General features: G+C 37.1%; 1 protein-coding gene and 1 non-coding gene across 4 annotated transcripts; both read left to right on the plus strand.

Annotated features, from left to right (window-relative positions):
- The first annotated feature begins 4,065 nt into the window (after positions 1 to 4,065).
- On the plus strand, positions 4,066 to 75,517 carry CENPC (centromere protein C). 3 transcript variants are annotated; one of them, XM_001099283.5, is made up of 19 exons: positions 4,066 to 4,291; positions 5,382 to 5,428; positions 8,517 to 8,587; positions 9,632 to 9,726; positions 16,456 to 16,555; positions 28,265 to 28,550; positions 29,403 to 29,615; positions 33,064 to 33,677; positions 35,433 to 35,600; positions 40,074 to 40,365; positions 42,242 to 42,388; positions 43,890 to 43,975; positions 54,014 to 54,067; positions 55,267 to 55,371; positions 56,253 to 56,381; positions 56,981 to 57,076; positions 58,396 to 58,550; positions 73,147 to 73,237; positions 75,321 to 75,517. In XM_001099283.5, exons 1-19 carry the CDS (start codon positions 4,274 to 4,276, stop codon positions 75,389 to 75,391), a joined length of 2,838 nt encoding a protein of 945 aa, XP_001099283.4. In that variant the 5' UTR covers positions 4,066 to 4,273; the 3' UTR covers positions 75,392 to 75,517. The 3 variants fall into 3 exon arrangements, 2 of the variants coding, with proteins under 2 accessions (XP_001099283.4, XP_014994105.3); XM_015138619.3 differs by lacking the exon at positions 4,066 to 4,291 and adding an exon at positions 4,774 to 4,883; XR_013417519.1 differs by lacking the exons at positions 58,396 to 58,550; positions 73,147 to 73,237; positions 75,321 to 75,517 and having other exon boundaries at positions 56,253 to 56,499.
- Positions 75,518 to 131,740: 56,223 nt separating this feature from the next.
- Positions 131,741 to 131,904, plus strand: LOC114678568 (U1 spliceosomal RNA). Its single transcript, XR_003730003.2, has one exon. It is a non-coding gene; the product is annotated as a U1 spliceosomal RNA (small nuclear RNA).
- Positions 131,905 to 144,179: the final 12,275 nt, after the last annotated feature.

Raw genomic sequence — 144,179 nt, forward strand, 5'->3', positions numbered from 1 at the left:
TCTCAAGAGTAAAATTATAATGCAGAACCATTTTATTAATCTTTTGAAAATCTTAATATGTTTTCAATGACAAAATTTCCTTTGTGTGAGTAGAAAATAAGTTGACTAGAAGTAAACTATCCTAGGACGCAGAATGGAGATCTACAGAATAGTGTTATTTGTTGTGATCTTGAATTGAGAAACAATGTGTACATAATAGAATATAACTATAACTAATAAGCAATGGTTGACACAAAGATAATTTAGGAAATGTAAAGATCAGTTAATTTATACAGCACTTTACAATTAAGGACTCATTGCAGACCTTAACAACTTATAGCATTGTAAAACTGTTTTTGTAAACATTGCTGCCACCTACCTGTACATTGCAAGCACACTTTATTAACTTTTCCATTATGATCTACATAGCATAGATAGCATTTCTATTGGAGGATAATTTTTTATCAGAAAAGGATACTTAAATGAATCTCCTTAACAGAGGGACCAACATTTGGCAGTAAGGAGTAAAAGAAAAAAAAATTACATTATAAAAAAAACCAAAATCATAAAAATAAGTCTCTTTTATCTTAGCAAATATTGTTATAATTGCAACTATGCTATACTTTTTAGAAAAAATTCATTTTTCATGTATAATTTTTCTGACAAAATTGTATGATAATCATTTGCTAATATTTTCACTTTTGACTTTTGCAGAATAAATAATAAATGTTTTTGCAAAAGTTTTTAGAACTTAAGCAATTTCATTAAGGTCAAGTTTCCTCATCATTTTTCTATGAAATATTTCAAATATACAGAGAAACTGAAAGAGTAATGTTAATAAACATACCAATGAACTAAGTTCAATAATTAACATTTTTCCATATTTATTTAACTAAATCTCTTTATGATTAACAATTTCAAAGTGCTTACAAATATCACAAGACATTTTACCCCTAAATACTTTGATATGCATATCCTAAGAGTAATGACAAATTACATAAATATAATCACATTATAATACCTAAGAAAACTTTACAATTCTCTAATATCATCTGAAAATTAAATTTTTCATTTTCACTTATTGCTTAATGCTCTTTACAGTTACTTTGTTTTGAACTAGACTCTAATCAAAGTTTACACATTGCATTTGGTTTTCATACAGTGCCTTTGAGTCTCTCTCATTTTCTCTTTCTCTCTTGCGTTATCTCTCTCACAGATTTACTGAGGTATAATTTATTGCAAAAGTCACTATTTTGGCCAGGTGTGGTGGCTCATTCCTGTAATCCCAGCAATTGGGAGGCAGAAGCCAGAGGATCACTTGAGCCCAAGAGTTCAAGACCAGCTTGAGCAACATAGGAAGATCCCATCTCTACAAAAAATTAAAAAAAAAAAAATTAGCAGGGTGTGGTGGTGCATGCCTGTGGTCCCAGGTATTCAGGAGGCTGAGGCAGGAGAATCATTTTAGCCCAGGAGGTCGAGGCTGCAGTGGGCCTTGATTGTGCCACTGTACTCCAGCCTGGGCGACTGAGCAAGATCTTTCTTGTTAAAAAAAAAAAAAGTCACCTTTTTTCAGGGGCACAGTTCTAACTAGGAATTTTGACAAATAGATATAGCCATGTAACTACCATCATAATCAAGACATAGAATATTTTCAGCACTACAAAAAGTTCCCTCGTATTCCTTTATAGCCTTTTTCCCCCACCCTCCTCAACCCCTGGTAACCATTGATTTGACTTCTTTTCATACAGTCATTGATATCCAGCTTCTTTCACTTAGTACAATGCTTTCAAGATTCATCCATATTGTACATCAGTAGTTTGCTTTTATTGCTGAAGAGTATTGCACTTCATTGAGGTACATTTGTGGGATGGGAATGAATACAGACTAATTTTTAAGTGGTTAGTTCAGTTGTGAATATTTTTGTGCTAACACTTAACGGAAGACACGTTGATAGTAAATACTCATACCATAATTGTTTGATGGAAATCAAAGATCTAAAACAAAATATTCTTTGAAATAATTTTAATATTTACAAATTTTAAATTATCTACCTAAAACCATAAATAATGAAAAGTTTTTTTGCTTCTCTTTCAAGACAAATTTCTGGATACTTTATGTTCCCATATACACATCTAATTATGTATATGTTAATACTTCCATATACTGATATGTAAGTACACACACACACACACACCCCCTTAACTAGGTAAGTAGTTGTGAAAGAAACTTCAAGATTGCATTAGCAGCTCATAAGAAGTAATCTTGATGTATTTTGGGGGGAGATTTATAAAGACAAACCTGGGTTTTTAAATAAATATTACTCCCCCCATTAATTAGCAATCCTATTTTAGGATACTAAAACCATGGTGGGGCTACTAAGCACTACAACAATATGGAAGTAAAACGTTTGTCTGGAAACTGTGGCGTCTCCATAACTGTTTTTATAGGAGTGCTGCTCCATTTTCTTTAGAACAGTTCATCCTCAGCACCCTGTGTGGCCTGCATTCTACAGCAGCACAAGCCATTGCATTTCAAATTTCTCAAAACCCTCTGTGGGACTTAGTTTCCAGTGGAAGCAGGAGGATATAATTTTACATATGGGACTTTACATCTATAAGTGTGCTTGCTAAAATTTCTTACCCAGAGGCAAAGAGTGTAGTGATTAAGAGCTCAGTTGTGGAGTCAGAATTCTTGGGATAATATCCCATCCTACCATTTAGTGGTGATGTGATCTTGGGCAAGACACTTACCTCTCTGTGTTTCAGTGCCCTTGTTTATAAAACAGGAATATTAATTGTTCTCTTCAATGCATGCGAAGCATTTACAGAACTGGGCATAGAGTATGCACTCAATAAATGTTAGTGTTTATTACTATCTATTCCAAATGTGATAGTACCAAATTATATATCATGTGGACTGATTGGCAAAACTGCCAAACATAGTAAAAGTGTCTCCATAATGATTCCAATAGCTTTATTATTGAATTCTTACTCTGTTCCAAACATTGTGTGTAGATCTTAACAGGAATTATTCAATTACAACATCTCAACCACTTAATATTATTCTCATTTTGCAGACAAGAGAATTAAGGAACAGATAACTTAGTTGCCCATAATGGCAGAATTAATGGAATGGAGTGCAATCTAGGCCTAATTTCTGTCAGAGTTCATAGTTCCTCTTTCTTTCCTATCAAAAAAAATAAATAAAATAAAAAATTGGCTTTCATAGGTGACAGCATTTATTAAAGCACTACATGTTTTAAAAATCTATTAGCTCAACTCCTGATTAATGTATTTATTCAATGAGTAAACTACTTTCTGATTAGAATTTTCTTGTAATTTTAAATTAAATAATAAAATAAGACACAGCTTCATAGAATCATACACTGGTCAGGTGAGAAGTCTTCAGAGCGTCTAAGTTAGACTTCCATTCTATCACTATGGAAACACCCAGAATGGTGCCGAAATTTTTCTCCCCATAACACAGCTAGTCATTGGCTGGCAGGTTTCAGGATTCTGTATAGAATTCTTTTCAGTGCATCATACTTAAATGATAGCTATTTACGTGGGTCATTTGTTGGCAATGCATCATAAAAACATCACCCACATACTTGAAAAAGAATACAAGCCATCATCACCATTATTACACATAATTATTCAATTATTTTCAGAGATGATGGTTAGATGGGTTGGGCGTGGCTGACGAATTTGCATTAGAAAAATCTCTTCAAAAAGATTCTGTTAAAAAAAAAGTCTTCAATTTCTACCTCTCATCCTTCCAAGTATTACTTATTATTCTTTAATAGAACTGTTGAGAAGTTTTACATTGGGCACAAGGAGCGGTTCCCAGGACCGCGCCTTCCAAATAAAGGCCCACTCTCGCGCCTGTCCCCGACGCGGCGCTGTGGAAGGGAGGTGGGAAGAGCAGAGCAGCTAGAGATAGGGCGGGCGGAGCTGCGGGCGGGAGGGCCATTGGCTTAGAGCAAGAAGGGGCGAGCTCACTAACCGCTTGCTTCCTATTGGACGGCGCAGCCCGTTTTGCGCATGTGCGGCTGGGTTCAAACCCATGCAGGCGCCGAGCGTTCTTGTTTTTTGAGGGCGGAGCTGATGGCGGGGAAGTGTTGTTAGCGCGCGCCTTCCGGATCCCAGCGCTCCCGGCCGTCCTCTTCGACTTAGGGGTGTTGCTTGGCCGCCGCCTGGTAGTCTGGCGGTTCATTTCTTGCTCGGCCTCCTGGAGTTGTGCTCCGTGTGGGCTTCCACCTCAGACCCCTGCGCTGGCTCAGCGGGGCCGGAACATGGCTGCGTCGGGTCTGGTAAGTGCGGGCCCTCGCGCTCCAGGCAAGCGGTTGAGCGGCTGGCTGGGGACACGGGCGCCCGAGGAGGGGGAGAAGGAAAGGCTAGGCTGGGGCTGTGGTCCATGAGGGATTTCAGTGGGAAAGCCGGAGGAATTTTTGAAATCAAGTGTGATCGTGTATCGATAATCGGAGTTAATTTACTGTACTTTTATTATTTCTTAAGTTTTCGTGTCTTCGTCTGTGCCTGCGTCTTACTCTTGAGAGGTGCTTGTGATTTCTGTTGGGGTGTTTTTTCGAGACGGAGTCTTGCTCTATCCCCCAGGCTGGAGTGCAGTGGCGCGATCTTGGCGTCTGCTTTTTAGTCTAGCTCCAGTTCCTAGTCCTCCAAATACTTTTCTCCCCATGGTAGAAGTATTGAAACGCCTTAAAAATGTGCCTTTGCGTCACACTTGCTAGTTGGGAGAAACAGATTATGTAACAAGTATGTCCCGAAATAGTTTGACGTTTTCAGTTCTTCTGTCAAAATGGTGGCCTTATATGCAGTTCTTGAGGCTGATTTATGGAGCATCAGTTATCGACAGTGTTCTTAAAGACAGCTATTAGTTAAAAGGTACAAGCTGTAAATGACTAATGGGGGCGGCAACTCATATTTTGTTTACATATTTCTGGACTTCTTTGGTGTTCACTATTCTATATTTCATACTTTGGTTATGGTTGCTATATCAAACCCGTATCATTTCTTTTCTAATTTATCTCCTCTTCTTCAGCTTCGATGATCTCCCATTGTGTGACGTTATACATATAAACATAAAGAGTTGTATGAAAGAATAATATAATCTAGACTTTTTACTATGAGCACATATATTGTTTACATTATATATAATCAGAAAAAAGCAATAAAGCCATTCTCACTGTGGGGAGAGAAGCGGAATAAAGCTTACCAGATGCCGGCCGTTCAATTTTTAAATGCCTATCATAACCTTAGAATTGTTTTGAGCCCTTAGGAGATATTTGGTGTATAGCATGCCCATGCTGGATGAAGTTACTTTGAAAATAAATTTTATTCTGCTATATCTTAAACCAAATGGATGATTTACTTTTCTTTCAGGATCATCTCAAAAATGGCTACAGAAGAAGATTTTGTCGACCTTCCAGGTGATTTATATACTTAAGCTTTTAAGATTATTTTTATTCTCATCGTTAATAGATTTTTAAATGAAGAAAGGAAAAACTATCACCTGTGACTAAAATAATGATTTCTATGCCCACTGATTAAGGGTAGTCATCTTATACTAACGGAATGTTAATGCAAGCAGTGCAATGACTTTGTGGCTGTGAAAAAAGAAATTCACCTGATAAAATAGTGGAAACAGGAAGAGGGAATCTCAGTTCTGACTAAGTGACTGCCATGGGAAAAGCATTTTGTAGAATGAATCAAATGGTAAAATTAGAAGGATGTAGCTTATTCAGTGGGGCAAAAACAAAAATAATACATGCTATCATGCATTTATTTGTTGGATGCTTATTTGGGTTGTTTTGGTCCTTCTTTTAGTTGTAAAACCTGTAAAAAGTAAATTTTCTAGTTAAATATTTACTAGTAATAGGATGAAAAGCATGTTCTTAAAAGTGAAGATGTTATTTGAATAACATCTTGTTTATTGAGCTGTGATTTTAGTAGGTCCGATAGGGCACAGAAGTATGTTATTTTGCTTCCAAGAAGCTTTCATTTCTATTGGGAAGATGTATATGTACATTTGTGAAATACTTTAATGGACAAAAATTAGTACTTATAATACTGAAGTAATGACTTGTGTGTCAGAGAGAGTACGCCTATATATAATTAGGCATTAACTTGCAGTATAGACAGCCATGTGAGAAATTAGGGAATTCTGTGTTGTTGATATTAAGAAAAGCTTTAAAGTTGTAGTGTAACTTTGGTGGACCTTGAATAGGTTAGGTATTTAAAGACTAAGATAAAGTTCATTCCAGACATAGAAAGTAACTTAGCAAAGGAACCAAAGTAGGAACACATACATTTGTCGGTAGCAGAAACCTGATTTAAGAAGGTTGAATATGTTGGGTAGAAGTGGAAAACAAGACCATATGAGTTGGATTGAGCCATAAAATGGATATGTTAGGCTTAGGTATCTATTATAGGTTTGAATAAGCTGTCCTAAATCTTCTGTGGAATAAGGGCTATCTGATGTAAACACACACACACATTTAAAAAAGCAAAGATGTTTGATGTTTACAGAGTAGCTTAAGGAAGGGGTTATAGTAATCTAGACTTGATGGAGGTGCTTTTATGCTAAGGTAATAATGACAAGGGGGAAGAAAAGATGAATTTGATAAATTTTGAAAAAGCTGTTGCCTAGACTAATGTGACCTGTGTTCTAATAGTGACTCTGCATTATCACCTTGGAAAATCTGATGTTTCTGGATCTCCTCCTTGAAATAGGTAATAGTAGGAGTGTATTTATAGCTGTAGGTGGTATTTTGGGGTGGTGTCAAGGCCAGAATTTGTAACAGTCAGCTATATATATATTCTGGTAGAAAACCGGCCACTAATACTAATTAGGTTTACAAACTGAGGTAGGCCATTTGACCATTTTGGATTGCAGTTAGCCTGTCTGCAAAATGAGGGCATAGGATTCAGCCTAGTGGTTTTTAACTAGATTTGCACCTCAGAATTATCTCCGTCACCCTAGGAAATCTGATTAAATTGGTCTCTAGGAAGTGACCAATTATGTGTATTTCTGCAAAGTTCCAAAAGTAACTTATGCATCTATTTGGATAATTATTGGACTGGATGATATCTGAGATCTTTCAGTTATGAAACTTTATGACGGATGACCTGATAATGCACTGTGGCTCACAATCTTTACTGCATATATAGTACTTTTCGAGCTCTCAAGAATAATAGGAATGTTGTAGATCAGGGATCAGTAAATTCTGGCTGATAGGCCAGCCAAATGTTTTGTCACAGGTTTTGTTTCAATTTTTTTATTGGAACACAGCCATGCCTCTTTACATACTGTCTGTGATTGCTTTCGGGCTAGAATGGGAGAGTCGACTGGTTGTGACAGAAACTATTGTTTACAAGCCTAAAATATTTACCATCTGGCCCTTTAAGCAAAAGTTTGCCCACCCTGTTAGAGATGCATGTCAGTTTTTTACTGATTGAAATCCAGATGTTCTTCAACAGGTAAATGGTTAAACACTGTGGTACACATATAGCATGGAACACTACTTGACTCTAAATAGCAATGAAATATTGATACATTCAACTTGGATTGATTTCCATAGAATTGTGTTGAGTGAAAAAAGCCAAGGCCAAAGGATACGTACTGTATGATTCTAGTTACATATAATTTTTTCCAAATGACAGAATTTTAGAAATGGAGGACAGATTAGTAGTTGCCAGAGGTGGGAATGAGAGGAGGCAGGAAGGAGATGAGAGGAAGGTGGTTATGGTTACAAAAGGACAATAGAGGATCTTTGTGATGATGGAACTATTCAGTATCTTGACTCTGGTTGTTTTATCTGAACTTACAGATGTGATACATTGTGTAGAAATAAATACAAACATGAGTATATTCAGAAATGAGTACATGTAGAACTGAAGAAATCAGAATAGCATTGGTAGATTTTATCAGTATCAGTATCCTGATTGTGATGATATGCTATAGTTTTGCAAAATATTAGCACTGAGGAGAACTAGGTAAAGTGAACAAGGGATCTCTATTATGTTGTATAGCTGTGTGTGAATCTACAAGCTCAATATAATTTTTAATTAAAATTTATACTGATTCATAAACTTAAGATTAATCAATGATACTGAATCAAAAATGCATTTGAGAATTTATAGGGAGGAATCTGTTATTTGGAGATGTGACTGTAAAGTCTGTTAAAGAAGCATTTCAGTACTGATTGGATTCATTCAAAAAAATTTGTGTTTTTGAGATACAGCAGTAATCTAAAACAGCTTTAGACATGGCTGTTCAACTAAGAAATATTAATTATTAATGTAGATTATGATATACTAATTCTTATTAGGACGGAAAGAGTTCAGTTCAGGGAATGTATAGACCCTCAAGTACTTGTTTTGTCTTCAGATAGTAAAGATATTTTACATATTAAGTAAATTAATATTTTACAATGAGATGTGGAATTTTCAAATAGATGGTAATATAAAGAAATATCTTCTGAAAATGATAGGCTGTATTTTTCCTTTCTTTATTAGGGCACGTGACATTAACACACAGCAAGGCCAGAATGTTCTGGAAATCTTACAAGACTGTTTTGAAGAACAAAGTAAGTCTTCATTTCAAGATGGAGTTTGAGGGTTAGATGGATGAAAATATGAATTTGTCATGGTAATTAATGCCAAATGCAGCAAATAAAAAATAAAAAATTTAAACCCTATAGGGTTTAAGTATATGTAAAATGTTTTCCCTGGTATTTTGAGTTCATATGCAATCCTTTGTGTACCTTCTGGTATACTTAGGATAATACTGACAAAAATAATAATTTGACAATAATTTGTCATCCCCTTTAGTTCACATTAGATTACTGTAATCTAGAAGTCCATACATAATTATACATAAGAAAAAATATTTTATTGTTTATTTATTTATTGAGACATAGTCTCACTCTGTCACCCAAGCTGTAGTACAGTGGCGCTATCTCAACTCACTGCAACCTTTGTCTCCCAGGTTCAAGTGATTCTTGTTCCTCAGCCGTCCGAGTAGCTGGGATTACAGGTGTGTGCCACCACGCCTGGCTAAGTTTTGTATTTTTTAGTAGAGACCACATTTTACCATGTTGGCCAGGCTGGTCTTGGACCTCTGCCCTTCAGTGATCTGCCCTCTTCAGCCTCCCAAAGTGTTGGGATTACAGGCATGATCCACTGCATCCAGCCAGAAAAAATAGATAATGAAAACAGATGTGTAGAATTGTTGGGATCATTGGAGAATTTGAGATAATCTTTGATGATTTACATATCTGTTTAAGGAAGTCATAAATTACTGCAAAAACTTTTCCAGTTGCTGATTAACATCAGCAGGTATTGGAATAAGAGAATAAGCCACCCAAAGAAATAGGGGCACTTGACAGAAAAGAATGCTTTCTGTACAAGCTCTGAAAGAAGAACCGGCATATATTGATACTTCAGGTGTTTTGTTTGCTTTTCTCATTTCCTGATGCTTCTCAGGAACATTTGAATCTTGAACTGAGGTCTCTACTTGATTGAAGCTAATTGTGGTCAGTGAGTCACATGTCATATACAGCTACTTTTAATTGTAACTAATAGATATTACACTATATCTTGTTTTTGAAAATTTCATACTTTTGTTTTAGGTCTTGCCAATGATTTTAGTACAAATTCTACAAAATCAGTGCTTTATTCCACACACAAAATAAAAGACACTTGTATTCAGTCACAAAGCAAAGAGGTAAGTGATGAAGAAGAGCTGGTATAGGTTTAATATTTTAATGAATGAAGGTATATACACAATATACTTAAGTATATTTTAGTTGTTTGTAAGTCTTATTCTTGAAAGGGAATTCTATATTCCCGTTGACTTTCTGTAAAATTAGGAGGTATTTTGTGAAAAGTTTTATTTGATATTTTCTGTGTTGGAATTGGGGTTATGGGAATTAGAATTATCAAATTATAACAAACATTTTTCACTTCCCTAAAATAATAGTCAAATTAGATTTTTAGGAAAATGGGCAGCAATCAAAGTTGCTAATCAGGTTGACAGGGTTGGTTATATTCTAATAAATGAAGGCACTTCATTGCTATATGGGGAAATCAGTTTTCTATTGATTATATTATGTGTTTTAATTGCTTGCTGTTTGATCAGAAATAAAGTATTGGTTGACTTAACTATACTAAATAGCAGACTTTCAAATAAAGTATTTGAAGCTAATCTAAGGCAAATTATTCAAAAGCACAGTACTAATTAGAAAAATCATATACAAACTGTAAAAGACAATCAACATATTAAACATATGTAGCCTTTTGGTTCCAAGGAATGAAGACAAAACCATTTCTTTCAGAATTGAGAGACCTTCTGAAACATAAATTACAATGGTTTTTGAAAGTTAAAGCAACTTGAGGTTTTCTGGGATAAACTTGACTTGGTCATAAAGTATTAACTTTTTTTGATTATGTTTGCCTAATACTGAAGATGTTTGCATCTATGTTTATGAATAATACTGTCTTTTTTTTTTTTTTTTAATGTTCTTACAGGGCTTTGGTATCAAGGTTATGCTAGAGGTTCCTCTTCTAGGTAGAATGCAATAAGTCACAGAAGGCTAATACTCCTGCTAAGGCAGCTATTTAAAAAAAATGGAAACAAATTTTAGAGATATGAGAAGCCATATCTTAGCAAAATATAGTCTGTAGCTAATTTTCTCTCCTTCTGAGGCAAAATTCTTCTTTACTGTGTCCCGTTATTTATGGAGGTTTTCCACTCTGGCTGGTAGGTACAGGCATTATTCTAGGTCCTTTGTAACTGGGAGGATATTCCCCCTGAAGGCTTCAGGTGGTTCTTTCTCTGGTTTTCCTACGACACTTTCTCTGATCAATGTTTGATTGAATGCTTGAGAGAGATCTGCACATTCTGCAGTTTTCTCTATGTAACTGTCTTCTGTCCAGTACTTTACCCTGCAAATTCTAACCACTTTCGTCTTCCTGAATCCTCAGCTTTGGCTCCTCAACTGAGGATTTCTCCTGTGTCACATCCTGGAAATGGGTGATGAGAGGGTTCACCTCATTTGTTTACCATCTCAGTAATCATTCTTTTTGGTTTTTCAGTTTCATATTTCTTGAGAATCTTGTATACTTTTTCTTTTTTTAAAATTGATTCAGGCAGAAGGGTAAATCTGGTCCCTTTTAAGACATTTTGAAAATTTATACATTTAAGTCATGTAAGACAGAGAGCAAGACTCTGTGCTCTAAAGCCAAGGTCCACTACAGTGACTTCTAAATGACTTAGAATGTGTCTTATATGTCTTATGTCTCTCTTTGTCTTGTCTTTTTACAGTCTTGTTAATGTCTGTGGAATCTACAGTTATATCCCCTTTTTTATTCCTGACTTTGGTTATTTATGCCTTATCTTTTTTTTTTTTTTTTTTGATTAGATGTAGGGATTTTGGTATGTTGCCCAAGCTGGATTAGAACTCCTGGGCTTAAGTGATCCTCCCTAACCTACGGAGTAGCTGGGACTACTGCTCATGAGGCACATGCCACTGTACCTGCTATGCCTTGTCTTTTTCATTGATTAGTTTTGTCAGGGTTTATCAATTTTGGTCTTTCAGAAAACCAAGTTTGGCTTTGTTGGTCCTCTCATTTGATTGTTTTTAGTTTCATTATTTTTTTCTTAATTTTATTTTTCATATATTCTTTATTTTTATTTTTATATTATTAATTTTTTTCTAATCCTTGAGATGGATGCTTCCAAACAACAGAGACTTTGTAGGTGTTCGGGTTTTTTTTCAGGTAGATCCTTTCCATGCAGCAAGCTTGGCCCAGGCCTTCCACGTAAGAAATGGAATTTGTTTACTTGATTTGAAAATAAAATCAGACTTAAGACTTACCTATCTTACAGGCTTTTCTGTTTGAGAACTTGAGATTCCTAGGTCTAGTTATTACTTCATATTTGTTTGTCTTTAAGTAAAATAAGATACGACTCCTTAGGTTTTATCTGAAACACAGCCGAACTTCATAAAAGAAATTAGTTTTTCTCTTCTGTTTTCTGGGATAACTTGATTAAGCAAAAATGATTTGTTTCTTCAAATTTAGATCATTTGTAAAACATGGTTGGGGCTGTTTTGGTGGGGTGTTTGTGATTACCACTTTATTTAATGATCTGTTACATTTTTTGTATTTCTTTTGCCAGTTTTGACATTTTATAATTTTCTTGAAATATTTCCTCTGTCCTCAGTTTGTGTATAGTTAACTTTATGATCTTTCTCATAGTTAGTACTCTCTTTTTATTGCTGATTTTCACCTTTTTAAATAATCTGTTGTTAGAGGTATTTTTCTGTTATTAGCATTTTCGAAGAATCAGCAGTCTATTCTGGTTCACTATTTTATTCTGTTCCCTATCTTTTTACATAATTTTCTTCTTAATTTGTTGGAAGAATGATTTTAAAACTCAAAGGCATTATGTACATGGTAGTTAAAATAGTTCCATAAATTCCACAAAAAAACAGTAGAGCCCTCTTTTCCTCCTCCAAGTCCAACTTCTTAGTCTTAGCTATTTCTTCCAGGTATTTTGACTCCATATTTCTAAATAATGTTTATATTGCTGTTTCTTGATTTTTTTTTCAGTCTTTGCTATTATTTATTGGCTTTCTACTATGGAAATTTAGACTATTTGTCATATAGTTTCTACTTCCCACCACAACACATAAACTTCCATTCTTTAGTACGACATAATTTTTAGTAGGATTAGTATTTAGTGTTTGCGGTATTATTACGACTGTTTCAGTAGTCACAGCTATGTAGAGTACTAATGGTTAAATTTTCTTTATGTACAGCTCTTAGTTTTCTCTTGATTTAATTTTGGTTTTTCCATTTTTGACTTTCTGTGCACCTATGACTAATTCGTCACCAGTTTTCTATGACAAAAGTCTAAGTATAAATGTCTTAGTATATGTAGACACATTAATTTATCATTTTCAGCTTTTCTATCTCTGCTCTTTTCTTTTTTTTTTTTTTTTTCTGCAATCTACCCTTAGACCTGTTAGATAGGTTTTGTCATGTACTCTTCTTGTATCACAGGGAGTCCCTTTGCTTTTCTCCTGAATTGCAACTCTTATTTCTTGGATCTTAAATCTTCCTTTTTTCTTGGCCTCTCCTTTTTTGGTGGGACTTACCCTTTAGCAGCTTTCTGAGAATTTAAGACCTTAATTGTTTAAAAATACCATGGTTTTACCTTCATGATGTGTAATTTGGGTGAGTACAGAATTCTAGATTAGAAATTATTTTCCTTTAATTAAAAAATAGTATATTTTTTTCATGTCAAGCCTCCCTTTTAGTCAGGTATATTTTCCCTTAGACTTTTAAAAATGTTGCTTTCTTTTATTTTAGCTTCTCTGTTGAGAATACTGTTTTGATTTCATGATCCTTTGTGACTATTTTTTTCCTCTTTGCAGGCTTTTAGGATCATGTCCTCTGTCTTTAGTGATCTAAATTTTTATTATATTCCTTGACTTTAGGTTCTTCTAACCATTTTCATACATATTTCTTCAGTTTCTGTTTTCTGCAAGTACCTTTTTTACTGACTTTGCTCTTTACCTGGCCTTTTTTCATATGTCCGGTGATCCTTAGCTATCTCTTCTTGTTTGAAAGTGGGAAACTAAAATGCATTGCAAGCTCTATATGCCTAGTAAAATTTGTAAACTGGTGGATGTCACCGTGGTGTAGTTTGGTCCATTTCATTGTTGATGTCCAGGTGTTAATATCTGTAGTTTTCTTTTCTCTTGGCCTGGTAAGTATTTCTGACAAAGAAATCTCTCCCACTTGGCTGTTGGAGTCTAACTGTGATTGTTTTCCATTTCAGTCAGATGTGGCAGAGGGGAAAGTACAGTTTGAATGCTCCTACTTAATATCTCTGGTTTTCATGTATTGCCCTTAACTTCAGCTGTATCTTATGCCACTAATGTCACAGTCTCTCTGATTTAGAAACTCAAGAGAGTAAATATCTAATCTTCTGATAGGTTTGGGAGGGGCTTCTCGGTTTTACTACCTTCTTTTTTTGAGACGGAGTCTCGCTGTGTCTCCTGGGCTGGAGTGCAGTGGCACGATTTCAGTTCACTGCAACCTCCGCCTCCGGGTTCAAGCAATTCTCCTGTCTCAGCCTCTCGAGTAGCTGGGACTACAGGTGTCTGCCACCATGCCTGGCTAATTTTTGTATTTTTAGTAGAGACAGGGTTTCACCATATTGGTCAGGCTGGTCTCGAACTCCTGACCTCAGGTGATCCACCCGCCTCGTCCTCCCAAAGTATGGGGATTACAGGTGTGAGCCACTGCGCCCAGCCAGTTTTACTACTTTCTATACACACTTTTTTTTTTCTCTGACAAAAGACACATTCAACTATACGCACTTTTAACACCCTCTGTTTACGTGCCCCTTCTGTTTTTTCAGACAGGGTCTTGCACTGTTGCTGGAGTGCAGTTGCGTGCACATAGCCCACTGTAACCTCAAACCTCTGGGCTCAAGTGATCCTCCTGCCTCAGCCTCCTGAGTACGTAGGACCACAAGCATGCACCACCACTCTTGGCTAATTTTTTATTTTTACATAGAGATGTGGTCTTGCTTAGTTTCCCACGCTGATCTTGAATTCTTGACCTCTAGTGATCCTCCTGCCTTGGCCTCCCAAAGTGCTAGGATTACAGGTGTGAGCCACTGCATCTGACCTGCCCCCTTTTTTTAGTGGTGTCTTGCAATTTTACTAATCTTTATAGGTTTATCCATAAACAGTAATCTGTCTGCTTCTGGGTTTTCTCCATTGCTAGCATGTTTCCATTCTCTCTGGGTTGCTTAATTACCAGTAATTTGCTTTTCAACCTAAAAATGTTTGCTGACATGTCTCATCTACTCCTTTGTCTTTCTCTTCATCCTTCTGAGTTTGTTTTTAAAAATCTTTAATGAGATATTAAGAGGGAGCAGAGATGAAATGAAAGCCTGCCTCTGTCTTTTTATGGAATTGAATTCCATACTGTGGTCACTCAGCAACAGTGTAGTGGATCTGTGTATTAGTCCATTTTCACACTTCCGATGAAGAGATTCCTAAGACTGGGAAGAAAAGGAGATTTAATTTGCCTTACACATGGCTCGGAGGCCTCATAATCATGGCAGAGGGCAAAAGGTACTTCTTACGTGGTGGTGGCAAGAGAAAAATGAGGAAGAAGCAAAAGTGGAAACCCCTGATAAATCCATGAGATCTCGTGAGACTTATTCACTATCATGAGAATAGTACGGGAAAGACTGGCCCTGATGATTCAGTTATCTCCCACTGGGCCCCTTCCACAACACAGGGAAATTCTGGGAGATACAATTCAAGTTGAGATTTGGGTGGGGACACAGCCAAACCATATCAGCCTGTCATTTATTCATTTCTGTACTGTGCCAATACTGTGTCCACACTTCTGCTACCACTTGTGACAGAGGTCCCACTACCATCCACATTTGGGTGCTTCACTAAAAGGACTCGGCAGACTTGACATATAGTTGAACTCATGACCGATACTTATTATAGTCATTCAGCCAGGATACACAGCTGCGTCAGTAAGGGAAAAATACATTAGCAGAGTCTGGAGGAATCCATGTATAGGCTTCCTGTGCTCCCCAGCGGGCCATATAGAGTGTACTCATTCCTTCCAGCAGTGAAATGCAGTAACGTGTATATATTCTTTCTCCTCAGAGAAGCCTTTTGAAACTCAGCCTGTTTTCGCTGGGGATTGATCTAAGCACCCTATGCCTACCAAAATTTTACACACTCCCAGAAGGAAAGAAAGCAGCTGTTCACCACAAATCACAGTGTTTATGCAAACAGTCTAGGCAGGCTGGCATAGCAGGTGCAACCTTCTCTGCTGGTAATGGAGGGAACATTCTAAAAGTCAAGTTTCCGGATGCCAACCAAGGGGTAGCCCTGTAAGCTGGCCCTTTAAATATATCAGGACTGCTACGTTAACTCTTTCCTGCAGAATGAATCTCTAAATACTGTAGTGTTTTATGTGGCTGTTTTGAACTTTACATAGATAGGATTGTTATGTACTTCTGCAGCTTGCTTTTTTTTCTGGTTAAAATAATAATTTATATTATTGTAGTTTATTTGGTCCACTGTTACATATGTAATATGATATATCTATACTATATTTATTCAATAAGTTTATTCAGTCTTCTATACACATAGTTGTTTGCTGTTTAGAGCCATACTGTTTCTGTGATAGGTTGTATGAAATTTCAGCTTTACTGAATAATGCCAAATTGTTTTCCAAAGTAGCTATTACTTTAGAAATAAAATAAAAAGTAGCATAAAACTCTTAACAGCTGGTTTGTTGTTTTAGAATACTTGTTTTTCCCCCCATTTAAAAAACAAATATATTTCATCAGAATTGGTAAGTTAATAAAATAGTTCTAATGTTGTATTTCTTCTGTGCTCAGTGCCAGAAATCACATCCAAAGTCAGTTCCAGTTTCTTCAAGGAAGAAAGAAGCCTCTCTGCAGTTTGTTGTAGAACCAAGTGAAGCCACCAACAGATCAGGTTGGTGGCATTCCATGGGCATTATTTGCTTGGATATATTTAAAAAGTGAGAAATGCTAATGGTGCATGTGTTCCTTTGAGTATGAAGGTCAGGGTCAGCCTAGACAGAATTGTGAATTGTGAAATGGATGAATTCGTTTTTGATTTCCTTACAAACTCCATGGTCAGTGCTCTTTTTCTCTCTTCTCCATTTCCTTTAGTCAGTGATATGTGCTACTACTTTTTAAAGTTTTATTTATATTCATTTTTCAGATTAAAAGAGTGTTATATTACTCCATTGAGTTAATAAAGGTTTAAAATAAGAATTTAGTCATTACTCCTATCATTCTGCTGAGGTAGCCTTTGAATCATTCTATACCTTAATTGGTGCCCATAAATGAAAAAAAAAAAGCATATGTGTTTGTATGTGTCTGTGCCTGTACCTGCTTTCAGAAAAGGCTATTATAATTTCCTTTTACACTAATAGTGTAAAGTACCTTTTACCTGATAGTCTATTTACTGTTCCATGTTTTTGCCCATTCATTGATATTAAGCAATCTCATTTTGACTTTAGTGTCCGTTTCCATGATTGCCAGAGTTTGAGCACCTTATGTTTATTGGCCGTTGGATTTTAATTATTAAATGTGTGACTTTTATAGCTTTAAGTTTGTTGTAGTTAAAAGTTCTGTCTTATCCCAACTTAGATTTTTCATCTGAAAACCTTTTTTTTTTTTTTAAAAAAAAAAAAAAAAAATTAAGTCTTTAACCATTTGGAATGTGTTTCGGTATATAACATGACAATCTTCTAAGTTTGTTTTCTTCTGGGTGGTCAGTTGTGTCAGATCTATTTATTAAATTAAAAAAAAAATCTGTTCTCTTCTAAATGTACTACTTTTATTCTATATTAAATCTCACGTAACATTCAACGTACTTTTGAATTTTGATGTATTTTTTTCCTCTGCCAACACATACTCTTGTTACTAATAGTAGCTTTATAGTATGTCCTGATATAAAGAGAAATACCTTCACTATTCCACTGCCATTCTGCAGCCTTTTTTCTTTCTATGAGCTTTTAGTTTTATCCAATTCCTAATAAACTTTTGGAATTCTAACTAGAATTGCATTTAATATATGTAGTAATTTTGTGAGAATTCATATTTTTTATGTTATTTAGGTTTTTTACAAAATAAATTTTGTTTCTTTCTTATAAAAAATGTTAATTTGGGGCCAGGAGTGGTTGCTCATGCCTGTAATCCCAGCACTTTGGGAGACTGAGACAGGAGGATCAATTGAGGTCAAAAGTTTGAGACCACCGTGGCCAATGTGGTAAAACTCCATCTCTGCTAAAATTACCAAAATTTGCCAGGCGTGGTGGCAGGTGCCTGTTATCTCAGCTACTCGGTAGACTGAGTCAGGAGAATCACTTGAGCCTAGGAGGTGGAGGTTGCAGTGAGTCCAAGATTGCGCCACTGCACTCCAGCCTGGCGACAGAGTGAGACCCTGTCTCCAAAAATAATAATAATAATAATAATAATCTGAAGGACACTGTCAAGAGTGTGAAAGGGCAACCAGACTAGGAGAAGATATTTGCAGATAATTTACCTGATAAGGATGATAGAGATTTATAATCAGAAAATATAAAGAACTTCTACAGCTCAACAACAGAAAAACCAAACAACCCAAATAAAAGATGAGCAAAGGACTTGAATAGACATTTCTCCAGAGAAGTTATGCAATTGGCCAATGAATATATGAAAGGATCCTTGAAATCTTTAGTCATTAGAGAATGCAAATCAAGACCCTAGGAAGATACCACTTTACACTCACTAGGTTAGCTATTATTTAAAACAAAAAAAGGAAAATAAGTGTTGAAGATACGGATAAATCAAAACCCTCATGCATCACTGGTGGGAATGTAAAATGGTGCAGCCACCGTGGAAAACAGTTTGATAGTTTCTCAAAAGTTAAACATAGAGCCACCATATGACCCTGTACTTCCCTCCTAGATATATACCCCAAAGAATTGAAAGCAGGGACGGAAACAGACATTTGTATACTAATATTCCTAGCAGCATTATTCACAATACTCAAAAGGTGTAAGCAAGCCAAGTGTCCGTCAACAGATGAATGGATAAACAGCATGTGATGTATACATAGAATAGAATATTAGTCATTAAAAACAAAGTTCTGCTATGTAACATAGCATAGAAAAATCTTGAACACATTAAAACATGCAAACTGAAATAAACTAGACAAAAAAGGGCAAAAATTTTGTAGTTCCACTTACATGAGGTATTTATAATAGGTAAATTTAGAGATAGGAAGCAGAATAGAGGTTGCAGGGATTAGGGTAGTGGGTAATGGTATTTTGATGTTTGATGTGTACAGAATTTGAGATGATGAAAAAGTTCTAGAAATGGTCTTGGTTGCACAGTCTTATGAATGTACTTAATGCCATTAAATTGTATACTCATAAATGGTTGATATGGTAAATTTCATGTTTTATCATAAAAAATGTTTTAATAAAGTCTGTCTTCTGGCTTCCCATTCTCCCCTCCCTCATAGTATTGGGTCATTGACTTTCTTGTTAAGGTTAATCCTAACTATACTATAATTTTTGTACTATTCTGAACATTTTGTTAAATTATGAGGCTAATTTTTATATCAAGAAAATTTTAATTCAGCACTTACCAAGGTTTTTTAAAAAATTAATTCTAGACATTTAAAAATTTGAATCTTCTAGTTTTCTTTAAGCTATATAACCATGTCATCAGCTAAAGAGAGGTTTTATTTATTATATTTAATCTGATTATTTCAGTCTGCTTGCCTTTGATAGAATCTCTGAGTCAATGTTGTTTAATAATGATGATATTAGATACCCATGTCTATTCTATGATTTTAACTGAAATTAGTATGGTGCCACTTAAAATAATAATTGTGGGTAGTTTGGGGTAAATTTAGTTTATGTCTTTAATTTCTTTTTCTTACCGTTATTAGCTAACACTTCAGTGTTGTATTAAGTATCAGTGATGGGTCCAAGCACCGTGGCGTAGACCTATAGTTCCAGCACTTTGGGAGTCTGAAGTGGGAGAATCGCTTGAGGCCAGATGTTTGATACCAGCTTAGGCAACGTAGTGAGAACTTGTCTCTACAAAAAAACACAAAAATATAGCCTGTGCAGTGGCAGGTACCTGTAACCCTGCCTACTTGGGAGACTGAGGTGGGAGAATCACTTGAGCCCAAAAGGTTGAGACTGCAGTGAGCTGTGCTAGTGCCACCACACTCCAGCCTGGGTTCAGAGTCAGACCCTGTCTCAAAAAACAACAACAAAAAACAAACAAACACAAAAAAACGACGGGGTGAAAATTCTAGCCTTGTTCCTGCTCTTAGAAAGCATTTGATCTTTCACATTAAGTATATGATGTTAGCTGTAAGTTTTTAGTAGATGTTTTTCATAGGGTTGGGAAATTTTTTCCTGCCAATATGCTGAGAATTTTAATCATGGGTAATGTAGATTTTGTCAAATGCATCTTTTGCATAAATCCATATGATCATATGATTTTTCTTCTTTAATCTGTTAATATGGTGGCTTATACAGATTGATTTTTTGAATGTTTAACCAGCCTTGCATAAAATTTCCATGTGGTCATGATGTATTATTGATTTGAGCTCTTTTTCCCTTTTCAAATGTATTCATTTGGCATAAATTTCCCCCTCAGCACTGTTGTAGCTGCATTCCACATGTTTTGTGTCTTGTATTTTCTGTTCATTTCACTTATTTTGGTGTATTTTTAAATATCTTTTCAGACTTTCGCCTATTGGTTATTTAGAAGTGTGTTAATTTTTCAGTGTTTGCTAATTTCTTATCTTTTACATATTAATTTCTGATCTTGATTCCTTTATGAAAAGTATGCACTGTGTAATTTCAGTTCTTTTACATTTATGAAGATTTGTTTTGTGACCCAAGATATTGCCTGTCTTTATGAATGATTCATGGGCATTTAAAGAAAATGTTTTCTGTTGTTAAATGTAGTTATCTATAAATGTCAGTTATTGTGCATTATTACTATTTTTTATACATTGTTGAATGTGACTTGCTAAAATTTCAAGGATTTTTGTATTTAAGTAAGGAGAGATTGGTTTATATTTTTTTAATGCTGTGTTTGTATGGTTTTGGTATCAAGGTAATATTTGCCTTATTAAATGAGTTGGAAATTATTCCCTTTTCTAATTTCTGGAAGGGACTGTGTAAAATTGGTGTTAATTCTTTAACTATTTGGTGTAACAGTCTCCGGTGAAATTCTCTGGTCCAGGAGATTTTTTTTTTCAAGAACTTTAAATAACAAAATTCATTCTTGAATAGTTATAAGACTATTTAGATTATCATTTTTGTTGTGACCGAATTTTGGTAGTTTGTGTTTTCTGAGGTATCGGTCCATTTTTTCTAATCATCTGTCAAGTTTGTAAGCATGAAGTTGTTCATAGCATTATCCTTTTTTTTTTTTTTTTTGAGTTTTTTTTTATACGTATTTTTTTAATTTAAGTTCTGGGATACATGTGCTAAACATGCAGGTTTGTTACATAGGTATACATGTGCCATGGTGGTTTGCTGCACCTATCAACCCGTCATCTAGGTTTTAAGCCTAGGTATTTGTCCTAATGCTTCCCTTCCCTTTTCCCCCTCCCCTGACAGGCCCCGGTGTGTGATGTTCCCCTCCCTGTGTCCGTATGTTCTCATTGTTCTACTCCTGCTTATGAGTGAGAACATGCGGTGTTTGGTTTTCTGTTTCTGTGTTAGTTTGCTGAGGATGATGGTTTCCAGCTTCATCCATATCCTTGCAAAGGACATGAACATTCTTTTTTATGGCTGCTTAGTATTCCATGGTGTGTATGTGTCACATTTCCTTTATCCAGTCTATCATTGATGGGCATTTGGGTTGGTTCCAAGTCTTTGCTATTGTAAATAGTGCTGCAGTAAACATACATGTGCATGTCTCTTTATAGTAGAATGATTTATAATCCTTTGGGTATATACCCAGTGATGGGATTGCTGGGTCAAATGGTATTTCTGGTTCTAGATCCTTGAGGAATTGCCACACTGTCTTCCACAATGGTTGAACTAATTTACACTCCCACCAACAGTGTAAAAGTGTTCCTATTTCTCCACATCCTTGCCAGCATCTGTTTCTTCTCTTTTTAATGATCACTATTCAAACTGGTGTGAGATGGTATCACATTGTGGTTTTGATTTGCATTTCTCTAATGACCAGTGATGATGATCTTTTTTTTATTATGTTTGTTGACCACGTAAACATCTTCTTCTGAGAAGTGTCTGTTCATATCCTTTGCCCAGTTTTTGACAGGATTGTTTGTTTTTGTTTTTCTCGTAAATTTGTTTAAGTTTATTGTAGATTCTGGATATTAGACCTTTGTCAGATGGAGAGGTTGCAAAAATATTCTCCCATTCTGTAGGATGCCTGTTCAGTCTTGCTGAGCAGAAGCTCTTTAGTGTGATTAGATCCCGTTTGTCAATTTTGGCTTTTGTTGCAATTGCTTTTGGTGTTTTAGTAATGAAGTCTTTGCCCGTGCCTATGTCCTGAATGGTATTGCCTACGTTTTCTTCTAGGGTTTTTATGATGTTAGGCCTTATATGTAAGTCTTTAATCCATCTTGAGTTAATTTTTGTATAAGGTGTAAGAAAGGGGTCCAGTTTCAGTTTTCTGAATATGGCTAGCCAGTTTTCCCAGCACCATTTGTTAAATAGGGAATTCTTTCCCCATTGCTTGTTTTTGTCCGATTTGTCGAAGATCAAATGGTTGTAGATATGTGATGTCATTATTATTATTATTATTTTTTGAGACGGAGTCTCGCTCTGTCGCCCAGTCTGGAGTGCAGTGTTGCGATCTTGGCTTACTGCAAGCTCCGCCTCCCGGGTTCACGCCATTCTCCTGCCTCGGCCTCCCCAGTTGCTGGGACTACAGGCGCCCGCCAACGAGTTCAGCTAATTTTTTGTATTTTTTAGTAGAGATGGGGTTTCCCCATGGTCTGGATCTCCTGACCTCGTGATCTGCCCGTCTTGTCCTCCCAAAGTGCTGGGGTTATAGGTGTGGGCCACCGCGTCCGGCCGTGTGGTGTTATTTCTGAGGCCTCTCTTTTGTTCCATTGGTCTGTATATCTGTTTTAGTACCAGTACCAAGCTATTTTGGTTACTGTAGCCTTGTAGTATAGTTTGAAGCCAGGTAGCGTAATGCCTTCCACTTTGTTCTTTTTGCTTATGATTGTCTTGGCTATATGGGCTCTTTGGTTCTATATGAAATTTAAAGTAGTGTTTTCTAGTTCTGTGAAGAAAGTCAGTAGTAGCATGATGGCAGTAATATTGAATTTATAAATTACTTTGAGCAGTATGGCCATTTTCACTATATTGATTCTTTGTATCCATGAGCATGGAATTTTTTTCTCTTTGTGTCCTCTCATTTCCTTGAGCAGTGGTTTGTAGTTCTCCTTGAAGAGGTCCCTCACGTCCCTTGTAAATTGTATTCCTGGGTATTTTATTTTCTCCGTAGCAATTGTGAATGGGAGTTCACTCATGATTTGGCTCTCCGCTTGTCTATTATTGGTGTATAGGAATGCTTGTGTTTTTTTTGTTTGTTTGTTTGCTTGTTTGTTTAATTATACTTTAAGTTCTAGGGTACATGTGCACAACGTGCAGGTGTGTTACATATTATACTTGTGCCGTGTTGGTGTGCTGCTGCTTGTGATTTTTGCGCATTGATTTTGTATCCTGAGACCCTCCCAACTGCTGAAGTTTCTTACCAGCTTAAGGAATTTTGGGACTGAAACAATGGGGTTTTCTAAGTATACAGTCACGTCATCTGCAAACAGAGACAGTTTGACTTCCTCTCTTCCTGTTTGAATAACCTTTCTTTCTTTCTCTTGCCTGATTGTCCTGACCAGAACTTCCAGTACTGTGTTGAATAGGAGTGGTGAGAGAGGGCATCCTTGTCTGTGCCAGTTTTCAAAGTGAAGCATTACCCTATTTTTGATGGCTGCAAAATCTATTGTGATATCATCGCCTATTTTATTCCACATATTGGTGGTTGGTGTCTTCTTATGGTTGTCACTTTTGTTATCATTTTGTACGTTTTTTTCCCCCAATAATTTTCTGTATTTTTCTATTTTCAGTTTTATTGATTTCTGCTCTTTATTTTTTCCTGTCCTTCTGCTTGATTGGGTTTATTTTGCTCTTTTCTTGATGGAGAAATTTTATTTTCTGCTTTATAATTCATTACTGTTTATTTTGTTATTCAAATTGTTCCAGATTTGGCTAATAGAAGCTCTTACTTTGGTTCCAGTGTCCCTTTGACGTAGCCCATTTTTGTTGTTGTTTCTGAGCACTTTCATACCTTTTGGAGCCACAAGATGCTCTCCTGCCCCATCCCAGAATCAACCGTTTCTTCATGAAATCATGATTTCTTTTACTGGGTAATGGTATTAGAAACCAAGATCTGAGTGCTAGGTGTGCTGTCACTCCTGTAGAGTTGTTGCTTCTAGACCCTCTCAACTGATAAAGCTGGGTAAATGTATGTGTGTGTATGCTAACTTGTGTATCAGCACATATCTATAAATATCTTTAAATGTAACTATCTGTATCTATGTTGAACTAATCATAAGTTCATATTGATGTCTCTGACTCTAATCCATTACCATGTGGATTATTCTAGCCTCCTCCTCTTGCTTATCTGTAAACTCCCATTACATGAATGAGAAACTGGGCATTCACCGTTCAACATCCATTTACTTATCTTTTACATTTCTGTATACATGTAAAAGAGTGTCAGAATTGTTGACTCATATCCTGTGGAAACCAGTTTTATCAACTAGAAAATAGTGCTTATGTACAGTTTCTTTTGCCTTCAGTCTTACAGACTCCATTCATTTTTGTTTGTTTGTTTGTTTTGAGAGAGAGTCTCCCTCTGCCACCCTGGTTGAAATGCAGTGGCATGATCTCAGCTCACTGCAACTTCTGACTCCAGGGTTCAAGCGATTCTTCTGCCTCAATCTCCTGAGTAGCTGGGATTACTGGCAGCAGCCGCCACGCTCATCTAATTTTTTGTATTTTTAGTAGAGATGGGGTTTCATCATGTTAGCCATGCTGGTCCTAAAGTCCTGACCTCAAGTTATCCGCCTGCCTCAGCATTCCAAAGGGCTGGGGTTATAAGTGTGAGCCACCATGCCTAGCAGATTCATTCCTTTTTTTTTGAGATGGAATTTTGCCATTATCACCCAGGCTGGAGTGCAATGGCACAATCTTGGTTGCACTGAAACCTCCGCCTCCTGAGTTTAAGTGATTCTCCTGTCTCAGCCTCCCAAGTAGCTGGGATTACAGGCACGCACCACTGTGCCCAGATACTTTTTGTATATTTAGTAGAGATGGGGTTTCACAATGTTGGCCAGGCTCTTCTTGAACCTGACCCCAAGTGATCCACCCACCTCGGCCTCCCAAAGTGCTGGGATTACAGGCATGAGCCACCACACTTAGCCTTCGATTCACTTCTGATCTTTCTTAGGTCATCACCTTTTCCCCCCATCCACTTCAGTGAAGTTGGTTCTACATATCATACATCAAATGTGGCATATATAATACGTGTGATTTCCATGATTAGGTCATAAAAGGTTATGTGGCTCTGCCTGGCATGCTGGATCTGTCTCTCTTCCTCTCTTTCTCATTCTCTCCAGTTGCCCTTGGAACCCAGACAATATGCTATGAAGAAGCCCAAACTAGCCATTATGGAGAGAAAGACTCCCACCCTGCAGCCCAGACCAGGTGTCAAATATGTGTAAACAAGCTGTCAGATGATTCCAGGGCTCAGACTTCATGGAAGAAGCCATCCCTTCTGTGCTCTGCTGAATTCCTGACTTACTGAATCCATGAACATAACAAATGGTTGTTTTATGCAACCAAGTTAAGAAGTTGTATTATGCAGAAATAGTAACTGAAACAATGAATTCCCAACTTAAATACTACTGTTACTTATTTCTGTTATCGTGTATTTTAATATTTTTTAACTTTACAAGACTTTTTGTTTTAAATAGTTTGTTTATATATACACATCACTTCCTTTGCTCTTTTTTAAAGAAATGTATTTTCAAATATTATATAATATAAACATAAAATTTTCCACTTTATTTCTGAGTATACAGTTCAGTAGCATTAAGTACTTTCACATTGTTGTGAGGCTATCACCTCCATGAATCCATAGAACTTCTTTCATTTTTCAAAACTGAAACACTGTACCCATTAAACAGTATCTCTTTTTCCATCAGCCCTGGCAACCACCATTCTACTTTATCTGTCTATGAATTTCAGACAGAAAATTTGTCTGTGATTGGCTTATTGCACTTAGCATATGTCTTCAAGGTTCATCCATTTTGTAGCATGTGTCAGAATTTCATTCTAAGACTGGGTAATATTTCATTGTATGTGTATACCGCTTTTTATCTATTAATCTGTTGATGGGCACTTGGGTTGTTTTCAGTTTTTGGCTATTGTGAGTAATGCTGCTATGAATATTGGTGTGAAAGTGTCTGTTTGAGTTCCTGCTTTCAATTTTAAGTTTAAGGATTCAGTGTACACTTCTCATAGTGACTGTCATTCTACATGCACACCAGCAGTGCATGCACAAAGGTTCCATTTTTTCTAATTCAACAGTCGTTATCTTTTGTTTTTATAAATAATAGCCATCCTAATGGGTGTGATGTAGTATCTCATTGTGGTTTTGATTTGTTTTACATCACTGTTATTAGGAAAATTAAAAATAACATTTAAAAACCACTACTTACTGATAATGGCTAATATCCAAAAAACTGTCTTTTTTTTTTTTAAATGCTACTTCTTTGAGAGTTTCTTTTTCATTTGTTACAAGAGGATTTGTAATTATTAAAGCATTTTATGATGTTTGCTTTAAAATTTCTTGTTAAATAATTTTAAAATCTGATTCATCTCATTTATTTATGTCTATTGATCATTATTTCTTTTTTTTTTTTTTGGTTTGTTTTGGTTTTGGTATGATGAGTTGTTTTGATTGTATTCCTGAGATTTGGTTACTTATGTTAGGGGATTCTTAGACTACTTAAATCTTTTGTTACAGCACATAGTTGCCCTGTTTTGGTTTAATGTGTAGGTTCTTGCGTTATTTATTTGTATATTTATTTATTTATTGAGACAGAGTCTTGCTCTGTCACTCAGGCTGGAGTGCAGTGGTATGATCTTAGCTCACTGCAACCACCGCCTCCTGGGTTCAAGTGATTCTCATGCCTTAGCCTCCCGAGTAGCTGGGATTACAGGCATGTGCCACTACGCCTGGCTGATTTTTCTATTTTTAGTAGAAATGGTGTTTCGCCATGTTGGCCAGGCTGGTCTTGAACCCCTGGCCTCAAGTGATCCACTTGCTTTGGCCTCCCAAAGTGCTGGGATTACAGGCATGGACCACTGCGCCCAGCCCCTCTTTCTTAGTTTGATGAGTTTTATTTTCAGTGATAGTTAAGTGTTCAGAGTAATAGCAGTGGTGTTTTGTTCTATTTCATTTTCTGATGCTGTTAGGATTCTAGCTCAGTTCCTGTTGGTGCTGTCTGGGGTGGTTGGAAGATACCTTTTGATGTCCTTGTTCACCTGTGTGGGGTTCTGGTTAGAAGCTGCTGGGCCTGGTTTCCTTATATCATTGGGTGGAGGACAGGGGGATGCTGCCCTCTCTTACGCTGTTCTTGCCTCAGATTAGACTGTCTGCTGGTGCCCTGGTTGTAAAGTAGGGACTAGGATGGCCTGGGTGTCAATACTATCAGTGGATCAAAATGTTGTCTTGGACTGTGAAGATCAGAAGTTTCACTACTCTACAGCATCATGTGGGTCATACCGCCTGCCATCTATGATTATGGAAGCAGGACTGGCTTGGTATGAGCTCCTTTGCTGCTACAGTCCCATAGCACAGCCCAGGGCTTTGTTGCTCTGCCAATGCAGGTAGTAAGGAGTGCTCCATGGCCCACAATGCTGAATGGGGCTTGAGTTTCCTCATTACGTCTTCATTGGGTTTACCTTGTTCAGAGAATGCAATTCCACCCAGCCTCCACCCTGTCTTTCACCTATTGGTGGTTCCAGGTTATAGGCTTCTCCAGTAACCAGTCCAGGGGTATATGGGAGATAGACAGAAAACCCAAGGCTTATCTTTTCCTGGTCTTGAGTTTCCTAGCTAGTCTACCTTTTTTTCTTCCAGCTTTCAGAGTCCTGTTGTTGATTGATGGATAATTTCCAGGGAATTTAGTTGTATTTACAGGGAGAAGCAGGGAAATGCCATCTCATTCTGAAGGGTGAGGTTTAAGAGAATATGTATATATTCTCTTATATTTTCTCATTATACATAAATATTCATATACATATATACTGTTTATGCATATATACACACATGGTTATGTCATATCTCTATATATCTGTTATATCTATATTCCATGTGTGTATGTGTAAATATGTGATCATCTTACTGCCCTAGGTCACCGTTAGCCCAAAGATAGAAAAATCTTAAGTACTTTTTTAAATCATAGACCTTTGATTCTAATCTTAATGACTTTGAGTTTTCTGAAAACTATTTCTGATTAAATTATTGCAGAATTTTAAAAAGCCTGCTTGATTCTCTTATTATTCTTTTAATTGACAAGTATCTTTATGTAATTTTCTTCTAGTTCAGGCCCATGAAGTTCGTCAGAAAATTCTGGCAACTGATGTTAGTTCCAAAAATACATCTGGCTCGAAAAAGATGTCAAGTAGAAACATAAATGATTATCACAGTGATGCTGGTGAAGAATTTTACTTATCTGTTGGCTCACCTTCTGTTCTTTTGGATGCAAAAACATCTGTATCGCAAAATGTTATTCCATCTAGTGCCCAAAAGAGAGAGACTTACACTTTTGAAAATTCAGTAAATACGCTGCCTTCAAGTACAGAGGTTTCACTTAAAACCAAAAAAAGGTAACATTTTATTTAAATAATGTTAATTGCACTTTTAAAATTTTACTTTTTGTATTAAAAAATGATAATTCAATCTTGTTATATTATTTTACAGTAAGGAAGGAGGAATATTAACACGTTATGAGAAAGTATACATTTAGCATATATTCAGTTTATAATAATTAAGGAAGGCCTTAAAGTGTACTTCAGAGAAGTTTGGAGGTTAACTTTTCTATAGTCTGGAAAAATGTGTTTTTTCTCTGATAGTATTTGATAGCTTCCTAAGAGAAACAATTTGTATTTTCTCAATATTTTTTGTAATTGCAAGTGTAAATATGTATCAGGTCACTTCTAGGGTAGCAGTGCATAAGTATTATTGAGGATGCTATGCTTTGTGGACAGCTGGTTTCTCTTTCTTGGCCTTACCTTTGGCCTTTAGGAATCAAAGTAGATTATTCAAGGTCTTTTGCATTTGGAGATCTCTGTAATGAGTGTAATTTCTATGTAGAGTATTGTGTGATTACTGGAGCCAAGGAGTTAAGTATATTCTAAGACTTTGATATTCAAAGTTTGGTCTGTCACAGTGCTCTAAGATCGCCCTGAGAACCATTGCCTAGCTATACATTTCATTGATGTATACTTTAACCATTATTTTCTCTTTCCTGTTTTTCTGTTGATAAATACAAAAGTTAATCTTCCTGAGCAGTTTATCTTGTGTATTTGGAATGCACAAATCAGCATTTATGTGTTAAATAAATGCCTAGTACAGAATTTTAAATTGGTCTGTATTGTCTCTGTAAAGGAGTTCAGGAAGACTCGTAACTCAAGAAACGTTATGGGAGCATTCAACTTACCCTCCTTTTAACCTTTTAGGTTAAACTTTGAAGATAAAGTTATGTTAAAAAAAATAGAAATAGATAATAAAGTATCAGATGAAGAGTATAAAACATCAGAAGGACAAGAAAGAAAACCATCAGGATCATCTCAGAATATAACACGAGATTCAGAATATGAAATTCAACGAAAAGCTAAAAAAAGTTTTTCAACATTGTTTTTAGAAACAGTAAAACGAAAAAGTAAATCCAGGTGAGTTATTAGGAAACTTGCCTTTGAGGCATTTTTTTTTAATTCTATGAACCATATATGAGGATTCCTAATGCTATTTAACTTAGAAATAAGTAATTTAATTAACAAATATTTTAGTTGAAATTTTTGTCTGACTTGTAAGGAGAGATTGTTTTTTACCAGTCAGTGAGTCACTCCCAAAGCCATTTTTTAATAGATACTAAATTAGACTTGAAAGAAAACAGGTTCATTCAGTTTTCATTGCCTTCTAGTTTGTCTGTGTAATATCAAAGAATGAAGTCAATGCAGTATTTATGTATGTATGTATGTATTTGTTTTGAGACAAGGTCTTTCTCTGTCATCCAGGCTGAAGTGCATTGACACAATCTCGGCTCATTGCAACTTCCGCCTCCCGGGTTCAAGTGATTCTCTTGCTCAGCCTCCCGAGTAGCTGGGATCACAGGCACCTGCCACCACACCTGTCTAATTTTTGTATTTTTAGTAGAGATGGAATATCCCCCGTGTTGATAAGGCTGGTCTCAAACTCCTGACCTCAGGTGATCCACCCACCTCGGCCTCCCAAAGTGCTGGGATTACAGGCGTGAGCCACCACACCTGACTAGCAATGCTGTATTTAGACATTGTTATGTTAGGCTGCCCTTATGTCACTATCATAGGTATCAGAGTGCTAGTGAACATACTAGGAAGTTTTTATTGCTGTATGCGGTGGCTCACGCCTGTGATCCTAACACTTTGATAGGCCGAGGCGGGCACATCACTTGAGATCAGGGGTTCAGGACCAGCCTGACCAACATGGTGAAACCCTATCTCTACTAAAAATACAAAAATTAGTCGGGCTTGGTGGCACATGCCTATAATCCCAGCTGTTCGGGAGGCTGAAGTAAGAGAGTCACTTGAACCTGCGAGGTGGAGGTTGCAGTGAGTTGAGACTGCGCCACTGCACTCTAGCCTGGGTGACAGAGTGAGACTCTGTCTCAAAAATAAAAAGGAAGTTTTTATAAAAACATGTTAAAATGAATGAATGAAATTCCCTTTTTGTTCAGTCTCTGCTTCCGCTTCCTGTAGTTGATTAATAATTTTTATGTATATATTTTAAACCTCATATGGATATTGTCACCACCGTCTGAAACAAATGTGTTATACTTGTGGGCTAATTATATTACGTCTGAGAGATTATTTTTAATGTTCTTTTTGATGTTCTAGTGAGTAAAGTTAATTTTATGTTTAATTGTTGTCAAATATAACTATTCATTATTCCCAGTGCTTTCTAGCCTCATTACTTCCACTTATGCTCTTCCTTTTGATTGTCTTTCTTGCATTTCCTTGTGACCAAATCTTATAAATCGTTCAACAGCCAGCCTAAATGCTACAAAGCCTTTCATGGTTTTTCTAGCAAATTAGAAGCCATCTTTCCCTATTCTAAACTTTCATAGTGTCAAGGTTGTTTCCTAAGGATATCATCTCTGTTAAACATACATTCATTATAGTATTTGTATTGACTTTGTTCTTTATTAGTTTTTATAGAGTTTTCTAATTATATAAATTTGTGAAATGCTACCGTTAGAGAGTATATTTCTTAGAGTATTTACTATTTTACATTATAAGATTTGTCAGGAGTTTACGATTAGAGGAATAAAGGCGTTTTCATTTCTGATTCCTTTTGTGTGTTCTAATTAAAAGAGAAAAACATAATCTAATTTTTGCATTCTGTCTTTGTTTCTGTTATGGCTAAACACAGCTAACTGAGCCTTATCCAAGTGAAAAAGTGGAAACGAGTGCGTATGCCAGCTTTGGAGTTTGGATGTTTACCTTGTTTTTTATTTTGTGTATCTCACTGCAATATGTGGTGTGCTCAAAGCTATTAAAACAATCAGGGAAATGTAAAATTAGTCTATCAGATTACCATCCTTGGAATAATTCCTTCCTTCTCTGGGAAATTTTTCCGACTAATTGGAGGAGGTACTCTGTAATTTCAATGCACTAGTCTTAATTTATTCAACACCTCATTAAATGCATGACTCTCTTTGTATGTACTTAACATGTACATGCTTTTATGAAAATTTAAGAATTAATGTTGATGTTCGATTATAAGCCGTAAGATAGTAGCTGAAATTGTCTGTCTTACTCTTTATCCTTTTACAACATTTGGCGTGGGAAACAACGATAATATTCATCATATAGGCTTTCTGCCTTTTAGTAAAATACGTAGTTTGGGCTAGGACTATGGAGAAAGGTCTAGAGTTGGGAAACATTGACTACATTATTTATGACATTCTATAGCATTGTATGCTTTGTGATAAGACTTGCCTTTTATTTTTTCCTGTTTCTGTGGCACTAGATTTCTTTTGTGCTTATGCTACCTCTCTAGATGCACTCCATTTATTTCTATACCATGATTATAATATGGAAATACATATGAAATATCCAAACGAAATGCATTTTTACACATATGCTGTCATATAACAAGTCACTACACACTTAGCGGCTTAAAACAACATTTATTATTTTATAGTTCTGTGGGTCTACAATTTATAGTCCTATAGTAATATTAGTAATTTTTACATTCATTCAACCATCTGTGTATTTGGTGTTGCCATATGTGAAGAACTGTGGAATGTAAAAAAAGATAGGAAGAAATTTTCCCCAATCTCTCTCCCTTTTTTTTTGTCTGAGATGGAGTTTTGCTCAGTCACCCAGGCTGGAGTGCAGTGGCACGATCTTGGCTCACTGCAACATCTGCCTCCTGGGTTCAAGCGATTCTTCCGCCTCAGCCTCCCAAGTAGCTGGGATTACAGGGACCCGCCATCATGCCTGGCTAATTTTTGTGTTTTTAGTAGAGATGGGGTTTCACCATGTTGGCCACGCTGGTGTTGAACTCCTGACCTCAGGTGATCCACCCGCCTTGGCCTCCCAAAGTGCTGGTATTACAGACGTGAGCCACCATACCTGGCCTCCCCAATCTCTTATAATTTAGTAGTAGTCCAAGTCAAATATTAGACTTGGAGTGTTGTCAGAAATAATCTTGTTGGCTCATTTGAATGTGAAGAAATTCAGACCCCAAAAGATATATATACAAATATGTAATTTAATATAAGATTATATATAATAGTGGCATTCATTTTGGACTGTGAGTCAATGTATCTGGGTTATAATTATATCTCTTTGGGCTTCAGTTTTAGTATATATAATGGGTGGGTGGGTGGGATCAAATTAGTTGATGTCTAGATTTCTAGTTCTACATTTTTATGATGTCATTACTATTATAAATAAGGGTGAACAGGCATAGAAATGTAAAAGGAGGGAAAGATTTGTACGATTAAGTGTAAATTGAGGAGATGCATAAACTGTTTAAAAGATATTTAGATTTTATTTCTTAGATGATTTTCTTTACTAAACAAATCTAAAAGCTTTATTTTTTTGAACTGTTAAAAGTATCACCCTGTTTCAGTCCCGTTGTTAGGCATGCAGCAACTGCTCCACCTCATTCGTGTCCTCCCGATGATAAGAAGGTGATAGAGGATGAATTTATAATTGATGAGTCAGATCAAAGTTTTGCCAGTAGATCTTGGATTACAATACCAAGAAAGGCAGGGCCTCTGAAACAACGCCCAATATCTCCGGCTGAGAGCACTGCACTGCTTCAAAATAGAAAGTCAAGAGAAAAGCATCATAATATATTACCTAAGACTTTGGCAAATGGCAAACATTCTCATGAACCTCACCCAGTAGAACCATCTCAGTCCTCTGATAAAACAGTACTGGATACAAGTTATGCTTTGACAGGTGAAACGGAAAATGATTGTAAATCTGCAAAATATGAAATGTGTTCCAAGGATGTAGAAAAATCATCTGGAAGCAAAAGGACTATAAAACAAAAACAGAGAAGAAAATTTAAGGCTAAACCAGCTGAAGAACAGCTTGATGTGGGACAGTCTAAAGATGAAAACATACGTATGTCACATACTACCCAAGACAAATTTCAAAGAAATTCAGACAGAAATATAGAAGAGCGTGAAGAGATAGGAAATGATTGTGTTTCCAAAAAACAGATGTCACCTGTGGGTAAGTGTTTATATTAAATATAACTGTGATCATTATTCTACGCATTTTATGTTTTTTAATATCCCAACTTAACTTTGGCAAGTAGGCAAAGTAAACCTAAATGAACAAAGAGCCCGAAAAGCCTATAAGTTTTTTTCTAGAATCTTTTTATTTTATATATAATTTAATTCTAACTTACATAGTTTTTGTTTACCTTGTGAGATGGCAGTATACATAGAGGGCAAAGTGAAAAGGAAAGGCTAGTAAACAAGTTAGTATCAGAACATGAATAAGACAAATGATAAATTCTTTAGAAAATAAAAATGTTAAAAAAAATCCTAGGGTACCGTGGGACTATTTTTTATAGAGATAAAAATCCATTCTCTTCCATCATTCACTCATTTATCTAACAGTTGTTGAATGCCATACACTGCATTAGGCACTGTAATCACAAAAATTACTAACCCATTATTTCTACTGTTAACAAGATCATTCTGGTGGGTTCCGTAGAACAATAGATAATATACATACATGCATAGGATTAAAAGGGAGGGTACAAAATTTTGATTTATCCATAATTTCTTAGGAAAAGACATATGAAGGAAGTACACTTGAAGGATGCTCTCTATAATTGTCAATATTAAATATTTACTGAGTATCTGCTATATTCTACACACTAATTTTTACATATATTCTGTATCTAGATTGGTTAGTGAATATAATGCTGTCATTAATTACCATGCCAGGCCGGGCACGGTGGCTCAAGCTTGTAATCCCAGCACTTTGGGAGGCCGAGACGGGTGGATCACGAGGTCAGGAGATCGAGACCATCCTGGCTAACCCGGTGAAACCCCGTCTCTACTAAAAAAAACCAAAAAACTAGCCGGGCGAGGTAGCGGATGTCTGTAGTCCCAGCTACTCGGGAGGCTGAGGCAGGAGAATGGCATGAACCCGGGAGGCGGAGCTTGCAGTGAGCTGAGATCCGGCCACTGCATTTCAGCCTGGGCGACAGAGCGAGACTCCGTCTCAAAAAAAAAAAAATTACCATGCCAGTTGTATTAATTTTCTATTGCTGTCATATGACAAGTTACTATACACTTATTGGCTTAAAACAACAAACATTGATTATCTTACAGTTCTGTGGGTCAGATGTCCCACTGGGATAAAATCAAGGTATTGGTGGGGTTTTCTTTCTTTCTAGTGATTTTGGGAGAAAATCTGTTTCTTTGCCTTTTCTAGCCTCTGGAAACTACCTATATTCCTTGACTCATGGTCCTCCTCCACCATCTACAAAACTAGCAATACCAGCCTTCTCATGTTTTGAATTTATCTTGCCTCTTCTTCCATCATTTCATCTCTCTGACCACAGCTTTTAAAGGACACATACTTAGATTGTGTCAGCCTGGATGATGCAAAATAATGCCTCTATTTCAGAGTTTATAATTTAATCACACTTTAAATCTCCTCTTCTTAGGTTGAAAAAAGTCATTTCTAAACAGGAAAGCAGTAATTGCCTAATTTTACTTGGGAAGTTGTAGGAAGGAACTGTATTTTTTTTTTCAGTTTTTAATAGGAAGTTAGTGCTTACTTCAGCAGCACGTATAATTGACAGAAAGAGAACATGTGACTTTTAAAAATAGACATGAAAAGAAGGCCACAGGATAAATTTAAGAAGTTCCTATAATTGAGGGTTTTTTTTTTTTTTAATAACCTTGTGGTTTTCTGAAAACTTTTTTAGTAGATTGTGAATTGGTTTTATGGTTTTCTTTATTTTAGGAAGCAAGAAAAGTAGCGCTAGAAAAGATAAGGGAGAAGCTAAAAAGAAGCACTTTTCCAATGAGTCCAAGAACAAACTTGTGCCTGAAGAAGTGATTTCAACTGTCACGAGAAGTCGAAGAATTTCCAGACGTCCATCTGATTGGTGGGTGGTAAAATCAGAGGAGAGTAAGTATTTTTATTATGTTTGTTCATAGATAAAATCATTCTGTAAGGGACATTATGTTTGATTTTATATTTCTATAGAGAGAATATCATGAGGACCAAGTTAAATTGGGTCATCAAAAGGAATATTAAATCAGTTGTAAAGATATTCCTTAAAGCTTTAATACATACAGTATTTTAGGTAGAGGGATAATAGCTATGGGAAAACAAAACCCCAAACCAAAAATCCCTGCTCTCATGGAGCTTATGTTCTAGTTGGGAAAGGCAATATAAATAATCCAGCTATTTTAATGTCTTGGCTGTGAGGGATACAAAGATTGATCATATGAGGTTCTGCCACCAAGGAGTTTATAATCTACAAGATTATAGTTCATTACACATAAAAAAGTAAATTACTTGTGTTGGTGGTTCCCAAGACAACCCTCAGATTTGGTAATTTGCTAGGATAATTGGGCATATATTTGTATTCGTGGCTGTGATTCATTACAGTGAAAGGATACCGTGCAAATTCAGTGGAAAAAAAGTACATGGGCCAAGTCTGGAGGAAATCAGCAGAAGCTTGAAGAGTCCTTTCCCAGTGGATTCCCACAGGAGTTGCTTAATTCCTCTAGCAATGAGTTGTGACAAATAGGCAAAATGTCTATCAGGGAAGCTCACTAGAGACTTAGTGCCCAAGATCTTTATGGGGGGTGGTCATATAGGTACTCTCTACCTAGCAAGTACTACAATTCCAGACTCCCTGAAGGAAGGCAGTATTTGCCTAAACCATATTTTTTGTATAAGCGGTTTAAGCCCACAACACCACATTTGCCAAATAGGAAATGACAGGAACACTCCTGAAATTTAAGTTTACAGGGCTCACTTTGAAAGCAGGCCCTTTTAAAGGTAGTATACTCAGAGCTGCTTTGCTAACTTTTTTCTTTACAATATGAAACATTTATTGTTTTGGAAGAATTGTCACTTTTTTAAAGGAAATGATCCTGAAAAGATTTGTGGATCATAAGGTGGCATTCTCATACACAAATACTATTGACTGTTGGGCATTTAGATTAATAAGTGAAAGATTAGTACAACTATGGCATTGTATCTGTGAGGCCTTATTGCTATGAATTATTATTTTTTAATTTTTTTTATTATACTTTAAGTTCTAGGGTACATGTGCATAATGTGCAGGTTTGTTACATATGTATACATGTGCCATGTTGGTGCGCTGCACCCATTAACTCGTCATTTACATTAGGTATATCTCCTAATGCTATCCATCCACTCCCTGCTATGAATTATTAAATCATTGAGTTTCTTGATTGATAGCAGCAAGTATTTATTTTGTTACAGCCTTTGGATTTTGGAGTCAGATCTGAGTTCAAAGTATCACTCTTCCACTTTGAGTAGATTACTTTGTTTAGTTTCTCATTCTGTAACATGATTACCTCATTGAGTTTTTATAAGGTTTAAATGCTATTAGCATAGTAGGTTTGGCATAGGTTAGTACTGAAGTGTTAAATAATACTGTTACTGCTTTGAGGAGCTCACTTTTCTGCCCCAGGATGCCTGAAATGCTAAAGAAATTACCAGTGCATCACAACTGTGTCAGATGAGCACATAAATAGATGGGTAAATAAGTTCTTACAGAACTTGGATAAATGTGCTAGATCTCTGAAACTATCAAAAAACACTTATTTAACAGTCCTGAAATAGATGTTGGATTTTTGATCAAACTGGGAGTTGAAAAAGTGGAGGAATCCTTATATATCATATAGTCTAAACTGTCATCTGATGGGAGAAGAAATTGAAGTCTGAAGTTAAGAAGAACAACTTGACTTGCCCCCAGCCTGCGTGTAGTACATGTGACACTGTTGCCCTTTCATATATACGAAGAAATGTATGTATATGGAGTACTTGCCATGGGACAGGAATGAGGTAAAGTAGGACCAGGACTAGGGTAAGACAATGAGACACTAGGGTGAAAAATTTAAGGCACTCAGTCACAGGATTGTATTAGTTCGGGTTCTGTACTTGCACAGACCTAAAAATGAGCACCTTCTTGAATTTTCCAGCTGAGGCTACTCTTGTTTCACCATAGTCCTGCCTCTGTCATTAGGCATTGGGAATATACATAGATAAAATACCAGTCAATTACTTGGGGTCAAGGAATTAGTCTGCTGGAGGAGCGGGGTAGAGGTAAGTAAACAGTCGTATGTTGATAGCAAGCTACCTAAGACTTGGAAATTAGGGAAAGCTTCCTGAAGGATGAATTAGGAGTTAGCTAAGTGATTGAGTGGAGTAAGGAGGAAGTTATGGAATATTTTAAGTAGAAGTAGCTTGTGCAGAGATCTGGAGCAGAGAGCTTGATCTTTTCTTTTTTAAATTTAGCGTGCTTTAGAATTGTCTGGGGGCTTATTAAGATACGGGTTACTGGGCCCTGCTCTGAAAAATCTTTGATTCCCTGGGTCTGAGGTGAGTCATGATAATTTGCATTTCAAATTCCCAGATAATGCTGATCTTGCTGGTCTAGAGACTGCCTTTTGACAACCAGTGCTTTAGAGAAACTATAGGTAGTTCAGTACTGATGGCTTTTTTTGGTTTGTTTGTTTGGAGGGGGGTTTTGGGAGATGCAGTTTATGAAATAAGCAAATCTAGATGTAGATATGAATTGATGTTGAAAGTATTTGGACTTTATCCTGAAGCTATACATAATAACTAAAATAATTAAGCAGGGTTGTAATGATCCAGTTTTTGTTTTCCAAAGGTGATTCTTGCAGCAGTGTAAAGAATGGATTGAAAAATAACAAGACTAGAATGGGGGAGATTAGTAAAGAGACTGATATAATCCAGATATGAAATGATGAGGGCTTCTGCTGATGACAGGAGGGAGAGCTTGAAAGATTTGAAAGGCATTAATAAAGTAGAATTGATAGGATTTAGGGCATGATTGTGGATAGGAGTAGTAGTCTTGCATAATTCAAGTTTCTGATTTAGATATCTGGATAGAATAGGTAGTTGTATTTTTCATTAAGATAGGAAATAAAGCAAGAGAGGCAGTTTTAGAGGAGAGCGGTAGGTGGATATTATAGGTATCAGCATATAGATAGTAATTAAAGCTCTGGGTAGATAAGTCCTTCAAGTCCTTCCAGTCATAATACAGCCTAAATAGGTGAGTCTCAAAAATAAGCTAATGTTCATCTTTCATCTGATTCAATGTCCTGAAACCCTTTGGTTTAAATTTGTTAATTCTTCTCATGGCTTTTCTCCTAGAAAACCAACTAATACCACAGCTATTTATTACTGTCAGCTCTAACTTATGTCCACAATCTCACATCCCTTTTGACCACACTTATAGAAATATTACAACAAGTAAACCAAATTTATTCTTCATTATTAATTTTTAAATGTTTTCAGCACAAATCTGGTAACTTGGAGGGCTACAAGTTGATGATTCTCATATGTTTGGGGGTTTAGTCTCAACAGTTTCTTAATGGTTTCTATGTTGTTTTTCTTGATCCAACTAAATATTATTCCCAGATGGAATCAGTTTTTGACCCTCTTGTTCTACTCTCCTAGTCTTGACCCTTCTAAAAGTTTCTTGCTGTGGTTCCTTTCTTTTGTCTGCCACTAATGACTATGCCTGGTTACATAACTCCTGTAACAGGTGTTGACCAATTTGAACACATTTGAGTATGGTATAGAGCTATTCTTATGGTTCATAAAAAGCTTAGTGAGAGCATACCATCTAATGAATAGGGAAATTATGTCTCCCTTAAGGTTTTTCTCAGGACAGGCCTTATACAAGAATTTCAAGGATTGTGAGTGACATAGTTTAACATTGGACTGGGCCTTTCAAATTATCCAGCATGAATTTGAAAACACCTCTGCCACTCTGCTCAGTAGCAGAGTTTTCTGTTTACTTAGTATTTTCCCTATGCTAATTACGGAAATTTTCAACAGTTTTTTTAGGCCAACTTATTTAATACTAGACTAGACAACTTTTTTTTTTTTTTTTCTTGCAAGGAAGACTGAAGGTAGGAGTAACTAGGAAGCTTAAATAAACATAATTAAATATAAAATGCTTATAATGATAGAATTGACCTCAGCCAATTAAAATTATTAATAGAAAAAACATGTCAATGTCAAGCCTACTACCTCTGTTCCCACTTGGGTAATGAAGAAGGTATATGGAGTGAAAAGCTGAAGCTGTCACCTTGGGGAATATCCAATATTAAGGATGGCCAAAAGGGCGGTGGGCAGAGCCAGAGAGTGTTTCTTGAAGCCTGTGACAGATTTGAAGGACCTGTTTCATGTATCTGTAAACTGAAGAGCTACATTGTTTAAAGAATTTAATTTGGAAATTAGCCTATGAGATGTGTGTGTGTGTGTATGTGTATATGTTTATATGCAAATATAAATACTGTTGGTATTTCAGTGAGCCAAATCATCTGGACAAACATACTAACTTTAGGTTATCATTGAATCCTTCAGGTCCTGTTTATAGCAATTCTTCAATAAGAAATGAATTACCAGTGCATCGCAACAGTAGACAAAAATCTGCTAAGAAAACAAATCAGTCATCTAAGAATATTGGAGAAAAAACGATTCCACTTAAAAGGCAGAAGATAGCAACTAAAGGCAACCAAAGAGTACAGAAGTTTTTAAATGCTAAAGGTTCTGGAGGTACCGTTGGTCATGATGAAATTTCCAGTTGTTTGCTGAGTGAGCCATTGGAAAGTGATGAGGAAGACTTGGCTAAAAAGAAAAATCTTGATTGTTCTAGGTAATATCTGTTATGTGTATAATATAGTTACTTTTGTTGTTCAGCATTTAATAATTTGTGCTATTTAATCATTTATAGACAGGCAGTAATTAGCATGAAGAGCTCTACACTCTGACATACCCAGTATTAAATCCAGTCTCTACCATTAGCTGGGTGACACACAGGCAAAGTAGTACTCTGCACTTGTTTCCTGATATTAAAATAGGGAGTAGTACATAGCACCTGGGATTATGACTGTTAAATTTAATAAGATATTGTCGTCGAAGAGTTAAACTTTTTTTTTTTTTTAAAAGAGACAGAGTCTTCCTCTGTTGCCTAGGCTGGAGTACAGTGGCATGATCACAGCCCACTGTAACCTCAAACTCCTGGGTCAGGTAATCCTTTAGCCTTAGCTTCCTTTGTAGCTAGGACTACAGGTGTAGACCACCACACCTGGCTAATTTTTTAATTTGTTATAGAAATGAGGTCTTGCTTTGTTGCCTAGGTTTGTCTCGAACTCCTGGTGTGAAGTGAATCTCCTGCCTTGGGCTCCCAAAGTAGAGATTCACAAAACAAACAAACAAAAAACACATAACATAAAATTTACTATCTTTATCTTTTTTAAGTGTATAGTTCAAATTGTTTCCTTTTAAGTGAGATTAATGTGATTTCAATAGTTAGGAATATAGCTTAATACTTTTCTTCTTAGGATGATAATAGTTAACATTTTTTTGAGTTCATACTATGTGCCAAATATTTGCTAGATGCTTTTAATGAATTCTTATTAGTTCCAAAAACCTACTGAGGTAATACATACTTTGTGTTAGAAGCAGTAAGGCGCTGAGGATATACTGAAATAAATGGCAGTGTGTCCTAAAATATATTAGTGTATGTCATTATAGTGCATAAAGAAATCCCATACACCTTCTGTTTCACTTTTTCGGGCCATTCTCTGCTTTTGTCTCTCTTTTTTTTATTATGTTGCTGGAATTTGCTAGTATTTTGTTGAGTGATTCCAATCTGTAGCTTGCTTTCCTTCTGTTGTCTTTGTTTAGTTTTAGTATCATGGTAATACTGGCTTTATACAATGAATTGGGAAGTATTATCTCTCTATTTTTTGAAACAGTTTGTAAATAATTTGTCTTAATTCTTCTTTGGATGTTTGGTAAAATTCAGCAGTGAAGCCACCTGTGCCTGAGCTTTTCTATATGGGTAGTTTGTTTTTGATTACTGATTCATGGTATTTTGAGACTATTTCCTCTTGAATCAATTTTGATAATTTGTGTGTTTCTAGGAGTTTGTCCATTTCATCTAGATTATCTAATTTGTTGGCATACAGTTGTTCATAGTATTCTCTTGTAATCACTTTTATTTCTTTTGACTCGAATGGTAGGACCCAGGAGGATACTAGAACCTGAAGAAATATACAGTCACTAGGAATAGTGTATCTTGTTTGCATATATTTGGAATAAACTAACTACCAAAGAGATGAGCTGAGTCCCTGTGAGGACCCTATTGCCCCTCAGTAGGCTGACTAGGGATATCAAAGAAGACAGTTTTAGTTGTTTATGGATTCTCCAGTAAAACATCATAGATTAACTGTAATATATATCATAAGCCACTTATACATAGGATCTCCTCATGTGCCTTTCACCACCTTCCTGGGCAGGTGTCTTCTCCATTCCTCTCATCAGAATTTTTCAAATTAGGACTCTTGGTAGGTCCTAGAAACCAATTTCCTTCCTTAGCTAGTTGCAGATGTCAGAGCCTGAACAGGGTGATCTGATATTCATTATAGCCAATATTGTATTGTCTTTGTACCCACCCGTATATTGTTTCTGGAAGAAAATTTTATTTTGAAGAAGTATAAACACTCATACATTTATCGTTTTTATAGATCTACAAGAAGCTCAAAAAAGGAAGATAATGTTATGACTGCACAGCATGTTCCCCTAAAGCCTCAGACCAGTGGATATACATATAACACACCAACAGAATCAAGCTTGGATTCTGGAGAGCGTAAGACTTTAGTTTTAGAGGAAAGGTATGCATGTATTGTAAGGATAATAGTTACATATATTAGTTACCCATTGCTGTATAACAGATTACCCAAAAACTTTATTTTAATTTTGTTAAAGGCTTAAAAACACTTACTGTTTCATAGTTTCTATGGGTCAGCTATCTGGGAGGCTTAACTAGCTAGTTCTGGCTCGGATATTCTCAGGAGGTAGCAGTCAAGATATCTTTCTGGTTTTAGTGCTTTAAAGTCTTGTCTGGAACTGGAGAATCCACCTATAAAATGTCTCACATCGCTGTTGGCTGGAGGCCCCAGTTCCGTTCTGGCTGTTTTCAGTAGATCTTAGTTTCTTACCGTGTGGCCCTCTCAGCTCCTGAGTATGGCAACTGGCTTCCCACAAAGCACATGCTCCAAGAGAAGATGTGACTATGATGGATATCACAGTGTCTTTTAATGACTTGTACACTGTCACTTCTACTTTATTCTGTTCATTAGAAACAACTGATTAAGGCCACACTACATTCAGGGAGAGGTGGAATTAGGCTCCACCTCTTGAAAGGTGGTGTATTAAAGAATTTGGACATACAATGTTAAAATGACACATTTAGTGATCAAATTGAATTACCTACTCTTAATTATATCTGATGTCATATAACCTTTTAAAAAATTAATAAAAGGTAAATTTTAGCAAATTCTCAGACTTTTAAGGGATGGCTAAGATTTCTTTACTATTTGTGAGGTTATGACTATGCTTATCCTGGGTTCATAATAGGTAGAAAGAGACCTAGGACTGGGAGAGGCTGAATCGTCTGTGACAATTTCTGGACCATATTTTAAATTCCATTGGTTTTTGGCTGTAGTTATTTTTTGTTTGTTTTTTTGTTTAATTAAGATATGATTTTTTTTAATAATTTGATTTTCACCACAGTATGTTATCATTTGAATTTACTAAGTCCATAACTCTGATCTATAAGTCATAAATTTAGTACTTATGATGCTCAGCCATCAGTTATGGGATGAAATTGTAGTCTTTGTTTAATGCTGCAAGTACAGTCAGCCTTCCATAACTATGGGTTCTGCATCCACTGATTCAACCCTTATGGATTGAAAATATTCAGAAAATAAAATATAAAACAATAAAAAGTGACAATATGACATTAAAAATAATGCAAATAAAAATACAGTATAACAACTATTTACATAGCATTTACATTGTATTAGGTATTATAAGTAACCTAGATATGATTTGAAATATACAGTAGGATATGTGAAAGTAATATGCAAATACTGCACCATTGTATATAAGGGACTTGAGCATCCTTAGATTTTGGTTTCCACGGTGGACGCTGGAACCAGTCCCCCACAAATACTGAGGGATGACTATATATTCTTGGTGACTTATAACATCACTATTGGTTTTATAAGAAAGACTTATGGCAGTTTTAGGAGAAAAATGATCGTTAAGGCAAATACATTAGATATATGCATTATAAAAGCATTAATTTTGTGGTTTACTTTTTTTCTTAAGTGGACCTTCCAGGCTCAATAATAATTATTTAACGTCTGGAAAGAATAATAACGATGTGGATGAGGAGGAAGTTCATGGAAGTTCAGGTAAACTATTGTTTTTTGGGTTTTTTTTTCTGTCTTGATTTTTATGGCATTATGAATATGGAATAAGGAGTGCTATGTTTTGTTTCCATTGTCACTGTTGGCGAATGTATATTGAGTACCTACCTTTTAAGACCCTTAGTTAGAGATTAATAAGACGCTGTACCTAAGTGAGAGACAAAGAAAATGAGTGACAGTTTTTTAAGTAGAACATAATGAAATATTGGCACTTAAGGTGTCTACTCCAGTATTTAAAATTGTTAAACTGATAAGCGTATACATGAAGCAGATTAGTCATCTGTTGATGATTACTGAAGCTGGGTGATGGATATATTGGGTCCATTATACTATTTTCTCTATTTTTAATGCTTGAAAGTTTTCTTTGTTTTTGTTTTTGTTTTTGTTTTGTTTTGTTTGAGAGAGAGTATTGCTCTGTCGCCCAGGCTGGAGTGCAGTGGTGCAATCTCAGCTCACTACATCCTCTACCTCCTGGGTTCAAGCAATTCTCCTGCCTTAGCCTCCCGAGTAGCTGGGATTACAGGCACATGCCACCGTGCCTGGCTAATTTTTTTGTATTTTTGGTAGAGATGGGGTTTCACCATCTTGGCCAGGCTAGTCTTGAACTCCTGACCTTGTGATTTACCTGCCTCAGCCTCCCAAAGTTCTGGGATTACAGGCGTGAGCCACCATGCCCAGCCTTCAGTACTTGAAAAATTTCATGCTGAAGTTTAAAAATGCCTCTTAATAGAGAATTTTATAATTTTTTCATGCTCCTAAAAATGCATGCTTGATTGTAATCTGTTATACTTTTTTTCTAATAATCACTATTCTTTTAACTTTTTAATTTTTCTCCCATCATTAGATTTATCGTATTTTCTCTTTTAACTTGAATGCTTTCTGTGTTTTTCTGCTTTTTCTTTGATAAAGAAGCAGCATTGAATTTCCCTCAGTATAGTTTTGGCTTAATTTTATAGGTTTTGCTGTGTAATGTTATTGTAGTGTACTCTGAATTGTAGCGATTTTTCTTTGACCCAGGAATTATTTAAGAATATGTTAGTTAAGAGCTTGGTCTCCAAGGTCATGGATCTGGGATTGGTTGTAGCTCTACTACTTACTTGCTACGTTATCTTTTTCTTTTTTTTTCCCCATTCACCACTGATCAGGAAGCATCACTATATTATCTTGAGTAAGAAATTTCAGTGTTCTTAAACTTCAGTTTCCTTATCTGTAAAATGATATCAGCTCCAATACCATAAGCTGATACAAAGATGAATACGTGTTCTTTGCTTAGTTTAATATCAGGTGTATGTTAAATAGCCAATTTTTGCTGTTATTCTAAGAAGTTGTGTTTTATTTTGTTCTTTTATTATTTTCTAGTTTCATTTTATTGTTCTGGAAAACTTGGCCCATATTATTTATTGTTTGAATTCATTAAGTGTTTTTCTGTGTGTTCTAGTGGATGCTTAGTTTTTATAATTTTTCCATTGGTGCTTGAAAAAAGAATAATTTGTATACAGATGGAGATTCAAAGATATATGTCCAGTTATTTCATTGGTAGCGTAAGTGGATATATTTTTTTGAATATACTTTAAATATTTATGGAATTCTTAAATATGAAAAATTATGGAATATTTACTATATATTATTTTAAGGGTAGGGATATGTCAGTGAACAAAACTGACAAAATTTTCTGCCCTCCTGCAGCTTAATTTCTGGAAGAGCAGGGTGGCAGACAATATAAAAAGATAAAGTTTATGATTTGTTGGGTGTTGAGAGTAGAGAAATAGAGCAGGGTTTTTAGGGTGGGAAATTAAGTTTACATTTTTAGGTAGGTGGGCAGAAAAGTCTTCACTAAGGAAGTGATCATTTGAGCAAAGATGTAAAGAGATGAGACAGCAAACCATGCAGCTGTCTGGGTAAATAGTGTACCAGGTAGGGGAAAGATGAAAGGCAAACGTTCCAATGTGGTAAAGAGTCCATCTTGATTGAGGAACACCAAGAAGGCCAGGGGGTTAGAGCAGAGGAAGAGTGCGAACGAATAGTAGGAAAAATGATGTCACAGAGGCAACAGAGTGAAAGATCACATAGGATGTTAAACGCAAAATTTTACTAAGAGAGATGGGAAGCCATTAGAGGGTTTTGAGCAGAAGAGAGACATGACTTGACCTGTATTAACAGAATCACTGCAGGTACTGTGTTAGGAGTTGACCATTGGAGTTGAAGGGACAGGAAGGTTTGAAGCAAGGAGACTAGCTAGAGAGATGTTGAAATAATCTTAGTGAGAGATGTTGGCTTAGACCAGTGTGGTAGCAGTAGAAGGTGGAAGAGGATTTTTAGGTATTTTTGAAGGTAAAGTCAACAGGATTTTCTGATGGACGAGATGTGGTGTATAAGAGAAAGAGAGGTGTTAGAGAGAACTTGAAGGTTTTTGGCCTGAGCACCTGGAAGAATGGCAATACTACTACCTGATCTGGGGACTATTGGGGAAGAAGCAGATTTGGGGGAAAAGAACATGTGTTAGATTTGGACATACTAAGCTTGATATTATTCTGAACCTTTGTATTCTTTTGATTTGAGATCTATTAAGGACTACTAGAATTGAAGTAAAGTGTTCCCACTACAACTGACTTTCTCCTTGTATTTTCTGTAGTCTTTGTTATGTACATTTCAGTGCTGTTTCTGATCACATAAGCCTTCATATGGAGTGTACCTGCTTTGGTCAAATTTATCTGCTTCGTTGTGTTAAATGCTTTTTACTTTGTAGTTTGTTTTGTCTAATATTACTATTGTGACTTCCGCTTTCTTTTGGTTGGTTGTTATTTCTTTGTTTCTTATCTTTTTATTTAACTTATTAGAGAATTTAAAAAGTGGCTAAGAAACAACACATGATTGAATTGTTGTTTTTGACTTGCTGTGTCAGTACTTTTTCCTTTAATAAAATATTTAATATGTATACACTTATTGTCAACAGATATATTTGTTACTTCTTTGTAAAGTTGGTAGACATTCTCACATATTCTAGCAAGGACTCAGGATTTTTTTTCTTTTTAAACATGATGAACCACCAGCTAAATAGAGAACATAATCTTGAGTCATGATCTTTTTTTCTTTAAACTATTGCTATTTGCTTCATGAGAGTTAATGCTTATGAATAGAAATTTGAAGGCAGCCTTATTTCTTCTTTGTAGATAATCTGTTTTCTTCCATCTCCATACTTACTAGGATCCTTTAATCTTTGAAATTTAGGAGTTGTCCCTTGCGTTAGTCACTTAAAAAATAATTTATTTGAAATGATTTCAGTCTTATACAGAAATCCCATATCCCCTTCATCGAGATTTCACAATTGTCCTCATTTTACAACATTTTCCCATCTGTCTCCCTGCCTCCTCTAATAAATACACATGTTTATTATCATTCATCTTTTTTTCTGAACTATTTGAGAGGGAATTGTAGACATGATATATTATTTCCCTTAAATACCCCATAATGTATTTCAGCAAGAGAAGGATATAACTACCCTCGAACCATCCAAATAAGGAAATCAGCGTTAATACAACACAGATTCATTCACAGACTCCATTCAGATTTCACTAGCAGTTCCTTTTCCCTTGCAGCTCCGGATCCAGTCCTGGATCTCAGTGTTTCTTCTTCCTCCTGGTTCAAGATCCAGTCCTGGATCATCGACTGCATTTAGCTGTCATGTCCCTTAGTTTCCTTCAACATGGAACAGTTTCTTAGTTTTTTTCCTAACTTAACTCATGATCAAATGTGTGCCATTTGTATTGACAGTAATACTACAGAAATGATGCTATAGGGTTAGGAGTTAGGGGTTGTAATTTGTGCATCACACAGGAGGCACACAACGTTCACCCATCTAACTGCATTATGCTTTTGTTTTTTGTTTGTTTGAGACGGAGTCTTGCTCTGTCACCCAGGCTGGAGTGAAGTTGTGTGATTTCAGTTCACTGTAACCTCCACCTCCCAGGTTCAAGCAATTCTCATGCCTCAGCCTCCTGAGTAGCTGGGATTACAGCCACATGCCACCATGCCTGGCTAGTTTTTGTATTTTTAGTAGAGACAGGCTTTCACCTTGTTGGCCAGGCTGGTCTCGAACTCCGGACCTCAGGTGATCTGCCCAACTCAGTCTCCCAAAGTGCTGGGTTTACAGGTGTGAGCCACCATGCCCTGCCGACATGATGTTAATCCTGATCACCTGTTCATGTTATTGTCTGCCAGGTTTCTCTACTGTAAAGACACTGCTTTTCTCTTACAATTGATAAATATTATTGTGGAGTGATATTCCAGTACTATTTTAATAGCCTGTTTTTTGTTGAACCTCCATTCACCAACCTTAACATACATTCAAGACTCCCACTTGAATTATCAGCCATTAATGGTGGTACCACATTATTTTCTATTTTCTGTTTCTTTAATTCCTTTCCCATTAATTAGTTGCCAGTTTTTCTCCCCCATGCCAATTATTTTATTCATGATTCATTTTATTTGTATCAGTATGGACTACTGGGTTTATATTTTATCCCATGGGGTTGTAAAATCTTGATCATTTATTATGGTACTCAAATTGTGATAGATTTGGTCATTGGATTTTCTTTCAGCTGGTCTCTGTGTGCTTTTGTCATAATTCTCTGAATACTGTTTTTGTTTTTTGGCATAAGATGTTCCAGTCTTTTTCCTGCCCCAGCTCTGGGATCAGTTACTGCTCCAGGAAACTTAGTTCTTTTTAGTGGAGGATGGCATTTAGAAACCAAGATTTGGACACTCGATGTGATCCTTGTTTGGGATACCATTGCTTCTGGTCTTTCTCAGTGTACAGAGATAGGAAATATACATACACACGTACACATAGGTACACACCATATATAATACAGGCATCTGTATCTATTTCTATATTTATATTTATACAGGCATACCTTGTTTTATTGTGTTTTGTGTCATTGCATTTTGGAGATACTACATTTTTCACAAATTGAAAGTTGTGGCAACCCTTTGTTGAGTAAGCCTTATTGGCACCATTTTTTTTTTTTTTTCAATAGCGTCTGCTCACCTTGTGTCTGTGTGTCACATTTTGGTAATTTTCACAGTATATCAAACTTTTTCATTACTATGTCTTTTATGGTGATTTGTGAACAGGTGATCTTTGACATTACTATTGTAATTGTTTTGGGGCACTGCAAACCACACCTACATAAGAAAGTGAAAATTCATGTGTTCTTACTGCTCTGCTGACTGGCCAGTTCCCTATCTTTCTCCCTGTCTTCAGGCTTCCCTATTTCCTGAGACACAATATTGAAATTAGGCCATTAATAACCCTACAATGGCTTCTAAGTGTTCAAGTAAAAGAAAGAGTCACACGTTTTTCACTTTAAATCAAAAGCTAGAAATGATTAAGCTTAGTGAGGAAGGCATGTCAGAAACCGAGCTAGTCCAGAAGCTAGGCCTCTGGCACCAAACAGCCAATTTGTGAATGCAAAGGAAAAGTTCTTGAAGGAAAAGAAAAGTGCTACTACAATGAACACATGAATGATAAGAAAGAGAAACTGCCTTACTGCTGATACAGAGAAAGTTTCAGTGGTCGGGACAGAGAATTAAACAAGCCACAGCATTCCTTTAAGCCAAAGCCTAATCCAGAGCAAGGCTCTAACTCTCTTTAATTCTGTGGAGGCTGAGAGAGTTAAGGAAGCAGCAGAAGAAAAGTTTGAAGCTAGCAGAGGCTGGTTCATGAGGTTTAAGGAAAGAAGCTGTTTCCATAACATAAAAGAGCAAGGTGAAGCAACAAGGTCTGATGTAGAAGTTGTAGCAAGTTATCTAGAAAATGTAGCTGAGATAATTGAAGGTGTCTTTACTAAACAACAGATTTTCCCTGTAGACAAAACAGCCTTCTATTGAAAGAAGATGTCATCTAGGATGTTCATAGCTAATGAGAAGTCAGTGCATGACTTCAGAGCTTCCAAGGTCAGACTTCCAAGGTGACTCTCTTGGTAAGGGCTAATACAGCTGGTGACTTTAAGTTGAAACTAGTGCTCATTTACCATTTCAGAAATCCTAGAATCCTTAGGAATTATGCTAAATCTACTTTGCTCTATTAGTAGAACAACAAAGCCTGAGTGACAGCACATCCATGGCAATGCACCAGGCCACCCAGCAGCTCTAATGGACTAGGATGAGGAGATTAATGTTGCTTTCATGCCTACTAAGAGAGCATTCGTTCTGCAGCCCCTGCATGGATCAAGGAATAATTTGGACTTTTAAGTCTTATTTAAGAAATAGATTTTGTAAGGCAGTAGCTGTCATGAGTAGTGATTCCTCTGTTGGATCTGGACAAAATAAATAAACCTTCTGGTAAGGATTCACCATTCTAGATGCCCTTAAAAATATTTGTGTTTCGTGGGAGGAGGTCAAAATATCAATATTAACAGGAGCTTGGAAGAAGTTGATTCTAACCCTTATGGGTGAATTTGAAGGATTCAAGACTTCAGTGGAGGAAGTAACTAGATGTGGTAGAAATAGCAAGGGAACTAGAATTAGAAGTGGAGTCTGGAGATGAAACTGAATTGCTGCAATTTCATGACAAAATTTGAACAGATGAGGAGTTGCTTCTTATGGAAGAACAAAGAAACTGATTTCTTGAGGTGGAATCTACTCCTGGTGAATATGCTGTGAACCCTTGAAATGACAAAAAGGATTTAGGATATACCATGAACTTAGTTGATAAAGCAGCAGCAGAGTTTGAGAGGATTGATTGCAGTTTTGAAAGAAGTTCTGCTGTGGGTAAAATGCTATAAAACAGCGTTTTATATTCTCCAGAGAAACTTCATTATTGACTTATTTTAAGAAACTGCCACAAGCATCCCAGCCTGATCAGTCAGCAGTCATCAACAATGAGGCAAAATACCCTACCAACAAAAAGATTAAAACTCACTGAAAGCTCAGATGATAAGCATTTTTATTTTTATTTTTTATTTTTATTTTTTGAGAATGAGACAGAGGCTTGCTCTAATTCCCAGGCTGGGGTGCAGTGGCATGATCTCAACTCACTGAAACCTTTTTCCTCCTGGGTTCAAGCGATTCTTGTGCCATAGCCACAAAGAGTAGCTGGGATTGCAAGGTGTGCACCACCACACCCAGCTAATTTTTTTTATTTTTAGTAGAGACGGGTTTTCGCCATGTTGGCCAGGCTTGTCTCAAACTCCTGGCCTCAAGTGATCCACCCTCCTGGGCCTCCCAAAGTCTTGGGATTACAGGCATGAGCTACTATGCCTTGCTGATCTTTAATATTTTTAGCAATAAAATATTTTTAAATTAAGGTGTGTGTACACTGATTTTTTTGGATATAATGCTCTTGCACATTTAATAGACTATAGTATAGTATAGACATAACTTTTGGCTGGGCATGGTGGCTCACGCCTGTAATCCCAAGACTTTGAGAGGTGAGGCAGGCAGATCACTTGAGCCAGGTTGGCGACCAGCCTGGCCAACATGCCAAAAACCTGTTTCTAAAAAAATACAAAAATTAGCTGAGCATGGTGGTGTGCATTTGTGGTTCTGGCTACTTGGTGGGCTGAGGCGGGAGAATCATTTGCTCCCAGAAGGTTGAGGCTGCAGTGAGTCTCCATCTCACCACTGCACTGCTGCCTGGGTGACAGAGTGAGACTTTGTCTCAAAAAAACAAAATAAAACAGCCAAAGAAATAGCTCTTATATTCACCAGGAAACTAAAAAGCTGTTTGACTTGCTTTATTGCAGCATCTGTTTTATTGCAGTAGTCTGGAACTGAACTGGCAATATCTCTGAGGTATGCCTGTATTTGTATGTATGTATGTATGTATGTATGTATGTATTTATTTATTTTAAGATGGAGTCTCCCTCTGTCGCCCAGACTGGAGTGCAGTGGTGCGATCTCGGCTCACTGCTACCTCCGCCTCTTGGGTTCAAGCTGTTCTCCTGCCTCAGCCTCCTGAGTAGCTGAGGTTACAGGCGTGTACCACCACGCCCGGCTAATTTTTGTATTTTTAGTAGAGATGGGGTTTCACCATTTTGGTAAGGCTGGTCTCGAACTGACCTCCTGATCCACCCACCTCGGCCTCCCAAAGTGCTGGGATTACAGGCGTGAGCCACTACGCCTGGCCGCCTGTATTTATTATAAGTTCACATTTCTACCCGCTCTTCCAGTCCAACATAGACTTCCCCTTTTCCATTTTTATAAACCTCTTCTCAAATAGTGACAAACCTGACTCCCATTATCCTCAGTATATTTACTTGTTTCTGTGATTCCTTATATGACTCTGACGCTGCCTCCGAGGCCCAGTGTCACAGGAGAATTTCCAACAGAGATGAGACCTCTGCTTGTTCTAGTGGAGACTGCGTGGGAAATTGGATTTTTGGGGGTGGGGGTACACAGATTTATTGAGCTAGACTTCACGTACCATATAATTAATCTACTTATAGTATACAAATCAATGATATGTAGTCATTGACACAATCGATGTTAGAACGTTTTCATAACCCCCAAAAAGAAACTCGTTTACCCTTTAGTAGCCAACTTTCATTTCCTTTCCCTGGGCCTACCCAATTACTAATCTACTTTTGATGTCTAGAGATTTGCCTATTTCTGACAGGGAAATTAGATGTTAATGATCACTCAAGTTTCTTCCAAACCAACAATTTTATAAAATAACTTTTTTTTTTTTTTTTTTTTTTTGCTTTCATGGACTCATTTGAGAATATGATAAAAGCTCAGACCCACTTTTCAGGGAAAAAAGGTATATATTTCATACAAAATTGTGTTTGCAGTTTTAGGTGGTTCACAGACATTGTGTCCCAGTTGTATATTGCTGTGTAACTAACCACCCCAAAACTTAAAGGCTTAATACAATGATTGATTTATCTTTCATGGTTCTGTGAATTGACTTGGCTTAGTTGGGTAATTGTCACTTGAGTACACTTATCAATTTATAGTTAAATGCAAGCTGCTGGGACTGGAGTCATCTGAAAGTTGAACTGCGTTGGACATTCAAGGCAACTTCCTCACTTATATATTTGAACCCAGCTAGAAGAGCTGGGACATTGAGGTTGGCTAAACATCTCTTTTCCTCCATGTGGCTTTTCCATGTGGCCACATTGGGTTTCCTTACAGCATGGTAGTCTTGTGTTAATCTTCATATTGTTGCTGTCTTCCCCTAGACTGAGATCCCAAGACTTCTAGATGGAACCTATAGATTATATTAGGACTTAGCCTTTTAAGCCCCAGAACATCATTTCTGTTGCATACTATTAGTTAAGCAAGTCACTAACTCCAGCAGAGATTGAAAGAGAAGGGAACAATATTCTACTTCTTGATACAGAACATTTGTGCATAGAAAGGGAAAGAAGGGATGACACCATCTTTAGGTGCTAGTTACCAAAGTTGAGAACCCCTAAGCTCATTGGCACACTGCTAAATTCAGTACACTTACACTATTTTAGAACTTTAAGGAGAAGTTACAGGTAGTTCATAAATAACATATTAATTATGCATTATCAGGCCCTATATTTTATCCACCAGTGGCTTATTTCCATGAGCAATAGAAAATCTGTGTGGTTTTTTTTGTTTGTTTTTTAAACTGTTACACTCTTTAGAATAAAAACCAAGGTTGTCCAAGGGAGCGAATATAGTCATGAGTTTTTAAGTTTCTGTTTCTGGTTGATCCAGTAAAACCCCTTCCTCATCCCTCTTTTCCACTTGTCTCCAGAGACAGAAACTAAAAAGCATGGTTTCAGGCTGCTAAAGGCCTAAAACAAAACAAAACAGAACAACAACAACAAAATAAGGCGGATTGGACAAGCTTGCGATGATATTCATTCTAGCAAAATCTAGAGAAATAGTTCTTTTCCTTAGTTTTTATAGTTGAGCAGAAGCAGTAATAAAATATATTATCAGGTCAAACTTTATTTAAAATCCTCATACTGAAATTGACCAGAAACACATTTTAATTTAACATAGAATTAGCAGTCATTTCTTGTGATACTATCTTGCATTTTGTAGATAACTCAAAACGATCTAAAGTGATACCAAAGAACAGAATCCATCACAAACTAGGTAAGAATATTTTTCTTTTTTAATATTTTCATTGAGAAAAATACTTTCGTTGAGTTTCTGTTTCTAAATATAAGTTACTTTTCTTAAGCAGGAAAAATACGATTACTTGGATTAATTGGCAGATAAATTAAAATTATGCACTTAGTTTTTATGAATTTCGTAGTAAGTCACCACAAGCCACTGAATTAGTCTATTGTCTATTTATAAATCCTATTGCTCTCTCACTTTTTGCCCCATAGTAGGGGGCATGATCCTCCCTTATCTATGAAGCTAGGGTGGATAATTTTATCAAAGAAACTATAACTACCAAAAAAAAAAAAAGAAACTATAACTACCAGGTAGATGGCTTCCTTGACAGCATCTCCTTCCACTTTAATCCACTTAACTCCTGAACAAAGCAGTAGCTAAGGTAGTAAGTAGACAAAGCTGAGAACTGTGGAACCCATGGAGAGGCCCATGTAAAGATTAACAATCCATGGTTCCCAAAGAGATATTTACCAGTCAAGATACATGATAGTTCCCACCTTTCTGTGATGTTGAGTGGCTTTCCATGTTTCTCCCTTTATTTGAGGCTGTGAGTGCTCTTGCATTCATACTGAGAGATTACCAGAAGAAGTGAAGCTTTCTCTCATTGCCTTACTCAAGAACTTAGATCTTGTCAGTATTTTGTGGGCCTATGTGATGAGAGACTGCTATACCTCTCAATACTTAATGCTTGTCTTGAAGTGAAATGATGAATCAGGAGTAGGGGGGAAATAAAAATGTTCCTGAGCAGGGCTTCAGTATATACAGAGGGGAACATTGAGCATTATGCCTAAGAGCAGTAGGCAACTTCTCATTAGCTTCAGGATAGCTTTAGCAAACAAAAGTAGATAAGAACATGGGAATTTGAAGATATAGCCAACAAACTCAATTTAGTATACAGAACTTTGCATTGTTCAGATAAGATGAGTGGACATTTAACATTGTCAGCACTGAGTATTATTAAATTTTTAACTATTTGCCAATTTGATAGCCTGTGTTTCCATTGGCATTTCTTTAATTATTAGCATAAATATATGTTTTTTCTAGTCTTTTGTCTAGAAAAACATTCATATTTTTAAAAATAAAGCATTCATGTTCTGAAAGATAGTCTTTCCACTGCTAAGTGCCATCAACTAAAAAACATGTATACACTTTTGTCTGACATCTTTTTATAGTATTGCCCTCCAACACACCAAATGTTCGCAGGACCAAGAGAACACGTTTGAAACCTTTGGAGTACTGGCGAGGAGAGCGAATAGATTATCAAGGAAGGCCATCAGGTAAAACTTATTTATGTTATAATGTCTGTCAATAAGAAATTTGTTTACTATGTGCCAAATGCTACACTACATGTTTATATACGTTACCTTACTTAATCATCACCCCCCAAATTTTGATAATAGGATTTAAATTCATTTTTGTCTGATTAATGTAGAGATGCTGATACTCTCTCTTTGGTAGCTGAATGTTATTCCTGTATTATCTGACAAGATTTCCAGTTGCATAATATAAAACATTAGATTAGAACATGAAAAAATTGTAACTGGTAAAGGTAAAGTAGTTTTCATTATTTTTCCTATTAACCATTTTCCATTTTCTCATAGTTTTCTACAGAGTAGTGTAGGGTGGGCAAGAGAGTATAGTGTTCATCTTAGAGTTATTTTCTTTCTTATTTTTGTAGAGATGAGGCCTTGCTATGTTGTCCAGGCTGGTCTCAATCTCATGGGCTCAAGCAATCCTCCCGCTTTGGCATCTCAAAGTGCTGAGATTGCAGGTATGAGCCATTGTGCCTGGCCATATTTGTTTCTTTGGCGGATATATCTAAGTCAAAGGACTAAACTCAGGTGGATTTCTATAAATAGTTCATTGCTAGCCCTCCTGCTTTTTTTTTTTTAAAGCCTCTGCTGATGACTGTTGATTTCAGGCGAGCAATAGGACCATCTAATCATGTTCCATCATCTAATCCTGTTTTATCAGCCTCTGATTTAAGGTGGTAGAGATATAATGAAATTGGTTGGTATTTGTGTTATTTTAACTATTAGCTGCAGACATCTATATTCTTTGGTACTTTGAAAGGAAATATGCCGTATTAAATTTAAGGAGTTTTGTTGCAAGATTTTCTCTTTCCCATGTACATTTTACTTTTTTTGTTAAATTTTAGGAGGATTCGTGATTGGTGGGATACTGTCTCCAGACACAATGTCGTCTAAAAGGAAGGCAAAAGAAAATATTGGAAAAGTCGACAAAAAGTCTAATAAGAAAAGGATCTGTCTTGATAATGATGAAAGAAGTATGAACTTATTTCTGAAAGTAACTTTTAGATTTTATTTTAAATAGGAGTACTTTGAGAAGAAGCTGTTTGCAAAATATGAAATTTACTTCCAAAAACTTCAGAAATAATACCATAGGTAAAATTCATTTTTTAATGTCTACTTTCTTCCAAATGGAAAGTAAGCTAATTTTATTCTTACAAATTATTAATAGCATATTGTAAATTTCTTCATGAGTAAATTGCCCAGTCAAATGAAACCTACCATTCCTATGCCCAAACTATGGTTAAAAAAAGACATTTCTAAAGTATATTATATACCTCTATCTCACTTAGAGATTATGCAGAACATCACTTAATTCATTGACGATGCAAGAGTTTACATGTTAAGGCTTACAGAAAATAGGAAGTTTAGGGTATTTGCTTTTATATTAAATCATTATGGGTTTTTAAGTTTGAATTTTTGTTTATCAGAGTGATTTATAAATAGGAAGATACTTTTATGCTTTTAACATTTTTCTTTTATAACTTCTCTATAGCTATATTTTGTACTGAACTTTTTTAGGATTGAGAATAATTTTAAGTAAGTAGTTCATATTTCAATGGTATTTCTTTTGCAGAGACTAGCTTAATGGTAAATCTAGGTATACCTCTTGGAGATCCTTTGCAGCCAACGAGGGTAAAGGACCCAGAAACAAGAGAGATTATTCTCATGGGTAAGATCAGGGATGATATTGAAAATACTTAATTAAACAACTGGTAAGAAAACATTGCTTGCTTGATGGTTGGCCTCTCTACTTTCCCTTTCTCTCCCCAATTCTATCAGTGCTAAAGTCCAGAAGAGAGTCTAATTCCAATAAGCAGCCTATATGAAGACAACTGTAGGGGAATATTGATGTCAGACAACTCCAGGGTACACGTAACACCCTGGACTTGTTCTCTGGGGCACAAGTGCTACAATCAGGAATGTTGTCCACCCCCAACAGCGTCTAGGCCTTCTTTGACCAGGAGGACACATGGGAACAGAGGCTGTTTATGGGGAATTATAGGTAGATAGTTGGCAGACTCAAGGATACTCTTACCATGAGGCCAGGCAGGGATCATGGGTAGGGCACAGACAAACTTTTGGGCCTACAGGTGGCAGTAATGTTACCTGGAATATGAATCCTTTGTGAGGATGACTAACAAGGGCATCAATCAGTTGTACAAATGCCAGGTTTAACCTTAAAGCTGGTGCTGCAAAGTCATGGAAGCCTCCTGCTGTATTGAATAGGTATTAAATATTTAGTCTCTAGCAGGTCATGTAAGATGCCCAAGGGATGGGTTATAGTGGGATAGGAGTTTATGTATTACTCAACTGTTTAACAACCAGACTCTATATATATATATATAGAATAGTTTATTAATTATAGATCTGGAAAGGTTTGTTAAGTGATGGAAATTTTTGTAAGTGAGGTAGTAATTTATGAGCGACCATTAGAGCTCTGCTTTCTCACAAAGTTTACCTAATAAAAATTATTAGTCAAGCAGGAAAAAAAATCTATTGGCATGGTGATGATACATTGTGGTTTATGTCAAACTTTAAAAATAAAGAATTCTTTTTTGTATCTCAGCTAATTTTATTTTCTGTCTCAGTTCCTATAATGCTGCCATTCGTATTCTTCAGCTGGTACTAACAATGCTTACTTTTTGCCAGAAAATATTTTAAATAATTTACACACATTAACTCATTGATATTCACAGCAGCTCATTAACATCGAATAGATGAACTTATTATTATTTCATTTTACCAAAAAGGAAATTGAGGCACAGTGAGAGAGAGCTTAAGTTAACTTGCCTAACGTCATGCAGCTTTTAAGACAGAGACAGGATTTGACCTCTGGCATTCTATCTCTAGAGTTAATGATCTGAAACGGCTCTGTCTCTCTAAGGCAGACTTATATCCAGAAATAACTCTTTATTACATGTATGTTTATATGTTATTAACCAATATCATTGCTGTTGTTTTATATTTGTATTACTGTTTTGCTCCTAGATCTTGTAAGGCCACAAGATACATATCAATTTTTTGTTAAACATGGTGAGTTGAAGGTATATAAGACATTGGACACACCCTTTTTTTCTACTGGGAAATTGATATTAGGACCACAAGAGGAAAAGGGAAAGCAGCATGTTGGCCAAGATATATTGGTGAGTACTTTTTTTTATATATTTATGTTTCACTATTGGTAGAACTCTGATTTATTGGATTTGATGAGACATTAAAATGCTGTTTCCTCAGAAATGAAATTCTATTACTACACCACACAGAGAAAGATTTTTATTTGTTAAATCTGTTTAGAGTCAACTAACCAACAGTTATTTCACAGTATCTGTTCCCTGCATAGCACTGTATTCTTTTGAGATTCAGAAATGTAAGCAATGTTCTTTACTTAAAAACATCTTAAATATAGGTTTGCAAACAAATCATTAGAATTTTAGTGCTGGGGGGGATTATAGAGATTAAATCTAATTCCACATTTCTATGATAATGCAATGGAGAAATAGGTTTAAAGACTTCTTAAAAAATCACTTATATCCCAATTACCCTGATTTGATCGTTACACATTGCATACAGATATTAAAATGTGACATGTACCACAAAATTATGTAAAATTATTATATATCAATAAAACAGTAACCTGAGAAAAAAGTAAGTAAAAATGAGTGAGATTATAAAAAAACTACTTAACTATTTAGCAATAGACTCAGGACTAAGAGCTAGTTGCTTCAATAAGTACTAAATAATATACTATTATATGTAACAATATTACTGGCTGAAGTTGTAATGAGATTCAAGGTCACTCAGGCTCTGTCTTCTTCTTTCTCTTTATCTCCTTCCACTCCCATCCCCATTTAGAGACATACACCTCTGCAGCATTGGTCTGTTTTATATGTGTGTGTGTGTGTGTGTGTGTGTATAGCAGGAATATTTTATATATATATAAAATATTTGTATTCTGAGTTCAAAAATTGTAGAATATAAAATTTGAAAAGCACCAAATTTTAAGAATATTTAACATTATACCAGCAGTTAAAAAAATATAACTAAGGAACATTTTTCAGTATCTGACATTTCAGGAGTCTGAAATTGTGCTACTAAAGTATCACATTCAGAATGATTCTCTTTACTGACAGACGTAAAGTAAATTCAGAAAGGAGGGAAAAATTGTGAACACCCTTGAGTTTATATTAACAAAGAAGGGCAAATTTAGGCAAGGCAAGGAAAAGATACATATGAAAGTCAAAGATTGTTACTACATCAGTATAGCTAGAATCATGATTTAAAATAATTTAACAATATTCATTAATTCAAACTGAAAATGTTATAGGCCTCCAGTTATTATTATGAGTGAAAATAACACATTTTAAAAGCATAGAATGGTCCCTGTATAATAACAAAATAACTAATAATGAAGATAAATATGAAATATCATCACTGAACTAATAGCAGTTACCTATTAAACTGTAATGCCTTTATTATACAAAAGGAAATTTGAGTAGTAGATGTTTAAAAGTGTGTAATCTGGCTAATATTCAAAGGAATACACATTTAAATCCAAATGACACTTTATAGTTACTGAGTTAATGGAAATTGTTAGAAAAATATTCATACCCTGTGACCTGTGAATCTCATTTCTAGAAATTTTTCCTAGGGAAGTAATTTGAAAGTTCAGAGTGAGGGGTGCTGAACATACGTAGTTATTTATGGAATCATTGATGGTAATTGCAGAATTAGAAACCACTACAGTGTGCTACAGGAAGAAAATGGTTGCATTTTAATTTTGACTTAGTAATGATAAAGCATTCTATGATATAATAAACAGTTATACAGAACTTAGGTGTTGCAGGCACTGCACTAAGCACATGAAAATTAGTTTGACATTTTATTTTGAAGAATAGCTGTATATGAAGACCCTTGGGATAAACATTTAAGCAAATATACAAGATAAAAGTTCTTTGTATATACTATCTATTTGTCTAACTAGAATTTAAAAAATGTAAATAAAATCTTGAAGAGAATACATGTTTTACTGTGTGATTATGTAGTTATTTTAGTTGATTTTATTTCTTCTATATATTACCTTTAACTTTTTACAATGAAAATTAAAGTTGAAGTTTTTTTAAATAAAACTAATATTTTTACGTTTTAAAACATGAAGCACACTTACAAATATATGCTTTTGAAAAAAATAATGAAGAGAACAAGATGGAGAACCAGCACAGGCCATTAACTCTCTTTCAAACACTACTAGAGAATATTTAAAAGAGTAGTAGGTTTATTAAAATCAAACTACAGAAGAATTTACAAATTAATTATGAGAGCTGGTTGTAGAATTTCCCAGGAGACAAGAAGGAAATTAAAAAGTAGAAAATATTAAAGTTAAATAATGTAGAGAAGAGAGAAAAACATGCCTAAATTCAAATAATAAGAATTTCAGGCGAGAGAAAAAAACCCAATGAAAATATTCTTAAAATTAGACAATGAATGTTCTAGAGCTAAAAAAACAAAAAAGTGACAGCAACCTACTTAAAAGAACCAGTTCCTTGGAGGAATGCCTGATTCTAGGCCTGAAACTGAGCTTGGAGTTGATAGCAAACTACTAATCAGAAACCATTACGATTGGGTCATGTTTCAGCTTCCAACTTGAAGATGCTACCACTGGCTGACTAAGGATATGAAACTTGAGTGTTAACAAGAATAGCTTCAGTAGATTGATATGTATCAATTATATCAATCCATGAATCTGTAAGACTACTACTACTGCAACAGCAACAAAAATTTGTTACTGTTGGAGGATTCTAGGAAGCCAACTCACTTTAACAACTGATTCTGCCTTTTCTATATAAACTCTGCTATTAGATAATCAAATAATAGATGAGATGTTTGTTCTTACTAGAATAATATTCCAGCTAATGAGTGAAGAAGGAATGTTTGAGTTAAAATATTATGATTTTGCAATCCCTGATAAGCTATTGGGATCTAGGCATCAAGGCCCAGCTAAGTGGCTGACAGATATCTAAAAAGAGTACAACCAGGCATTATGTGCCTCCTGATAGAAAAATACAACACTATCCAAGAAGTAATCTTGCCAACCCCATGCCTTAAAAAAGAAAAAAAAAAAAAACCCAAAAGCAAATACAAAACCTGAATCTGGTCAAGTCTCTAGATTTAACTTCCAGGTTACAAGAAATAAAGGGTGGTGAAACCTTTCAAATGATACCTGGGGATATAGTCAACAAAATCCACCTGTATGAAGATTTTTATGACAAACTGCTTAATGTTTTCAATAAATTAAATGTAAGAAATAAAAAAAAAGAACAAGGTAGAACCTAGGGAATCAGGGTTTCTCAACCATGGCACTAGTAACATTTTTGATTAGATACTACTTTGTTGTAGTGGGGGCTCTCCTGTTTGTTGTAGGATATTTAGAAGCTTACCTGGCCTCTACTTATTAGATTCCAGTAGCACCGCTCTAGTTGTGACAGAATCAAATACATCTTCAGAAATTGTCCATTGTCCCTTAGAGGCAAAATCACCTTGATTGAGAACCACTAATATTGATTGAGAAATTTAAGAAACAGATCAACCAATCACTGTGTGTGGTGCTAACCTGGATCCTGATTCAAAGAAACCCTTGAAGATATATTTTCACTGATGATTGGAAATTTGACTATTAACTAGGTCTTTGGTATTAAATATTCATTTTTTAGGTGTGATAACAGTATTGTGGTTATGTTTTTTAGAAGGGCTTGATCTTTCAGTACATGCTGAAATATTTGCAGATGAATTATGATACTTGGCATTTATTTCAAAATAAGATGGAGTGAGGATAGTAGACTCTGGCTTGGGCAGGTGGTTGGTATTAAGTATTCATGAGAGTTCATCATTCTATTTTTGTATGTTTCAAAAGCTTTCTTAATTAAATGTGTACAGAAATGAGGAGAGGTGTGCTTAGAGAACCAAATTGAATAGATGAGAAAAAACACTAGAAATATATACTTGACTTTTTAGTATTACTTTTGTCTTTTTGATTGAGGGAAATTATTTTTGGATGTAATAAGAACTTTTTTTTATGTATTACTAAGTTATAAAAATACCTTTGGAACATTTCAGGGGGCTTTTTTCCCCATTCAGGGAGGTAGTATATCACAGTGGTTAGGGAATGAATTCTGTAATCTAAATGCCTGAGTTCAAACCCCAGCTCTGCCATTTACATTGTGACCTTGGAAAATTACTTAACCTCTCTGTGCCTCAGTTTCTTCATCTATGAAAAGCTACCAAAGTAGTAACTGTCTCATTAGTGGGCATATACATTAAATAAATAAGAATAAAGTGCTCATAATACTACTTGGTACAGAGTAAGTTCTATATAAGTGCTAGCTGTTATTGTTATTCTGGTATATTATGATCATTGTACAAAGTAGTAATAAAAAAATAAGGAGGCGAATAATTATCTGAGGCAAAACATTCTTGATGGATGTCTTAGTCAGATTGGGCTGCTATAATCAGAATATCATAGACTTTGATCTGTGTCTCTTTTAAGAGCACTGGTCCCATTCCTGAAGGCTCTGCACTCAGGACGTAATTACGTCCCAAATTCACCACCTCCTGATCCCATCACATTGGGGGTTAAGATTCCAGAATATGAATTTTCAGGGGACACACTAATTTCTAACAATGGCTGAATCTCAAAGTTTGAAGGCCTTTTACTGTTTATTTTAGTTGCTCAAAAAACTAGGTCACTGCCAGGATGCTACCTCTGTATAAAGTATGAAATTTGCCACGTTTGAATATGGAAGCCAGCATGATTGAGAGATTTATTCTCTTTTACTTTCTTAATCTTGATGCTTGTTTAACATATGATTTTGAGGGGAATAGGGATTTAGCTTTTTGTTTTCTTTGATTCTTCAGATTGAGTAGTTTGTTGTCCTAAACATGTGACCTTTAAAGAGGCATACATATAGCCTAGGTATTTTTTTAGTGTAGGTGATAATCTTTTTGAGACGGAGTCTTGCTCTATCACCCAGGCTGGAGTGCAGTGGCGCAATCTCAACTCACTGCAAGCTCCGCCTCCCGGGTTCGTGCCATTCTCCTGCCTCAGTCTCCCGAGTAGCTGGGACTACAGGCGCCCGCAACCACACCCGGCTAATTTTTTGTATTTTTTGTAGAGATGAGGTTTCACCGTGTTAGCCAGAGTGGTCTTGATCTCCTGACATCGTGATCCACCCACCTCAGCCTCCCGAAGTGCTGGGATTACAGGCGTGAGCCACCGTGCCCAGCCTGTAGGTGATAATCTTTACAGTGGCTCTGGAATTTTCATAAGCCAGTAAATAATAAGGGAAAGCAAAAGAAATCTCTTCCTGTATTACAAGGGTCCCCAACCTTTTTGGCACCAAGGACTGGTTCAGAAAGACGATTTTTCTTCCACAGAAATTGATGGTGGCAGTGGGAGTTGGCATTAGATATTCATAAGGAGCACACAACCTAGATTTCTCACATGCACAGTTCACAATAGGGCTCATGTTCCTGAGAGAATTTAATGCTGCTGCTGATCCAACAGGAGTCGGAGCTCAGGCAGTAACGCTCACTGGCCTGCTGCTTACTTCCTGCTGTGTGAACCCATTCCTAACAGGCCACTGCCAGTAGTGGTCCCTGTCCCGGGTTTTGGGGGCACCTGCTGTATTAGTTTTCAGTTGCTGCTCTAACAGATTACCACTATGGGTCACTGAGAAATGGGTCATTAAGCTATTTTGTCTTATGAACATCATAAGATAATATAGCCTACTATGAGCCTAGGCTATATAGGATACCCTGTTGCTTCCGTACTTCATACCTGTACAGCGTGTTTCTGTGCTGAATACTGTAGACAGTTGTATTTGTGTATTTAAATGTAGAAAAAGTATAATAAAAATATGGCATAAAAGATAAATGGTACACTTATAGGTCACTTACCATAAATGGAGCTTGCAGGACTGGAAGTGGCCCTGGATGAGTCAGTGAGTGAGTGCTGAGTAAATGTGAAGGCCTGGGACATTACTCTACACTCCCGTAGACTTTATAAATACTGTAGACTTAGGCCACACTAAATTCATAAACAAAATTTTTCTTTCTTCAGTAATAAACCTCATCTAACATTTTTACTTTATATCCTTTTTTTTTTATTGTTGTTAACTTTTGGACTCTTTTGTAATATTTAAAACTTAACCATACTGTTCAGCTGTACAAAAATATTTTATTTCCTTATTCTATAAGGTTTTTTCTATTTTTTTTAACTTTTAAAACTTTTTTGTTAAAAACTAAGACACAAACAACAAATCACCCTTGTGCTACACGAGATTAGGATCATTATCAGTGTCTTCCACTACCACATCTTGTCCCACTGTAAAGTCTTTGGGAACAATAACACACATGGAGCTGTCATCTCCTATAATAACATTGCTTTCTTCTGGAATACCTCCTGAGGGACCTGCCTGAGACTGTTTCACACTTAACTTCTTTTTATATAAGTAGTTGGAGTACACTCTAAGTTAGTGGATAAAAGTATAGTAAATACATAAACCAGTGGCATAGTTGTTTATTATCGTTACCAACTGTTTTGTACTGCACAAAATTGTGTTATACTTTATTTTTTATTTCAATAGGGTTTGGGGAACAAGTAGTGTTTGGTTACATAGATAATTTCTTTTTTTTTTTTTTTCTTTCCTTGAGATAGTCTCCCTCTGTCACCCAGGCTGGAGTGGCACAATATCGGCCCACTGCAGCCTCTGCCTCTTGGGTTCAAGCAATTCTCATGCCTCAGCCTCTCAAGTAGCTGGGATTATAGGATGTATTAGTCCTTTCTCACACTGCTATAAAGAACCGCCCAAGACTGGGTAGTTTTTAAAGGAAAGATGTTTAATTGACTCACAGTTCTGTGGGGCTGGGGGTGCCTCAGGAAACTTAAAATTATGGCAGAAGGGGAAGCAAACATGTCCTTCTTCACATGGTGGCAGCAAGGAGAATTGGCACACAAGGGGGAAAAGCATCAGATCTTGTGAGAACTCACTCTTATGAGAACAGCATGAGGGTAACCGCCCCCATGATTCAACTGCCTCCCACTGGGTCCTTCCCATGACATGTGGGGATTATGGCAACTATAGTTCAAGGTGAAATTTGGGTGGGGAGACAAAGCTAAACCATGTTACAGGGGATAATTTATTTAGTGGTGATTTCTGAGATTTTGGTGCACCTATCACCTGAACAGTGTACACTCTATCCACCGTGTAGTCTTGTATCCCTCTCCTCCTCCCACCCTTCCCCCTGAGTCCTCAGAGTCCATTGTATCATTCTTATGCTTTTGAATCCTCATAGCTTAGCTCCCACTTACAAGTGAGTACATGCGATGTTTGGTTTTCCATTTCTGGGTTACTTTATTGGAATGATGGTCTCCAACTCCATGCAGATTGCTACAAATGCTATCCATTATTTCATTCCTTTTTATGGTTGAGTAGCATTCCATGGTACATGTATACCACATTATCTGCTCGTTGATTAATGGGCATTTGGGTTGGTTCCATATTTTTGCAGTCGCAAATTATGCTGCTATAAACGTACGTGTGCAAGTGTCTTTTTCATATAGTGAGTCACTTTTCTTCTGAGTAGGTACCCAGTAGTGGGATTGCTGGATCAAATGGTAGATCTACTTTTAGCTCTACTAAGGTTTTCCATAGCGGTTGTACTAGTTTACATTCCCACCAGCAGTGTAAAATTGTTCCCTTTTCACTGCATCCAGGCCAACATCTGCTATATTTTGATTATGGCCATTCTTGCAGGAATGAGGTGGTATCTCACTGTGGTTTCGATTTGCATTTTCCTGATCATTAGTTATTGTTGAGCATGTTTTTGTATGCTTCTTGGCCATTTCTGTATCTTCTTTTGAGAATTGTCTATTCATGTCCTTAGCCCACCTTTTGATGAGATTGTTTGTTTTTTTCTTGCTGATTTGTTTGAGTTCCATGTAGATTCTGGATATTATTCCATTGTTGGATGGACAGTTTGTGAATATTTTCTTTCACTCTGTGGGTTGTCTGTTTACTCTGCCGTTGCCAGTTTACCGATTATTTCTTTGGCTTTGCAGAAGCTTTTTAGTTTAATTAGGTCCCATCTATTTTGTTTTTGTTGTGTTTGCTTTTGGATTTTTGGTCATGAAGTCTTTGCCTAAGCCAATGCCTAGAAGGGTTTTTCTGATGTTATCTTCAAGAATTTTTATGGCTTCAGGTCTTAGATTCAAGTCTTTGATCCATCTTGAGTTGATTTTGGTATAAGGTGGCAGATGAGGATTCAGTTTCATTTTTCTACCTGTGCCTTACTGATTATCCCAGCACCATTTGTTGAATAGGGTGTCCCTTCCCTACTTAATGTTTTTGTTTGCTTTGTTGAAGATCAGTTAGCTGTAAGTATTTGGCTTTACTTCTGGGCTCTCTATTCACTTCCATGGTCTATGTGCCTATTTTCATTTCAGTACTGTGCTGTTTTGGTAACTATATAGTATCGTTTGAAGCCAGGTAATGTGATGCCTCCAGATTTGTTCTTTTTGCTTAGTCTTCCCTTTGGCTATGCAGGCTCTTTTTTGGTTCCATATGAATTTTAGGATTGCTTTTTCTAGTTCTGTGAAGAATGATGATGGTATTTTGATGGGAATTGCATTGAATTTGAAAATTTGAAGATTGCTTTTGGCAGTATGTCATTTTCACAATATTGGTTCTACCCATCCATGAGCATAGGATGTGTTTTCATTTGTTTATGTTGTCTATGATTTCTCACCTCTTTGGTTAGGTGTATTCCAAATTATTATTATTATTATTATTATTTGCAGCTATTGTAAAAGGAGTTGAGTTCTTGATTTGTTTCTCAGCTTGGTTGCTGCTGGTGTATAGCAGAGCTATTGATTTGTGTACATTGATTTTGTATCTTGAAAGTTTACTGAATTCATTTGCCAGATCTAGGAGCTTTTTGGATGAGTCTAGGGTTTTCTAGGTATATGATCATATAATTGGCAAACAGCAACAGTTTGACTACCTCTTTTCTAATTTGGATACCCTTTATTTCCTTCTTTTGTCCGATTGCTCTGGCCAGGACTTCTAGTACTATGTTGAATACAAGTGGTGAAAGTGGGCAACCTTGTCTTGTTTCTGTTCTCAGGAGAAATACTTTCAACTTTTCCTTGTTCAGTATGATGCTGGCTGTAGGTTTATCATAAACGGCTTTTATTACCTTGAGTTATGTTCCTTCTATGCCGATTTTGCTGAGGGTTTTAGTCATAAAGTGGTGCCGGATGTTGGCAAATGCTTTTTCTGCCCCTATTGAGCTGATCATGTGATTTTTGGTTTTAATTCTTTTTATGTGGTGTATCACATCTATTGACTTGCATATTGACTTCTCTATGTCTTTTGGAATCATTTCATTGGATTGGTAACAATTCTTCTTTGAATGTCTGATAGAATTCAGCTGTGAATCCATCTGGTCCTGGACTTTTTTTGTTGTTGACAATTATTTTATTACCCTTTCACTCTTGCTGCTTATTATTGGTCTATTTAGAGTTTCTATTTCTTCCTGGTTTAATCTAAGAGGGTTGTATATTTCCAGGAATTTATCTCTCTCTTCTGATAGATAAATTGAATGTCTGATAGAATTCAGCTGTGAATCCATCTGGTCCTGGAATTTTTTTCTTTTTCTTTTTTTGAGACGGGGTTTTGCTCTTGTTGCCCAGGCTAGAGTGCAATGGTGCGATTTCAGCTCACTGTAACCTCCACCTCCCAGATTCAAATGATTATCCTGCCTCAGCCTCCCAAGTAGCTGGGATTACAGGTATGCACCACCACACCCGGCTAATTTCGTGTTTTTAGTAGAGACGGGGTTTTGCCATGTTGGCCAGGCTGGTTTTGAACTCCTGACCTCAGGCAATCCACCTGCCTCTGCCTCCCAAAGTGTTGGGATTACAGGCGTCAGCCACTGTACCCGGCCTGGACTTTTTGTTGTTGTTGACAATTCTTTTATTACCATTTCAATCTCATTGCTTGTTATTGGTATTTTCAGAGTTTCTTTTTCTTCCTGGTTTAATCTAGAAGGGTTGTATATTTCCAGGAATTTATCTGTCTCATCTAGGTCTGGTTTGTATACATAAAGGTATTCATACGAGCCTTGAATGATCTTTTGTCTTTCTGTGGTATCAGTTGTAATATCTCCTATTTTGTTTCTAATTGAGTTTATTTGGATCTTCTGTCTTCTTTGTTAACCTCGCTAATGGTCTATCAATTTTGATTATATTTTCATTTAGTTCTACCAAATGGCTTGATCTTTGTTATTTCTTTTCATCTGCTGGGTTTAGGTTTTGTTTATTCTTCTTTCTCTAGTTCTAGTTCCTTGAGGTGTGACTTTAGATTGTGTATTTGTGTTCTTTCAGACTTTTTGATGTAGGCATTTAATGCTATGAACTTTCCCGTTAGCGCTGTTTTTGCTGTATCTTAGAAGTTTTGATAGGTTGTGTCACTGTTATTGTTCAGTTCAAATAATTTTTCAATTTTCATCTTTATTTCATTGTTGATCCAACAGTTGTTCAGGAGCAGATTATTTAATTTCCATCTATTTGCTTGGTTTTGAGCGTTCATTTTGGAAACTGACTTCCAATTTTATTCGACTGTGGTCTGAGAGAGTACTTGATATAATTTTGGTTTTCTTAAATCTATTGAGACTTGATTTGTGGTCTCTCTCATGCAGTCTATCTTGGAGAATGTTCCATGTGCTGATGAATAGAATGTATATTCTGCAGTTGTTGGGTAGAATGTTCTGTAAATATCTATTAAGTCCATTTGTTCCAGTGTATACTTTAAGTCCGTTGTTTCTATGTTGACTTTCTGTCTTGATGACCTGTTTACTGCTGTCCGTGGGGGTATTGAAGACCCTCACTGTAAGTGTGTTGCCGTCTGTCTCATTTCTTAGGCCTAGTAGAAATTGTCTTATAAATTTCGGAGCTCTGGTGTTAGGTGCATATATATTTAGGATTGTGATATTTTCCTGTTGGACTAGTCCATTTCTTATATAATGGCCTTTTTTGTCTTTTTAACTGTTGTTGCTTTAAAGTCTGTTTTGTCTGATATAAGAATAGCTACTCCTGCTCTCTTTTGGTATCCATTTGCATGGAATATCTTTTACTACTTCTTTACCTTAAGCTTATGTGAATCCTTATGTGTTAAGTGAGTCTTTGAGGACAGCAGGTACTTGGTTGGTGCATGCTTATCCATTCTGCCATTCTGTGTCTTTTAAGTGGAGCATTTAAGCCATTTATATTCAATGTTAGTATTGAGATGTGAGGTACTGTTCTATTCATTGTACTAGTTGCCTGAATTTTGTGTGTGTGTGTGTGTGTGTGTGTGTGTTTTACAGACCCTGGGAGATTTATCCTTTAAGGAGGTTCTATTTTGGTGTATTTTGAGTTTTTGTTTCAAGATTTAGAACTTCTTTTAGCAGTTGTAGTGCTGGCTTGTTAGTGGGGATTTCTGTCACCATTTGTCTGTCTGAAAAAGACTTTATCTTTCCTTCATTTATGAAGCTTAGTTTTGCTGGATACTAAAATTCTTGGCTGATAATTGTTTTATTTAAGGAAGATAAAAATAGGACCTCAGTCCCATCTGATTTGTAGGGTTTCTGCTGAGAAATCTGCTGTTAATCTGATAGGTTGTTTTTTTAAAATAGGTTACCTGATGCTTTTGCCTCACAGCTCTTAAGATTCTTTGCTTTGTCTTGACTTTAGATAACCTAATGACTGTGTGGCCAGGTGATGATCTTTTTGCAATGAATTTTCCAGGTGCTCTTTGAACTTCTTGTATTTGGATGTCTAGATTGCTAGCAAGGCCAGGGAAGTTATCCTTGATTATTTCCTCAATTTTTCCAAACTTTTAGATTTCTCTTCTTCCTCAGGAACACCAATTATTCTTATGTTTGGTCGTTTAGCAAAATCCCAAACTTCTTCAAGGCTTTGTTCATTTTTTTAAAATTTATTTTTTCTTTGTCTTTGATTGGGTTAATTCAAAAGCCTTGTTTTTGAGCTCAGAAGTTCTTCTACTTGTTTGATTCTGTTGTTAAAACTTTCTAATGTATTTTGCATTTCTCTAAGTGTGCCTTTCTTTTCTAGAAGTTGTGATTGTTTTTTATTTATGCTATCTATTTCTCTGGAGATTTTGTCATCCAAGTCTTGTATTTTTTAAAAAAATTCTTTTAAGTTGGTTTTCACCTTTCTCTGGTGCCTCCTTGAGTAATGTAATAATCAACCTTCTGCATTATTTTTCTGGCAATCAGAGATTTATTTGTTTGGATCCATTGCTGGGGAGCTAGTATGATCTTTTGGGGTTGTTAAAGAACCTTGCTTTGTCATAGTACCAGAATTGTTTTCCTGGTTTCTTCTCATTTGGGTAGACTATGTCAGAGGAAACATCTGGAGGTCAAGCGCTGCAATTCAGATTCATTTGTCTAATGGAGTGATCCCTTGATGTGGTGTTCTCCTCCTTCCCCTAGGGATTATATTTCCAGAGAGGCAGCCTGAAGTGATTGCTATTGCTTTTCTGTGTCTAGCCACCCAACAGAGCTATGGGGCTCCAGGCTGGTACTGGGAAGTGCCTGCAAAGAGTCTTGTGATATGATCTGTCTTCAGGTCTCTCAACCATGGATCTCAGCACCTCCTCTGGTGGAGGTAGCAGGGGAGTGAAGCAGACTCTGTGAGGGTCTTTGGTTGTAGTTTTGTTTAATGTGCTGGTTTTCTTTAATATTGGTTGTGCTAGCAGGTGGCTGGCCACCAGCCAGGAGGTGCTACTTTCAAGAGAGCATCTGCTGATACAAGGTTGCCTGGATAAGTATTCAGGTTTCTCAGGTGATGTGTGGGGCCTTAGAGCTCCTGTCTTAGGCTACAGGGCAGTTAGAGAAAGACCATCAGGTGGAGGTAGGATTGATTAGGTGTGTCCGAGCTCAGACTCTCCTTGGGCTGAGCTTCTTGTGACCACTGTAGGGGATGAGAGTATGGTTCCCAGGCCACTGGACTTATGTTCCCAAGGGGATTATGGCTGTCTCCACTGCATCATACTGGTCACCAAGGAAGTGGGGGAAGCCGACAGACTGGCCTCACCCAGCTCCCATGCAGCTAGGCGAGGCCAGTTTCACTGCCACTGTGCCCCACCAAACCAAGTTTGTATCCAGGCAACCAGTGAGCAGGACTGACATTTTGCGCCAGGCTACAAGCCTCTCTGCTGAGAAAGGAAGCTGGGCCTTCAGGCCCTGCCCCTTGCCCCCTACCCTGGCTTGTATTTGAACTTCCTATTCGCCCTTCCCCCAATTCTGCCCAGGAAAATTCATGCGTGGTCAAAATTATTTAAAGTTCAACTAGAAATTTCCTTCTTCCTGTGGTCCTTCCCCAATTCCACTGGCAGCCCTCCCCAAGGAACCCTGTGAGAGAAAGTCAGAAATGGTTTCCTTGGAAACCAGGAGTACTTACAGGGCTCTTCCCACCTTTGCTTCTACTATTATATTTCCCTTGGGTCTCTCAATTCCTTTCAGCTCTAGGTAAGGTTAAATCCTTCTCTCATGACCTGGATTTTCAGGTTCCCCAGTAAGGATGTGTTTGGAGGCAGACTTTCCCCCATTTCACACTTTGGGCACTCATAGTTTTTCAGCTGTCTCATGGAGTTTGCAGCGGCAAGCCATTTCTTTCAAAGAGTCTGTGAATTCTTTCAGTTTTCTTGGTATGTTCCTGTGATAGTTCTTGGAGCAAAGAAGTTCATGATGTGAAGTTTCCACACGCTGTTCTGTCCATCTGAGTGGGAGCTGCAAGTTAGTCCTACCTTCTGTCCTCCACTTTTTCCTGTGTGTACTATCCTTTAATGTGACTGGCAGTGCAGTTTATTTACATCAGCATCACCACAAACATATGAGTAATGCTTTTCACTAGGACATGATGGCTGTGAGGTCACTAGGCAATACAATTTTTTAGTGCCGTGGTAACCTTATAGGACCACTATCATGTTTACAGTTTGTTGTTGACTGAAACGTTGTTAGGCAGTGCATGACTGTTTCACAAATTTAATGGCTTAAAACAGTACTCTTCTATTATCTATTGCACCGTTATATAGAGAGAACCATGAGCTTGACCAGGTATTCTGTTTAGAGTATTACAAGACTGGAATCAAGATGTTGACAGGTTTGTATTTCTTTCTGGAGGCTGTAGGGACGAATCTGCTTCCAGTCTGTTTCCAATCTTATTCAGATTGTTGGCAGAATTCAGTTTCAAGTGGTTGTAGGACTGAGGTTCCCATTTCCTCATTGGCTGTTCACCAGGGTGTCATTCTTAGTTTCTAGAAATAACTCATGTTTCTTGGTGTATGGCCCCACATCTTTAGTACCAGCAACAGTGCAAGTCCTTTTCATGCTTCAGATTTCTGTGACTGTTCCTTCTGCTTCATTTCTCCTCTGCTTCCAGCAGGAGAAAGTACTCTATTTTTAAGGGCTTAATGTGATTAGATTGGGCCTACCTACATTATCAAAGATAATCTCCCCATCTCAAGGTCTCTTTTGCCATGAAATTTAATGTATTTACAAGTTCTGGAGATTAAAGCAGGCACATTTGTAGGGAATTGTTTTTCTTCCCACTACATTTTAAGGTTCCTTTGGAGTATTGTCATGATTCAATTTTGAATGAGATTTTTATTTTTATTTTTACAGGTTTTTTATGTTAACTTTGGTGACCTTTTGTGTACTTTACACGAAACACCTTATATAATAAGTACTGGGGATTCGTTCTATGTTCCTTCAGGTAAGTATAATTAAAGACAATTTATTTCACTTAGACAACATGTATATGGTTGTTTTTGGGCACCATGGAAATGGAAGCCACAGTGGTCAAAATGAAGTGTGATATGACTGATGGATGTCGAAATAGTTTGGTACATATTTTCCTTTCATTTGATTATCAGGTAAGTGTATTAGCATTTTGTGGTGGTTTTTTTGTTTTTGAGACAGAGTCTCGCTCTGTCACCCAGGCTGGAGTGCAGTGGCACGATCTCAGCTCAGTGCAGTCTCCACCTCCTTGTTTCATGCGATTCTTGTGCTTCAGACTCCCAAGTAGCTGGGACAACAGGCACGAACTACCACGTCTGGCTACTTTTTGTATTTTTAGTAGAGACGAGAGTTTGCTACGTTGGCCAGGCTGGTCTAGAACTCCTGACCTCAAGTGATCTGCCCACCTCGGCCTCCCAAAGTGCCATGATTACAGGTGTGAGCCACTGTGCCCAACCAATTAATGTTTTGATACATGAGAACAAGAGTTGTTTACTACTGACTATAAAAATATTGGCCGGGCACGGTGGCTCAAGCCTATAATCCCAGCACTTTGAGAAGCCAAGGTGGGTGGATCACAAGGTCAGGAGATTGAGACCATCCTGGCTAACATGGTGAAACCCATCTCTACTAAAAATACAAAAAAATTAGCCAGGCGTGGTGTGGGTAGCTGTAGTCCCAGCTACTCTGCAGGCTGAGGCAGGAGAATGGCATGAACCTGGGAGGTGGAACTTGCAGTGAGCAGAAGTTGCACCACTGCACTCCAGCCTGGGGAACAGAGCGAGACTCGGTCTCAAAATAATAAGTATGTATATATTTATATATACACATATGTATATATACATAAATATGTATATATTTTTAGTCAGCAGATATGTTGTATTCCAGAGTAGAACGAAAATTGCCCCATGTTATCTCTAAGAAATTATGTTTTTAGAACATTATTTTAAACTGTTTAAAGAATGGAATGGTATGCTTCATCAGCTATTGAACAGCAAAAGTTATTGTAAATAGCCATTTTAATCCACTTGTCATTCATTCACTCATTCAACAAGTGTGATTAAGAGACTGCTATGGGCCAGGTGCAGTGGCTCGCACCTGTAATCCCAACATTTTGAGAGGCTGAGGAGGGCTTGAGGTGAGGAGTTCGGGACCAGCCTGGGCAACGTAGGGAGACCCTGTCTCTACAAAAAATGCAAAAGTTAACCAGGCATGGTGATGCACACCTACAGTCCTAGCTCTTGGGAGCCTGGGACAGGAGGATTGCACGAGCCCAGGAGTTCAAGGTTGCAGTGAGCTATGATTGTACTACTGCACTCCAGCCTGGGTGACAGAGCAAGACTCTGTCTCAAAAACAAAAACAAAACAAAGTGTCTACTATGTCCATGTATTGCTGGAAGATTTGGGATATATAAATGAACAAAACAGGCAAAAATCCCTGCTCTTATAGAGCTTACATTCTGTTAGGAGACAATAATAATAGTCATACTTGCATAGTCCTTAGTATGTCAGCACTGTTGTGAATACTTTCTCAATTTCTAGTATATAGAAAGTCACAGTGATAGTACTCAATTCTAATAAGCCTGTCACATGTGATAATTGTGGTCCATCTGTATTTCACTTTTCCTGTTATTTATTACCTCATTTAAGAGTAGCATTTGCCTTTTTAAAATTTTGAGATTTCATTCTACTTAACATTGTACCTTTTATACTCATATATATATGAGTATGTCTGGTTTAGAGGAATCCACAGAAGTTCTGTAGACCTAATAAAGATTGGTTGCAGAAAGAGATTTTCTTTTCTTACCCTCTTGACTGACTCATCCCTGCATTTATTACCATAACGATATGAAATTTGTATTTCTGTTCTCTGAAGCCTCATCTGGGTCACGTATCATGGTTAGCTCTTGATGTTGTAGTTCATGGAATTAAGTAAGTTACTTAGGTTAGGTGAATTGTTTTTATTTTGTGTCTTACTATAACTGTCAGGTGATGGCTATATACTTAATCAAAAGGAATGATTCCTATGGAAATAATTTTTTTTTTCTTATCACTTTTAGGTAACTATTATAACATCAAAAATCTCCTGAATGAGGAAAGTGTTCTTCTTTTTACTCAGATAAAAAGATGAAAGATCAACCAAGCTTAAATATGTGTGTATATATGTATATGTGAAAAACAGTTTGTATAGTTGGGACATTTGTCTTTGTAATTACTTGTGATGTTTTAAAATAAAAATTTTATTCATTTTTGTGTAGACTTGTATTTGATAAACATTTCTAACTCCCATGTTTTTTCCGATTTTTCAGTGACTATACATAATAGCTTGTAGCGATGCCCATATTTATGATATTATTTTTATAATTTGACAAGAATACAAAAATGAAATATAGAACATTTCTGTGTCAAAAGAGACCGATTAATATATCTATTCATTAAAAAACACCTTTTCCAAATATGAATTTTAAATCATTAATTATTAAATAATCCAATGGGAGAAAACTGTGGTAAATGGCATATTTGTGTTAATTTCCTAAAACTGCTATAACAAAATACCACAAAATGAGTGACTTAAAGCAACAGAAATTTATTATCTCAGTTCTAGAGGCTAGAAGCCTGAAATCAAGCTGTTGTCAGGGCTGTGATGTGTTCGAAAACCTATAAGGGAGAATCCTTCCTTATTCCTAACTTCTGGTGGTTTACTGGCAATTTCTGGCATTCCTTGACTTGCACTGGTAGGTAGCATTTCAGTCTACTTGCATTATCACATGGTATTCTCACCTTCTGTGTCTGTGTTCGCATGACATCTCTTTAGTATATTACATGTAAATGTTTTTCCATCATGCTTTTTGGTTCATATTTTCGTTGGAGGCAGTGTCTTTTGCCATTGCTTTCTGTATGTGGCCTCAACTTTCCCTCAATAAATAAATCTAAGCTAAAAATTTTATTCAATATTTTTGGTATGGTTAGCATGTAATTATCATTAACTCTGGTTAATTAGAAAATTAGAAAAATCATAAAAACAAGTTTTTTTTGGTTTTTGGTGTGGTTTTTGGTATGGTTAGCATATAATTATCATTAACTCTGAAGAAATTGATGTTTCACAGTAAATTATTTTTAGGTCAACTCCCTTTTCAGGTCTTACATATTAAATACACACATTCAAAGCAACTCTGGTGTAGGACTTAGGAAGAATGAAGTGTGATGGCTTTTTTTTATACTTTATAATTTTCTATTGTGATTTTTATTGAATCTTTTTTTTTTTTTTTACCTTTATTTCTTTGAATATATTTGTTATGAAGTCTTATTGAAGGCTTGACTAATCAAGTATCTGGGCTCATACAGATTTAGTTTTCACTGAATGCTTTTTTTCCTTTAGTATATTTCACTTTCCTATGTTTTTACATGTCTAATAATTTTTGGTTGACAGCTGGACATTTTAGGTAGCATATTGTAGCAACTCAATTTTGTCTTATATCTAAGGGATTTGTATTTTAAATTTAGCATTTTGACTGGACTCAAACTGTGGAATCTATCTTATATATGATGTGAAGTTCTGGCTGTCTGTGCTCTGTTTTTAAATTCTTTATTTCAATATTTATTCTTGCTTGCTAGGGGTAGTTCCTGTGTCTGCATAGCTTAGCAGTCAGCCAATCATTTGGACAAAGGTTAAGATCAAACACTTGAGTCTATAAGCCTTCCATCCACTGTTGGTTGTTCTGTGTGGGATGGGGGCTGCATTCAGTGTAGCAGGCAGTTCCCAAATCCCCCTTGGTTTTTACATTTGCCATGCTCTCTTGAGTCTCCTCTGTGCATGCATCATTTCAGTTTGCCAAAGATGTTTGGAGAGCTCATGTTACTCTTCTCTACCCTTCTGTTTCCAGGACCTTGTTAAATTTCTGGCTGCTCTGTTGCTCTTCAAGGACTAGGACTGTAACCTTTGGTTAATAACTAAAAATATTCCTTGTCCATTCCTAAGTGATTTTTTTACTTTTGACTTACAGAGTTGTAGGTTTATACCTCTGCTGTAAATCAAGACTCCTCTTACAGCAAAGTTGCTAGTTTTCAGTTAACTACAGCCAGACAAAACTGTAGTTTTTACTGATCAACCTAGGGGTGGGTGAGACCTCACTCAAGAAGGCCACAGATTCCAACAGTTCTTTTCCAAAGCTTTAGCAATTTTTTTTTTTCTTTCTTGTCTTGTTTTTTTCCTTCTTTCTTTATTTTTTTTCTGGAGGCAGAGTTTCACTCTTGTTGCCCAGGCTGGAGTGCAATGGCATGATCTCGGCTCACTGCAGCCTCCGCCTCCTGGGTTCAAGCAATCCTCCTGCATCAGTCTCCTGAGTAACTGGGATTACAGGTGCTCGCCACCATGCCCGGCTAATTTTTGGATTTTTAGTAGAGACGAATTTTCACCATGTTAGCCAGGCTGGTCTCAAATTCCTGACCTCTGGGTGATCCACCCACCTCGGCCTCCCAAAGTGTTGGGATTACAGCTGTGAGCCACTGTGCCCAGCTTAAGTATATCCTTTCTGTGTCTAAACTGAAAGCCCATATGGTTCAGCAAAAGCTCTCCAGTCTGCTTGGTCAGAGCCACATCTGAATTTTGCCACCTCTGTACTCTGTTCAGCTCATAGACTTCTGTCATGTCTCAGAATTTTGCTCTGCACATTTGCAGCCTACTGTTCAGCCAACTTCTAGGGCTATAATGGTTGATACAGTAGTCACAAGTTGTAGCTATTTAAATTTAAAATGTTGTTTCTTACTCATTTGCCACATTTCAAGTGCTTAGTAGCACATGGTAGTGGTGACTACCACATTAGATGTCACAGATATAATTATTATGCAATTAACCCACAGATATAAGTTGCAGAAAGTTCTGTTGTTCTTGGGCACCTCATGCAGATTTCTGGAGCTCTTTTTCAGTTTCTACTTCTGTACCCTGCATCACAATTCAGTCTTCTCAACAGTCCTAAATTGTGATCTTTCTCTGCTCATTAAGACCACTGTTCTTTTTGAACTCAACTCTCTGTGTCCAGTTTTGCAGAGTGCCCCCAGGCATAAAATTGGGTGACTATGGAGTTAATCTCTTGTCTTGAAAGAATCACAGTCCTGGTGGGGTGTGGTGGCTCACACCTGTAATCCTAGCACTTTGGGAGACCGAGGCGGGTGGATCACCTGAGGTCAGGAGTTCAAGACCAGCCTGGCCAACACAATGAAACCCTATGTCTACTAAAATACAAACGTTAGCCGGGCATGATGGCAGGTGCCTGTAATCCGAGCTACTCGGAAGCTGAGATGGGAGAATTGCTTAAACCTGGGAGATGGTTGCAGTGAGCCAAAATCACGCATCTGCACTCCAGGCTGGGCAGCTGAGCAAGACACTGATTCAAAAAAAAGAAAAAAAAATTTCTGTCCAATGTCTGCATAGAATTACCTTTTATCTTTTTCTATTTTAAAGTTTGTTGGAGGAGGACAAATTCGACCCCCATTAATCCATCGTGGGCATCACCCACGAGAGAGGTTTTTTTTTAATGATTTTTCTAATTTTTATTGTTGGGTAGGATTCCACAGTTTGTTGTCCATTTACTTACCACATGGATGCATGTGTCTTTAATTTCTTCCAGTGGTTGCTTACATCTATGTAACTACAATTCTGAAAAAGAAATTGGCAAGGATACAATGCATGTGTATAGTTCTGTTTCATTATGTGTGAATTTGTGTAACTACTGCAATCAACATAGAACTGTTTCATCACTAATTTGTTCTTCATTTCTGTAATATTGTCACTTACATATTGTTGTAGCAATGGAATAATATAGTGTATGACCTTTGGTTTTTCTCACTCAGCATGAAGCCCTTAAGATCATCCAAGCAGTTGTACCTATCAATAGCTCATTTCTTTTTATTGCTAAGTGATATTCTCTAGTATGGATAACTGTACCACAAATAAAGATGAAGTGAACACTTCCTACAGGTTTTTCTGTAAATTTAAGTTTTTGTTTCTTTGTAGTAATGCCCATATGGGAAGCATACCTTTGATTTTTTAGGAAACTGCTTAACTGTTTTCCAGATTGGCTATACCATTTCAGATTCCTATAATCAATTTATGAGATACTGTGGTCTCATAAACCCCTTATCTATGGTTTCACTTTCCTTGAATGCAATTAACCCACAGTTAACAGTGGTCCAAAAATGTTAAATGGAAAATTCCAGAAATAATCTCTAAGTTTCAAATTGTGTGCTGTTCCGAATAGCATAATGAAATTCCATGCCCTCCCACCTGGGACCTGAATCCTCCTTTTGTCCAACATATGTATACTATAGACTACCTGCCTGTTAGTCATTATTATTTTCTGCTGTTGACTTTTAACCATTGATACCACCATGGTTCTATGATCCAGGATCACCTGAAGCAGTTGATCCTCCTGACAGTAGTAGCCTAACGCTACGTCCCAATGCCTGTGTCATTCACCTCACTTCATCCCGTCAGCATAGGCCTTTTATCACGTCATCACAAAAAGACGGGTAAGTGCAGTACAAGAAAGTATTTTGAGAGAAAGACCATATTTACGAAACTTTTACTACAACACATTATAATTTTTCTGTTTCATTGTTAACTCATACTTTGTCTAATTTATAAATTAAAACATATGCATACAAAAAATCTAAAGGTATCTATCTATAGATATATATAAGGTTCAGTACTGTCTGTAGTTTCAGGCATCCACTGGGGGTCTTGGGAACCTAATCCCCAAGGTGGACTGCTGTATCTAGTTTCTTTGCCCCCTCACCAAACATTTGGTATTGTTAATTTTTTTAGCTGTTCTAATAAGTGAGTAAGGATATTGTCTCTTGAACTTAATTTGCATTTCTCTAATGACTGGTGATGTTAAGCATCTTTTCATGTGTTTATTTGCTATCCATATATCCTCTTCAGTGAAATGCCTTATCATGTCTTTTGATCATTTTTTATGTGGATTTTTAAATGTTGAATTTTGGAAGTTTAAAAATATATTTTCGATATAAGTCATGTGTTGGACATATGGTTTGCAAATATTTTCTTCTGTGGCTTGTCTCATCTTTATAACAAGGCCTTTTGAAGAGCAAAGCTTTTAATTTTGATGAAGTCTAACATTGATTTTTATTCTTTTATGGGTCATATTGCATCTTGCAAACTCATCAATCTCTAGATCCAAAATATTTTTTTCCTATTTCCTTCTATAAGTTTATAGTTTTGCATTTTATATTTCAGTTTTGTAATCCATTTTGAATTAAATGTTTTCTCACAAGGTGAGAGGGTTAGGTCAAAATTCATTTTTTGGCTGTGGATGTCTGATTGTACCCGCAGCAGTTGTTGAAAGGGCTATCTTTCTTCCATTGAATTGCTTTTGCACCTTTGTCAAAAATCAGTTGAGCATATTTGTGTGGATCTATTCTGAGTTCTGTATCTATTTTTTTTTTAATATGGTAGAAGTTTATTACTCCATTGAAACAGTTCAGAGGTGTATAGTCAAAAGCCGAAATAGGATGGTTCTGCTATCCTTGATATGTGGCTTAAATTTTTTTTTAATTTTATTTCAGTGGCTTTTGGGTACAAATGGTTTTTGGTTACATGGATGAATTACATAGTGGTGAAGTCTGAGATTTTAGTGTACCTGTCACTCAAGTTGTGTACATTGTACCCAATATGTAGTTTTTTATCTCTCCCTTTTCATCCTCCCCCTTCTGAGTCTCCAAAGTCCATTATACCACTCTGTATGCCTTTGCATATTCATAGCTTAGCTCCCTCTCACTTAGCTCATGACTGAGAACATAGGGTATTTGGTTTTCCATTCCTGAGTTACCTCACTTGGAATAATGGCCTCCAGCTGTATTCACGTTGCTGCAAAATACATTATTTTAATTAAATTTTATTTTAGATCCAGGGGGTACATGTGCAGGTTTGTTACTTGAGTACATTACATCCAGGTAGTGAGCACAGTTAAGTAGCGAGCACATCCAAGTAGTGAGCACAGATAGTGAGCACCCAATAGTCAGTTTTTCAACCCTTGCTCCCCTCCCCGCTTCCCCATATCTATCCCAAGGAAAAGAATTAAATAGATATTCTGCCCTCTGACTTCTCAGTTTCACTGCCAGGCCATCAGGAATGCGATCCACCTAGTGATACTCCTGACCCAGTGTTCCGGCTGTTCAGATCAGACAGGTACCTCTTTTCATCTGCAGGAACGTTAGTGTTCCAGGTAGAGAGGGAGTATGACTCTACCCCACATACAAGCCTGAAACTGGAGGGCACTCTTCCTGTGGGGATGCAGGATAAACCTGACGTGTTCCAGAAAGGCTGTCTATAGGTGTACCCACGTGAAGCTCCCGTGGGAGAAGCCCTAGCTCTGTCTGCAGTGGTAGATTAAGGGGGAAAATAAGTCTCTTTTTTTTTTTTAAGATGGAACCTTGCTCTGTTGCCCAGGCTAGAGTGCCGTGGTGTGATCTTGGCTCACTGCATCCTCTGCCTCCTGGGTTCAAGCAATTCTCCTCCCTCAGCCTCTCAAATAGCTGAGATTACAGGTGCCCACCACCATGCCCGGCTAATTTTTATATTTTTAGTAGAGACAGGGTTTCACCATGTTAGCCAGGCTGGTCTCGAACTCCTGACCTCATGATCCGCCCGACTCAGCCTTCCAAAGTGCTGGGATTACAGGCGTGAGCCAGCATGCCCGGCTAGCTAGCCTGCTCTTTCTTTAAGACCCTTCATGAGCATGAGAGCTGCCTGACAAAGTAGAGTTACAGACTTTCCACGCTAAGCCCAGCACTGCACCTGTTCCTCTGCTGAAAGAAACTTTCCACAAACAAAGGTTCTGGAACTCAAGGCCTGCCGTCTGGGTTCTTTTGTCATACGAGATGCTCCCTTGATATGGTATAGTCCCCCTTCCTGCAGTAGTGGGAGTCCCTGAGAGCCAGACTACTGTTAATGCTCTGCTGGGGTTAGCCACCCAGTGGGGCTGCCACACTCTAGGCTGGTGCAGGGGAATGTCTGCAAGGAATCCAGTGATGTGAGCTGTCCTCAGAATTTCCAGTAGTGGCTACCAGGGCCAGCTGTGGTGGAGGTGGCAGGGGAGTGACATAGATTCTGAGACTCCTTGGTTTTAAATAGCCTTAGTGTGTTTGCTTTCTCAGATGCCAGTTGCAGTAGTTATGAACTGGTCACATGGACAGACTCAGGACCTCTTAGTTAGCCAGGGTGGTACAGGCAATGGTGATAGCTGAAGTCACACACACATTTTTTCCTTCCTTGGCACTGTGTTATTCTACCTAGAGATGCTGTAATGGACTGTGTGTGTTGGCCTCCAGCTCGGAGGTGGTGCTTGCCAAAGAGTGCCAGCCGCAGTGGTACTGGTGATGTTTGTGCTTGCTTTATGTTACCCAGGGAAGGTACCCTGGTGTCTCAGGCAATGGGCAGTGCCATAATGCTCCCAAAAGTTTCTATTGTTTGTATTAAGCTACCAGGGCAGGTAGTGGGGCAAAGCCAAGTGGAGGCTGGGTCAGGTAAGTCTGCACTCTGACTTTCTGTGTGTAGGGCAAGCAGTGGTCCCAGTAGCAGTCAGCGGACACTTCTCTGGCCACCGCGGTGATGTTACAGGTAGGAGTACAGCTGCCTCTGTTGCACATAAGAGTTCACATAAGGAGTGGGGAGTAGCAGGGGACAGTAAACCCACCCAGCTCCTATGCACTTGGCAAGGTGGGTATCACAGCTGCAGTGTTTCATTAGCAGCAGCTGGCTAGATTCCAGGCAGTCTGTGCTCAGATTCTCTGTTGATCCACATGTCTACCTCTCTGTCAATACAACACTGTCTTGATTATGTATGACTTGAAATTGGGTATAGTGGTCCTCCCATTTTGTTTTTTCTCAGAATTATTTTAGGTATTCTGATTCCTTTGCCTTTTCATGTAAATTTGAATAATTTTTTTCATTATGCACAAAGAATCCTGTGATTTTGATGAGTTTTGTTAAACTTATATATCATTTTGGGGAAAAATTAACATTTTTGCTCTCTTGAAGTTTTCCTTTTTTTTTTTTTTTTTTTTTTTTTTTTTTTTGAGACGGAGTCTCGCTGTGTCTCCCAGGCTGGAGTGCAGTGGCGCGATCTCGGCTCACTGCAAGCTCCGCCCCCTTGGTTCACGCCATTCTCCCGCCTCAGCCTCCCAAGTAGCTGGGACTACAGGCGCCCGCTACCACGCCCCGCTAATTTTTTTTGTATTTTTAGTAGAGACGGGTTTCACCGTGTTAGCCAGGATAGTCTCGATCTCCTGACCTCGTGATCCACCCGCCTCGGCCTCCCAAAGTGCTGGGATTACAGGCTTGAGCCACCGCGCCCGGCCCTCTTGAAGTTTTCTAATCCATTAACTTGATAGGATATGTTTCTCCATCTATTTAGATCTTTGATTTCTTTCATTAGTATTGTGTGTTTTCAGTATAAAAGTCATGTACATGTTTTGTTAGATTTAGATATATTTTTTAAGGAATCGTAAATGGTAATTTTTCTATAGTATGTGTTCTGTGATTTATTTCTTCAGCATTTTTGCCCTTCCTAGTCTTTTAAGATTTTACATTAAAAAGTATCTTATCTCTCTGATATCAGAATGTATTCTACTGATTTTTACATGTAACTTTCATGATATTCACTAGATTAAATTAAAATAGCTTCAGGAAGTTCTGAGATTGTAAATTGAAGCTTCAGAGAAGGAATAAAAGTAGTAGTCTGGAAACAGCTTTATTAAAGGAAATCAGAAACTTTATAACAAGGTCAAGGTGGGCAACATTTTCCTGTAAAGGGCTAGAAGGTAAATAAATATCTTAGGCTTTGTGGAACACACAGTGTCTTGCATATTTTAAAAATAGGCTTTATTTATTAGAGCGGTTTTATGTTCACAGCAAAATGGAGCAGAGAGTACTGAGAGCTCCTGTACACTGCTTGCCCCTGCACATGCACCTTTCCTACTGTCAACACCCTGAATCACAGTGGCACATCTGTTACAGTTGATGAACCTACATTGACACATCATTATTACCCACAGTTTATAGTTTACATTAGGGTTTTCAGTTGGTTTTGGGTATTCTGTGGGTTTTGATAAATATATAATGACATGTATCCATTATTATAGTGTCGTAGAGAAAAGTTTCACTGCCTTAAAATTCTCTATGTTCCTCTTATTTATACTTCCCATCTCCCTCACCTCTGATCTTTTTAATCTCCAAGGTTTTGCCTTTTTTAGAATGTCATAGCATTGGATTATATAGCCTCTTTTGTTTGATTTCTTTGATATTGTATTTTTAATACAATTTTTAGCTTACACAGGTTATTTGCTAGAGTTATATAAATACAATTTTTTGAGATGGGGTCTTGCTATATTGCCCAGGCTAGAGTACAGTGGCTATTCACAGGTATGATTATAGTGCCCAATAGCCTTGAACTTCTGGTGTCCTGAGTAGCTAGAACTACATATGTATGCCACCTCATCAGGCTCTCAACTGAGTTTTATATGTCAATTTTTGCATCCTGAAAACTTGCTAGAGTCACTACAAGTTCTAGGAAGCTTTTGTTTTTCAAAGATTTGTTTTTAAAGATTTTCTACTTAGACCACCATGTCATCTGCAAATAGAGCCAATTTTCTTTCTATCCTATCTGAATGGTTTTCACTATTGGAACTTCCAGTTTTATGTTGAACAACAGTAGTGAAAATAGACATCCTTACCCTTTTTCCTAATTATAGGGGGAAAACATCTAGTCTTCACCATTAAGTTTGATGTTAGCCATAGTTTTTTTTTTTTTTTTTTTTTTTTTTTGGATGTTCTTTGTCAAGTTGGGGACTAATTTTTTAAGTAACAAGTGAGTGTTGAATCTTGTTAAATGCCTTTTTGCATCTGTGGATATGATCATGTGCTTTTTCTTATGTGTATAGATATGTTTGTAATATTTTCTTTTTCTTTTCGTTTTCTACAGAGTCTATAGTGATATTCTCTGTTTTGTTCTTGGTATTGGTAATTGGTGCCTTCTCTCATCTTTGCCAGTTTTGCTAGAGATTTGTCAATATTATTGATCTTTTTAAAGACCCAGCTTATTATTGTTCAGTGATTTTTCTCCTGTCTTGTTTTCAATTTCATTGATTTCTGCTCTTATTTTTTCCATTTTCTGCTATTTTTGAGTTTATTTTGATCTTTTTCTAGGTTAAGACTAACTTCTAAGCTTAGACTATCAACTTGAGACTCTTACTCTTTTTTAATGTATGCATTTCGTACTATAAATTTCCCTCTCAGCACTGCTTTATATGTGTCTCAAGGTTTTTTTTTTTTTTTTTTTTTTTTTTTTTTTTTTTGAGACGGAGTCTCACACTGTTGCCCAGGCTGGAGTGCAGTGGTGCGATCTCGGCTCACTGAAAGCTCCGCCTCCCGGGTTCACGCCATTCTCCTTCCTCAGCCTCTCTGAGTAGCTGGGGCTACAGGCGCCCGCCACCGCGCCTGGCTACGTTTTTTTTTTTTTATTTTTTTTAAGTAGAGACGGGGTTTCACCGTGGTCTCCATCTTCTGACCTCGTGATCCGCCCGCCTCCGCCTCCCAGAGTGCTGGGATTACAAGCCTGAGCCACCGCGCCCGGCCTCAAATTTTCATTCAGCTCAATGTGTATATCTTTTAATTCCCTTGAGATTTCTTCAACCAAGGATTCTATAGTAGTGCATTGTTTAGTTTCTAAGATTAAAAAAAAAAATTCTGTTATGTTTTATTACTGTTTTCTAGTTTGAGCCTACTGTATTCAGAGAATACAGTTTATGCTGGTAATGATTTTAAATGTGCTGAGGTTTGTTTTATGACCCAAGATATTGCCTATTCTTTTTATGTTTTGTTGGCACTTGAAGAAAATGTGTATTCTGCTTTTATTGTGTGGAATTTGCTAAAAATGTCAAGTAGATCCTGTTTGTTAATGGTGGTGTTGAGTTCGTGTATATACTTGGTGATTTTTTTCCTAGTTCTATCAATTGAGATTGAGGAACGTGAAGTCTCCAGCAATTGTGAATTTGTCTGTTTCTCTTTTCAGTTCTATCATTGCTTGCTTCGCATATTTTAAAGTTCATTTGTTTGGTACATACACACTTGGAATTGCTCTGTGTTCTTGGCTCCTTTTTTATTATGTTCTTTATCAAAGTGAGGAAGTTTCCCACTATTACTAGTGTATCAAGAGTTTCTTGCAGAAGGAGCAAGATTGAGATAATTTTTTTTAAGTTTCTATCATGTAATGTTTACATTATATAATGTCCATCTTTGTTGCTGGTAATTTTCTTTGAAGTCTGCTTTATCTCATACTAATATAACAACCCTTTCTTTCTTTTAATTAATGTATGAATGATATCTTTTCCTATTCTTTGTCTTTCAATTTACCCACATTGGTATATTTGAAGGTAATTTCTTATAGACAGTATATTGTTGGATCATGGTGGTTTTTTAAAATAAATTGTTTTTAATTATAATAGAGAGAAGGTCTTGCTTTGTTACCCAGGCTTGTTTCAAACTCCTGGCCTCAAGTGATCTGCTTACCTCAACCTTCCAAAGTCCAGAAATTATAAGCATGAGACACTGTGCCCAGTTGGTTGTTTTTGTTTTATTTTAATACACCTCGCCAAATCTTTGTCATTTAATTGGGACATTTAGACTGCTTACTTCTAATGCATTTATTCATATGGAAGGGCTATTGTCTGCTATTTTACTTTTTCAGTTTCTTCCCTGTTTTTTGTTTCTGTCTTTTTTTCTCCCTTCTAGTGGCTTGCTTAACATTTTGTAGAATTAATTCATCTATAGCATTTTTAGTTTATCTGCTTATATAGTATTTTAATACCTAGAATAAAGTATTTATTATACACACATACACGAGTTACCACTTTACATATTTGCGTATAGAAATCTTAGCATCATCTACATCCCTTTGCCTGCCTTTATATGTAACTGATTTTTAAATATTTCTTCTATATCAATTGAGAACCATACCAGTGTTAGAATTTTTACTCTAAAACATAGTTTATAAAAGGCAAATGGAAAAAGAAAATCTATTGTATTTACCCATATACTTACTCTCTTTGTAGTTCTTTTTTGTTCCTGATATTTCAAGATTTCTTTTTTCTTTTTTATTTCAGAATTTTATTAGCCATTCTTTTATTGATAGGTCTGCTGGTGACAAATTGTTTTGTTTTTTTTTTTTTTCATCTGAGAATGTCTTTATTTCACTTCATTTTTGAAAGATATTGCACTAGACATAGAATTCTAAGTTAACGTTGTTTTCTATCAGTTATTTAAAAATGCTGGGACACTTGGTTCTGGCCTCCATCTTTCCTGATGAGAAATGCACTGCCATTTGAAATTTTCCCCTGGACTTGAGACATTTCTCTCTTGTGCCTCTCAAGATTTATCTTTGGTTTTCAGAAGTTTTTTTTTTTTGTAATTGTCTTGATGTGAACTTTTTGGGTTTATCCTGTTTGGTGTTTGTTCAGCTTCTTGAGTTTGTAGGTTTATGTATCATGCTAAGTTTGGGAATATTTTAGCCATTCTTTCATCAAATACTTTTCAAGGCCACCCTCTTTCTTTTCTCCCTCTAGGATCTGATGACACAAATGTTAGATTTTTTTTGTTGTTAAATTCCCACAGATTACTGAGGCTCTGTATTTTTTTGTCTTTTTTCCTTCTGTTGTTCATACTAATTTTTTTTTTTTTTTTTTTTTTTTTTTGAGATGGAGTCTTGCTCTGTCGCCAGGCTGGAGCGCAGTGGCAGGATCTCGGCTCACCTCAGCCTCCGCCTCCACAGGATCTCGGCTCACTTCAACCTCTACCTCCCAGGTTCAGCCGATTCTCTGCCTCAGCCTCCCGAGTAGCTGGGAATAGCTGGGACTACAGGCACGCGCCACCACACCCAGCCCATTTTTGTATTTTTAGTAGAGACGGGGTTTCACCTTGTTGGCAGGATGGTCTCGATCTCTTGACGTTGTGATCCGCCTGCCTCGGCCTCCCAAAGTGCTGGGATTATAGGCGTGAGCCACTGCACCCAGCATATTGAGTAATGTCTGTTATTCTGTATTCAGGTTCGCTATTTTCTTCCTCTGTTTCTTCCATTCTACTTTTGAGTTCATTAATTGATTAGGACATTGTATTTTTCAATTGCTGAAACTTTCTAATTTTTGTTTCAACTCATTTTGTAATTGTTCCTCATAACATTTTTATGATGGTTACTTTAAAATATTTGTTACATTCTATAGTCTGTATCATCCTGACATTGGCATCTTTTGGTGGGACATTGTATTTTTCACTTGCTGAAACTTTCTGTTTTTTGTTTCAATGCAATTTGTAATTATTCCTTGGAACATTTTTATGATGATTACTTTAAAATATTTGTTAGATTCTGTAATCTTTATCGTCCAGACATTTGTGTCTGTTGATTATCTTTTCTTATTCAATTTTAGACTTTTCTGTTTCTTGGTATGAGGAGTGATTTTCATGTGAATCCTGAACATTTTGGATATTTTGTTATTACATTTGGATTTTATTTCAATCTGTTTGGCAGTCCTCTGACACCTCTTCTTACATACCTGACATTGTGCAGTCAGGGAAAGAGGTTGCTTCCTTCGTGCTACAAGATGGGAGTGGATACCCAGGCTCCCTACTGAGCCTCCATTTACACTTTAGGTGTAAGAGGGCTGCCTTATTATTGCTAGATGCGTTTGATAATTCAGGCTCCCAATTAGGCCTCCACTACTAACTACCCGGAGGCACAGGGGTGCCTTGTTAGTATTCTCCATGTGGCTTCCACCATCATTGTGGGATGATAAAAGTCCTTTCTGTCCATTTGGCCTTCACTAAAGTCACCACAGCATAAAGGGGGAGAGGTGTCTCACTACTTCCTGGTAATGGATGGAAGTTAAGTTTCTCCACCTGATCTCCACCCTCGCCCCTCACACCCTTGACAATGAAGGAAGAGGAGGGCACTCTTTCTGCTAGGCTGAAAATCATGAATCATGAATCCCAGTTCAACCTTCCCCAACGTCACTCTGGAGGGTAAGAGGAGTGTTTTGTTACACCTGGTTAAGGTGGAAGTCTAGACTTCACATTGTCTGATGGGAATGGGGATAGAGCTGTATTTTTTCTCTATGCTGTTTGACTGGAGTTGAGCAGTTCTGCCACTTTCCTGATCCTATGGCTAGAAAGAGCAGGCTGTTTTGGAACTTTTTTAAAAAGGTGAGCCTGTTGCTCTGTCTAGTACCTAGAAATTTGAAACCTGCTTCTATAGTGCCAAGTTTAGGATAAATGAGGCAAAACAGAAAATCTGTGGAACTCACTGTCCTGTCATTCCTCAGATCCCAAGGTTCCTGGTTCTTCTGTCTTCTTTCCACTTCTCAGAGTCTTTTCATGTTTTACATATACTGTGCAGAATTCTTAGCTGTACTTAGTGGAGGGAATAGGGAAAAGTATGTCTACTTCATTTTTTCTGGAAGCCATAGAACAGCCTTTTTTAAAAAATAGATTTTATATTTTATAAGTTTTAGATTTTCGTAACAATTGAGCAAATAGCACAGAAAGTTCTCATATATCTCTCCTCCCACCCCACATACAGTTTCCTTTATTATTAACACCTTACATTAGTGTGGCATATTTGATAATGAACTATTACTGATATATTAACTAAAGTCCACAGTTTATATTAAGGTTGAACTGAATCTATAGATGAATTTGAGAAGAATGTACATCTTAACTATCTTAAATCTTCTAATCCATCAACGTGGAATAGCTCTCCACTTATTTTTATCTCCTTTAATTTCTTAAATTAGAGTTTTGTTGTTTTATGCATACATACTCTCTAATTTTTGTTAAATTCATACCTAAGGTATTTTTTTTTTGGTGCAAATATAAATGGTAGTGTGTTTTTAGTTTCAAATTTCAGTTATTCATGCTGTTGTTGATATAGGAAATCGGTTGACTTTTGTATATTAAGCTTGTATCTTTCAACCTTGTTAGGGCCTTCCAGAGAAATAGAACCAACAAGGGGTGTGTGCGTGTGTGTGTGTGTGTGTATGTATATATATATATATATATAGAGAGAGAGAGAGAGAGAGAGAGATTTATTGTAAGGAATTGATTCGCACAATTGTGGAGGCGGGCAAGTCCCATTATCTGCAGGGTGAACTGCCAAACTAGAGACCTAGGAGATCTGATGGTGGTGTTCCAGTCCAAAGGGTGGCAGGGGTGAGTCCCAAGAAGAGTCAATGGTTTAGTTTGAGTCTGAAGGCAAGAAAAAAGCTGATGTTCCAGTTCAGAGGCCATCAAGGTGAAAGAATTCTCTCTTACTTGGAGGTTAGTCATTTTGTTTTATTCAAGTCTTCAACTGATTGAATGAGGCCCTCCCACATTGGGGAGGGGAATCTGCTTTACTCGGTTTACTGATTTAAATGTTAATCTCATCCAAAAACAGCCTCACAAAAACACTCAGAATAATTTTTGGCCAAATGTCTTGACACTCTGTGGCTCAGTCAAGTTGATGCGTAAAATTAAGCTCTCACTTACTGTAATTGTTTCTTAGTTCCAGAAGTTTTTTAAAATTCTTATTTTGGGAGATTTTCTTCATAGAGAAGTCATGTCATCTATGAACAAAGATAGTTTTGTTTCTTCTTTTCCAATTTGTATACCTTTTATTTCCTTTTCTTGTTGTATTGCATTAGCTGGAACTTCCAGTATGATGTTGAATTGGATTGGGGAAAGGGGACATCATTGCCTTCTTCCCGATCTTAGGGGGACATATCTTTTTAAAAACAATTTTTTCTTTTATTTACTATGTTTTTTCTGAACACCAGTGGAAATGTCTTTTTTAAAATATGATGTTGTTTTAGGTTTTGTTTTTTTTTTGTAGTTCAAATTAAAGTTTCTCTAGGAAATCTAAATAGAGTTTATGTCTTGTAGCTCTAAATTGTAACCCCCTGTTATTATACTGAAGCACTATTATGGTGGTGGTGAGGTGTGGAAAAGGAAAACATAATCTTATGATTAACTCTCAGTTTAATAGTGGGCCTTAGTTACTGCGATGAGATCTTTTTGTTTTGTTCTCTTTGTTTGTTCATTTGTTTAGACGTGGGATTTTGCTGTGTCACCCAGGCTGGAATGCAATGGTACTGTTATTGGAAAGAGGTCCCAATTCAGACCCCAAGAGGAGGTTCTTGGACCTCACCACAAGAAGGAATTTGGGATGGGTCCATAGAGTAAAGCGAAAGCAAGTTTATTAGGAAAGTAAAGGAATAAAGAATGGATGGTTATTCCATAGACAGAGCAGTAGCAGGGCCACTCAGCTGAGTACATGTATAGTTAATTTTTAATTATATGCTAAACAAGGGGTAGATTATTCATGAGTTTTCTGGGAAGGGGGTGGGCAATTCCCAGAACTGAGGATTCCCTTCCCTTTTAGACCATATAAGGTAACTTCGTCATATTGCCATGGCATTTGTAAACTGTCATGGTGCTGGTGGGAGCATCTCTTAACATGCTAATGCATTATAATAATTAGCATATAATGAGCAGTGAGGACAACCAGAGGTCACTTTAGTTGCTATCTTGGATTTGGTGGTTTTTGGCCAGCTTCTTTACAGCATCCTGTTTTATCAGTGAGGCCTTTATGATCTATAAAGAGATCTTTTGCCAACCTCCTATCTCATTCTGGGAATGCAGTCCAGTAGGTCTCAGCCTTATTTTACCCAACCCCTATTCAAGGTGGAGTTACTCTAGTTCCAGTGCCTCTCACAGGGCCACCATAGTTCACTATATAACCTCTAACCCCTGGGCTCAAGTGATCCTTCCACCTCAGCCTACTGAATAGCTAGGATTACAGTTGCATGCCACCATGCCTGGCTAATTTCCTTTTCTTTCTTTCTTTTTTTTTTCTTTTTGAGACAGGGTCTCACTATGTTGCCCAGGCTGGTCTGGAACTCTTGGCCTCAAGAGATCACTGCCTCAGCCTCTCAGAGTGTTAAGATTACAGATATGAGCTATCGTGTCCGGACTAAGCTGAGTTTTTCTCAGTCTGTCTTTTTTTTTCTCTCTCTTCTTACATGAGACAGAAACTTGAAGTCTACTTTTTATATACTATTTTTTCTTGCAAAACACATTCATGAACATTTAATTAGATTAAGATACATTTTTAGGTTAAAGATTTTTAAATAATGAATTATAGCCTAATTTACTAATAAATCATATTTATTCGCTAGTTTGTTTCATAATTCTGAAGTTTAATCTTTCCTATGTAATTTTCTAATTTAATCCTAATTTCTAAAAATGTTTGTGTCCAAGATGTTTCTTCTGGGAAATAAGTAGCAAGTAGTCCATAAAGTTATTGGCCTTTTTTCAAAGAAGCACTGATTTTGACGTGTACTCTTGGATGCTTTTCTAGTGTTTTTCTGGCATTTCAGTCACTTTTTTGGTGTTTTTGCTTTATGCTTTTTGCTTTCTGCCATATCTATGTGTTAAAGTGGGTGTAGGTGTGAATGTACAGTTTTGTGTTCCTTTTCTAGTATTTGCATTTTATTGTACTATGTAATTCTAGTATACAAAAAGGTATTTTTACTAAAACCTTATTAGTAGCAAATTGTTCCAGTTATGTATTACTGCATAAAAGCAACAGCCATTTGCCTGACATGGTGGCTCACATCTGTAATCCCAGCAGTTTAGGAGGCCAAGGTGGGAGGATTGCTTGAGCCCAGGAGTTCAAGACCAGCCTGGGCAACATAGTGAGACCCCTCAACATAGTGAGATCTTTAAAAATAAAATAAAATAAATTTTAAAAACCAGCAGCCATTTTTATTATGTTAACAGTCTCTGTGAGTCCATGATCATTGAGGCCTCAGTTGTGAAGATCTGAATGCTGGGAACTGTTATCATCTGAAGCTTTATTCACTAATGTGTCTGGTGGTTGATCATGACTCTCTTCTGGGATCTCAGCTGAACTGATGTCTAGAACAACTGATCATGGACTTTCCATGTGGCCTGTCCTTCCTTGCACCATGGAAGCCTTTCTGCACTCAGACTGCTGAAATAGTGGACCAGGGTAGTAAGTTAGGGAGATAACCAGATGGAAGCTATCTCACTTTTTAATAATAAAATCATATAGCTTCATTTTTGCTATCACAATTTTGCCTGAATTCACGGGAAGAGAACGTGACTACCTGAGGGGTTCTTCCTGCCTGCTGCACAAAGAAAGACCATGGCATTGCAGTAAAGAAAGAATTTAATAGACCAAGGCAGGCCACTCCACGTGGGAAATGGAGTTAGTACTCAAATCATTTTCATCCAAAGCTCATAGGTAAGGGGTTTTTCAAAGGCCATTTGGGGGAAGGGCTGGGGGTGGCTAGGATTACTGCTGATTGATTGAGGTGGAGATAAAATCATAAGGATTCAAAGGTGCCCTCGAATTTAATTGCTTCTGGGTGGGGCCACAGGAATGGGATTGTTGGGTCCAGGTAGAGCTGTGGGTGTCAGATATGCAAAAAATTCTGAAAAGATGTCTCAAAAGTCCAATCTATAATACTGATGTTATTTGCAGGAACAGCTGGCAGTCACTTGTGTCTATACCTTAGCAAAATTCTGATTCCTCTCCTTTCCCAGCCTGATTAGCTTTACAAAGGCTGTTGAGTTTTGAGGAAGGACTCTCATTATTTAAGCTATCTTCCAAAGTTAGCTTGGCCTAAGCCCAGGAATAATTAAGGCCACTTGAAAGCTAAAGGCAAGAAGAGGGTGGGATAGATCAGATCTCTTTCACTGTCATAATTTTCTCACTAACAATTTTGCAAAGGTGGTTTCAAGAGCAGACACCCCTATTCTCAATTGGAGCTATGTCAAAGACACATTGTAAGAAAAATTGGTAGGGTAGGTTTTTAACCATCTTTGGAAAATAGACTCTGCCTCATTTACTTTTCCTTTTTTTTATTTTTAGAGACAGGGTCTCACTCTGTCACCCAGGATGGAGTGCACTGGCTTAATCTCAGCTCACTGCAACCTCCACCTCCCAAGTTCAAGTGATTCTCCCTTCAGCCTCCCAAGTAGCTGGGACAACAGAACAGGTGCATGCCACCATAAATGGCTAATTTTTGTATTTTTTGGTAGACATGGAGTTTCACCATGTCTGCAAGGCTCGTCTCAAACTCCTGACCCCAAGTGATCTGTCCACCTCGGTCTCTCAAAGTGCTGGGATTACAGGTGTGAACAATTGCACCTAGCCATGCCCCATTTACTTTTAATGAATATTTACTGTGTGCTAGTGATATGAGTTGGCTTTGTGTCCCTATCCAAATCTCATCTTGAATTGTAATTGAGATTATTAAAATTCTATTATAATGGGAGTCCCTCCCGTCACAGGTCTGGGTGCCCAGGTGTTGAGGAAGGGACCTGGTGGGAGGTGTTTGGATCATGTTTCCCTCATGCTGTTTTCATCACAAGATCTGATGGTTTTATAAGGGGCTCTTCTCCCTTCACTCTGGCTGTCTCTCTTGCCACCTTGTGAAGAAGGTTCTTCTCCTTTGCTTTCCGCCATTATTTTGTTTCCTGAGGCTGCCCCAGCCATGCATAACTGAGTCAATTAAACCTATTTCCTTTATCAGTTACCCAGAACTGAGTCAATTAAACCTCTTTCCTTTATCAGTTACCCAGTCTTGGGTATTTCTCTATACAGTGTGAAAACAAACTAATACAGGAAATTGGTACCAAAGAGAGTGGGGCACTGCTATAATAATAACCTAAAAATGTGAAAGTGAGTTTGGAACTGGGTAACATGCAGAGTTGGAATAGTTTGGAGGGCTCTGAAGAAGATAGGAAGATGTGGGAAAATTTGGAACTTCCTAGACACTTGTTGAATGGTTTTGACCCAAATACTGATAGTGACATGGATGACGAAGTCCAGGCTAAGGTGGTCTCAGATGGAGATGAGGAATTTATTGGGAACTGAAATAAGGTTACTCATGCTATGTTTTAACAAAAAGACTGGCAGCATTTTACCCCTGCCCTAGAGATCTGTGGAACTTGGAACTTGAGAGAGAGAATTTAGGGTATCTGGCAGAATAAATTTATAAGCAGCAAAGTGTTTAAGAGGTAACAGTGTAAAAGTTTCGAAAATTTGCAGCCTGATCATGTGGTAGAAAAGGCAAACCCATTTTTTGGGGGAAAAATTCCAGCTGGCTCCAGAAATTTGGATAAGCGAAGAGGGGCTGAATGTTAGTCACCAAGACAATGGGGCAGATTTATCCAGGGCATGTCAGAGATCTTCATGGCAGCCCCTCCTGTGGCAGGCCTAGAGGCCTGGGAGGTAAAAATGGTTTCCTGAGCAGGGCTCAGGACCTGCTACTTTGTGCAGCCTCAGCACTTGATGCCCTGCATCCAGCTGCTCCAGCTCTAGCCGGGGCTAAATGGGCCAAGATGCAGCTCAGGCCATTGCTTCAGAGGGTGGAAGCCTCAGGCCTTGACAGCTTCCCCAGGGTATTGGGCCTCCAGGTGTACAGAATTCAAGAATTACGGTTTGGGAACCTCTACCTGGATTTCAGAGGATGAATGGAAATACTTGAATGTCCAGACAGAAGTCTGCTGCAGGAGTGGAACCCTCATGGAGAACCTCTGCTAGTGTAGTGTGGAAGGGAAATGTGGAGTTGGAGCCCCCACAAAGAGTCCCTACTGGGACACTGCCCTGTGCAGCTCTGAGAAGAAGGCCACTGTCCACTAGATCCCAGAATAGTAGATCCACCCACAGCTTGCACTGTGTGCCTGGAAAAGCTGCAGGCACTCAACACCAGCCCATGAGGGAGCTGTCCAAGGCCATGGGAGTCCACCCTTTGCATCAGCATGCCCTGGATATGAGACATGGAGCAAAGGGAAGTTATTTTGGAACTTTAAGATTTATTTCCTGCTCTACTGGATTTAGGACTTGCATGGGGGCTGTAGCCCCTTTGTTTTGGCCAATTTCTGTGATTTGGAATGGGAACATTTAACCAGTGCCTGTACTCTATTGTATCTTCGAAGTAACTAACTTGCATTTGATTTTACAGGTTCATAGATGGAAGGGACTTGCCTTGTCTCATATAAGATTTTGGATTTGGACTTTTGGGTTAGTGCTGGAATGACGTAAGACTTTGAGGGGCTGTTGGGAAGGCATGATTGGTTTTGAAATGTGAAAGGGACATGAGATTTAGGAGGGGCCAGGAGTGAAATGATATGGTTTGGTTCTGTATCCCCACCCAAATCTCATCTTGAATTGTAACCTCCAGGTATTGATGGAGGGACATGGTGGAAGGTAATTAGATCATGGGGGCAGTTTTCCCCATGCTGTTCTCATAATAGTGAGTGAGTTCTCACGAGATCTGATGGTTTAATAAGGGGCTCTTCTCCCTTCACTCTGTCTGTCTCTCCTGCTGCCTTGTGAAGAAGTTACTTTCTTCTCTTTCGCCTTTCGCTGTGATTGTAAGTTTCCTGAGACCTCCTCAGCCATGCAGAACTGTGAGTCAATTAAACTTCTTTCCTTTATAAATTACCCAGTCTTGGGTATTTCTTCGTAGCAGTGTGAAAATAGACTAATTCAGCCAGGAATCTTAAGTATCTTATAAGATTTTACTCATTTAATTGTATCTTTACTCATTAGATGGCTTTTGTTCCTCTTCAGCACTTTAGGAAAAAAAGAGAGAAAGCAACGTGTCAAGAATTCACAACTACAAAGTGATAGAAGTAAGATTTCAAACAGACACCACTCTCAACCACCACTGCCTTTCATTGCTTCACTGAAATCAAACACCTTCTGCAAGTGCTGTGTGGATTTCAATTTATGTAGCTGAGCACTGCAATCTGCACTACACTTTGGTATTACTTAAGGAATTTTTAGGGTAATTAGACTATGTAATTTTTGTCTTATGCATGGGTTTTTGTATCTAACCCCACAGAAGGATGCAATGCAGCCCAATTCTTTATTTTTTTTTCTTTTTTTTTCTGTTTCTTTTTTTTTTTTTTTTTTTTGAGACAGAGTCTTGTTCTAATGCCCAGGATGGAGTGCAATTGTTCAGTCTCAGCTCACTGCAACCTCTGCTCCCCAGGCTTAAACAATTCTCTTGCCTTAGCCTTGGAGTAACTGGGATTACAGGAGTGCACCACCACACCCAGCTCATTTTTGTATTTTTTAGTAGAAATGGAGTTTCACCATGTTGGCCAGGCTGCTCTCAAACTCCTGACCTCAAGTGATCTGCTTGCCTTGGCCTCCCAAATTGCTGGGATTACAGGTGTGAGCCACTGTGCCCAGCCACCACGTGATTCTTTCACTTCATTTTCACTTTCATTTTTTTTTCTTTTTTCTATTTTAATTGAATCAGTCTGTGAAAGACAGTACTGTTGGTGCCATGCTTAACTTGAGAAGATTTGATATTGGTTTTATATATAATAGATTGTAAACAATTTCTTGTGTTAATAGGTATCATGGGTATGTGTGAATGAACCATCTCTTCTGTGAATATTCAACTTTGTTGGACCTTGATCAATTTATATCCTACTATCGATAGTACAATTCGAAGTGGAAGCTCATGAGTAAGTGTTATAAAGTATGCTCTGTAAACACATAAATTTATCAAGTATTGTTTAGAAAGCATCTATTGTTCATTCATTCTATCACTATAAAAGGAGAGTAGCTTGCCTATGGCTGGAGGGATCATTAATTTTCCTGAGAGATAATTTGTCAAGCAGCACAGATTATGTCAACTGAGATTATTTAGGCCTCTTTTCCCCCTTTAATTCAGAAAGGAAACAAGATAAAGGTGTTACAATGTAAACTAGAAAGAGAATAGAGGAAAGTCGCATACTCAGGAGTGCACAGAGTTGACAACTTATATCTCTGCAAATGCCTTTCTGGTCAGGATGGAGTGTAGTACATTGGCACACAGTTCAGGCAGATAAGTGGGATGTTTGGATAAAGGGAAAAAGGGGATTTGCTATATAACAATACATATCTTTAGGGTTTTTAAAACATGCAAAGTAACGACATGTGAAACCCAACTATCTTTCCTTGATATTTGCTGTGTATGTCAGGCATTATTTTTCCATATATGTATATCCCATATATGTATATATGATACATATTTATATTTTTATAACACAGTAAATAGAGTTGTTAGGTTTCTTTGCTGTTGTTAAACAAATTCTCATAAAGCAGAAGTGGAATTGTTTAGAAGGTTAGTGGATAGATAATAGTATTTGGATAGAGTTGGTGAGCTAAGCTTAATAAAGGATAATGCCTGTCTATACATGGAGCTAGAGAGTAAAATCTCTGCTACTACTGATGCTTCTACTGCCCCCTCCCACCCCTGCCACTGTCTCTATTGTCATTGTTGCTGTTTCATTGATCTTACCTTCAGGTCTCACATCTTTGTATCCAGTGCCCAAAACTGTGAAGACCACACCCAGTGGCAGAGGGACTACAGTCATTTTGACTTTGGGAATCATGGGAATAGTCAGGCAGCTAAAGCTCAAATATATGTGTACGACAGTCATGCTTTTGGCTGCCAAATAGTCATGTGCATCTATCTTCCCAAATGTAAACTCCTAAAATTATTCCAATCAATGTAAATATTCATAATAATATAAACACACTCTTCCTGTCTAAAAGAGGGCAATCTAATTAGGTGATCTCAGTTCTTTCAGTGCTATTACAACCCTATCTCAATATTCTGCAATGCAAGGATTAAGTGGTAATGTTCATTACCAACAGGGCACCAAATTTGTTAGTTGTGCTGCAAAAGAGTGCAAAGAGAGAGGATGTAGTTAAGATAAAATTAGTGCATGATGTATTAATGAAGACATTCTACTATCCTTGCTTCTGCAACTGGAGGTAAGGATATAACTTGGGATTTGACTTTCTTCTTCACTAGCCATTCCATGTTCCGTTTGTCTTCAAGCAGTCTCTCAGAAGGTCAGAGTTCTTTGTTTAGTGTAAGGACTCAAACTTTCATGTAGGAAGAATGTAAACCCTCTGTGTTACGGCCCCATAGAATTTCAGATAGTCTCCCATTAACTTTTTAATTTTAAAGTTGTATATATTTAAGATGTACAACATGATGTTTTGAAATACATATATAGTAGTGCTCCCTTATCCTCGGTTTCACTTTACACAGTTTCAGTTACCTACAGTCTAAAAACATCAAATGGAAAATTCCAGAAATAATACTTAAGTTTTAAATTGCATTCTGAGTAGCATAAAGTTTTGTGCTGTCCCTCTCTGTCTTGCCCAGGAACTGAATTGTCCCTTTGTCCAGCACATTTTTGTTGTAAGTGCTATCCACCTGTGTGACATTTAATAGTTGTCTTGATTATCAGATTGAAAAAACATGATATATATAGGGCTTGGCACTATCTAATGTACCAGGCTTCCACTGGGGATCTTGGAACATATCCCTTAGGGATAAGGGGGTACCAATGCACATTGTTAAAAGATTACTACAGTCAAGCCGATTAACATATCTGTCATCGTACATAGTTACTTTTTTTGTGTGCATAGTAAAAGTACCTAGAATCTACCTTCTTGGCAGATTTCCAGTTATACAACATAATTTTATTAACTTTTTTGAAATATGTTTTATTTTAGAGCAGTATTACATTTACAGAAATTTTGTGAAGATGGTACAGAGGTTTCCATATACCTCACACTGAATTTTCCTTATAATTTTGGTATATTTGTTTCCGTTTATAAACTAGTATTGATGCATTATTATTAATGCACTTTCAAACTTTACTCAGATTTCCTTAGTTTTTATTTAATGCCTTTTTTGTTCTGAGATCTATCCAAGATACCACATTATAATTAGTTATTCTACTTCCTTAGGTTCCCCATGGCGGTGATATTTTCTCATACACACACACACACACACACACACACACACACACACATACATATATATATGTAGTTTTTGATGTACTTGACAGTTTTGAGGAGTACTGGTGAGGAATTTTGTAGAATGATTTTTCATTGGAATTTGCTGGTATTTTTCTCATTATTATCCTGGGGTTATGAGATTTTTAGGAAGATCACAGAAGTAAAGTGCCACTTTCATCACATCATTTTAAGGGTACAAACTATCAACATGATTTGTGATTATTGATGTTGACCTTGATCACCTGATTGAGGTAGTGTTTGCCACGTTTCTCTATGGTAAAGTTACCTTTTCCCTCCTTCTTTCTATACTGTAGTCCTTGAAAGGAAGTCACCTTTGCAGCCTATATGTAATGAGGTGGGAGTTATGCTTTGCCTCCTTGACAGTGGAACATTTATTTATTTTATTTTATTTTGCTTTAAGTTCTGAGACACCTGTGCAGAACATGCAGGTTTGTTACATAGGTATACATGTGCTATGGTGGTTTGCTGCACCTATCAAGCCATCATCTAGGTTTTAAGCCCCACATGCATTAGGTATTTGTCCTAATGCTCTCCCTCCCCTTATCCCCGACCCCCCAACAAGCCCCAGTATCTGATGTGAGAAGGGGTATTTATATAAATTATTTGGAATTCTTCTGTAAGGGAGATTTGTCCTTCCTCCCATGTTTGCTTACTTATTTAATTATTTATTTATTCAGTATCAACTCATGGATATTTGTTTTATACTTTGAGTTATAACCCAGTAGTACTTTATTTTCTTGCTCAAATTGTTCTAGCTTTGGCTATTGGGAGCTCCTCAGGTGGTTCCTGTGTTCCTTTGACATATTCCTATTATTGTGACATGTTTACCTGCTTGCTTATTTTTTAGCACTTCCTTACTTTCTGGCACTTCAAGATGCCCTAGGCTCATTGTCTATATTATTTTGTCTCAGTCCTAGAATTAGCCATTTCTCCAAGAAGCTCTGGTTCCTCTTATTAGAGAATGGTATTACAAGACAAAATTTTTGTGCTATATATACTCTAGGCATTTTGCTTCTAGGCTCTCTCAGCTTATAGAGCAAAGTAATATATCTGGGTATACTAATATGAATACATATGCATATTGTAACATTTCTATATGTAATCAACTCTAAACTGAGCTAAAACATTAATTACTACTGATGTCTCTAATCCATTCTCATATGGACCATTCTAGCCTCCTCACCGTGCCTACCTGTAAATTCCCACTCCAACTGTGAGAAAACTGGCTCCCACTATCCATCATTGATTTATTTATTTGTTGTATTCCAGTGTGCTTGTGCAGTCATGTGCTGCATTTTGGTCAATGATGGACCACATATACAACAGTGGTCCTGTAAGTTTATGATGGAGCTGAAAAATTCCTACTGCCTACTGATGTTGTTGCCATTACAATGTAGCATGATGCATTACTCGTGTTTGTGATGATGCTGGTGTAAATAAACCTACTGCTCTGCCTGTTGTATAATATTATAGCACATACAGTTATGCACAGTAAATACTTGAAAGGTGACTATGTTACTAGTTTGTGTATTTATTATACTGTACTTTTTATCACTGTATGACAGCATACTCCTTCTACTTATTAAAAAAAAAAAAAGTTAATTGTAAAACAACCTAAGGCAGATGCAGAGCCTTCAGGAATTGTTCAAGATGAAGGCATTTTTATTAGTCCATTCTTGCACTGCAATAAAAAAATACCGAGGCTGGGTAATTTATAAAGAAAAAGGGTTTAATTTCACAGTTCCACAGGCTGTACAGAAAGCATGATGGCTTCTTGGGAGGCTTCCAGAAACTTTCAATCATGGCAGAAGGTGAAGGGGAAGCAGGCATATCTTACATGGCCAGGGTAAGATGAAGAGAAGGGAGTGAAAGGTGCTACATACTTTTAAACCACCCGATCTTGTGGGAACTCACTATTGAAACTTCATCTCCAAGGGGGATGGTGTTAAACCATGAGAAACCACCACTATGATCCAATCACTTCCCATCAGGCCCCACCTTCAACATTGGGGATTACAATTTGACATAAGATTTGGGTAGGAACACAGATCCAAATCGTGCCATGTGTCCTTGCCCAAATCTCATGTAGAATTGTAATCCTCGGTGTTTGAGGTGGGGCCTGGTGGGAGCTAATTGGATGATGGGGGCAGATTTTGCCCTTACTGTTCTTGTGATAATAAGTGAGTTCTCATAATATATGGTTGTTTAAAAGCCTTTAGTACCTCACCCCTCCACCTCCTTTCCTCCTGCTCCAGCTGTGTAAGGCATGCCTGCTTCCTCTTCATCTTCTGCCATGATTGGGAGTTTCCTGAGGCCTCCCCAGAAGCCATCAGGCTTCCTGTCCAGCCTGCAGAACTGTGAGCCAGTAAAAACTCTTTTCTTTATAAATTACCCAACTCTTGGATATTACTTTATAGCAGTGCAAGAACAAACTAACATAGAAAATTGCTACCTAGTTGTGAGTCATTACTATAAAGATACCTGAAAACGTGGAAGAACTTCGGAAGTGAGTAACGGGCAGCAGTTGGAAGAGTGTTTAAACCTCAGAAGAAGACAGGAAGATGAGGGAAAGTTTGGAACTTCCTAGGGACTTGTTAAATTATTGTGACCAAAATGCTGATAGTGATATGGAAAATAAAGTTCAGGCTGAGGAGTCTCAGATAGAGATGAAACACTTATTGGGAACTGGAGCAAAGATCACTTTAGTTATGCATTAGTAAAGAGGTTAGAGGCATTATGGCCCTGCTCTAGTAATTTGTGAAATTCTGAACTTAAGAGCAATGATTTAGGGTGTTTGGTGGAAGAAATTTCTAAGCAGCAAAGCATTCAAGCTGTAGCCTGGCTGCTTCTAACACCCTGTGCTTATATTTGTGAGCAAAGAAATTATGTAAAGCTGGCACTTTAATTTAAAAGGGAAGCAAAGTGTAAAATTTTGGAAAATTTGCAGCCCGGCCATGTGGTAGAAAAGAAAAACGTATTTTCTGGGGAGGAACTCAAGCCAGCTGCCAAAATTTGTATAATAAAAATGAAGGCAAGTAGTAATAGCCAAGACAATAAGAAAAGGGCCCTGAAGGCATTTCAGAGAACTTCCTGGCAGCCCCTCTGTATCAGTTCATTCTCACACTGCTATAAAGAACTACTTGAGACCAGATAATTTATGAATAAAAGAGGTTTATATTGACTCACAGTTCTACAGGCTGAATAAGAACTATGGCTGGCAGGCCTCAGGAAATGTACAATCATGGTGGAAGGGCAAAGGGAAAGCAAGCATGTTTTCACATGGTGGCAGGAGAAAGAGAAAAGTGAAGGGGGAAGTGCCACCCACTTTTAAAGCATCAGTTCCTGTGAGAGCTTACTATCATTAGAACAGCAAATGGGGAATCTGCCCCATGATTCAACCACCTCCCACCAGGTCCCTTCCCCAACATTGGGAATTACAACATTGCCAATGTTTGGCCAGGCCCAGTGGCTCATGCCTGTTATCTCAGCACTGTGGGAGGCTGAAGTGGGAGGATCACTTGAAGCCAGGGGTTTGAGACTGGCCTGAGCAACCTAGCAAGGTCCCCATCTCTATTAAAAGGAAAAAAAGAAGAAGAAGGCATTTTTATTATGGGAGATGACAGCTTCATGAGTGTTATAACCCTTGAAAACCTTTCAGTGGCACAAATATGGAGGTAGAAGACAGTGATATTTATGATGCTGACCCTGTGTAGGCCTAGACTAATGTGTGTGTTTGTGTTTTCATTTTTAACAAAAGTTTCAAAAGGTAAAAAAAAAAAAAAAATAGTAGATAAAAGCTTATAGAATCAGGATATAATGAAAAACATATTTTATAGTGTTACTATGTGTTTGTGTTTTAAGTGTTATACAGAAGTGTCAAAAATTTTTTTAAATTAAAAAGTGTATAAAGTAAAAATGTTGCAATAAACCAAGATTAATTTTATTATTGACGAAAGAAAAAATGTTTTTATAAATTCTGTGTAACCTAAAAGTACAGTGTTTATAAACTCTAGAGTAGTGTACAGAAATATCCTAGGCCTTTACATTTACTCACTGCCCACTCACTGACTCATGTAGAGCAACTTCCAGTCTTGTGAGCTCCATTCATATTAAGTGTTCTATACAGGTATACCACTTTTAATCTTTTTTTTTTTTTTTTTTTTTTTTCCAGAGTTTCACTCCTGTTGCCCAGGCTGGAGTGCAATGGTGTGATCTTGGCTCACTGCAACCTCTTCCTCCCAGTTTCAAGCAATTCTTCTGCCTCAGCCTCCTGAGTAACTGGGATTACAGGTGCCCGCCACGACACCTGGCTAATTTTTTATATTTTTAATGAAGATGGGATTTCACCATGTTGGCCAGGCTGGTCTCAAACTCCTGACCTCAGGTGATCCAACCGCCTTGGCCTCCCAAAGTGCTGGGATTACAGGCTTGAACCACCACACCCGGCCCATTTTAAATTTTTTATGCTGTATTTTTACTGTGCCTTTTCTGTTTGGATATGTTTAGATGCACAAACACCATTGTATTATAGTTACCTACAGTATTCAGTACAATATCATGCTGTACAAATTTGTAGCCTAGGAGCAATAGGATATATATACCACATAGCCTTGGTGGGTAGGAAACTGTACATCATAGGTTTGTGTAAGTATGCACTATGATGTTCACATAATGATGAAATCATCTATTGAAGCATTTCTCAGAATGTATTCCCTTTGTTAAGTGATGCATGGCTCTACAGCTGTTTCAGAGTTATTAACCTGTACCTCAATGGGAAACAACTTTATCAGTTTATGTTCAGTTTGTTTTGTCTTTAGAATTGCAGACTCCACTCATTTCCAGAGTTACTTAGGTCAGCACCCTTCTTCTCTTCCCCCTTCAGTGAGGTTGTTTTATACTTTTGTAATACAGTTAGATTGTTTTGTCATATTCTGCTTTCCATACTGGGATATCCTGACTTCCTAAATAACTTTATGAAAATTTGTATACATTAGCCTTCACTGTTTATACTGTAAATTTCTATGGATTTTTATAAATAGTGTCATGTACCAATCATTACAGTGTCATATGGAATAGTTTCAGTACTTTAAAAATCTTCTTTGTTTTTCCGATTTAACTACCTTTTCCTCTGCCTGAACCCCTGGCAAAGACTGACCTTTTCTTGATTTGTGTTTTACAGAATTTTTTTTTTGATTTGTGTTTTATAGAATGTCATATAATAGGAATAATATAATATATAACCTGTTCAGACTGGCTTATTTCACTTAGAAAAAACGCAATTAAGTTTCTTTCATTGACTTTTTGTTGCTTCATAGATCATTTCTTATTTGTTTCAAAGACTTTATTTTTTAGAGCAATTTTTGATTCACAGCAGAATTAAGAGGAAGGTACAGAGATTTCCCATATGCTTCCTGCCTCTACTCTCTTGTTATTAATATCCCCCAAGAAAGTGGTATATTTGTTACAATGATGAACCTAGATTGACACATCATTATCACCTAGATTTCATAGTTTACATCAGAGTTCACTCTTGATATTGTACATTCTCTGTGTTTGAACAAACGTATAATGACGTATTCACCATCACAGTATTATACAGAGTAGTTTTACTACACTAAAAATCCTCTATGCTCTGCCTATTTATCCCACCTTCCTCCCTAATCCCTGGCAATCACTGATCTTTCTACTGTCTCTATAGTTTTGCTTTCTCCGGAATGTCATATAGTTTGAGTCGTACAGTATGTGACCTTTTCAGATTGATTTCCGTCCCTTAGTAATGTGCATTCATATTTCCTTTATGTTTTCAAAGCTTGATGGCTATCTTTTTACTGTTGAATAATATTCCATTGTCTAGATGTACCACAGTCTGTCCACTCACCTGCTGAAGGACACCTTGGTCACTTCCAAGTTTTGACAATTATGAATAAGGCTGACAAACATCCATATGAAGGATTTTGTGTAGAACATAAGTTTTCAATTCTTTTGATAAATACAAAGGAGTATGATTGCTGCACGGTATAATGAGAGTATATGTAGCTATGTAAGAAACTGCCAAACTCTCTTTCAAAGTGGTTGTACCATTTTGCATTCCCACCAGCAATAAATGAGGCTGTATCTAGGTTCTTGTTTTTTGTTGTTGTTGTTGTTTTGTATAAACATGGCCAATTATTCAAGCACCATTTGTTGAAAGACTTCACCAATACTGCATTACATTGAATACTGTAGCTTTACAATAAGTCTTGAAGTCAGCTTGTGGTAGTCCTCCAACTTTGTTCTTCTCCAATATTGTATCAGCAATTCTGAGTCTTTTGCCTCTGCAAATAAACTCTAAAATTTGTTTTTTAGTATCCACAAAATGATTTGCTGAGATTTTGACTGGGATTGCCTTGAATCTGGGAAGTTGGGAAGAACTGACATCTTGACAATGTTAAGTCTTTCCATTCATGAACATGAAATTTTCTTCATTTATTTAATTCCGTTTTGATTTCTTTAATCAATAGTTTTGTAGTTTTCCTCATGTAGATCCTGTACATATTTTGTGAGATTTGTACCTAAGAAATTCATTTCTTGGATGCTAATGTAAATGATATTCTATTTTAAACTTCAAATTCCACTTCTTTATTACTGGTATATAGAAAAGGGTTTGACTTTTGTGTATTAACCTTGTATTCCACACCCCTGCTGTAATTGCTTATTAGTTCCAGGAGCATTTTTATTGATTCTTTCAGATTTTCTACATAGATGATCATTCATCTAAGAACAAAGGGTTTTAATTATTCTTCCCAATCTGTATACCTTTTATGTCTTTTTATTGTTTTATTGCATTAACTAGGACTTCCAGTAGGATGTTGAATAGGAATAGTGGGAGGGGACAACATGGCCTTCAAAATTGTAGTGGGAAGTGTCCAGTTTCCAGTAAGTATGAAGTTAGCCTTTTGTTTTGTTTTTGTTTTTGTAGATCAAATTGAGGAAATTCCTATAAGAACTCTATCTAAGTAGAGTTTGTGTCTTGCAGCTCTCTAAGTTGTACCCTCTTGTTATGATACTGAAGCCTGTTTGTGTATTGAAAAGGAAAATATTTTATAATTTTATGATTGTCTCCATTTATTAGGGGGGCATTTTGTTTGCTTCTTTTGGGGGGGTCATATTGCATTTCCTAAGACTTCCATTGTGATTTTGAAAAGTGATAGAGGGGATATTCTTACCTTGTTCCTATTAGTGGGAAAGCTTCAAGTATCTTAATTATTAAGTATGATGTTAGCTGTAGGTTTCTTGTATATGTCATTTAAAAAAATAATTTCAACTTTTATTTTAGATTCAGAGGGGTACATTTGCAGGTTTGTTACATAGTTATATTGCATGATGTGAAGTTTTGGGTATGATTAATCCTATTGCCCAGGTACTGAACATAGTAGCCAATAGTTATTTTTTCAATCTTTGCTCCCATCCCTCTCTCTCTCCCCCAGTGTCTATTGTGGCAATCATTATGTCCATAAGTACCCAAAGTTTAGCTCCCACTTAAAAGTGAGAACATGTGGTATTTGATTTTCTTTTCTTCAGTTAATTTGCTAAGGATAATGGCCTTCAGCTGTATTCATATTGCTGCAAAGGACATAATTTTGTTCCTTTTAATGGCTGTGTAGTATTCCATGGTGTATATGTATTACATTTTCTTTATCCAGTCCACTGTTGATGAGCACCTAGGTTGATTCCATGTCTTTGCTATTGTGAATAGTGTTGTGATAAACATATGAGTTCTTGTGTCTTTTTGCTAGAACTATTTATTTATTTATTTTTGATATATACCCAGTAATGGGATTCCTGAGTCAAATTTTAAGTTCTTTGAGAAATCTTCAAAATGCTTTCTACAGTGACTGAACTAATTTACATTCCCACCAACAGTGTGTAAGCATTCTCTTTTCTTCACAGCCTCACCAGCATCTGTTGCTTTTTGACTTTTTAATAGTAGCCATCCTGACTGATATGAGATGGTATCTCATTATGGTTTTGATTTGCATTTCTCTGATGATTAATGCTGTGGAGCATTTTTTCATATGTCTGTTGGCCACTTATATGTCTCTTTTTGAGAAGTATCTGTTCATGTATTCTGCCTATTTTTAACTGGAGTTGTTTGTTTTTTGCTTGTTCAATTATTTAAGTTCCTTATGGAGTCTGAATATTAGACCTTTGTCTGACACATCGTCTGTGAGTATTTCCTCCCATTCTGCAGGTTGTCTATTTACTCTGCTGATAGTTTCTTTTGCTATGCAGAAGCTCTTTAGTTTAATTGCATCCCACTTGTCAATTTTTGTTTTGTTGCAATTGTTTTTGAGGACTTAGTCACAAGATTTTTCCCTAGGCTAATGTCCAATATGGTGTTTCCTAGGTTTTCTTCTAGGATTCTTATAGTTTGAGGTCTTACATTTAAATCTTTCATCCATCTTGAATTAATTTTTGTATATGATAAAAGGTAGGGGGTCCAGTTTCATTCTTCTGCATGTGGTTAGCCAGCTATCCTGCACCGTTTACTGAATAGAGAGTCCCTTTCCCATTGCTTATTTTTGTCACCTTTGTTAAATATCAAATGGCTGTAAGTGTACAGCTTTGTTTCTGAGCTCTCTATTCTGTTCCATTGGTCTATGTGTCTGTTCTTGTATAGTACAATACTATTTTGGTTACTGTAGCCTTATAGTATAATTTGAAGTTGGGTAATGTGATGCCTCAGGCTTTGTGCTTTTTGCTTAGAGTTGCTTTGGCTAATTTTTTCTAGTTCTGTGAAAAATTACAGTGATAGTTTGATAGAAATAACATTGAATCTGTAGATTGCTTTGGGCAGTATAGCTATTTTAATGATATTGATTCTTCCCAACCATGAGTAAGGAATGTTTTTCCATATGTTTCTGTCATCTGTGAATTCTTTCAGCAGTGTCTTGTAGTTTCCTTGTAGAGATCTTTCACCTCTTTGGTTATGTGTATTCCTAGGTATTTTACTTTATTTTATTTTAATTTAATTTAATTTTATTTTATTTTGCAGCTGTTCTGAATGGGATTGTGTTCTTGATTTGGCTCTCAGCTTGAACATTATTGGTTTATAGAAATGCTACTAATTTTTGTAAACGGATTGGATATCCTGAAACTTTACTGACGTTGTTTATCTTTTCAGAATGCTTTTGGAAGATTCTTTAAGAATCATATTGTAAGCAAAAGAGATAGTTTGAATTTCTCTTTTCCTATTTGGATGGCTTTTATTTCTTTCTCTTGAGTGCTTGCCTAGGACTTCCAGTTTTTTGTAGATATCCTTTATCAATTTGAAGAAGTTCCCTGCCATTCCCAGTTTACTGAGAAATTTTTTTTTAAATCATGAATGGGTGGTGGATTTTGTCAAATGCTTTTTCTGCATCTATTGATATAATCATGTGATTTTTTTTTTTCAGCTTGTTGATATGAAGGGTCACATTAGTTGATTTTCCAGTGTTGAATCAGCTTTTCTTACCTGGAATAAATCTCACTTGGTCATGATGTATAATTTTTAAACACATTGTTGGATCAGATTTGCTGATATTTTGTTGAGGATTTTTGAATCTATTTTCTCTTCAGATTGAGTGAATTTTGACAGATAGTGTCTTTCAAGGAATTGGTTCATTTTATATAGGTTATCAAATTTTGGGGAGTAGAGTTTTTTATTGCATTGTCTATTATGCATTTAATGTCCATGGGCTCTTTAATGATGTCCCAGCTTTCATTTCTGATATTAATGATTTGTATCTTATAATATTTTTCTTAGCCTGGCTAGAAGTTTATCAGTTTTATTCATCTTTCCAAAGAACTATTATAGCTCTTGGTTTTGTTAATTTTCTCTATTGATTTTCTCCTTTCAACTTCATTGATCTCTGCTCTATTTTTATTATTTTTTCTGGTTACTTTGAACTTAATTTGCTCTTTTTTTCTGGTTCTCTAAGGTGGATGTTTAGGTAATTAATTTTTTATTTTTAGTTTTTTTAATTTATGAATTCAGTGCTTTAAATTTATCTTAAGCACTGCTTTCACTGCATCTTGCAAAATTTTGACGTTGTTTTAATTTTCCTTTAGTTCAAAGTATTTTTAAATTTCTCTCAAGATTTCTTCATTGATCTGCGTATTGTTTAGGAGTGTGTTTTTTAATCTCCAAGTATTTTGAGATTTTTCTAGCTCTTTTTCTGTTATTGGTTTCCACTTTAATTATATTGTGCTTGGAAAACAGACAATGCATAATTTCTATTCTTTTAAATTTGTTACTGGGGGCGCCCAAGATGGCCAAATAGGAACAGCTTCAGCCTTCAGCTCCCAGCATGAGCGACACAGAAGACAGGTGATTTCTGCATTTTCAACTGAGGTACCAGGTTCATCTCACTGGGGCATGTTGGACAGTCAGAGCTGTCAGAGTGAGAGCTGAAGCGGTGAGGCATCGCCTCACCTGGGAAGTGCAAGGGGGTAGGGAATTCCTTTTCCTAGCCAAGGGAAACTGAGACACACAACACCTGGAAAATTGGGTAACTCCCACCCTAATACTGTGCTTTAACAAGGGTCTTAGCAAATGGCACACCAGGAGATTATATCCCACACCTGATCCAGAGGGTCCCATGCCCATAGAGCCTCCCTCATTCCTAGCACAGCAGTCTGAGATCTAACTGCAAGGTGGCAGTGAGGCTGGGGGAGGGGCGCCCACCATTGCTGAGGCTTAAGTAGGTAAACAAAGCCACCAGGAAGCTCAAATTGGATGGAGCCCACCGCAGCTCAAGGAGGCCTGCCTGCCTCTGTAGACTCCACCTCTTGGGAGAGGGCATAGCTAAACAAAAAGCAGCAGAAACCTCTGCAGATGTAAATGTCCCTATCTGACAGCTTTGAAGAGAGCAGTGGTTCTCCCAGCATGAAGGTTGAGTTCTGAGAACGGACAGACTGCCTGCTCAAGTGGGTCCCTGACCCCTGAGTAGCTTAACTGGGAGACATCCCCCACTAAGTGCAGACCAACACCTCACACCTCACACAGCTGGGTACACCTCTGAGACGAAGCTTCCAGAGCAAGAATCAGACAGCAACACTTGCTGTTCAGCAATATTCTATCTTCTGCAGCCTCTGCTGCTGATACCCAGGCAAACAGGGTCTGAAGTGGACCTCAAGCAAACTCCAACAGACCTGCAACTGAGGGTCCTGACTGTTAGAAGGAAAACTAACAAACAGAAAGAACACCCACACCAAAACCCCATCAGTACATCACCATCATCAAAGACCAAAGGCAGATAAAACCACAAAGATGGGGAAAAAGCAGTGCAGAAAAGCTGGAAATTCAAAAAATCGAGCGCATGTCCCCCTCCAAAGGAACGCAGCTCATTGCCAGCAATGGAATAAAGCTGGACAGAGAATGACTTTGATGAGTTGAGAGAAGAAGGCTTCAGTCGATCAAACTTCTCAGAGCTAAAGGAGGAACTACGTACCCAGTGCAAAGAAACCAAAAACCTTGAAAAAAGAATGGATGAATGGATAACTAGAATAATCAATGCAGAGAAGTCCTTAAAAGAACTGATAGAGTGGAAAACCATGACACGAGAAATACATGACAAATGCACAAGCTTCAGTAACCGACTTGATCAACTGCAAGAAAGAGTATCAGTGATTGAAGATCAAATGAATGAAATGAAGCGAGAAGAGAAGTGTAGAGAAAAAAGAGTAAAAAAAAAATGAACAAGCCTCCAAGAAATATGAGATTATGTGAAAAGACCAAATCTATGTCTGATTGGTGTGCCTGAAAGTAACGGGGAAAACGGAACCAAGTTGGAAAATACTCTGCAGGATATCATCCAGGAGAACTTCCCCAACCTAGTAAGGCAGGCCAATATTCAAATTCAGGAAATACAGAGAATGCCACAAAGATTCTCCTCGAGAAGAGCAACTCCAAGACACATAATTGTCAGATTCACCAAAGTTGAAATGAAGGAAAAAATGTTAAGGGCAGCCAGAGAGAAAGGTCGGGTTACCCACAAAGGAAAGCCCATCAGACTAACAGCAGATCTCTCGGCAGAAACTCTACAAGCCAGAATAGAGTGGGGGCCAATATTCAACATTCTTAAAGAAAAGAATTTTCAACCCAGAATTTCATATCCAGCCAAAGGTTGGGAAAGTTCTCCTGGATGATATCCTGCAGAGTGTTTTCCAACTTGGTTCCATTTTCCCCATCACTTTCAGGCACACCAATCAGATGTAGATTTGGTCTTTTCACATAATCCCATATTTCTTGGAGGCTTTGCTCATTTATTCTTACTCTTTTTTCTCTACACTTCTCTTCTCGCTTCATATCATTCATTTGATCTTCAATGATTGATACTCTTTCTTCCAGTTTCATAAGTGAAGGAGAAACAAAATCCTTTACAGATGAACAAATGCTTAGAGATTTTGTCACCACCAGGCCTGCCCTTCAAGAGCTCCTGAAGGAAGCACTAAACATGGAAAGGAACAACCGGTACCAGCCACTGGAAAAACATGCCAAAATGTAAAGACCATCCATGCTAGGAAGAAACCACATCAACTAATGAGCAAAATAACCAGCTAATATCACAATGACAGGATCAAGTTCACACATAACAATATTAACCTTAAATGTAAATGGACTAAATGGTCCAAGTAAAAGACACAGACTGGCAAATTGGATAAAGAGTTAAGACCCATCAGTTTGCTGTATTCAGGAGACCCATCTCACATGCAGAGACACACATAGGCTCAAAATAAAGGGATGGAGGAACATCTACCAAGCAAATGGAGAATAAAAAAAGCAGGGGTTGCAATCCTAGTCTCTGATAAAACAGACTTTAAACCATCAAAGATCAAAAGAGACAAAGAAGGCCATTACATAATGGTAAAGGGATCAATGCAACAAGAAGAGCTAACTATCCTAAACATATATGCACCCAATAAAGGAGCACCTAGATTCATAAAGCAAGTCCTTAGAGACTTACAAAGACACTTCGACTCCCATATAATAATAATGGGAGACTTTAACACCTCACTGTCAACATTAGACAGATCAACAAGACAGAAAGTTACCAAGGATACCCAGGAATTGAACTCAACTCAGCACCAAGTGGACCTAATGGACATCTATAGAACTCTCCACCCCAAATCAACAGAATATACATTCTTCTCAGCACCACATTGCATTTATTCCAAAATTGACCCCATAGTTGGAAGTAAAGCACTCCTCAGCAAATGTACAAGAACAGAAATTATAACAAACTGCCTTTCAGACCACAGTAGAAACAAACTAGAACTCAGGACTAAGAAACTCAACCAAAACTGCTTAACTACATGGAAACTGAACAACCTGCTCCTGAATGACTACTGGGTACATAACAAAATGAAGGCAGAAATAAAGATGCTCTTTGAAACCAATGAGAACAAAGATACAACATACCAGATTCTCTAGGACACATTTAAAGCAGTGTGTAGAGGGAAATTTATAGCACTAAATGCCCACAAGAGAAAGCAGGAAAGATCTAAAATTGACACCCTAACATCACAATTAAAAGAACTAGAGAAGCAAGAGCAAACACATTCAAAAGCTAGCAGAAGGCAAGAAATAACTAAGATCAGAACAGAACTGAAGGAGATAGAGACACAAAAACCCTCCAAAAAATCAATGAATCCAGGAGTTGGTTTTTTGAAAAGATCAACAAAATTGATAGACTGCTAGCAAGACTAATAAAGAAGAAAAGAGAGAAGAATCAAATAGACACAATAAAAAATGATAAAGGGGATATCACCACCAACCCCACAGAAATACAAACTACCATCAGAGAATACTATAAACACCAATATGCAAATAAACTAGAAAATCTAGAAGAAATGGATAATTTCCTGGACACTTACACTCTCCCAAGACTAAACCAGGAAGAAGTTGAATCCCTTAATAGACCAATAGCAGGATCTGAAATTGAGGCAATAATTAATATCCTACCAACCAAAAAAAGTACAAGACCAGACAGATTCACAGCCGAATTCTACCAGAGGTACAAGGAGGAGCTGGTACCATTCCTTCTGAAACTATTCCAATCAATAGAAAAAGAGGGAATCCTCCCTAACTCATTTTATGACGCCAACATCATCCTGAACCAAAGCCTGGCAGAAACAACAGAAAAAGAGAATTTTAGACCATTATCCTAATAAACATCGATGCAAAAATCCTCAATAAAGTACTGGCAAACCGAATCCAGAAGCACATCAACAAGCTTATCCACCATGATCAAGTGGGCTTCATCCCTGGGATGCAAGGCTGGTTCAACATTCGCAAATCAATAAACGTAATCCAGCATATAAACAGAACCAAAGACAAAAACCGCATGATTATCTCAATAGATGCAGAAAAGACCTTTCATAAAATTCAACACCCCTTCATTCTAAAAACTCTCAATAAATTCGGTATTGATGGAACGTATCTCAAAATAATAAGAGCTGTTTATGACAAACCCACAACCAATATCATACTGAATGGGCAAAAACGAAGCATTCCCTTTGAAAACTGGCAGAAGACAGGGATGCCCTCTCTCACCACTCCTATTCAACGTAGTGTTGGAAGTTCTGGCTAGGGCAATCAGGCAAGAGAAAGAAATAAAGGGTATTCAGTTAGGAAAAGAAGAAGTCAAATTGTCCCTGTTCGCAGATGACATGATTGTATATTTAGGAAACCCAATCGTCTCAGCCTAAAATCTCCTTCAGCTGATAAGCAACTTCAGCAAAGTCTCAGGATACAATATTAACGTGCAAAAATCACAAGCATTCTTATACACCAGTAACAGACAAGCGGAGAGCCAAATCATGAATGAACTCCCATTCACAATAGCCTCAAAGAGAATAAAATACCTAGGAATCCAACTTATAAGGGATGTAAAGGACCTCTTCAAGGAGAACTACAAACCACTGCTCAGTGAAATAAAAGAGGACACAAAAAAATGGAAGAACATACCATGCTCATGGACAGGAAGAATCAATATCATGAAAATAGCCATACTGCCCAAGGTAATTTATAGATTTGATGCCATCCCCATCAAGCTACCAATGAGTTTCTTCACAGAATTGGAAAAAAACTGCTTTGAAGTTCATATGGAACCACAAAAGACCCTGCATTGCCAAGGCAATCCTAAGCCAAAACAACAAAGCTGGAGGCATCACACTACCTGACTTCAAGCTATACTACAAGGCTACAGTAACCAAAACAGCATGGTACTGGTACCAAAACAGAGATATAGACCTATGGAACAGAACAGAGTCCTCAGAAATAATACTACACATCTACAGCCATCTGATCTTGGACAAACCTGACAAAAACAAGCAATAGGGAAAGGATTCCCTATTTAATAAATGGAGCTGGGAAAATTGGCTAGCCGTTAGTAGAAAGCTGAAAGTGGATCCTTTCCTTACTCCTTATATGAAAACTAATTCAAGATGGATTAGAGACTTAAATGTTAGACCTAAATTCATAAAAACCCTAGACAAAAACCTAGGTAATACCATTCAGGACATAGTCATGGGCAAGGACTTCATGTCTAAAACACCAAAAGCAATGATAACAAAAGCCAAAATTGACAAATGGGATCTAATTAAACTAAAAAGCTTCTGCACAGCAAAAGAAACTACCATCAGAGTGAACAGGCAACCTACAGAATGGGAGAAAATTTTTGCAATCTACTCATCTGACAAAGTGCTAATATCCAGAATCTACAAAGAACTCAAACAAATTTACAAGAACAAAACAACCCCATCAAAAAGTGGGCAAAGGATATGAACAGACACTTCTCAAAAGAAGACATTCATACAGCCAACAGACACATGAAAAATCGCTCATCACTTGTCATCTGAGAAATGCAAATCAAAACCACAATGAGATACCATCTCACACCAGTTAGAATGGCGATCATTAAAAAATCAGGAAACAACAGGTGCTGGAGAGGATGTGGAGAAATAGGAACACTTTTACACTGTTGGTGGGACTGTAAACTACTTCAACCATTGTGGGAAACAGTGTGGTGATTCCTCAGGGATCTAGAACTAGAAATACCGTTTGATCCAGCCGTCCCATTACTGGGTATATACCCAAAGGATTATAAATCATGCTGCTATAAAGACATGCACACGTATGTTTATTGCAGCACTATTCACAATAGCAAAGACTTGGAATCAACCCAAATATCCATCAGTGACAGACTGGATGAAGAAAATGTGGCACATATACACCATGGAATACTATGCATCCATAAAAAAGGATGAGTTCGTGTCCTTTGTAGGGACATGGATGCAGCTGGAAACCATCATTCTCAGCAAACTATCACAAGAACAGAAAACTGCATGTTCTCACTCATAGATGGAAATTAAACAATGAGATCACTTGGACACAGAAAGGGGAACATCACACAGCGGGGCCTATTGTGGGGAGTGGGGAGTGGGGAGGGATAGCATTAGGAGATATACCTAATGTAAATGACGAGTTAATGGGTGCAGCAGACCAACATGGCACATGTATACGTATGTAACAAACCTGCACGTTGTGCACATGTACCCTAGAACTTAAAGTATATATATAAAAAAAAGAAAAACACCTACACATAGAAAAGGTACAATACGGCCGGGCACGGTGGCTCATGCCTGTAATCCCAGCGCTTTGGGAGGCTGAGGCGGGTGGATTACGAGGTCAGGTGATCAAGACCATCCTGACTAACAGGGTGAAACCCCGTCTCTACTAAAAATACAAAAAATTAGCCGGGTGCAGTGGCGGGCGCCTGTAGTCCCAGCTACTCGGGAGGCTGAGGCAGGAGAATGGCGTGAACCCGGGAGGCGGAGCTTGCAGTGAGCCGAGATTGCTCCACTGCACTCCAGCCTGGGTGACAGAGCGAGACTCCGTCTCAGAAAAAAAAAAAAAAAAAAAGAAAAAAAAAAAAAAGAAAAGGTACAATACAATACAGTATGAAAGATTGAAAAAAAAAATTTGTTAAGGTGTATTTTATCACCTAGAATATGATTTATCTGTGTGAAAGTTCCATGTGATGTTGAGAAGTAGATGTATTAGGCTACTGTTGGATGAAGTAGGCTATACATGTCTGATGTGTCCAGCTGTTTGATGGGGTTATTGAGTAAAACTGTATCCTTACTGATTTCTGCTTGCTGAATCTGTACATTTCTTATAGAGGGATGTTGAAATCTCTAACTATTAGTGGGTTTATCTTTTTTTCACTAAAGTTCTATCAGGTTTTGGCTCATGTATTCTGATACTCTGTTGTTGGGCACATATACATTAAGGATTGATATATCTTCTTGGAGAATTGACCCCTTTATCATTATGCAATGATTATCTTTATCCCTGATAAATTTCCTTGGTCTACAGTCTGTCCTGTCTGGAATCAGTATACTTTTAATCCGTATGTGTTTTTATATTTCAAGTGAGTTTCTAATAGACAACACATGGTTGGTTCTTGTTTCTTGATTCGCTTTGACTTTTACTTTTTTTTTTTTTCTTTATTTTTGAGACAGACTCTCACTCTGTCACCTAGGCTGGAATGCAGTGGCACAGTCTTGGCTCACTGCAACCTCTGCCTCCTGGGTTCAAGCACTTCTCCTGCTTCAGCCTCCTGAGTAGCTGGGATTACAGGCACATACCACCATGCTCAGCTAATTTTTGTATTTTTAGTAGAGACAGGGTTTCACCATGTTGGTCAGGTTGGTCTTAAACTCCTGACCTCATGTTTCGCCTGCCTCAGCCTCCCAAAGTACTGGGATTACAAGCAATCTCTGACTTTTAATTGGTGCATTTAGACCATTGGCATTCAAAGTGATTATTGATATAGTTGGATTAGTATCTACCATTGTCCCTTTTCTTTGTTTCTATTTTTTTCAATTTTCAATTTTTATTTTTATTATAAGTTTTGACTTTCAAAGTTGTCTTTATTATTTTTATTTGTACACATTTATGTTATGTGAAATTTGGTTACGTTTTTATGATGTGTAGTGATCAAATCAGAGTTTTAAGGTGTTCAACACCTGAGTACAATACATTTTTGTGTAACTGTAGTTACCCTACTCTGCTATCAAACATTGAATTGATTTATTCTAACAGTATGTTTTTATCCTTTAACACACTTCTCTTCATCCTTCCCACTTATCTATCTTTCCAATTTCTACCTTTATGTGATTAAATCTTTTAGCTCCCACATATTAGTGAGAACATGCAATATTTGTCTTTTTGTGCCTGGCTTATTTCACTTAAGATAATGACCTCCATTTCCATCCATGTTGCTGCAAATGACATGACTTCACTATTTTTACAGTTGAATAGTATTTTGTTGTGTATGTGTTTGTATATACACATACACATATATATGTATGTATATATACACACATATATGTATGTATATATACACATAATAATATACATATATGTGTATATATGTGTGTGTATATATATACACCTAACAATTTCCTTTATCCATTCATTAGTTGATAGACACAGGGTGATATCTTTGCTATTAGGAATAGTGCTGCAATAAATGTGTAAGTACAGGTAACCCTTTGATATATTGATTTCTTTTCATTTGAGGAGATACCCAATAGTGAGACTGCTGGACCAAATGGACTCTATTTTAGTTTTTTTTTGTGAAATCTCCATAGTATTTTCCATAGTGGAGGTACTAGTTTACATTCCCACCAACAATGTATAAGAGTTCTCTTTTCTCTGCATCCTTGCATGATCAATTTTTGTCTTAATTCTCCTTTATTTTTGAAGGATAATTTCACAGGTTACAGAATTCTAGGTTAGTAGTTTTTTTGTTTTGTTTTGTTTTGTTTTTGCTAAACGCTTTAAATATTTCACCCTACTGTCTTCTAGCTTGCATAATTTCTGAAAATGCAGATGTAATTCTTATCTTTTCTTCTCTTTAAGTAAGGTGGTCTTTGTGGGTTTTTTTCTTTACTCCTCTATCTGCTTTCAGGATGTTGCTGTTTTGTTGTTGTTGTTGTTGTTGTTTTTGCCTACAGCACTTGGTATTGCCTAATGGTCTCCCATTCAAGTACTAACCAAATCCAATCTTGCTTAGCTTTCTTCCTTTTTTTTTTTTTTAAATTTAATTTCTAGGGTACATGTGCAGAACGTGCAGTTTTGATACATGTGCCATATTGGTTTGTTGCGCCTATCAACTCGTCATTTACATTAGGTATTTCTCCTAAGGCTATCCCTCCTCCTGCCTCCCACCCCACAACAGGCCCCAGTGTGTGATGTTCCCTGCCCTGTGTCCAAGTGTTCTCATTGTTCATTTCCCACCTATGACTGAGAACGCAGTGTTTGGTTTTCTGTCCTTGTGATGGTTTGCTGAGAATGATGGTTTCTAGCTTCATCCATTTCCCTGCAAAGGACATGAACTCATCCTTTTTTTATGGCTGCTTAGTATTCCATGCTGTATATGTGCCACATTTTCTTAATCCAGTCTATCATTGATGGACATTTGGGTTGGTGCCAAGTCTTTGCTGTTGTGAATAGTGCTGCAATAAACATGCATGTTCATGTGTCTTTATAGTATCATGATTTATAATCCTCTGGGTATATACTCAGTGATGGGATTGCTGGGTCAAATGGTATTTCTAGTTCTAGATCCCTGAGGAATCGCCACACTGTCTTCCACAATGGTTGAACTAATTTACACTCCCACCAACAGTGTAACAGCTTTCCTATTTCTCCATATCCTCTCCAGCATCTGTTGTTTCCTGACTTTTTTTTAATTTATTTTTATTTTTTATTATTATTATACTTTAAGTTCTAGGGTACATGTGCATAATGTGCAGGTTTGTTACATATGTATACTTGTGCCATGTTGCTGTGCTGCACCCATCAACTCCATTCTAACTGGCGTGAGATGGTACCTCATTGTGGTTTTGATTGCATTTCTCTGATGGCCAGTGATGAAGAGCATTTTTTCATGTGTCTGATGGCTGCATAAATGTCTTCTTTTGAGAAGTGTCTGTTCATATCCTTTGCCCACTTTTTGATGGGGTTGTTTGTTTTGTTCTTGTAAATTTGTTTCAGTTCATTGTAGATTCTGGATATTAGCCCTTTGTCAGATGGGTAGACTGCAAAATTTTTCTCCCATTTTGTAGGTTGCCGGTTCACTCTGATGGTTGTTTCTTTTGCTGTTCAGAAACTCTTTAGTTTAATTAGATTCCATTTGTCTATTTTGGCTTTTGTTGCCATTGCTTTTGGTGTTAAAAGTAATGAAGTCTTTGCCCATGCCTATATCCTGAATGGTTTTCTTCTAGGGTTTTTATGGTTTTAGGTCTAACATTTAAGTCTTTAATCCATCTTGAATTAATTTTTGTATAAGGTGTAAGGAAGGGATCCAGTTTCAGCTTTCTACATATGGCTAGCCAGTCTTCCCAGCACCATTTATTAAATGGGGAATCCTTTCCCTATTGCTTGTTTTTGTCAGGTTTGTCAAAGATCAGATGGTTGTAGATGTTTGGTGTTATTTCTGAGGCCTCTGTTCTGTTCCGTTGGTCTATATATCTGTTTTGGTACCAGTACCAAGCTGTTTTGGTTACTGTAGCCTTGTAGTATTGTTTGAAGTCAGGTAGCATGATGCCTCCAGCTTTATTCTTTTTGCTTAGGATTATCTTGGCTATGCAGGCTCTTTTTTGGTTCCATATGAACTTTAAAGTAGTTTTTTCAAGTTCTGTGAAGAAGTCATTGGTAGCTTGATGGGGATGGCATCGAATCTATAAATTACTTTGGGCAGTATGGCCATTTTCACGATATTGATTCTTCCTATCCATGAGTATGGAATGTTCTTCCATTTGTTTGTGTCCTCTTTTATTTCATTGAGCAGTGGTTTCTAGTTCTCCTTGAAGAGGTCCTTCATATTCCTTGTAAGCTGGATTCCTAGGTATTTTATTCTCTTTGTAGCAATTGTGAATGGGAGTTTACTAATGATTTGACTGTTTGCCTGTTTTTGGTGTATAGGAATGGTTGTGATTTTTGCACATTGATTTTGTATCCTGAGACTTTGCTGAAGTTGCTTATCAGCTTAAGGAGATTTTGGGCTGAGACGATGGGGTTTTCTAAATATATAATCATGTCATCTGCAAACAGGGACAATTTGACTTCCTCTTTTCCTAATTGAATACGCTTTGTTTCTTTCTCTTGCCTGATTAGCTTTCCAGATCAGATGAGATCAAGCACATTCAGTGTGCTTGGCCATAGACCAGGATTTTCTCTTTTTATCTTCCATCTTGTGTAGTTTGAAATTATGTGCCTAGGTGTAGGGTTTTTGTCCTTTTTTTTTTTTTTTCATTTATCCTGCTTGGATTTTTTTCTGAGTTTTGAGGATCCGTGGATGGTGTCTGATACTAATTTGAGGAAATTCTCCGTCATTTTTTTTTAGATATTTCTTTTGTTCTTTTCTTTCTTCTTTTTCTAAAAATCCCATTACATGTAGTTATACATTTTGTAGTTGTCCTATACTTCTTGGAGATATATATATATATATATATATATATATGTAACGTCTTTGTTCCTTTTGCTTTTCAATTCTGGCAGTTTCTATTAAGCTATATTTCAGGTAGAGACTCTTTATTCAGCATATCCAGTCTGCCAATAGGTCCATCGAAGGCATTCTCTATTTCTTTTACAGTATTTTTTTTTTTTTTAATCTGTAGCATTTACTTTTTGGTTATTTCTTAGAATTTCTATCCCTCTGCTTATATCGCTCATCTGTTCTTTCATGCTGCTCACTGTATTCATTAGAGCCCTTAGTAACCTAATCATAGTTGTTTTAAATTCCTAGTCTAATAATTTCAACATCTCTACTATATCTGAGCCTGGCTTTGATGCTTTCTCTGTCTCTTTAAAAACTCTGGTTTTTGCCTTTTAATGTGTCTTGTAATGTTTTCTTGGTAGCTGGACATAAGGTATAGAATAAAAGGAACTGCAGTAAATAGGCTTTTGGTAACATGTGGTTAAGTGTGGGGAGGAGGAATCACTCTGTAGTCATTTGAATAGGTCTCCGTCTTCTAGTGAGCCTTTGCCTCTGAACTTTGAACTTCACACTTATTTCTGTTTCCACCTCCTTCCCCTTAGGTGGGAAAGGATGGCTAACATGGGCTGGCACTGGGTATTTCTCTTCTTTCAAATGGAACACCAGAGCTAGCTGGATTTGAGTATTTCCCATCCCCCATTAGTTAGACTTTGATAAAGCCTCAGCGTGTTAGGATTTGGTTAACTAGTTTCTCCTATGGGAAAACCTTGTTAAGAAGAATAGAATGCTCTGGCATGTTTCAAAATGGTTTATTTTTCCCTCCCCCTGCCAGAAGCACAGGCAGTTTTTTTTTTTTTTTTCTCTGATATTCACTGTGAGAACCTGCTTGAGTTCCTGGAGGCAAAACTCAAAAAGTATGGGACCGTCAGTGATTGGCTAACTGGCCCCCCATTGGAATTTTTATCTCTCAGACTTTTCTGTGATGAGATTTCAGCAATTCATCAGTTATAGTTAATGTTTCCCTACTCCACCACTCGTTCCCCTGGTGAGTTTCTATTTGTGAGTTTCTGCTACAGCAAGCTATAACTATTGGTCTCTCCAACTTGAGGTGCAGTGATTTGCCCTGTGATGCCAACTGTCTGTTATATCTCAAAGGAGTCATTGATTTCTGTTTGTTCAGTTTTTTACTTCTTAGGATGAAATGGTGACTTACAGTTCCTTACATGCTGGACTGGAAACTGGAGGTCAATCATTCCTTTGTTACTGATAAATAAAATTCCATTGTATAAATACATCTTTGTTTGCTTATCTGTTCACCCATTGAAGGAATTTGCTTGCTTCTAGATTTTGGCAGTTATGAATAAAACCATTATAAACATTTGTGTGCTGGTATTTGTGTGACTGTATGTTTTCAACTCAATTGGCCAAAAATTAGGAGCACAGTTCCTGGATTGTATGGCAGAACTATCCTTACTTTTAAAGAAACTGCTAAACCCTGTTTTGTAAAATCACACCGTTGGCAAATTTGCAATGAAAAAACAACTTGCCTCTACTTTTCCCCTCTATGTTCTCAACCCATTGTTTTATTGTTGCTTTCACTATTGGCATCCCTCCTTCACTTATAAAAACCCTTGTGATTAAATTAGACCCAGTTGAGTAATACAGGATAATCTCTTATATCAACATCCCTGCCTTAATCTTATCTGTAGAGTTCCTTTTGCTAGGTTCTGGGATTAGTATGTGGACATCTTTCGGGGTAATGTTATTCTATCTACCACATAAAACTATTCAAACTATTTTAGGAAGAAAGGAAGAACTTCATAAGAGAATATATGGGTTTCTTATCAAGAAAGATTGTTACTGAATCTCATGAGGTGCTGAAACCATGTCTGAAAATCTATCAGGAACTAAGACAACACCTCTCTTTAGGAGGCATCATGGTCTTTGATTTCCAGTTCTATTTAAAAATCTGCTTCACCATCTTTTTCTTTGTAGACCGATTATTTTTGGCTTTTTCATATGCCTCAGAGGTGACCCTGTAGAGTTCCAGTTCAAAGTTTGACGGATTCTTTCTTTGTTCCAATTTTATACTTTCTGATGAAAAAATCTGACTGGCTTGGTTTGGATTAGTTTCTACTCTCAACACAGCTGAAGATGTATGTATGGGTAGGCTGGAATGTAGGTTGTACCAAGCTAGCATAATACCAAATAGTTTTATTTTACTAAAATTATATTCTCTCTCTCTCTCTCTCTCTATATATATATATACACACACACATATATATAGTATATTTATAATACATGAAAATATATATGTATATATATTTTTAGCCAAAGGATTATAAATCATGCTGCTATAAAGACACATGCACACGTATGTTTATTGCAGCACTATTAACAATAGCAAAGACTTGGAATCAACCCAAATGTCCATCAGTGACAGACTGGATTAAGAAAATGTGGCACATATACACCATGGAATACTATGCATCCATAAAAAAGGATGAGTTCGTGTCCTTTGTAGGGACATAAATGCAGCTGGAAACCATCATTCTCAGCAAACTATCACAAGAACAGAAAACCAAACACCGCATGTTCTCACTTATAGATGGGAACTGAACAATGAGATCACTTGGACACAGAAAGGGGAACATCACACAGCGGGGCCTATTGTGGGGAGCGGGGAGTGGGGAGGGATAGCATTAGGAGATATACCTAATGTAAATGACGAGTTAATGGGTGCAGCACACCAACATGGCACATGTATACATATGTAACAAACCTGCACGTTGTGCACATGTACCCTAGAACTTAACGTATAATAATAATAATAAAGAATGTATATTTTTAATTTTGTGAGCAAAATGTCCAAAATGTATTATAGTGCAATGGTTAAGACCATGGTTTCTGAAGCCATATTACTAAAGTTCTAATCCTAGTTCCACCACTGAGCTGTGAGATCTGGGGAAACTAAAATTTTTGTGCCTTAGTTACATCATTTATTAAATGACGATGATAATAGTACCTTCTTAGAGGATTATTATGGGGTCTAAATAAGAGCAGTGCCTGGCAAATAGTAAAGTCTATATGAGTATTAACTCTTTTAGAGCCATTTAGAAAATCTAGAAAATGTAAGAATATATATATTTCCATGTTAGTAAAGTCTTTAAATAGTATGTATCAATTATCTATTGCCACAATAATTCTGTGTAACAACTGCTGAGCTTCAGTGGCATTTAATATTAAACATTTACTTAGCTTATGAGTCTCTCAGGCTTGTTTAATTTGTGCTTGGCTTGAGTGATCTTGACTGGGTTTGCTTATTTGACTGTGGTCAGCTGCTGGTTGGTGAGGTAACTCTGCTAATCTTGGTTGCAGTCACTCACATCTGGAGATCACCTGGTATTACCTCATCTAAGATGGCTTTTGCTGGATGGCTGAGACAACTTAGTTGTTCTGTATATCTTTCCTTTTCTAGCAGGCTAGTGAGCTAAACAAGGTTTGTTTGTTTGGCAATGGCAGAAACAAAAAAGCAACAAGCAAAAATATTCAAGGTCTCTAGAACCTTAGACTTACTGTATTAGCCAAAACAAATCACCACCTTCCCACCCCAAATTTTAGCAGGGGTGAGAAGGTGGGATAGACTTCACCTCTTTGGAAAGAGGAACTGCAAAGTCACATAGCAAAGGACATGGGTACTACATGGTCTAAATAATTGGACTCTTGTAAGCAATTTATCACATGACATTTAATTTTCTTGTTGTTGCAGGTATTAATATTTTTTCATAAAATATTTTATGGATAATGATGGGATATTAGAAAATAACTGATTTTCCATGTTTATATAATGTATAGTCACTTATTGAACTTGTTAATTTGATAAACTTTCAGCTTTTAAAGATTTATATGTAAATATAAATTCAGTATATAAGTTATTTGCAAAATATACATATATGTATATATGTGTGTGCATCACTAAAATGTGTATTTTTTCTTTGTGTAACTAATAATTTGTATTTTATATTTTAATTCTGTGGCCAGAATTTTAAGAACAAAGTTTTATCACTGATTTTTAAAATAATACATCTAATTTTACCTTCTTAAGTAAGATACTGTTTAAGATAAATATTCTTAAATATTCCTTGCAGTGTTAAGTAAATATTCTTCTCCGTGAGTGTGTTTTTTTTAACAAAAAGATTTATAGTTAACCCTTCAATAATGCAGGGGTAAGAATCACTGATCAAACAGTTAAAAATTTTCATATGATATAGTTTGGCTTTGTGTCCCCACCCAAGACTCATGTTAAATTGTCATTCCCAATGTTGGGAAGGGAATTGGTGGGAGTTGACTGGCTCATTATGGTGGATTTCCCCTTTGCCTTTCTTTTGATAGTGAGTGAGTTCTCATGAAATCTGACGGTTTAAAAGTGTGTGGCACTTCCTCCTTCTCTCCCTCTCTTCTGCCACCATGTGAAGATGTGCTTGCTTCCACTTCACCTTCTGCCATGATTGTAAGTTTCCTGAGGCCTTTTAGCCATGCTTCCTGTACAGATTGTGGAACTGTGAGTCAATTAAACCTCTTTTCATCATAAATTACCCAGTCTCAGGTAGCTCTTTATAGCAGTGTGAGAACAGACTGATACAGCATATAACTTTTGACTCCTCCAAAGCTTAACTACCAGTAGCCTACTGTTTACTAGAAGCCTCACTAATAGTATAAACAGTAAAGTAACACATATTTCATAAGTTGTATGTGTTATATACTACATTTTTACAGTAAAGTAAGCTAGAGAATATAAATGTTACTTATAAAATCAAAATGAAAAGAAAGTATGTTTACTGTTTATTAAGTGGAAGTGGATTATTATAAAAGTCTTCATCCTTGTCATCTTCATGGTGAGTAAAGCTAAGGAAGAGGAGGAGAGGTTGGTCTTGCCATCTCAGGAGTGGCAGGTGGAAGAAAATCCATGTGTAAGTTGACCCATGCAGTTTAAACCTGTATTGTTCAAGGGTCAACTCTATTAGGAAAGTGGGTCTAAACATTATGTTATGTCAGAGTTCTTGGTTTATATTAAGAAGCTTAATAAGGAAAAGGATCACAAGACAGTAATTAGCATATGAAGTTGACATACTCCTTTTAACCAATTTTTTTTTAAGTTTCTTTGACAAGTATAAGATAAATGAAGATAAGAACAATCTCTAAGACTTCTTTAGTGGGCTTCTACGTGTACGCTGTTACAATTCAACTCTCCCAGGCCTCATCTTATTCTTATATGCCTACCGGTTCTAAAACTCATAGGCAGTTTTTCTGGGGAATCCTGATTACTCTACAATACGGCCAAAACATATAGAACGTGTGCAAAAAGAAAATAATGGTGGTTTCCTTATTTGACTATTGCTCTTTTTCCTCCAATGGCCTCTTGTTGTTAACAGTATACAACCAAACAAAAGGTTTTTCCTCTCAGCAATCAATAGGCAGATCTTAACATGCTGATTTCTTTTCTTTTTCTTTCTTTCTTTCTTTCTTTTTTTTTTTTTAGCAGCAGCAAGACGTATTGTGAAGAGTGAATAAAAGCTTCCACAGCATGGAAGGGGACCTGAGCGGGTTGCCCCTCAACATGCTGATTTCTAAAGTCCATCAGTTAAGGATTCAAGAAAATAATAGTTATGACAGGAATATGCTATGAAACTCTGAGCTGTCATTGGAGCTGGATTCCTACCCAATGAAGAATTAAGTTTTGGATCTGACCCCTATGAACAGATAATTTTTTTTTTTTTTTGCCTAAGAGAATCCTGCTCATGAAAGCAGAAAACACAGGTTACAAATTACTGAGGCTTTTTTTTTTTTTTTTTGAGGATTTATGTAGTATAAGATATCTGTCTTTCAGCATTTGAGCATTTTCTTCCTCTGACAACTTCCTAATCTTACTAGGAAGATTATTAGTATTAGTCTGTATTCACACTGCTAATAAAGACACAATGGAGACTGGGTAATTTATAAAGAAAAAGAGGTTTAATGGATTCCCAGGTCCACGTGGCTGGGGAGGCCTCACAATCATGGCAGAAGGCAAAAGGCCCATTTTACATGGTAGCAGGAAATAGAAAAATGAGGTTGGGTGCAGTGGCTCACGCTTGTAATTCCAGCACTTTGGGAAGCCAAGGCAGGTGGATCACTTGAGGTCAGGAGTTCAAGACCAGCCTGGCCAACATGGTGAAACCCCATCTCTACCAAAAAAATACAAAAAGTAGCCAGGCATGGTGGCAGGCGCCTGTAATCAAAGCTAATTGAGAGGCCGAGGCAGGAGAGTTGCTTGAACCTAGGAGGCAGGGGTTGCAGCGAGCCAAGATCACGCCACTGCACTCCAACCTGGGAGACAGAGCAAGACTCCATCTCAAAAAGAAAAAAAAGAAAAGAAAGAAAAGGAAAAAATAAAGAAAAGAGAAAAATGAGAGCCAGGTAAACGGGGGAAACCCCTTCTAAAACAGTCAGATCTTGTGGGACTGATTCACTACCACGAGAACAATATGGGAGAAACTGCCCCCATGATTCAATTATCTCCCACTGGGCCCCTCCCACAAGACATGGGGATTAAAAAATATTTATTGGACATCTATTACCTGATGATTAAATGAGATAACTAAATGTTTTTATAAAAAATAAAGTGCTATAACAATGCAAGGTGATGGTCATCAATTGTAACAAATGTACCACATTAATGCAAGATGCTAATAGTGGGAACTGTGTGTATATAAAAGAGGTTGCATACTAGAACTCTGTACTTTCCTTTCAATTTTTTTATATATCTGAAACTACTCTAAAAAAGTCTCTTAAAAGAAAGCAAGGTAATTTTGTTGTTGATACTGAATGTAAGGTACAGTATCACAACGTTATTTAACTTTAATAATTATGACTGCTAGCTAAAAGAAGATGAAAAACGTTTAAAACACTAACCCAGAGGTTTTTGGTTCAGGTGATAGACTAAATACCCTAATTTGAAATAAATTGATTGGGTCCTGAGCCAGGTTTCTGGTTTGGGTGGATCCGGAAAAAGAAGTAGAATAGATCTTGGGGTCCTTCAAAATAATATAGAGGAAAATTAAAAGGATAGGATGGTGCACCCATGGGTACAAAAGGCTAAAGCACTTTGACTTCAGAGTAAACCCCTCTTTATTTTGTCAAATGGTAGCCTTGTCTGTCTGTTGGTCTGTTCCCAGGCCACCTATCTAACAGGGAAGTCTGCCTGTTGACAAGTGTCATGCCTTTCTGTGAAGCCTACTCTCCTCTTCAAAAGGATTGTTAGGGAAACAGGACAACCAAACTGCAGATGCAATTCACACGGAGGAAAATGAATAGAATGGAAGAGACAGATCAAGATGAACAGACAGAACAACCAACACCTGGATGAAAAAGAAACAATTTAGGTAAGAGAAGAGAATAAAAAAAATTAAAATTCTAGTTTGTATCTTCAGGAGTATTAAAGAAGTTGGATCCATAAAACAAAGATGACTACTATAAAAAAAGAAGCAATTACAAGATACAAAAGAGTTCTTGGAAATTTAAATATTCAGTATACATGCTAAATATTAGAAAGAACACAGTTGAGAAAAAGATTGGCAATCTGAAAGATAAAGTCACAGAGATAAATAATAAAATAAATAGATGAGAAACATGATAGAAAAGTTAAGGGACTTGGTAGATTTAGTAGGTATAGCATTCATAGAAATCACATAAGGACACACTTGAGGGAGTAGAAAGGGGAAAATGATGGAAGACATTTTTTTTTTTGAACTGAAGATAGAAAGATTTCTTTAGATTGAAAGGGTCCCCTAAGAGCCAAGAAGAAAAACAAAATCTAGCATCATTTTGATAACAATTTGTACTCCTAATGATAAAAAGGAAATCCTAGAAGCTTTCAGAGACAAACAAAACAAGATCGTTACAAAAGAATAAGCATCAATATTGGGAGCGCATCAGCAATACTGGTAGTATAACAGCTCTTTCCAAGCGTGAGATAAAAATGGTTTCAAATCTTGAATCTGTAACCAAACAATCAAGTCATGGTAAGATAAGTTGTCAAAATGAAAAGATTCAGAAAGTTTTCAACCAATGGGCACCACATAAAGAAAACTGAGAATTTGCAAGGTAAATACAGAAGATACTGGAAACAGTAAGGACCAGGATGACCCAGGTGACACAATTCTTTAGCTGTTACTGTACTTGATTTCACAAGAAAAATACTATGTGTTCATTATAATTACATTGTAAGGGCTGTATGTTTATAGTTTTAAAAATGAACCTAAGGCCTAGAGAATGTAACTTTAGGTACTGATCATAATGTAAACTATTATAAACTTAATAATATAAGAAATCATAACAATAAAATTTCAATTTACAATTCTTGTAGTTTGTCATTAAATTCACTGGTTCTGTGTGACTGTCTCCTATGGCCTATGTTGGATAGATAAGAGCCAAGTGTTATCCATTCAGATTGCTTCAATCATCATCTCTTCCAGATAAATGTTGAGTCAGTATTTTCAGCTCAAACATCGCTCTTAGACTCCAGCTTATATTTTAGACAGCCAGCTGAATGTCTTGCTCTGGGTGTCCTACCAGAATAGGAAAATTCAACATGTCTCAGTCTGAATACATCATGTACTCCTGCTTAAATGCTCAACAGGCTTTTCCTTATGATGCCCCTATTTCTAATTAACCCTACCACAACTTAATCCTTAGTCTTTGTATTAGTCAGAGTTCTTTAGAGGGACAAAACTAATAGGATAGATGTATATATGAAGGGGAATTTATTAAGGAATATTGACTCATATGTTCACAAGGTAAAGTCCCACAATAGGTTGTCTGTAAACTGAGGAGCAAGGAAACCAGTCCAAGTCCCAAAACCTCAAAACTAGGGAAGCCAACAGTGCAGCCTTCAGTCGGTGGCCGAAGGCCTGAGAGCCCCTGGCAAACCACTGGTGTAAGTCCAATGGTCCAAAAGCTGAAGAACTTGGAGTCCGATGTAGGAAGCATCCATCGCGGGAGACAGATGAGGACCAGAAGACTCAGCAAGTCAGCTCCTTCCACCTTCTTCTGCCTGCTTTATTCTAGCTGTGCTGGCTGCTGATTAGATGGTGCCCACTCAGATTGAGGGTAGGTCTGCCTCTCCCAGTTCACTGACTTAAATGTTAATCTTCTTTGGCAACACCCTCACAGGCACACCCAGGAACAATACTTGGCATCCTTCAATCCAATCAAGTTGACACTCAATATTAACCATCACAGTCTTCCTCGATACTTCTTTATCTCATCCTCTTATATGTGAGTTATAAAATTCTACATTCCAAACTTCATCATATTTTTTACATGATAAGATAAAAAGTCCTTTATATCCACTTTTATCTAAACTTTCATTGTCTCTTGCCTTGACTGATGCATCAACTTCTTAAACACATATCTACTTTGTCTTGAATACCTAGCACTATTAGATTAATCATCCTAAAGTATAGATATAATTTGGTTATTCTTTGCTCAAAAATTTGCAGGGCCATTGATAGTTTCCTGATATCTGTTGTAGTAGTTCTCAAATTTTAGTGTGATAATAAGCAGCATCTGGGAAGCTAGCTATAATGCACATTTTGGAGGCCTGCTGGCAGAGATTCTGATTTATTCATTCATGAATGGGGCTCAGGAAACTATTTTGAACAGATATGCCATGTGAGTTGAAATACACTTGTCCTTTGGGCTAATATCCACATTTTTTAACCTTACTATAAGCATCAGTAACTTGTTTCTAGAATACTTTTTAAAGTCGTTATGCACCATCCCCCTAAACATATACATGCTTTAATGATATGAAACCATTCCATGTTCTCTAAATACAAAATTTTCCAGACTTCACTGATTTTCTTAGTCTTTTATTTCCAATTGAAGTATACTGCCTGCTAATTGCTGTCTATCCTTCTCATGTATGGTTTGATACTTAGCTGGCAGAGGAGATACCATGATCACGAAGGTGGTTTTCCCAGGGCAAGGCTTATCCATTGCACTCAGGATGTGCTGACTCCTGCAATTTCTCCAAATGTGGGAAACTAAACTGCATAATTTGTGATAGTGAGAGACTGTGTTCTCACTTTCCCCTAAAGAAAAAAAAAAAAAAAAAGAAGCGTCGTTTGAATGCCACCCTCTAATGAAGCATTTCCCATCCCCTGACCCAATGTGAGCTCTCCTTTCTCTGAAACTCCATAGTATTGTAATAGGGTGACCCTGCATGATATTAGACCTAGGAATTTTTCTGAATTTTAGTGAACAAAGACAGAAAAAAACAAAGCAGAGGCTAGTGTTCTAGATCCTAATAGGCAAAGTCCTAGATTTGTTGATTGAAAAGGCAAAAATTACATTGCCATGACCCCCTTTCATATAAGTTTTAAATGTATATTAGATTTTGCCAAATAAATGCACTTGCATGAGATTTGGAAGGTAGATGTAAAGAGGGGGCCATTCTTCAGTGGTTCTTGGCTCATGATTTTGGCAAGCAATGCTATGGAAACACAAAGTTTCCCCGCAATGTTGTTCTAGTATTCCTTCTCCGGCTTTCTGGGTGTTGAGATGTAATGCTGGCAATTGTCATTTCTTGATATGACATCCTAGTCCTTGCATTGAATCTTCAGGTGACTATTCTCCATCTTCCTGGATATCCAGAGACAGTCGTAGCGGTGGCTCCAGCATAGCTACAAGGGCAGGCTCTGAGGTGGTAGCTGCCCCCAAAAATCATTTCTGTGTCACAAGAGCATCATTTGAGAAGACCTGCCACATCATCCCTACCAATAGGGCTGTAAGCACCTAATTTCCTGTATCATGTTTTTTCTAGCTTAAAATATAGTGCTTTTTCCTTCTCAGAATCCTGAGTAGAAAAACAGAAAGGAAAGGTGAAAAAAGAAAAAATTGAATGGAATAAAGATGTCCATGCCACAACAGGAATTTTGCCTTCCGAAAAAGCCCTGGTGAGAACAATGCAACTCTGCTGATCTCTCTCTTTTCCTCCATGGGCTTTCCTCTTCTGGGCCCTGTTTATTGGCCACCCTCAATTTTAATTGCACAGTTGAAGGATGCTTCTGGAGACTTATTCTTGGGACCACAGTTGCTGACTTCTGTGGCACAAGCTCTTCTTCCCCACTTGAAAATTAGAATTGCTAGAACCAGTGTCATTATCCTAGCATGCTCCATCATTACCAAGTCGTCGGCCATACCAGCTCTCGCGCCCAAGCTACTGAGCGCTGTTGAAGAAACTCACACACGCTTGCAGATTGGTATGTATAAAAATGAACAGAAACTAACTTGGCTATTCTCAACAATGTATAGAAAACTTCTGTTAAATAACTCACCATATATCTCTACAAATAATTCATCATATATCACTACTCACATATCTCATAAACACCCAAAACTGCCTGTGCCAAACTCAGCTAATTAACTTCTCACCTAAATATCTCCATCCTCCACCTGTGTATCTTTTTTTTTTTTTTTTTTTGAGACAGAGTCTCACTCTGTCACCCAGGCTGGAGTGCAGTGGCGCCATCTCAGCTCACCGCAAGCTCTGCTTCCCGGGTTCATGCATTTCTCCTGCTTCAGCCTCCCGAGTAGCTGGGACTACAGGTGCCTGCCACCACGCCTGACTAATTTGCTTTTTGTGTTTTTTTTTTTTTGTAGTTTTAGTAGAGACGGGTTTTCACCATGTTAGCCAGGATGGTCTCGATCTCCTGACCTCGTGATCTACCTGCCTCAGCCTCCCAAAGTGCTGGGATTACAGGCATGAGCCACTGCGCCTGGCCACTCCTGTGTATCTTAACATGACACACCGTCCATCAGAAACGTAGGCATTATTCTTGATTTTCTTCTCTCTCACTCTCTGCACTTAAAAATTTACCAGTTCTGATGTTTTTATGTTTCTATTTTAAAAGTCTACCTACCCCTTTTCACCCTTTGCCACTGTGTTTTCAGGCCCCCCATTTTCTCTCATTTGGATTGTTTCAACAGTCTTCTAATTGCTCTTCTGAACTCCTATCTTGCCCTTCTAATCTATTTTGCACACTGTAGCCAAAGTGATCTTTCATGTCTCTCCTATTGCTCTGAAGACTATGTCTCATGTCTTTAATGTAACAATGAGCAGCACCCATTCTTTGTGCTTTCGGAGACACCAGTGCTTTTCTTCATCAGAGCACCCACAGAACTATAATATGATTGTCCATGAGAGGAAATAAAATTTGAGGATTTTAAACAATATTTTTACCAAATAGCTAGTGAAACATTTCCAGGAGTGTTGTGAGCATGTCTCCAGAAGAGATTAGCATTTGAATCAGTGGACTGAGTAAAGAAGACCTGCCCTCATCAATGTGAGTGGATATCATACCATTCCTATTTACCTTGACAGTTTTATTTCTAGATCTATATCCTTTCAGTTTGCCTTGCAGCCAAAACAAAAGACTTCCAGTTAACTACTGTGTCAAATGCTGTCTGATCTTTGGATCTTTTGCATGTGCCCTTTCTCTATGGCATGCTCTTCTTTACCCTCCATGCCTTGCCTCTGCTCAGAAGTGATTTTTGACACCTATTATTTGTGCTTTCATAGACACCAGTGCTTTTCTTCATCAGAGCACCCACAGCACTATAATATGACTGCCTGTGAAAGGAAATAAAATTTGAAACAATATTTTTTCTTCCCCAAAATTGTTATTTTTTTGCCCTGCAGCTTTCCATTTATTGAAGCTCAGATACCATTGCTTCAGGGTGAGAACTGGTATAACTGAGAGCAAAGAAGACATTGCTAAGTTGAACATTTTAACTGGTTTTAAAAAAATTATTCAAAGAGCATTGCAGAAACAATAGTCTGGTAAGCAAGGCTTTCACTTGCAGGGACGCTACAAGAGAAAAAGGATATGCATGACTTAGATAGCCCAAACTTGATGTACAGACTCTTTACTATAAGCCATTACTTCTCAAAGTATACTCTGTGAACCTCTGGGTACTGGCATCAAATGCCCTAGTAGTCATTGTATTCTTCATTACCAAGGAGTTACAGTTTTTTTTTTTTTTTTTTGACAGCTTAAGAATGTCTTTGCTGAAGCAGTAAAAAAATAATTTTATTAAATTTTGATCCTTGAGTTAATATATTTTTCAATATTCTGTGTGATGAATTGGGAAATATAGAGAGAGTACTTCTGCTGTGTACAAAAGTTCCATAGTTGAACAACTGTATGGCAATAAATTAGAGAACTTAGATGAAATGAAAAAAAATCTAGAAAGACACAAAATACATGAACTAGTTCAAGAAGCACCAAAAAATCTGAATAGATTTATAACATGTGAAGAGATGAAATTTGTAATATCAACATTCCCATGAAGAAAAGCCCAGGACCAGGTGACTTCACTGGTAAATGCTATCAAATATTTACATAGTTAATACCATTATTCACAAACTCCTCCAATAAATAAAAGATGAGAGCCCACTTCCCAATGCATTCTATGAGGCTAATATTATCCTGATACCAAATCTAGGCAAAGACATTACAAGAAAAGAAAACTACGGATCAATGTCTTTTATGAATATAGAAACAGAGTTCCTCAACAAAACACTAGCAAATCAAATCAAGCAGTATATTAAAAGGATTATACTCCATAACCAAGTATGATTTATTCTAAGAATACAAGCTGTTTTAACATTTGAAAATCAATTAATGTAACACACCTCATCAACAGAATAAAGAAAACCACGTGATCACCCCAATATAAGCAGCAAAAGCATTTGACAACATCTATACTTCTTCACAGTAAACACAGTGAATAAACAAGAAATAGAAATAAATTTATGCAAACTACTAAAGGGCATCTATAAAACACCCACAACTAACATTTTATTAATGGTGTAAGACTGAATGCTTTTCCTCTATTATGTGAAACAAGACAAAGCTGTTCTGGCCACTTCTACTCAACATTATACTGTTAGCTTTAGTAAGGGCAATTAGGAAAGTAAACAAAATAAAAGGTATCCATATTGGAAAGGAAAAATTAAAACTATCTTTATTTGCAGATGATGTAATTTTGTATATAGAAAATAGTAAGTAATCCACTAAAGAACTATTAGAACAAATAAAGGAGTCCAGCCCATTCCTGGACACATGAGCAATATACAAATATAATCATATTTCTATGCACTTGCAATAAATGATCTGAAAATTAAATTAGAAAAGAAATCACATTAACAATGGCATCAAAAAGAAATGCAATATTATGGAATAAATTTGGTGAAAGAAGTGCAAGAGTTGTACACTGAACACTAAAAAACACTTTGCTTTAATTAAAGAAGGCCTAGATAAACAAAAAAGATATCCCATACTTGTGGGTTGAAAGACTTAAATAAAAAGATACCCCATACTTGTGGATTGAAAGACTTAATATTGTTAAGGTAGTTATATTAGCTAGAATTCTCCAGGGAGACAGAATCAGTGGGAAGAGTAGGTGCATTGATAGATAGAAGATAGATAGATAGATAGATAGATAGATAGATAGATAGATAGATAGATGAAAGGGAATTTGTTAGAATTGGCCCATGCAATTATAGAGGCTGAGAAGTTCCATGACAGGTGTATTAGTCCATTCTTCATACTGCTATAAAGAACTGCCCAAGACTGGGTAATTTATAAGGGAAAGAGGTTTAATTGATTCACAGTTCCACATGGCTGGGAAGGCCTTAGGAAATTTATGATCATGGTGGAAGGCAAAGGGAAAGCAAGCACCTTCTTCACAAGGCAGCAGGAAGGAGAATGATCACAGAAGGAACTACCAAAAGCTTATAAAACCATCGGATCTCATGTGAACTCACTCACCATCATGAAAACAGCATGGAGAAAACTGCCCCATGATCCAGTTACCACCACTTGGTCTCTCCCTTGACATGTGGGGATTATGGAGATTATAATTCAAGATGAGATTTTGGTGGGGACACAAAGCCTAACCATATCAACTGGCCATCTGCAAGCTCAAAACCCTGGGATGCCTGCAACATGGCTCAGTCCAAGTCTAAAATGATCAAACCAGAAAGCCAATGGTGTAATTCTCAGTCTGAAACCAAAGACTTGAAAACTTGGAAAGTTCCTGGTGTTAATTCTTGGAGTCCCAGTGTTGCAGAGTCTGGAATTCTGCTTTCCAAGGGCAGAGGAGGAGAGTGTAGCTGAGGTCCTAGAGGGTGAGAGAAGAAATCCTTTCCCCTCTTTTTTTGTTGTTTTAGTTGGGCCCCAGGCTATTGGATAGCACCCACCGACATTGAGGGCAGATCTTCCCCACTCAGGCCACTGACTCACATGTCAACCTCCCCTAGAAACAATCTTACAGACACACCAAGAAGTCATGCTTTACTAACTATCCAGGTATATTTTAATTCAGTCAAATTCACACCTAAAATTAAACATCACAGTAGCAGTACTCCCAAAATTAATCTACAGATTCAAGACAATTCTTATTAGAATAATAGCTGGTTTTTTTTTTTTCTTCAGAAACTGACAAATTAAAATTCACAGTCAGGTACGGTGGCTCACACCTGTAATCCTAGTGCTTTAGGAGGCCGAGATGGGGGAATTTCTTGAGGCCAGGAGTCTGAGACTGGCCTGGCCAACATGGCAAAACCCTGACTCTACTAAAAATACAAAAAGTAGCCAGGCATGGTGGCACATGCCTGTATTCCCAGTTTCTTGGGAGGCTGAGGCATGAGAATTGCTTGAACCCAAGAGGTGGAGGTTGCAGGGAGCCGAGATTGCACCATTGTACTTGAACCTGGTGACAGAGCAAGACTCTATCTCAAAAATAAAATACAATAAAATTCACATGGAAATTCAAGGGACCTATTATAGAATGGCCAAAACAATCATGAAAAAGAACAAAGTGAGACTCTCATTTTTCTCTTATTTCAAAACTTACCACAAAGTTACAGTAATCAAAACTGTGTGGTACTGGCATAAAGATAGACATATATGCCCATGGAACAGAATTGAGAATCCAGAAATAAATCTATACATCTATGGTCAACTGGTTTTTAAAAAGAGTACCAAGACCAGTCAATGGAGAAAGAATAGTCTCCTCAACAACCAATGCTAGGACAACTGGATATCCACATGCAAAATAATGAATTTGGACACCTACCTCACTATGTATATAAAAATTAATACAAAATGAATCAAAGACATAAATTAAGAGCTAAAGCTATAAAACTTATAGAAGGAAACATAGATGTAACTCTTGTGGACCTTACCTTAGGCAATGGTTTTTTTAAGATATGACACCAATGCCATAAGGGATGAAAGCAAAAATAAAGAAGAAATCATCAGATTTAAAAAAAGTTATGCTTCAAAGAATGACATTAACAAAAAGACAACCCACAGAATGGGAGAAAACATTTGAAAATTTTAAATCTGATGAGAGTTGTATCTAGAATATGTAAAGAACTCCTACAATTGAATAATACAGAGATAAATAACTCAATTTACAAATGGGTAAATAATTAGAAAACACATTTCTCCACTGATGGTATACAAATAATATCACATGAAAAGATACTCAACATTATTAACTATCAGGGAAATGCAAATAGAACCATTGTGAGATGCCACTTCACACCCACTAGGATGGCTAATATTAAAAAAGACAGATAAAGACAAGGGTTAGAGAGGATGAAGAGAAATTAGAACCGTCACACACCCTTGGTATGAATGATAAATAGTGCAGCTGCTTGGAAAACAGTCTGACAGGTCCTCAAATGATTGAACATAGAGTTATCACATGATTTAGCAATGGCACTCCTAGTTATATATCTAAGTAAAATTAAAATATATGTCCATGCAAAAACTTGTACAGTAATGTTCATGGCAGCATTATTTAGCCCAAAATGGAAACAGCATCAGCTGTTTATTTTGAGGCCTTATGACCAAATAATATTTCATCATATAGATAACCTAGATCTTAAGTTGGCCATAAAAATGAATGAAGTACTGTACTGATACATGTTACAACTTAGATGAACCTTAAAAACATTATGGTAAGTCAAAGAAGCCTGTTACAAAAACCACATGATTTTATTTATATGATAGTCTGGAATAGATACACATGTATAGAGACAGAAAGTAGACTAGTGGTTGCCTATCACTGGGGAGGATAGAGGAATTGGAAGCTGATGGCTGAAGGGTATTGGGTTTCTTTGGCTGGTAATTGAAACATTCTAAAATTGATTGTGGTTATGATGTACAATGTACAACTCTGTGAATAAACTAAAAATCATTGAAATGTACAATTCAAATGAGTGAATTGTGTGAATTGTATCCTGATAAAGCTATTAAAAAATACCATAACTGTCCAAAGGAAAAGCACTTTTTTTCAACTTGTGAGCTGGACCAGACACTATTTTTATGAAACATAATTTTTGAGTAACCAGTTGACAGATAAGCAATTGTTATTAAGACTCAGATATTTGGCAAACATCTTTTATTGGAAATGAATTACATGAGCCTACAACTTCAGGGAAAACAACTGACAGTATTTGTTTCCAATGTTAAATTTGAGTTTTCAAGTGAAAATTAGAATTATTTTTGAAGACTTGTATCTACTACCTTGAACTTCACTGCGTCCCAATACATAAAGACTTTGAGGATGACATATTAACAAATGTGAGTTTTTGATATGGTATAGTGAAATGCATCAGCATTTGAATGATCTACATAACTCTGCCATCTCTGAAGAGAGCAGAGGATCTTCCAGCACAGTACTCTATCTCTGCTAAAGGACAGATTGCCTCCTCAAGTGGGTCCCTGACCCCCATGCCTCCTGACAGGGAGACACCTTCCAGCAGGGGTTGACAGACACCTCATTCAGGAGAGCTCCAGCTGGCATCTGGCAGGTGCCCCTCTGGGATGAAGATTCCAGAGGAAGGAGCAGGCAGCAATTGTTGCTGTTCTGTAGCCCCCGCTGGTGATACCCAGGCAAACAGGGTTTGCAGGGGACCTCCAGCAAACTCCAGCAGAGCTGCAGAAGAGGGTCCTGAGTGTTAGAAGGAAAACTAACAAACAGAAAGGAATAGCATCGAGATCAACAAAAAGGATGACCACATGACAACCCCGTTTGAAGGTCACCAACATCAAAGATCAAAGATAGGCAAATCCATGAAGATGAGGAAAAACCAGTGCAAAAAGGCTGAAAATTCCAAAACCCAGAATGCCTCTTCTCCTCCAAAGGATCACAACCAGCAAAGGAACAAAACTGAATGGAGAATGAGTTAGACAAATTGACAGAAGTTGGTATCTGAAGGTGGGTAACAGCAAACTCCTCTGAGCTGAAGAAGCATGTTCTAACCTAATGCAAGGAAGATAAGAACCTTGATAAAAGGTTATAGGAACTGCTAACTAGAATAACCAGTTTAGAGAAAAGCATAAATGACCTGATGGAGCTGAAAAACAAAATATATCAGAGATTGAAGATCAACTTAATGAAATAAAGCATAAAGTCAAGATTAGAGAAAAAAAGAATGCAAAGGAATGAAGAAAGCCTCTAAGAAATATAGGATTATGTGAAAAGACCAAACCTGTGTTTGATTGGTGTACCTGAAAGTGAAGGGAAGAATGGAACCAAGTTGGAAAACACACTTCAGGATGTTATCCAGGAGAACTTCCCCAACCTAGCAAGACAGGCCAACATTCAAATTCAGGAATACAGAGAACACCACAAAGATACTCCTTGAGAAGAGCAACCCCAAGACACATAATTGTCAGATTCACCAAGGTTGAAATGAAGGAAAAAATGTTAAGGGCAGCCAGAGAGAAAGGTTGGGTTACCCACAAAAGGAAGCCCATCAGACGAACAGAGGATCTCTCTGAAGAAACCCTACAAGCCAGAAGAGAGTGGGGGCTAACATTCAACATTCTTAAAGAAAAGAATTTTCAACCCAGAATTTCATATCCAGCCAAACTAAGCTTCATAAGTGAAGGAGAAATAAAATCCTTTACAGACAAGCAAATGCTAAGAGATTTTGTCACCACCAGGCCTGCCCTACAAGAGCTCCTGAAGGAAGCACTAAACATGGAAAGGAACAACTGGTACCAGCCACTGCAAAAACATGCCAAAATGTAAAGACTGTTGATGCTAGGAAGAAACTGCATCAACTAACGAGCAAAATAACCAACTAGCATCATGACGGATCAAATTCACACAAAACAATATTAACCTTAAATATAAAAGGGCTAAATGCCCCAATTAAAAGACACAGACTGTCAAATTGGATAAAGAGTCAGGACCCATTGGTGTGCTGTATTCAGGAGACCCATCTCACACACGAAGACACACATAGACTCAAAATAAAGGGATGGAGGAAGATTTACCAAGCAAGTGGAAAGCAAAAAAAAAAAAAAAAAAAAAAAAAAAAAAAAAAAAAAAAAGGCAGGGTTTGCAATCCTAGTCTCTGATAAAACAGACTTTAAACCAACAAAGATTTAAAAAGACAAAGAAGGGCATTACATGATGGTAAAGGGATCAATGCAACAAGAAGAGCTAACTATCCTAAATATATATGCACCCAATACAGGAGCACCTAGTTAGAGAACTACAAACAGACTGAGACTCCCCCACAATAATAGTGGGAGACTTTAACACCCCACTGTGAATATTAAACAGATGAACGAGACAGAAAATTAACAAGAATATTTAGGAACTCAGTTCTGAATACCTTGACAATCATCTCTGGACCAAGTGGACCTAATAAACATCTACAGAATTCTCCATTTCTCCATCCCAAATCAACAGAATATACATCCTTCTTAGCACCGCATAGCACTTATTCTAAAACTGACCACATAATTAGAAGTAAAACACTCCTCAGCAAATGCAAAACAATGGAAATCATAACAAACCGTCTCTCAAACCGTAGTGCAATCAAATTAGAACTCAGAATTAAGAAACTCACTCAAAATCTCACAACTACACACAACTACGTGGCAACTGAACAACATGCTTCTGAATGACTACTGGGTAAATTAAGGGAGAAATAAATAAGTTCTTGGAAACCAATGAGATCAAAGACACAATATACCAGAATCTCTGGGACACAGCAAAAGCAGTGTTTAGAGCTGTGTTTATAGCACTAAATGCCCATAGGAGAAAGAGGGAAAGATCTAAAATAGATACCCTAACATCACAATTAAAACAACTAGAGAAGCAAGAGCAAATAAATTCAAAACTAGCAGAAGACAAGAAATAACTAAGATCAGAGCAGACGTGAAGGAGACAGAGACACGAAAAACCCTTCAAAAAAATCAATGAATCCAGGAGCTGGTTTTTTGAAAAGACTAACAAAATAGACCACTAGCCAGACTAATAAAGAAGGAGAGAAGAATCAAATAGATGCAACAAAAAATGATAAAGGCGATATCATCACTGATCCCACAGAAATACAAACTACCGTCAGAGAATACTATAAACACCTCTACACAAATAAACTAGAAAATCTAGAAGAAATAGGTAAATTTCTGAACACACACACCCTCCCAAGACTCAACAGGGAAGAAGTTGAGTCCCTGAATAGACCAATAACAAGTTCTGAAATTGAAGAGTAATTAACAGCCTACCAACCAAAAAAAGCCCAGGTCCAGATGGATTCACAGCTGAATTGTACCAGAGAGACAAAGAAGGACTCCTGACTGGGTGCAGTGGCTCATGCCTGTAATCCCAGCACTTTGGGTGGCTGAGGTGGGCGGATCATGAGGTCAGCAGATCGAGACCATCCTAGTTAACACGGTGAAACCCCATCTCCGCTAAAAAAAACCAAAAAAATTAGCTGGGCGTGGTGGCGGGTGCCTGTAGTCCCAGCTACTCAGGAGGCTGAGGCAGGAGAATGGCATGAACCTGTGAGACAGAGCTTGCAGTAAGCCTAGATCGTACCACTATGCTCCAGCGTGGGTGACAGAGTGAGACTCTGTCTCATAAAAAAGAAAAAAAAAAAAAAAAGGAAAAGAAAAGAAAAAGAGGGACTCCTTCCTAACTCATTTTATGAGGCCAGCATCATCCTGATACCAAAACCTGACAGACAACAAAAAAAGAAAATTTCAGACCAATATCTCTGATGAACATCGATGCAAAAATCCTCAATATAATACTGGCAACCCAAATCCAGCAGCATATCAAAAAGCTTATCCAACATGATCAAGTAGACTTAATCTCTGGGATGTAAGGCTGGTTCAACATACGCAAATCAATAAACGTAATATGTCACATAAAAAGAACCAATGACAAAAACCACATGATTATCTCAATACGTGTAGAAAAAATCTTTGATAAAAGTCAACACTGCTTTATGCTAAATACACTCAATAAACTAGGTATCGATGGCACGTATCTCAAAATAGTAAGTGCTGTTTGTGACAAACCCACAGCCAATATCATACTGAATGTGCAAAAGCTGGATGCATTCCCTTTGAAAACCGGCACAAGACAAGGATGCCCTCTCTCACCACTCCTATTCAACATGGTATTGGAAGTTCTGGCCAGGGCAATCAGGCAAGAGAAAGAAATAAAGGGTATTCAATTAGGAAAAGAAGAAGTCAAATTGTCCCTGTTTGCAGATGACATGGTTGTATATTTAGAAAACCCCATTGTCTTAGCCCAAAAAATCCCTGCTGATAAGTAACTTAGGCAAAGTCTCAGGAAACAAAATCAATGTGAAAAAAATCACAAGCATTCCTATACACCATTGATAGAAAAACAAAGAGCCATACCATGAGTGAACTCCCATTCACAATTGCTACAGAGAGAATAAAATACCTAGGAATACAACTTACAAGGGATGTGAAGGACCTCTTCAAGGCGAACCACAAACCACTGCTCAAGAAAATAAAGAGGACACCAACAAGTGGAAAAAAATTCCATGCTCATGGATAGGAAGAATCAATATCGTGAAAATGTCCATACTGCCTAAAGTAATTTATAGATTCAATGCTATTCCCGTCAAGCTACCACTGACTTTCTTCACAGATTTAGAAAAAAGCTTATTTAAATTTCATATGGAACCAAAAAAGAGCCTGTATAGCCAAGAAAATCCTAAGCAAAAAGAACAAAGGTGGAGGTATCATGTTCCCTGAATTCAATCTATACTACAAGGCCACATTAACCAAAACAGCTGGGTACTTGTACCAAAACAGATATATAGGCCAATGGAAAAGAACAGAGCCCTCAGAAATAACACCAAACATCTACAACAATCTGATCTTTGATAAACGTGACAGAAATAAGCAATGGGGAAAGGATTCCCTATTTAAAAAAATGGTATTGGGAAAACTGGCTAGCCATATGCCGAAAACGGAAACTGGATCCCTTCCTTACACCTTATACAAAA

The sequence above is a fragment of the Macaca mulatta genome, chromosome 5 (assembly GCF_049350105.2).
Source record: "Macaca mulatta isolate MMU2019108-1 chromosome 5, T2T-MMU8v2.0, whole genome shotgun sequence".
Lineage (NCBI taxonomy): Eukaryota > Metazoa > Chordata > Mammalia > Primates > Cercopithecidae > Macaca > Macaca mulatta.

Coding starts and splice junctions, on each gene's coding strand:
- CENPC (XM_001099283.5), top strand. Junction 35,601..40,073: donor GGTGGTAAAATCAGAGGAGA/GTAAGTATTTTT, acceptor TGAATCCTTCAG/GTCCTGTTTATAGCAATTCT. Junction 54,068..55,266: donor CAGAATCCATCACAAACTAG/GTAAGAATATTT, acceptor ATCTTTTTATAG/TATTGCCCTCCAACACACCA.